The sequence below is a fragment of the Manis javanica genome, chromosome 16 (assembly GCF_040802235.1).
Source record: "Manis javanica isolate MJ-LG chromosome 16, MJ_LKY, whole genome shotgun sequence".
Taxonomy (NCBI): Eukaryota; Metazoa; Chordata; class Mammalia; order Pholidota; family Manidae; genus Manis; species Manis javanica.
Genome location: NC_133171.1, coordinates 69,555,346 through 69,699,524, shown reverse-complemented (window position 1 = coordinate 69,699,524; position 144,179 = coordinate 69,555,346). Strand labels below are relative to the sequence as shown.

Sequence of the window (144,179 nt, the reverse complement as noted above, 5' to 3'; positions counted from 1 at the left end):
AGTTCCTTTCAAGAAGTGAAATTTACTGTCTTGTCCCTTGATACTAACTTCAGACATGTGATCTTTGGCCAACAGGATGTTAGCAACTGTGACTGCAAGTGTAAGTTTGAGAGTGTACTCTGTACTAGTACAAGTGTAGTTTCACTCTTTTGTCTTGACCTTTATTATCAGGACATGTTAAGGCTACGCTGCCAGAGGCTGGAACACAGGGAGTCAGCTGACTCCACACACGTGAACAAAGCCAGGTAAGATCAGTAGAGCTGCCTACCTTACCTCCAGTGGACTCTATCAGCCTAACCAATTACCACGTGGCATTGTTCACCACTGAGGTTTTGCGGGTGCTTGTTTCCCAGCATTACTGCGGCAATAGGTGACTGATACAGAAAGCTTGTAATGTCATGCTTTCTTCTGCTGGCAAACTTGGTCAGAATACTTCTAACTATAAAAGTGGTCTATCATAATATCACTTACAAAATCACTCTAAAATACTTAACATTAGATATTGCTTTAAATTTTATAACAGATGAAGAGTTTTAAGAAATCTATATATTCTATTCTCACTAGTAATGAATATACGTGACTAGAACCCAAATCACTTGAACTCTACTAATAATTTCCACCATTTATTGAACTGCCATATTAAATTTACATGATCTTGTTTAATCTTCATAACAACCTTATAGGATATGCAACATTACACCCTGGTTACAAATGAAATAACTAAGGCTCATAGAGGTTAAATTGCAGAGCCAAGATATAAACCCACGTCTTTCTGACTCCAGGTCTATATATGCTACTAGTCCTGAAAACCTTTAAGAAAATTTAAATGCCTTGAGATTTTAAAAAGGACTTAACCATATGTTCTGTGACAGCTGAGAAACTCTGTAATGTATATGGTGTGTATTTGTGTGTGAATATATCAGCAATTTCAAACTCTATACACAGGTGCACAGTTAACTTTTGTTTTTAAACCCTTGGGACAGAAAAACACTAAAAAGTTCAACTCGCTATCTTTTCACTTTAGCAAGGAAGACATAATTTTCATAAGACATTAAAAATTCATATAGCTTAAAATTTTTTATTATGAGGAGTTAGAGAAGATGGGAAAAATAGGTTAAAAAATCAGGCACACTATGGAGGAAGTACGAGAAGTTAAGAGGCACCGAAACTTCACCCAGGCTCTGAGGAATAAGCTACTACCAACATCTCATTTATTTGGTTTATGATTGTTGAATATTATCTGTTATGACTACCTTTTGAAATGTTAACTTGACAAGTATCTTTTATGGTTTAGGAGATTACTTTCTTAAATATCAAAAAGAAAAGTTTATTTTTGAAATAAAGTGTTTAAACATGTCTAAACCAGCATGTATCTAACAATTGGCAGCCCTTTCCTTCTGCAGTGGCCTATCTTAAAACAATGAAGCATTGTACAGCAATGGCATTCCAGATTCTATGATCAATAAAATTGACTGGTATATTATTAGATATATTAGAGCATTTGAGATATTAACAGTATTGGTCAATTAACAAGCTAGTTTGTTTATATAGTTTGAAAGTCTTTTTTATATTCAAACTGTCAGATTCTTATCTATATTCTCTGAGAAGATACAGTGCTCCCATTTCACATTCAAAATCCACATTTATTTTATTGTTCTAGACCTTCTTTCAAATTAAGTCGTTTTACAAGCCTAGATGAGTCCAACTAGGATAATAAAATATGACAGAAACTTCTAGAATCTCCTCTGACAACACCCCAAAGTGTTAATGTAGAAGTCTTTCAGAATAAAAGGGGTGATAAGGTGACTCATTTCTACTTTCTTTCCTTCCCAAGAAAGAATATGCATATTATACCAAATATACTTGTAAATATTAAAAACATTTACTTACATTAACTATTTAATATTTATATACATGTTGAGAAAAAACATGTACATAGGTCAAAGGTAACAATTTACAAAATGCAATATAATACAAGGGAGAGCTATGTCATAGAATACAAACCAATCTGAAATCTAAAAGGGGAGAAAACACTGGGCAAAAGTTGAGTAATTACCTTGTATTTTGTTAAAATAAAATTTAGTTAGTTTTGCAAATATGAAGTTGCCATTTTGAATACTAAGTATGAATGGTACTTGTGATAGACATGCAAAACAGGAGTGAAAATCCCTTGCTTTGGTTATTAATTTCAAGCTTTCCTATTTATGTAAAAAATGCACACTTCCCACTATTATACATTCTTCAGAAAAGTCAGTGGTTTATTGACAATACTAATTTTAAAAATTCATCATGTATGTATATATCTTCATATATTAACATTTTTTAAACCTTCTCTAGTAACTATTTAGGAGAGATTAAAGTCTTAATAGTAACCCAGTGAAATAACACAAAAAGTACTAAATTAACATACTAAAGGAGAGAAAAACTTACAGGTCATTACGTTACAGGCCAGGCAGTTAACTTATATGCCACTGGTGGAAGTATGAATTGGAACAACCTCTTTGGAGACAATAATTGCCTGCTTTCTACCAAAATTGAAAATGTACATACCGGTGGAGTAGAGATTCTATCTCTAAAATTTTATACTGTGGATAGCCATACCTGTCAAAGCATGAAGGTATGCGTAATGTTTTTATTGCAGCATTGTTTGCGACAGCAAAGGTGAGGAAGCAGCTGAAACACTCACCAAAGGAGACTGAGTAAGGGAAGTGTGGTAGAGCCATACCTTGCCTCACCGACTATGCAGCCACTGGAAGTGTAAGGTTGATTTTTAAGTGCTGTATAGAAAGATGCTCAAGAAAAATTAAGTGGAAAAAAACAAAGCTGAATGGTATATACACCAGTAAGTTCATTTTAGAAATCAAAAAGAACATATACATATATGAACATCACATATGCATGTGTACATGTAACTATGTGTTTCAATGTGTGTCTGTGAGTGTATGTACACACTTCTGGATAGACTACCAAAAACCTGTTAATTATGATCCAACTTGTGAGTGTCTTTTATTTTAAAGTCAGTGAGAGTCAATGTCTTATTTTAAAGCATTATGCTCTATGAGCTTTTATCATGCATACTTGTTTTATAATGAAAACAACAGAGCTACAGAGAAGTCAGTATTATAATGGTGTATACAATAAATAGAAGTCAGTCAAGCTTTCCCTCCGGAAAAAAAAAACTATGAGAAGTAGTAAAATCCTGTAAGTCTTTTAAGTCAGTTTTTATTATTAAACCCTCATGGATATTATGTTTATGATACAAGCATGTACTGATATACATTTATATATATGCTTATGAATAAAAGACATGAACACATTGATATATATCGAGACAGCCTTAAGAGGCTTCACACTTGTAACTACTTAATTCAAACTTCATAGCAGAACTATTTTATTTTAGTCAGCATTCTGTGTGTGAGACATAGCATGGGAACTTCATGTTGATAATTCATGATAATTTTGAATCATGAACACATTTGAGGTTACGTTGAGCACGTTGTACTTGATAAATGATACTCTCTAGTGATCTTAAGATACTTTTTGATCTAAGTTTATTAGTTGGGCATTTTGAAAATAAATGTTATATGTCCAGGCTACAGAAGAATCCAAACTAAAACTTACCACTAATTGGAGTTCTCTGACTGAAAATTTACTCCACAGAGCCACATATTTTGGAGTTACTCCCTTGTACCACCACAAGGAATTGGGAGCTGTTCAAATGAGTTTCCAGCCTGAAAAGTTCATCACCTACCTTTGTAATTCTAAACACACAGGGTATGATGTGTTTACGAGTATGACTCTTGAAAGGTGCTTATTAAATCAAAGAACTCCAGTTATCAGTGGGACTCCTTATTTTCCCATTTTATTTGAACACAATTACCTACTTGTTAGAAACTGAGAGTAGTTATCAATCATTCCTATGTCAAATACATGTAGAAATAATCAACACATTTTAGTACAGTTCTTACAGTGACGGATGCATGTTCCCTACCTTGAGCTTGCAGTTGTCTTAGCAATTTGGCATCTGTGTTACCTACAGATTCAGCACCGCCCACATCAGGAGGCCGACCACTGCACTGGCTCACGCTGGTACCCTCTCCTGGTCGCTCAGGTATTTGGAAAGATCAGTTGAGTGATGACACCTCTGTGGATTGCTCTCAGGAGCATCAGGTCAACCAAAAATGAAGCTATCCAAATAACAAACAGAAGATTCTCTTTACAGAAAAAACACAGCTCATAAAATCAAGAAGGAAAGTAAGAGTCAGACTATTAGCATTTTGCAATATCTGATGAATTACTGGACCTAAGCATTACATTTGAATGGTTGCCAATCACCAAAAAAGGGAGACAACTGGACCGACAGCCTCTTGATGGAGGTTCACTTCATCACCTATAAACTAATCCTCCCCCTCCCAAAAAAAACAAACCTGGAAATGATTAAGCCTCTAGATTAAATCACTATAACTTAACAACGGGGAAAATTTATTTGCTGTGTATATTAAACTACACGGCAAAATCCAGTCTGAAGGAAATCCCACAAATTACCTAGTTTATTCAACAAATGAATTTCAAGAAGTGAAAACACTGTGGGAAGATTAAAGGGCCCTTAAGGGATGTATCAAACATGCCCAATGTTTGGATCTTACCTAGATTTTCATTCAAATAGACAAACTGTCCAGGAAATTCTGACAGTTAAGAATTTAAGCAATGAAAATTTTAACAATGTCTGATATTTGATGATATCAAGAAATTATCATTTTAAATTATGATAATGGTATTCTTGGTATTCTGATACTTTTGTAGAAAACAACAATTTTTATCTTTTAGATACACTTACAGATGAAGTACAACATCTAAGATTTGCTTCATCAAATTATGGAAGAGAAGGAGTAGATGGGAATATATGTAAAACAGTATTGTTCATATGATAATTTCTAAAGCTGATGATAGGTACATGATGTACATTATTTTGTCTACTTTTGTGATATTTCTGATTTCCCACTTTGTCTCCTCATGGAAACACATACACCAGCATAAGGCTAGTGTATTACAGGAATAAGCCTGCTTAGTGCATAGGTAATAATCAAGAGCTGGTTGTCCTCTGTAAGGCAATCAAATCAAATACACTGTTAGATGACCTTATTTAGAGTCCAAAGTAGTATATCCAGACATAGGAAGAGGATCCTTTCAAAATAACCTTTCCAAAACAATTTTACATTACCTTATACTTCTTTTTTGACAGATAATTCCTTTGCTGTGAAGATTTAAGAAAATTTTTTAAATGTTTCTTATTCCTTCAAAGAATATCAAAGCAGGATTCAACCTCAACCACTCTGGGCACTTCTGCAGCCAGAGCCAGCAGTCCTGACTGCCCTTTATGCTGTGGTGCCAGGCTCAGAATCATGGCCTATTATGACCTCACACAGTGGGTGCCATGGACACAAGCACTGCTCTTGCCCCCATCATGGATGACAGTTACACCCCACAGTCCAAGCACCGTGCTTTGTCAGAGGCATTTTGAATGCACTGCTTACTTTAATCTTCATAATCATTTTACCTAGGAAGGTGGGTTTTACTGTCCCTATATTACCATTGAGGGAATCACAGGCCCAGTGAGGTTAAATCATTTCCTGAGGTACACTGGCAATAAATAAGGACCAGAAATGTGTGATTTGAACCCAGGACTGTCTCTCTCTAAAACCTGGGGTCTTAGCCACTACATGTACTTCACTGCTATTACAAAGACATTTTTATACTTGACACTGATCACAATATTCAGGCATGAAAGCATAGTCAAGATGATGCTATGGCAGGGTTACCGAAACAACAAAAGCATATACTCGGTGTCTACATGTCAAAAAATTATCTATACTAAATCTTTTCAGTAATTCCCATTTTAAATATTAATTCTGAGGACAGAATTTTTGCTGAGATTTCAAATGAGGTCAGTAGGATCAGCAGTTGTACTAACTGCATTTTTACACCATAAAACTCTAAGAAGGAAGCCAGCAGAACAGCTTTATGTTCACCAGCATGGAGAGCTTTTGATTGAATTTCAAGGGTTCAATCAATTAATCTTTTTTTTTAAATCCAGTTACAGTATTTAATAGTTATATTTTACTCAGTTAGGAAAATATACCTGTGTCCAAAAAGGAACAGATTATGTTGATGCCCAAAATTCACATGACAAATGACATCATTTACATTTTGCTTTTGGCATCTATAAATAAAACTTTCTAAGAGCATTTCATGTATTGGGCCATCTTCTAACTCCAGGATTTCATAAAATGAGAACTAGATTGTTAAGAAAATCTCAAGCTTCTATTAAAAGTTTAATTCACTGAACACTCACAACAATTGTGGGTGACGAAAAAAAGTATTTTTCTCAGTAAACTTTTCCTTAGAAAAAGCAAATACAATTTATATCATTTGATTCCTATGCTTTTTCATCATTCAGAAATTATGCATGAAAAGGGGTTTATTCTTTTAATTTCTAAGACTAAGATAGTAAATGGTTCCTGAAAATAATCTTTCGTAAGATTTAAAAGAAACAGGATAAAGAGAAAAAAGATGACTAAGAAGATAGAGATGGGGACAAATCAAGCCTTTTATACCATTACAGTTCTTTCTACAGTTACTGATTTAAATCATTAGCAGTAACACATTCATTTCTATAAATACTATGGTGAGAGAGAAGAGAAAAAAAAAGGTTTATGTTTTTCAGACTGAATGAAATAATCATAGTAAATGAGTAAAATTCACTCTACACTGTAACACATACCAGTATACTATTAGGCTGTAATGCGTCGTCATAAAGACAGTTTCCGCTACTTAAGACACTTGAGGCACCTACTCTATACAGGCACATTCTCTACAGAGGTTAAGTTGGAGAGCGTCCTCTCCTCAAAGGACAAGCATCTCTAACTGGGACATCAGACTTGGGTCACTCTGACTCAGGCGATCCCAGAACCATATATGACAAACCCATGACCAACATCATACTTAACTGCGAGAAGCTGAAAGTCTTTCCTTTTAAGATCGGGAACAAGACAAAAATTCCCACTCTTCTCACTTTTATTCAACAGAGTTATGGAGGTCCTTGCCACAGCAATTAGACACAACAAAGAAATAAAGGGCATCCAGATTGGTAAGGGAGAAGTTGTTTGCAGATGACATGATATTGTACATAAAAAGCCCTAAATAATCCACTTCAAAACTGCTGGATCTAATATCTGCATTCAGCAAAGTTGCAGGATACAAAACTAATACACAGAAATCTCTTGCATTCCTATACACTAACTATAAATGAGCAGAAATAGAAATCAGGAAAACAATTCCTTTCACATTTACATCAAAAAGAAGAAAATACCTAGGAATAAACCTAACCAAGAAGTAAAAGAAATATATTCTGAAACTACAAGATACTCATGAGAGAAATTAAAGAAGATACCAACAAATGGAAGGAAACACATCCTGTGCTCATGGATACGAAGAACTAATACTGTCAAAACGGCCATCTTGCCTAACGCAATCTACAGATTCAATGCAATCCCTATCAAAATACCAACAGCAGTCTTCAAATAGTTCTACAATTTGTATGGAACCATAGGGAACCCAAATAGTCAAAGCAATCCTGAGAACGAAGAATAAAGTGGAGGGTTGGGGGGATCATGCTCCCCGACTTCAAGCTCTACTACAAGGCCACAGTAATTAAGACAATTTGGTACTGGCACAAGAACAGACCCATAGACCAATGGAACAGACTAGAGAACCCAGATATTAACCCAAGCATATATGGTCAATTAATATAAAATTAAGGAGCCATGGATACACAATGGGGAAATGACAACCTCTTCAACAACTGGTGTTGGCAAAACTGGACAGCTACATGCAAGAGAATGAACCTGGATTGTTGTCTAATCCCACACACAAAAGCAAACTCAAAATGGATCAAAGGCCTGAATGTAAGTCATGAAACCATAAAACTCTTAAGAAGATCACATAGGCAAAAATCTCTTGAATATAAACATGAGCAATTTTTTCCTGAACTCACGTCCTCAGGCAAGGGAAACAAAATAAAAAATGAACAAATGGGACTACATCATGTTAAAAAGCTTCTGTACAGCAAAGGATAGATACCATCAGCAGAACAAAAATGCACCCTACAGTATGGGAGAATATATTTGTAAATGACATATCCAACAAGGGGTGGAACATCCAAAATACATGACTCACACATCTCAACACCCAAAAAGCAAATAACCCTTTTAAAAAATAGGCGGAAGATATGAACAGACACTTCTCCAAAGAAGAAATTCAAATGGCAATCAGGCACGTGAAAAGATGCTCCACATTGCTAATTATCAGGGAAATACAAATTAAAACCACAGTAAGGTATTCACCATACCAGTTAGGGTGGCCAACATCAAAAGATTAGGAACAACAAATGCTGGCAAGGATGGCGAGAAAGAGGAACAGTCCTACACTGCTGGTGGGAATGTAAATTAGTTCAACCATTGTGGAAAGTAGTATTGGAGGTTCCTCAAAACACTCAAAATAGAGATACCATGTAACCTGGGAATTCCACTCCTAGGAATTTACACAAAGAAAACAAATTCTCACATTCAAAAAGACATATGCAACTCCTGCCCCCATGTTTATTGCAGCACTATTTACAATAGCCAAGAAAGGGAAGCAAACTAAGTGCCCATCAGTAGATGAATGGATAAAGAAGAGGTGGTACATATACACAATAGAATACTATTCAACCACAAGAAAGATGCAAATCCCACCATTTGCAACAACACGGATGGAGCTAGAGGGTATTATGCTCAATGACATAAGCCAGGTGGAGAAAGACAAGTACCAAATAATTTCACTCATCTGTGCAGTGTTAATAACCAAGCAAAAATTAAAGGAACATAACAGTAGCAGACTCACAGAACCCAAGACTGGACTAATAGTTACCAAAAGGAAAGGGACTGGTGAGAGCGGGTGGGAAGGTAGGGAGAAGGGGAATAATGGGCATTATGATTAGTACCCATAACATAGTTGGAGAAACGAGGAAGGCAGTATAGCACAGAGAAGAGAAGTAGTGACTCTACAGCATCTTAGTACGCTGATGGACAGTGACTGTAAGGTGGTATGTGGTGGGGATGTGATAATGGGGGGAATCTAGTAAGCACAATGTTGCTCATGTGATTGTATATTAATGATACCAAATTAAAATAAATATTTCATGAAAGAATAAATGAATGAAAAAAAAGACAGAGAACACTTCCTCTACAAGAGATTCCGGTAATTGGAGAGCTTCACTGGAGAATTCTACCTAACTCTTAACGAATTAATGTCAATCTTTCTCAAAATCTTCCAAAAAACAGAGTACTTCCAAGCTCATGCTATGAGGCCACCATTACCCTGGTATCAATCCAGATTAGGATGTCATGAAAAAACACAACTGCAGACCAATATTATTATTGAAAATAGATGCAAAATTCTTACTATGCTGATGCACAGTGCCTGTAATGGGGTTTGTGTTGTGGACTTGATAATAAGGGGGAATGTAGTAACCACACTGTTGCTAATGTGAAACATTCATAAGACTATATATCAATGATACCTTAATAAAAAATAATAATAAAAAAATAGATGAGCATTTTCTAAAAATATTAGGTAACCAAATTCAAGGTCACATTAAATGATTTCCCACATGACCAGCTGACACTTATCCCAAGAAGGCAAGGATGGTTCAATATGCAAATCATATGAGATTAGTAGAAGTAAATGAAAAAAATCACATCATCTCAGTAGAGTCAGAATAAGCATGCTACAAAATACAATATACTTTCACCACAAAAACCTGCAAGAAACAGCAGAGAAGGAACAACCTCAGCATGATAATGTCCATATACAACAAACCTACAGTAAACATTATACTCAGCAGTGAAACATTGAAAGCTTCCCCTCTAAGGCCAAGAAGACAAGGACTCTTGAGCCTACACATAATAATGTTGGAGAACTTTGGACTTTAACCCAACTGAGGTCATAAAAATGACAGAAAGTCTATGGACCAGAATGCAGACATATTTTTCTCATAGTTGATGCACTTCCTGATATTTAAAGCTGGTCTGCAGGTGAGAATTATCAACAATTTTAATTTCCTAATGTGGGTCATGTAGTATTTCTGTGGTAAATTGTACCTCTAATTGGAAAAATACAGTGGACAATTTTCTATGATGGTACAAATACAGTGGTGCAGTGACCACTGGAAAATCTGAATGAAGGAATATCAGGGATATTGCAGGTTTTCTGTAAGTCTGAAATTATCTGAAAACACTCTTCTAAATGACTGTGTTCATACTATGCCATTAAGTCGATCTGACTGCAAAATGTTACAGATGAAGAGCTTGATTTACCAGAGATGAACCAAGTTGTAAAGCTAAAGCTAATCAACCTTGCAAGAAACTGAACATTTAGAAGGCAGTACGTGAGTATTGTATTAATGTTACTGTACCTACAGTGTGACGGATAATTTGTGGAGCCTGGGGAAACACTGAGAACTTTAAGCCCCTTTTTCTATTATGATGCCTTTCCTTACCTGGCTACTATGAAAACTCTCTAACCCTTGCCACAGGGCACAGGACAGGGACAAGGGCATTCCCTCTTACCGCCACTCCTCCCATTAAGGCCATTGGCGCCCCTGAACTACTGCATCCAGTCCTCTCCACGAGGCTGACGGAGGGCGGAAGCTGGGGTCTCAGCTGTCATTTTGCTTCTTGCGTGGTACTGCTCTGAGTCTGTCCCTGCAGGTATGACCCAGCAACATGAAGAGAGGGGACTAGAGAGAGAGAATCACCACTCCGGCTCTGCTGGGGTGGGATTCTCTTAGGACAAATTACCGGGTAAGCGGCAGGAAGGAGCAACGTGACCTTGCGGGGAATTTATGGTGCAGAGGTATGTGGGCTATGTGATGAAGAGACCATCCCCTGTGCTGCCGTAGGGGACTACATGTTATTGGTGCACTGTGACACAGGTTAACATGACTCAAACATTAATATATGGAATATCAAAGGAGAATATACACTGTGCTGAATCCAAATCTTGATACAAAATATTATTAAATTGTATGAAAATTAGCACTGTGGAATTGAGAGAGTAGAAATAAATTTTAGGTGTCTCCTGACAATTTTAAGACTCTCCTGAAAACTGACAATTTAATCAATCAGCATGATTATTAGTTCACTCGTTTTTAAAAACACAATCAGAGGATATAAATTTGGAAGTATGTTGTATGAATGTAAAACTTTAATAAAGCACATGGATATACTTTATGAATTTGAAAATCAAAAACAGTAAATTGAAAATATTTCTGGCTTTAGTACAAATATGTGCACTTGAAATATTACATTGTGAGATATAATACATACACTCTTTAAATATTTAAGAGAATTTCAATTATTCCAATGTCATAGAAAATTAACCATTATGAGAATTAATAGAAGCATCGGTAAAAAGCGTCTGAATTCCATGGTCAGATACTGTCCACAATTCCAGCAGACAATCCCCTGAATGTACACCTACTTCCCCTGTGTGTGAATCTGTGTCAGGCTTCCTCCATGAAAACAATTCAGAAGAAGTAAAACCTACAGCATGCTATTTTACATGCCTTGTAAAATAAAGATTCTGTACAATAGTTATGAGAAACTAAAACAAAACCCATTAATAGTCCAGAAAATTTTAGATTCCTTAAGTAATTAAGAAAACTTCCTCAGGAGTTGTAACACATAAAATACATAGTGCTAAACTCAGAAGCACGCTGGCACAGATAGACTCTCAAATTTAATGCAATTGATCATGATGAGATGATCATATGAATCATAAGCAAATGGTTAAAAAACAGCTCTAGTGAAAAACCAGGACAATATGTAATTCCTCATGCTTATTAGAATGCCTGTCGTCTAGCTAACCAAGAAAGAACAGTAGGTAGAAAGTATATTAGAGGAATGTAAAGCTAAAGCAAGGTTTATGTAAATTTTTTTCTGAAGCTCAAAATAGACCAAAAAAGAACCTCAGTAAATTCAAAAAGATTGGAATCCTACCAAACAACTTCTCAGACCAGAAAGGTATAAAACTAGAAATAAATTATACCAAGAAAGCAAAAAGGCTCACAAACACATGGAGGCTTAATAACATGCTCCTAAATAATCAATGGATCAACGACCAAATTAAAATAGAAATCAAGCAATATATGGAAACAAATGACAACAACAACACAAAGCCCCAACTTGTGTGGGACGCACTGAAAGCAGTCTTAAGAAGAAAGTATATAGCAATCCAGGCATATTTAAAGAAGGAAGAACAATCCCAAATGAATAGTTTAAAGTCACAATTATCGAAATTGGGAAAAGAAGAACAAATGAGGCCTAAAGTCAACAGAAGGAGGGACATAATAAAGATCAGAGAAGAAATAATAAAATTGAGAAGAATAGAACAACAGAAAAAATCAATGAAACCAAGAGCTTTGAGAAAAGAAATAAAATAGATAAGCCTCTAGCCAGACTTGTTAAGGGAAAAAGAATCAACACACACCAACAGAGTCAGAAACGAGACATGAAAAATCATAACGGACCCCACAGACTTACAAAGAATTATTAGAGAATACTATTAAAACTTCTTTGTTAATAAGCTGGAAAACCTAGAAGAAATGGACAACTTCCTAGAAAAATACAACCTTCCAAGACTGACCAAGGAAGAAACAGAAAATCTAAACAGATAATTACTAGCAACGAAATTGAAGCGGTAGTCAAAAAACTACCCATGAGCAAAACCCCTGGGCCAGATGAATTTACCTCGGAATTTTATCAGACATACAGAGAAGACATAATACCCATTCTCCTTAAAGTTTTCCAAAAAATAGAAGAGGAGGAAATACTCCCAAACTCATTCTATGAAGCCAACATCACCCTAATACCAAAACCAGGCAAAGACCCCACCAAAAAAGAAAATTACAGACCAATATCCCTGACGAAAATAGATGCAGAAATACCGGACAAAATATTAGCAAACCGAATTCAACAATACATTAAGAGGATCATACACCATGATCAACTGGGATTCATCTCAGGGATGCAAGGATGGTACAACATTCGAAAATCCATCAACTTCATCCACCACATCAACAAAAAGAAGCACAAAAACCACATGATCTGAAACCATAGATGCTGAAAAAGCAATCGACAAAATTCAACATCCATTCATGATAAAAACTCTCAACAAAATGGGCATAGAGTGCAAGTACCTCAACATAATTAAAGCCATATATGATAAACCCACAGCTAACATCATACTGAACAGTGAGAAGCTGAAAGCTTTTCCTCTGAGATCGGAAACAAGACAGGGATGCCCACTCTCCCCACTGTTATTCAACATAGTACTGGAGGTCCTAGCTGCGGCAATTAGACAAAACAAAGAAATACAAGGAATCCAGATTGGTAAAGAAGAAGTCAAACTGTCACTATTTGCAGATGACATGATATTGTACAAAAAAAACCCTAAAGACTCCACTCCAAAACTACTGGAACTAATATCGGAATTCAGCTAAGTTGCAGGATACAAAATTAATACACAGAAATCTGTGGCTTTCCTATACACTAACAATGAACTAATAGAAAAAGAAATCAGGAAAACAATTCCATTCACAATTGCATCAAAAAGAATAAAATACCTAGGAATAAACCTAACCAAGGAAGTGAAAAACCTATACCCTGAAAACTACAAGACACTCTTAAGAGAAATTAAAGAGGTCACTAACAAATGGAAACTCATTCCATGCTCTTGGCTAGGAAGAATTAATATTGACAAAATGGCCATCCTGCCCAAAGCAATATACAGATTCAATTCAATCCCTATCAAATTACCAATGGCATTCTTCAATGAACTGGAACACATAGTTCAAAAATTCATATGGAACCACTAAAGACTCTGAATAGCCAAAGATATCTGAGAAGGAAGAATAAAGTGGGGGGATCTCGCTCCCCAACTTCAAGTTCTACTGCAAAGCCACAGTAAACAAGGCAATTTGGTACTGGCACAAGAACAGACCCACAGATGAGTGGAACAGAATAGAGACACCAGACATTAACCCAAACATATATGGTCAATTAATATACAATGAAGCAGTCATGGACATACAATGGGGAAATGACAGTCTCTTCAACAGTTGGTGCTGGCAAAACTGGACAGCTACATGTAAGAGAATGAAACTGGATTATTGTCTAACCTTGTACACAAAAGCAAATTTGAAATGGATCAAAGACCTGAATGTAAGTCATGAAACCATAAAACTCTTAGAAAAAAACATAGGCAAAAATCTCTTGGACATAAACATGAGCGACTTCTTCATGAACATATCTCCATGGGCAAGGGAAACAAAAGAAAAAATGAACAAGTGGGACTACATCAAGCCAAAAAGCTTCTGTACAGCAAAGGACACCATCAGTAGAACAAAAAGGCATCCTACAGTATGAGAGAATATATTCATAAATGACAGATCTGATAAAGGGTTGACATCCAAAATACATAAAAAGCTCACACACCTCAACAAACAAAAAGCAAATAATCCGATTAAAATATGGGCAGAGGAGCTCAACAGACACTTCTCCAAAGAAGAAATTCAGATGGCCAACAGACACATGAAAAGATGCTCCACATCGCTAGTCATCAGAGAAATGCAAATTAAAACCACAATGAGATATCACCTCACACCAGTAAGGATTGCCATTTCAAAAAGACAAACAACAAATGTTGGTGAGGTTGTGGAGAAAGGGGAACCCTCCTACACTGCTGGTGGGAATGTAAATTAGTTCAACCATTGTAGAAAGCACTATGGAAGTTTCTCAAAAAGCTCAAAATAGAAATACCATTTGACCCAGGAATTCCACTTCTAAGAATTTACCCTAAGAATACAGCAGTTCAGTTTGAAAAAGCCATATGCACCCCTGTGTTTATCGCAGCACTATTTACAATAGGCAAGAAATGGAAGCAACCTAAGTGTCCATCAGTAGATGAATAGATGAAGAAGATGTGGTACATATACAGAATGGAAAATTATTCAGCCATAAGAAGAAAACAAATCCTACCACTTGCAACAACATGGATGGAGCTAAAGGGTATTATGCTCAGTGAAATAAGCCAGGCAGAGAAAGACAAGTACCAAATGATTTCACTCATATGTGGAGTATAAGAACAAAGAAAAATCTAAAGGAACAAAACAGCAGCAGAATCACAGAACCCAAGAATGGACTAACAGTTACCAAAGGGAAAGGGACTGGGGAGAATGGGTGGAAAGGGAGGGTTAAGGAGGGGAAAAAAGAAAGGGGGCCTTATGATTATCATGTATAGTGTGGCAAGGGGCACAGGGCGGGCTGTGCAACACACAGAAGACAAGCAGTGATTCTATAGCATCTTATTGCGCTGATGGGCAGTGACTGAAATGGGGTTTGTGGGGGGGACTTGGTGAAGGGGGGAGCCTAGTAAACATAATGTTCCTCATGTAATTGTAGATTAATGACACCAAAATTAAAATTAAAATTAAAATTAACTTAAAAATCTTTTGAACATACCTATGAGCAACTTTTTCCTGGACACATCTCTTTGGGCAAGGAAAACAAACTTAAAAATGAACAAGTGGGACTACACCAAACTAAAAAACTTCTCTACAGCAAAGGACACCATCAGCAGGACAAAAAGGCAGCCTACAATATGGGTGAATATATTCATAAATGATTTATCCAATAAGGGATTAACATCCAAAATATATAAAGAACTCAATACCAAAAAAATTAACAACCCAATTTAAAAAATGGGTGGAGGAGCTGAGCAGACATTTTTCCAAAGAAGAAATACAGATGGCCAAAAGGCACATAAAAATCTGCTCCATGCTCCATGTCACTAATCATCAGGGAAATGCAAATCACAACCACAATGAGATATCACCTCACACCTGTCAGAATGGCCACTATCCAAAAGACAAAAAAATGATAAGTGTTGGTGAGGACGTTGAGAAAAGGGAACCGTCCTATCCTGTTGTGGGAATGTAATTGGTGCAGCTGCTGTAGAAAGCAGTACAGGGGTTCCTCAAAAAACTAAAAATGCAAATGCCATTCAACCCAGTAATTCCACTTCTAGGAATTTACCTGAAGAAAACAAAGTCCCTGATTCAAAAAGATATACTCACCCCTATGTTTATCGCTGCATTATTTACAATAGGCAAGATATGGAAGCAACCTAAGTGTCCATAAATAGATGAATGGATAAAAAAGATGTGGTAATTGTATATGTAATGGATTATTAATCCACATAAAAAGAAAAGAAATCTTCCCATTTGCAACAACATGGATGGATCTAGAGGGTATTATGCTCAGTGAAATAAACCAGGTGGAGAAAGACAAATACCATATGATTTCACTTATTTGTGGAATCTGAGTACAAAACAAAACAAAATGAACAATAGAGCAGTAGACTCATGGACACTAAGAAGTGACTGGTGGTTACTATGGGGGAGGGGTTGGGTGGGGTTGGGGTAAAGGGGATAAAGGGGCACAAAAATTCTTAGTCATCATATAAATTCATCACAGGGACAGTATTATAACATAGAGAATATAGCCAATGATTCTGTGACATCTTATGTTGACAGATAAGTCACCACACCTGAGGGTTTAATAATATGTGTAACCGTTGAATCACTATGTTGTAAATTTCAAGCCAATATAAGATGAGTATCAATGATATTTCAATAAAAAAATTTTTTTTAAACAGTGTGCTTGCTTTATGTGGACAAGGCACATGAGGACTGTCACTGTGACCACCTGGGGTTCGGTTCTGCACACAGAATTTAGGTTTGGGAGCACTCTATACATTGGTAACAGAAAAGACATTATTCAAATTTTCTTTGTTTTCTGACTCACCTACACTCTAAAACTGAAGTTTTCATCTTAGCTGAGATTCATTTCTAGTTCATAATTCATTTCCAGTTCCCTTGTCCCTTAAAAGGAAATTAAAATGTGGTTCTTGAGGTTGTTCTTTGTATTGCTAGTAAACTGGCAAAACTTGTACCTACATATCTTTAATTTCTACCACACTTGCAATTTAGGTTCAAAATCTTTCCATAGGAAAGAAAAAGGATTAGACATTATGCTTCTAATAAATGTCAGGATCACATAAATATAATGGAATTTACATTTGAAGTCATTAATTTAACAATGTAGACATACAAACAAAAAATAAAAAGAACACAAAAAGTCACTTTTTAAAAGGCTAGTATTAAATCTTTCCCTATGACCCCCCATTTTATTGAGAAATAATTGACATACAAAATGGCTGGTGTTAAATCTTCACTACAAGACACAAAGTTTAAAAATAATCTATTGTGACTACAGAAGGAATAATGTTGCTCCACCCAAATAAGTGGCTGGAGTTATCTGTGACTCTACCCACTAATAAAAATTCTCCACCCATACACTTAACAACATATAGAGGTCTACCTCACGAGTTTGCTAGCTGAGCTTTTTAAAAAGATCATATTTAGGTTTACAGAAAATACAGAGCATTACCATATATAGTAGTTCCCTCTTAGCCATCAAGGATACATTCCAAGATCACCAGATGCCTGAAACCACAGATATGAAACCCTACATAAGATACTGTTTTTTCCTATACATACAACCTTATGATAAAGTTTAATTTATTAATTAGGCATAGTAAGAGATTAACAATAACTAATGATAAAGTAGAACAATTATTAACAATGTACTGTAATAAACTAAGTGAATGTGCTCTGTCAAAATATCTTATTGTACTGCACGCATACTTCTTTTTTGATCATGAGATAATAAAATGTCTACAAGATGAGATGATGAGGTGAATGACATAGGCATTGCGATGTAGTGTTAGGCTACTGCAGACCGTCTGACAATATTCAGGAGGATCATCTGCTTAAGATGTGGTCGACTGTGGGTAACTGAAACCCCAGAAATTGAAACCACAGACAAGGGGGAACTACTCTATTCCCTCTATTCCCCAACCCTCAGTTCCTCCATGATTAACATTCTGTGTTGGTGTGGTACATTCATTACAACTGATGAACCAATATCAATATGTTATTATTAACTACTGTTCATCGTTTATATCAGGGTTCACTCTTGGTGGTGTATATCCTAAGGGTTTGGGATATATCCATCATTATACTGTCATACAGAGTAGTTTTTTTGCTGCCCTAAAAATCCTCTGTGCTCTGCCTACTCATCCATCCCTATCTCTGAACCCCTGGCAACCACTTATCTTTCTCCTGTCCATAGTTTGGCCTTTTCCAAGCTATGTCATTGAGTTGGAATCATGCATTATGTAGCCTTTCCACCTTTCTTTTACTTAATAATCTGTATTTAACATCCTTCCATATCTTTTCATGGTTTAATAGTTCATTTCAGTCACTGAATAGTATTCCATTGTATGGATATACCACCTTGTTTATCCATTCACCTATGGAAGAACATAGCATATACAGGTTTACTTCACAAATTGCTGTTTTCAACAGCAATTAAAAATAAATTATTTTGAATACAAAGTATTTTGACTTCTAGATAAATTACTCTTAACTGAAAAATCAACTTTCTCTAAACTTCAAAAAGCTTCTAAAGTCACTGAGAAATGACATACACAGCAAAACTCTGGTTTGACTCGTGATATAAAGACCTATAGTGAATATTAAAGACTCTAGAATATATCTGGTGGAGTACTTTGTTACAAAATGTAAAGTGGAAGGAGATTCTTAGAAGAAGAGTTACTGAGTCAAATGGCATTTTCATGTATAAGGATCTTTTCTTATATTATTATTTTTTGTTTTTGCATCATTAATATATAATCACATGAGCAACACTGTGGTTACTAGATTCCCCCCATTATTAAGTCCGCACCACATACCCCATTACAGTCACTGTCCATCAGCGTAGTAAGATGCTATAGAGTCACTGCTTGTCTTTGTGCTATTCTCCCTTCCTCGTGTGTCCCCCACATTACGTGTGCTAATTGTAATGCCCCTTATTCCCCTTATCCCTCACTTCCCTTCCACCATCCCTAGGTCCCTTCCCTTTATCAACTGCTAGTCCATTCTTGGGTTCTGTGAGTCTGCTGCTGTTTTGTTCCTTCAGTTTTTGCTATGTTCTTATACTTTACAGATGAGTGGCATCATTTGGTATTTGTCTTTCTCTTCCTGGCTTATTTCACTGAGCATAATACCCTCTAGCTCCATCCATATTGCTGCAAATGGTAGGATTTGTTTTCTTCTTACGGCTGAATAATATTCCACTTGTATATGTACCACATCTTCTTTATCCATCCATCTACTGATGGATACTTAGGTTGCTTCCATTTCTTGGCTATTGTAAATAGTGCTGCAATAAACATAGGGGTGCATATGTCTTTTTCAATCTGAGATCCTGCATTTCATAGGGTAAATCCCTAGGAGTGGAATTCCCAGGTAAAATAGTATTTCTACTTTTAGTTTTTTGAGGAACCTCCATACTGCTTTCCATAATGGTTGAACTAATTTACATGCCCACCAGCAGTGTAGGAGGGTTCCCCTTTCTCCACATCCTCGCCAGCATTTGTTGTTGTTTGTCTTTTGGATGGTGGCCATCCTAACTGGTGTGAGGTGGTATCTCATTGTGGTTTTAATTTGCATTTCTCTGATGATTAGCAATGTGGAGCATCTTTTTTTGTGCTTGTTGGCCATCTGAATTTCTTCTTTGGAGAAGTGTCTGTTCAGATCCTCTGCCCATTTTTTAATCGGATTATTTGCTATTTGTTTGTTGAGGCATGTGAGCTTTCTGTATATTTTGGATGTCAACCCCTTATCAGATGTCATTTATGAATAAATATATTCTCCCATACTGCAGGATGCCTTTTTGTTCTATTGTTGGTGTCCTTTGCTGTAGAGAAACTTGATTAAGTCTCAGTTGTACATTTTTGCTTTTGTTTCCCTTGCCTGGGGAGATATGCTCATGAAAAAGTTGCTTGTGTTTATATTCAAGAGAGTTTTGCCTATTTTTCTTCTAAGAATTTAATGGTTTCATGACTTACATTCAGATCTTTGATCCATTTCAAGTTTACTTTTGTATATGGGGTTAGACAATGATCCAGTTTCATTCTCTTGCATGTAGCTGTCCAGTTTTGCCAACACCAGCTGTTGAAGGGGCTATTTCCCCATTGTATATCCATGGCTTCTTTATCATATATTAATTGACCATATATGCTTGGGTTAATATCTGAACTCTCTATTCTGTTCCACTGGTCTATAGGTCTGTTCTTGTGCCAGTACCAAATTGTCTTGATTACTGTGGCTTTGTAGTAGAGCTTGAGGTTGGGAAGCATAATCCCCCCTGCTTTGTTTTTCCTTCTCAGGATTGCTTTGGCTATTTGGGGTCTTTTGGGTTCCATATAAATTTTAGAACTATTTGTTCCAGTTTGTTGAATAATACTGTCAGTATTTTGATGCGGATTGTGTAAGGATCTTGATACACAGTAGTAAATTCATTCCTACCAGCAGTGTATAAGCAAAACTGTTTCACTAAACTCTTGTCAGCACTGAGTACAGGAATTTATATATAAGTACCCAAAATCTGAGAAAGCAAAAATGTGTAGATATTTGATTTAAAAAGAGGTAGTTGTTTGATTTTTAAAGAAATACAGGTAAGAGGTAGAGGGTACAAAGAGGCCTTGGTAGTCACCTTGCTCTTCTCCTTCATGTTAGTCAAGGAAGCAGAGATTGAACAATTCACTCAAGGTCACATGCTATTACTTAGCTGCAAAACAGTTCCGTAAATTGTCTCCTAACTTTTTAGGTAGGTTTAAGACTTTTTCTCTAATGGTACATAGGTGATAATGCATATTGTCAGTCACCTTAAAATAAGCATGACCTTTAAAACCTTGCCTACACTCTTCTCTTCTTCGCGCCCTCTTTCTCAGAGCCTAAGTAAGCTCATTCAATCTCATGCTTAAAAGTGCCATGCACATACCATGTCTTCAACATTTGTATCTCCAGCACTATTCACATTCCTGAACTCCAGACCTGTCTATCCAACCACCTACTTGACGTCTCTCATTAGACATTTAACTGGCATGTAGCATAAGGAGTTCCATGAACCCACTGATTAGCAGAAATGGTTGGTAAAAAGCATTTAAAAAAATAATCATGTATAGTCTCCAGAAATTATCCCAAGGACATGCAGCAAATGATAAAACATTTATTTAGTGAAATCTACAGTTTGGCAAAATCAGTCTGCAGTATTATGAACAAAGACCTCCTCCCTTCTTCTGTCCTCCCTACTCAGAAAGACAGAAACTGTACCCCCATCTTGTACAGCCCCAGATACAGGGCTACCCCTCCTCAGAGCCCCCAGTCAGAGGCAATCTTCTGGAAAAGTCAGTACTTCTCATTCTGCCCCCAGTTTCCTGTTGCTTAGGCTAAGTTCCAGGAGAACACAGCAAACAAGTGGGGACCCTCTCCTGCTCAGTTCCCACTGTGGAATGAAGGCTTTACCTTGAGTGTGGCACCACTGAGAATATCAGGGCTCTTGTCATGGCTCCTAAGGCAAAGGTGCTGGGAGAAGCAAGCAGACAGGACCTGAGGCTACTGCTGTTCCCCTCAACTGAGCACTGAGCTCCTAAAGCAAGGTGTCACCCAGAGAGAATGCTATTATCCGCACTCTCAGCTCCAAAGCCATGGATCAGAGATTTTGCCAGGAGGGTGTAGTAGGCTGTAAAATCAATAGCTCCTAATCTCTTCCCAAAGAACGGACTTCATTTGTAACACTATTGGAAGTTCAAACATAAAGATACTCTCAAGAACAGTGGAGGATGTGGAGAAAGACAACTGGGAGGAGACTGGCAAAATAATTGAATTTATTGGCTAAACTGTAGGTCAGCTTGTTTCTTGGAGAGAACCAGGGAAAGAGACTGCTGATAGAAGCCCACCTGGGGGTCATACCAAATCTCAAACACTAACCTCAGGAACATTTATCATTTCAAATAAGCCTATATTTAATTGGTGTGGTCTCTGGAAGAATTTATGTACTAGAGTAATGCTAAACAGTGCAACAGTCAGCCAGCAATTAGGGGAGCTTAACATCTGACTAAGCCTGGGAAAAGAGGTTAAAAAATCCCTGCCAAAACCACTGTCATCCCAGAGTAACTGTAGGAAAACCCAAGGCTGCACCCTCTAAGGCGCAACATCAGAGGTATTACACTGCAGAGGGTGGAGGTGTGGCAGGGTGGGGGCATGAAGGGGTGAATAGACTCCACTAAAATAATGGAGTCACTAAAAAAAAGTAAATAACAATAACAAGATTGGGGTGGGGGGGTACCAGTACCCAGAGTTATTAAGACATCATCTAAAATGTCCAGCTTTCAACAAAAGATTATGAGACATGCAAAGAGATAGGAACGTATGACCCCATACAATGGGAAAAAAGCAGGCAATAGAAACGGCCTGTGAGAGTAACTAGATATTGGATTGAATAGAGAAAGCTTTTCAAAGTAGCCATTGTAAATATGTTTTAAAAACTTAAGGAAGTTCTTTAACATGGTTAAAAATGTAAAGGAAGGTGTGATGACAATGTCACATCAAATATTATCAGTAAAGAGACAATTATTTTTTCAAAACAAATGGAACTTCTGGAGTTGAAAAGTAAAATAATTAAAACAAAAATTTCATTAGAGGGGCTCAACCACTGGTTTGAATTGGCAGGAAAAAAATTTTTTAGCAAACTGTATGATAGCTCAGTAGAGGTTATATAATTAGAAGAACAGAGAGAAAAAACAATGAAGAAAAATGAACAGAGCTTCAAAGAATTGTGGGACACTACTAAGCACCCCAACACACATCAAATGACTACCAGGAGGGAGAAAAAAGGGACAGAAAATATTTGAAGAAATAATGCCTGAAATCTTCCCAAGCATATTGAAAAACCATAATCTACACATACAGACGGCTCAAAGAATCCCATGCAGAATAAATAAAAAATGATTCACATGTAAATACCTCATTATAAAACAATGAAAGCCAAAGACAAGGAGAAAATCTTGAAAGTAGCAAGGAAAAACAGTTCATTCCTAAGAGAATGCCAATAATATTAACAGACTTCTGAGAAGAAACAATGGAAGCAGAAGGCAATAGGATAACATATTTAAAGTGCTCAAACGAAAGCCTATCAACTGATAATAGTATATCCAGGAAAGCTATTTTTCAAAAATAAAGATGAGATACAAATATTTCCAGATATTTGCTGCTAGAAGACTGCCTTACAATAAATACCAAAGAAGTTCTTCAGCCTGAAAGTAACCCCAGACAGTAATCTAAATCCACACACAAAATAAACAGCACTGATAATTAGGCAATTACAAAAGATAGCATAAATGCATATTTTTCTCCTTTTTTAAGTGAGTTAAAAACAATTTATTTATTTATACATACAATGGAATATTGTTCAGCAATAAAAAGGAATGGAATACCAATGTGAATGAGCCTCAACAACATGTAACATGAAAAAAGCCAGATATAACCAGTTTCATACTATTCCATTTACATGAAATATCCAAAATAAGTGAATCCATAGAGATAAAGTACTAACTGGTAGGGGCCAGGGGGATGGGGGAATAAAGATAGTTTATTGGGTATAGGTTTTATTTTGGAGTAATAGACATGTTTGGGTTTAGATAGAGGGGGTAGTTGTATAAACATTATGAATATAGCAAAAATAAAATTCAGAAAGTATCATGATTGCCTAGAAAAGATAAATCTATACAGAAAGTGTATTAGTGGTTGCCTGGGGGTGGGTAAGAATGGAGAACAACTGTAAATGGGTATGAGGAAATCTTACTGGGGTGGTGAAAATGTTTTAAAACTGGATGATTTTATGATATGCATATTATACCTCAATAAAGTTTTTAAAAAATGTTCATGAGAAAAAAAGCATTTGTATAAAATATATATATATTGATGGGCCCATAATGTATAAAAATGTAACATATTTACTAGTATGAAGGACGTAGAAAAGAGTAAAGCTGTATTGAGCTAAGGAAATTCTCCAGGTAGCAGCATGAATCCACAAGAACATGAAATGAAGAGAACCAGAACTGGCAATTAAGAGAACAATACAATAAAGGCTATAAATGTGTAGTTGCTGTCCTATCTTCTTTCAGCTTCTTTATGATATAATCTCTATAACAATGTATTATTGGGTTCGTAACCTTCATAGATAAAATACGTACAACAATTTTACCATAGAAAGCAAAGAAATGTAATAAAACTACATGGGAGTAAGGTTTTTAATCTCATTGGAATTAAGCTAGTAAACCTGAAGCTACTCTAGTAAATTAAGATGGATATGGTGAGCCCTAGAACAAATACTAAGGAAATAACTTAAAAAAGTGAAAAAAAAAGCACTAAATAAATTAGACTGCTACATCAGAAAATTCTCTTTATCAAAAGAAAGCAGTAAAAGAGCAGTAAAGGGGAAAAAAACATGATACACAAACAACAAAAAAACTAAATGCAGACATAAACCCAACTGTATCAATAACACTGAATAACAATCAAAAGGCATAAATTTAGACTAAAAAAAAAAGAAAAAAGATCTAACTATAACTATATGTTGTCCATAGAAGACACACTGAGACTTAACAGTACACATGCAAGCAGCCGCCATGGTGAAATGATTTCACCTGATTTCCAGCTGGTGAAAGCTGGAATGGCTGAATGAGATTCAGACAAAAAAGACTTTTAAAAAATGATTTTTTTAAGTAACTAGAGAAAAAGAAGGACATTTTGTAAATGATAAAAGTGTCAAACCAAAAGGAAGATATAACATTTATAAACATGCATGCACCTAGTAACAGAGGACCAGAATACATGTAGCAAAAACCAATAGAATGAAGGGAGATATTGACAACCCACCAATAATTGAAGTCTTTAAGACCTCACTTTCAATTAGACATCTAACAGACTGAAATGTGATATGACTGCAGGAGAATTCCTCATTCCTTCCAACCCCCGACTTAAAATCTGTTCCCCTTTGTCTTTATCTCCCTAAGGAGCAATTGCATCCATCCAACTGCTTAAGCCAAAGTCCTTTAAGTAGCTCTCTCTCACACCTCACTTCCAATATATCAATGAATTTTATAGCTTGTCCTTTCAAAATATATCCGGAATCCATCTCTTTTTCCCTACTTCTACTTTGGTCTAAACCAGCACCATCATTCACCAGGATTACTGAATAACACTCATAACCAGATTCCACCCTTCCTCCCCTGGTCCCATGCTGTATGTCTCCTCACAGCAGTCAAATAAACCATGTAAAACAAATTAAATCATGTCATTACTCAGTCCTGAGCTTACTCTGTCCAATAATTTTTAAATGAAATCCAAATCCTATGCTTCCTTTCCAGCTTTATTTCCTACTCCTTTAAATCACTGCATTCTTATCACATTGCCCTCTTTGCTAGCCTCAGCAAGTTATTAAGTTGAATTTATAATGCCTAGTTTGAAAATATCACTATATGTATATATGTGTAAAAAAGTGAGAAAGGATAGACCCTATTATAAAATGTGAAAAATAATTACCTATAGGTAGGATGTTACACAATTTTCATTTTTTTCTTATTGCAAAAATGTATTTCTAATTAACATATTATTTGTTTTTATGTATTATGTAACAAAACATATGAAAAGCTTACACAAAATTTCCTACAACAGTGTGATGATAGTATTTAACTACATACAAAATAAAGAAATAAAGGATGTGTGTCACAAAAAAAAATCAGAACAAAAGAAACAAACTAAAAAACTAACAAAAACCCTACCTATAGAAACAGCTAATATTTACCAGTAATGCTCTGGGCACTTGCATTCATTATTTCATCTAATAACCCTATGTGACGAAAACTATTCTCACATTGTGTAAAATGAGGTTCAGAGAGGTTAAATAAGTTGTTTGAAGTTACAGGGCGAGTGGTGAAACCCAGGTCTATCTGACTTGAATAGTCACATTCTAAATAATATTCTAAATATTGCCCCATCATAGTCATATAATACTGCAAAACTGAAATGACCTAAACATCCAGTAACAGAAGAAAGGGACATCATGTAGTTATAAAAATATTTACTAAAAACTGGACGATTTTATGATATGCATTTTATACCTCAATAAAGTTTTTAAAAAATGTTCATGAGAAAAAAAGCATTTGTATAAAATATATATATTGATGGGCCCATAATGTATAAAAATGTAACATATTTACTAGTAACAGTATGAAGGACGTAGAAAAGAGTAATTGTTTGAAGTTACAGGGCGAGTGGTGAAACCCAGGTCTATCTGACTTGAATAGTCACATTCTAAATAATATTCTAAATATTGCCCCATCATAGTCATATAATTATGTAAAAATTGAGGGACATGTTACAGGAAAAAAGCAAACTGTAACATTCCTTACCTGAGTACAGGAAAATGTAATATTTCATATGGAAATAAGCCAAAATAAGCCAATCTGTTAATGTTGATTCAGTTTGGATAATGGAACTTCAGGAGGTTTTCCTTTCATTTTCTCTTCCTTTGTCCTATTTTCCAGATTTTCATTAAAGCATCAGAACTGCTTAGAACAAGAAAAAATTAATTTTCATAGAATAAAGGAAAAAGTTCTGTAATAAAGGAAAACTCAGACCAGTGTCTTCCCAAAGAGCTACAAACTCCAAGTCTAGAAATAAACTACATAAAACTTTATTACCTATCTAAAAGGTGCTCTACATTCTCACTGGACATCTGAGGACTCCATGGACCAGGAGTTTTCTTCAAAGGATTTTTATGATGCTCTTTTTTATTTATAGCCTACTTACAAAGAGCCTATTCAGAGCTTATTGGGATTGATGGATAGGGCAGCTCAGACGGTCCAAATTTAATAATCCCTGTCTTTCCACCAGAGGAATATAATTCAAAAGTATTTTCAAACTGTTGGGAAGGAAGAAATTTCATCCAGCTTCTTCTAGCTGGTCTAAGAATGAAACTGACATGAGAAAGAAGAAAAAAACCAAGTTTATTACATAGGCGGAGAGTTCCAAGACTGTCAGGGAGAATGAGGTATGTATGTGTGGGTAAAATTGTAACATTTCCAGAATATCTCGCCTGGCTTTAGTACATCTGCATATCAATAGGCGTTCAGAGGTGGAAAGAAGTGTGGCTTTAGTGTATTTGCATGATTCCTGAGGGGTGGAGTTCATCTCCGTATCAAAGGTAAACCCGGGCAAGGAGGGCTTATCTGCATGGGAGAGGTTAGGGTGAGGGCCGGTTTTGCTGCTGCTGGAGCAGGAAAGAGAGAAGGCCCTGGACTGCAGTTTGTAAGCAGTAAACAGGTTTTAAACTTTATTCCTCCCTTTGATTGATTTCGGTTTTGGGAGGTATTTTGCTCCGGGAATTCCTCTGCCCGGACATACAGTATGTCATCCTGAATCAAGGAGGTTGGGGGGGGGGGGGGGGGCGGTGATCTGAGACTTTAAAGGAAAAGGTAAGTAATCTACAGGAATTTGAAAAGAGTAAATGTTTGGTCAACAAAATATTTGATGGCCACACAAAAATGATGGAGTTCAGAGAAATTTTAACAGACATTGTCACATTCCTTCCTGTCAATCACCCCTAGATTACATTATAATACAGCAATCTACAATGATAGTTTTCTTTCTATAAATTCTTTTTATACATGGGGGGGGGGCCTTGAACTTTGTCAGGTGTTTTCTGAGTCTTTTGGGCTTGATGGTTTTCAACTCAAAATAATCTGCATGCAAAATGGCACGTCTTGGGGCAACTTAACCTTGTTGCCTCCAAAACCATTTCTGTAACGTGTACCTTGTATGAAAGTAATGGTACTTAAAAGGTAGCAAAGATGGTAACAAAATGTGTTCAAATATGCATACTTGTCCCCAAAACACTGCCTCTGGGATAATAAACTTTTGGTCTTGCTTGGTGGAGGGGACCGAGCGCTGTGGTTTTCACGGTCTCTCAGCAAAACAAAGCCAACTCCCGGGGTCAACAAACTGGGCCGCGTGCTTCCTGCCTGTGGCCGCGGCGCGGCTCTTGTACCTACTTGCCAGGCGATGGCGCAGCTGTCGGAAAAACCTCCATGACTGCAATGGCGGCCACAACAACACGACTGACGCGCTAACGAGGCCAAGGGAGAGAGCAGACGCCAGGGCTGCGCAGCAAGGCAGGGCACAGAGGTACCGCCCAGAGGCAAATAAACCAGCGGCCGCTGGGGGCCGGCTCCCAGGCAGCGCGGGCGGGGCCAGCCTGCGAGGCTCTCCTCAGGCCCGCCCACCCCTTTACCCGGGCGCACGCACGCACTGAGCGCGCACGCGCCTCCCTGTGCCGAGGGGGAGACTGATGCTGCGCCCAGCGCACTCCGGCGGGAAGCGCGCGCTCGCCAGAGGCCCGCCCCTCCAGGGGTTTCCGGCGCGCAGGTTCGGCCGCTACGCGGCCCCTCTGGCGTGGCTTTGACCAGAGGACGCCGGATCGGTAGGCTTTTCTTTGCTTGCATTCCGAGACTTCTTGAAACAAGTGTGAAACTTTGGGCCTAAAGATTGAAAGGGCTTAAGTCTGTCGCTTAATAAACGTTTGCCGAACGATTCAAGTAGTAAGTGGATGTTTGCTTTACCTTTAACTACGCTTTCAAAAACCACATTCTTGTAAAACTACAGTAAGGAAATCTAATTTCATTAATCCGATTAAGGAAAAAGAAAAACATTCACAAATAAAATAAAATTAAGGACCATATAAAGAAATGCTACAATGGGGGTGGAAATCTGGGGGGAGAGTATCCGCAAAAAATTAGTAACTACCCAAAGGTTAATCTATTGTTTAATATTAATAGAGTCCATGAGGGCAAAATGCTTAACATTTAAACACTTTTGGGATTAAATCAACCAGGGGACCTACTTTATGTAAGAATTTCTGCAACTCTCCCTCTGAAAATTAAGATATATATACAGAAGAAACACAGATATTCCACACTCAAATTTCTAGGACAAACCCAAACTCAATTGATTACAGGAATGAAAATGATCAATTGTCACCCTGATTTCATGTTCGCCAGTATGGATAAAAGAATTACATAGATATAAAACAAAATATACAAATAAATATATAAATATGTATGTTTTTGAGAATGTAAAAACCTAGATGGTTTGAATGCTCTCCAAGAGCAGGTAAATGTTTCCTCATACAATGCCATTTAGTATCATTAATTGTTGAATCCATCACTGTAGAAAAACAAAATCACATAATTTGCACCAAAATTGTTTAAAAATTCAATTTACATAACAAGCGAACCTAACAACTCCTGGACTTAGCAAAAGCTGAAACGAAGCTCAAAAGTTTCAATAACAGTTCCATTTTAAATGACATTTACGTTCTAGGTAGTCATCTTTCCAGTACTCTCAAAATGTCTTTCTGCAAACCTCCCCTTCATGCCACTTCAAACTGAGGTACCAGAAGTAAAAAGGCATTATTCGACTTCCAAAGGAACCCAGAAGCAAAATTAATCACCTTATTTGCCCCAGTTTGAGGATTTAATTTAACTTCGGATGATGTTGATGGATTTTCTAATATTGTACCATCATTGCATCCCTGGAGTAAATCCTACTGATGCTCTTTTTGTGGCCTAGTATATGATCTATTCTGGAAAATGTTCCATGTGCTCTTGAGAAGAGTGTGTATCCTGCTGCTTTTAGGTGTAGAGTTCTGTAGATGTCTGGTAGGTCCATCTGTTCTAATGTGTTGTTCGATGCCTCTGCCTCCTTACTTATTTTCTTGTCTGGTTGATCTGTCCTTTGGAGTGAGGTGTGTGTTGAAGTCTCCTATTTTCCTCTTTAATTGTTAATATTTGTTGCACATATTTGGGTGCTCCTATGTTGGATGCATAGGTATGTGTAATGGTCAATTCCTCTTGTTGGACTGACCCCTTTATCATTATATAATGTCCCTCTTTGTCCCTTGTTACTTTCTTTGTTTTGAATTTTATCTGATACAAGTATTGCAACTCCTGATTTTTCTATTGTTTGCATGAAGTATCTTTTTCCATCCCTTCACTTTTAGTCTGTGTATGTCTTTAGGTTTGGAGTGAGACTCTCTGGCAGCATATGGATTGATCTTGCTCTTTTATCCATTCTGTAACTATGTCTTTTGATTGGTGCATTCAGTCCATTTACTTTTAGGGTGATTATCGATAGATATGTACTTATTACCATTGCAGGCTTTAGATTCATGGTCACCAAAGGTTGAAGGGCAGCTTCTTTACTATCAAGTTGCTTATCATGCTATTATGAACAGAATCTGAAGATTCTTTTTTTTCTCCCTTCTTTTTCTTCCTCCTCTACTCTTTATATGTTAGGTGTCATATTCTGTCCTCTTTTTGTATCCCTTGACTAACTTTGTGGGAACCTGATTTAATTTTGCATTTGGTTTATAATTAATTGGTCTACTTCCTTTACTGCAGTTTTATTTTCTCTGGTGACAGCTATTTAGCCTTAGGAGCACTTCCATCTAGAGCAGTCCCTTTAAAATACACTGTAGAGATGGTCTGTGGAAGCTAAATTCCCTCAACTTTTGCCTATCTGGAAATTGTTTAATCCCTCCTTCAAATTTAAATGATAATCTTGCTGGATACAGTATTCTTGGTTCAAGGCCCTTCTGTTTCATTGCACTGAATATATATATATATATATACACATTCAGGCCTGTAAGGTTTCTGCTCAGAATTCTGATAGCCTGATGGGTTTTCCTTTATTTATCATCTTTCTTCTCTCTCAGGCTTCTTTTAATACTCTGTCCTTGTCCTTGATTATTGCCATTTTAATTATTATATTTCTTGGTGTTGTTTTCCTTAGGTCCCTTGTGTTGGAAGATCGGTGCACCTCTTTGGCCTGAGAGACTATTTCCTTCTCCATATTGGGGAAGTTTTCAGCAATTATTTCATTAAAGGCACTTTCTATCCCTTTTCTTCTTCTGGTACCCCTATAATGAGAATATTGTTCTGTTTGGATTGGTCACACAGTTCTCTCAATATTCTTTCATCCTACAGATCCTTTTATTCTCTATGCCTCAGCTTCTTTGTTTTCCTGTTCTCTTATATTTCATTTACTGTCTCCCCTACCTCGTCTAAATCCCTCCATTGTATGTTCAATTTCAGCTACTGTATTTTTCAACATGTCTATCTCTGTCTTTAACTTGTTCCTTAGATCTTATGTGGTTCCATTAGCATGCTAATGACTTTTATTTTGAATTCTTTTTCAGGAAGATTGGTGATTTCCATTTCACCAAGCCCTCTTTCTGTTGTTTTAGGGATTTTGGATTGAACAATATTCTTCTGACTTTTTATAATCCTGGGATGATGGCAGGGGTCACAGGAGATGGGTGCCAGTGCCTACCCTTAGGAGAGAGCTCTTTTCTGCTTCTGAGCTGCAGTGCCTGCTTCTGCTGTCAGGGCCAGTGAGCCATGTGCAGGGAGCAGCCTCTACATTAAGCCCCTAAGGTGCTGTAGGTGGGGCTGCCCTCTGAGGGGCCTGGAGCTGCAGGTGAGTGACACTGTGGCGGAGGTTGCAGGTGAGTGACACCTGTGACTGCCAGGAGGAGAGAGCTCTTTCTTGCTTCCCGGCTGCAGTGCCTGCCTCTGCTGTCAGAGCCAGTTAGCTGTGCACTCAAGAAGCAGCCTCTTCTTTAAGCCACTGTAGTTGCTGTAGGCAGGGCTTCCCTCCAGCTGGCCTGGAGCAATGGTGAGTGCAGCCAATTAGCGAAGGTGGCTACACTAAACAACAGATTTCAGTGTAGATGAAACAGTCTTCTGTTGGAAGAAGATGCCATCTGGGACTTTCATAGCTAGAGAGAAGTTGATGCCTGGCTTCAAATCTTCAAAGAACAGGCTGGCTCTCTTATTAGGGGTAACACAACTGGTGACATCAAGTTGAAGCCAGTGCTCATGTACCACTCTGAAAATCTTAAGGCCCTTAAGAATGACACTAAATATACTCTGTGTGTGCTTTCTAAATGGAACAACAAAGCCCAGATGACAGCACATCTATTTACAACATGGTTTACTGAATATTTTGAGCCCACTGTTGAGAGAAAAGTACTTCTTCCAAAATATTACTGCTCATTGACAATATACCTGGTCACCCATGAGTTCTGATGGATAGTGAGCTTAATGTTGTTTTCATGCCTGCCAACACCACATCCATTCTGCAGCCCAGTGGATCATGGAGTAATTTTGACTTTCAAATCTTGTTATTTAAGAAATATATTTCATAAGACTAGAGCTGCCAGAGGTAGTGATTCCTCTGATTGGGGTAAATTGAAAACCTTTTGGAAAGGGTTCGCCATTCTAGATGCCATTAAGAACATTCATGATTCATGGAAAGAGGTCAAAATATAATTAACAGGAATTTGGAAGTTGATTCCAGTCATCCTGGGGTTCAAGACTTCATTGGAAGAAGTAACCGCAGGTGTGGTGGAAGCAGCAGAACTAGACTTAGAGGTGGAGCCCGAGGATGTGACTGAGCTGTGCCGTCTTATCATCAACCAGAATGGATGAGGAGTACTTTCTGGTGGATAAGCAAAGAAAGTGCTTTCTTGAGATGGAATCTACTCCTGGTGAAGATGCTGTGAGGATTGTTGAAAGGACAATAAAGGATTGAGAATATTACATAAACTTAGTTGGTCAAGCAGCATCAGGTTTTAAGAGGACTGACTCTGATTCTGAAAGAAGTCTTACTGCGAGTAAAATACTATCAAACGCATTGCATGCTATAGAGAAACGTTCATGAAAGGAAGAGTCGATGTGGTAGACTTCACGGTTGTCTTATTTAAAGAAGTTGCCCCGGCCACCCCAGTCCTCAGCAGCCACCATCCTGATTAGTCAGCAGCCATTAACATCAAAGTAAGACCCTCTGCCAGCGAAAAGGTTACAATTCGTTGAAAGTTCAGATGATAGTTAGCTTTTTTAGCAATAAAGTATTTTTAATTAAGGTGTGTACTTGGTTTTTTAGATATAATGCTATCACACCCTTAATAGACTGCAGTATAGTGTAAACAACTTTTATATGCACTGGGAAACTAAAAAAATTCATTTGACTTGCTTCATTGTAATATTTGCTGTATCACAGCGATCTGGAACTGAACCTGCAATAACTTCAAGCTATGCCTGTAAATGATTCCATTTATAATAATTCTAAAATAGGCAAATCTATGATGATTAAAGTCAGAAAGCAATCGTCTCAGGGCAGGGTGGGGTTGGCCTGAATGGCAAGGAGGTTAGGGAAACTTTCTGGGGTGATGGAAAGGTTCTACATCTTGTTCTGTAGGTGATCACATGGATATTTACAAGTATCAAAAATCATTGAGCCAAGTGTTTTAAAACAAGTGATTTTATTGTATGTAAATTATACTTAAATTTTAAATAAAACCTCTTCAGTGGCTCTTAAAATAAAAGGCAAAAGTTTATGAACTCCAAAGCCCCACGTGGCCTATACTGCCTATCCTCATCCTACGCCAGCTTCTACCCACTGGCTCGTTCTGCTGTGGCACAGTGGCACTTCTTCATCCCATCATGTACCCCAGGCTTACTCCCTCCATAGAACCTTTGCACCTGCTGTCCCTTTGCATGAATATTCTTCCCACCCCTCTGTCTAGCTAGGGCTTTGCTTGCCCTGCAGATCTCAGTTCAGTTGTCCCTTCCTCAGGAAGGTACCTCTCTAAGCCTCCTGATTATAACAGATCCCATTACATATGCTCATCCTACCATCATGTGCCTCCCCTGTGTGTCAGTTGGCTTACCTACATGTATTTGTGTTTTTAAATCTGTGCAACTTACTCTCTAGTCTGTAAATTAGGACAAGAACCACAGCTGGCTCACCTAGTGTATTTCCAGTGTTTGGCATCCAACCTGGCACATAGTAGATACTCAGTAATTATAGCATGAATGAGTGGTGAATCTGCTGATTTTGCTTACAGGAAATGGTGATTATTACTGTAGTGGGAATGATCTGACTAACTTCATGGATGTCCCCCCCTGGTGGAGTAGAAGAGAAAGCCAAAAATGGTGCCACTCTGCTGAGGTAAGAGTGGCATTAGTCTGACCTCACAGGGCTCATCCTTATACATCAAAGTGGCATTTAGTTAAGCAGAGGTAAAATAAATACATCTTTGTGTCACTGTGATTGTGACTTTGAACAAGCATATTTCTCCAAGTTGCCTCTATCGATATGTGGGCATTCACTCTATGACTTTAAATTCTGTTACCTGTTCATCCTGCCGCTCTACGTGATTTGACTGGAAAGCATAACAGTAAAGTGTAGTTGTAAATAAAATTCTCATTCTAAGGCAGAACTTAGTAAATTCTCATCTGGCTAGAGAAATGCATAGCTCCCATGATTGTTGGTAATAGGATACTTGTAGTCTTGATACAGAGAATGTGAAGGCTTCTCTCTTCTTGTTGTCCTTGCTGAGTCTGATTCCCACTGAGCTGTAATGTTGCAGCACGTTCGCTCAGCCATTCTAATAAGTCTACAGCTGATTTACAGCTCCGACTGAGCTGCCCAGAATACAAGATTTGAGCTAAGGTCATTCTAAAGGACTCACTCTGTGAGCTTCCATCAAGTACCCTTCAGATGGGTGTCCAGGATGAATCTGGTATGGGATGCCAGGGAGGTGCCAAGACAAGGAGGCTCTTCTGGGTGATATGGAAACACCCAGCTGACTGAGTTTGTTATGTCAAAGACTCATACAGTCTTGCCTGTACATACTTCCGTAATGCTGCTTTAAAACATTTAAATATGTTTTCATATTTCCATTTCTGTAGGGAATTTGTAGGCTGTTTTATAGATTTCCCTAAGCCTCTGGTTGCATTGGTGAATGGTCCAGCTGTGGGAATCTCTGTCACCATACTTGGGCTCTTTGATGCTGTGTATGCATCTGACAGGGTAAGTTAACTCCCAGAACCTTATGAAGTCATGCAAGTAAAAATGAGAAGTGAATTCTCCTTTATTGTTGCTAGCAGTAAATGGATTACATATGGCTTATGATAGAATGGACTAAATTTAAGTTTCTCCCAAAGAATTAGTCTAACTAATTTGACTCATTTTATTTTTTCTTCCTTATTAACTTGAATTTTCCTAAGCACCAGTATTATTGTGAACATTGTCCCAACTCATCTGGTTCAATATTCTAATTAAATTGCAGTTATTCAATTTTCAATTTTTGTGTTACTCTAAAATAGTCAAGAGACCTTGAAAGCTTCTTATTGGGGATGAAAAATAGCATCTTTGCAGGTTATGCAAGTGCATTACTTGACGTTTTTTCCCCAAGTAAACAAATCCTGGAATTTAGATTTTTAGATAATAAACAATTTTCAGTATTATCAACTCCCCCTTCTTTGCAGATGAGGAAACTGAAGCTCAGAGAAGTTACTTGCTCAAAACACAATTCCGCCTTGTGTTCACCATTGAATTGCAGTTTGACCCTTGAACACAGTTTGAACTAGACAGGTTCCCTTACATGCAGATTTTTTTTTCATTAAGGTATCATTGATATACAGTCTTAAGCTCAGATTTCACATGAGTAACATTGTGGTTACTCCCTGTGCCCCCTCTATGCTATGTGTGCTAATCATAATACCCCTTAATAACATTATCCCTCCGTTATGACCCACCCTCCCCAAACCCTTTCCCTTTGGTAACCACTAGTCCATTCTTGGGTTCTGTGAGTCTGATGCTGTGTTTTTCCTTCAGTTTTTGCTTTCTTGTTACACAGATTTTTTTAAATTAATGTACTGGAAATTTTTTGGAGGTAACAAAATTGGAAAAAACATTCTTTCTTTAGCTTTATTGTAAGACTACATTATATGATACATATAACATAAAGTATGTGTTAATCAACTGTTTATGTTATTGATAAGGCTTCTGGTCAACAGTATAAGCTAATAAGAGTTAAGTTTTGGGGGAATCAAAAGTTACACATGGATTTTTGACTGCAGGGGTCAGCACCCCTATCCCCCACGTTTTATTTTTATTCTTACAACAGTAGTAATATATGTGATAGTGGAAAATAAAATTTTGAAAAATATGGAAAAATAGAAAGAAAAAATTTTGGTTAAAAATCATCTTTATCTTAACACTGAGATAACCAGTGCTAATGTTTGGGTTATTTAACTTATCTAATTTAACCAGTGCCTGACTCCAAGTCAGGCTATTTATACTTTTTGTCATTATAAACAAAGATGTGATAAGCATTTATCTTAGAACTTTTGCCGTACAACTAACAATCACCTCTAGGGTTATCAGATTCTTAAGAGTGATTTTTGCTTACATGGTGGTAAAATTTGCTGATCTACAACTTTGTGGAAACATTGGTCTCTACCACTGAAAAGACTCCTAGTTTTGTTTAGAAGTATTTTCCTCACTGGTCGATAGGACCATGTCAGGGTCCTTAACCCTTTGGTTATCTTTTACTGGATTCCACTTGCTCAAGTTGGGCATGTTGTCACACCTTAATCTTATTAATAATTCTCCCATAAAAACAGCAAATGAGGTTCTAGGTACTGGACTGCCTAACCTTTACAGGTGGAAATTTCTGCTCAAAGGCAGAAATCAATAGTCTTTGGTCACCTCCCCCATATTAGATGACCAGTTAATTGACCTCACCCGAACTTAAGGGTCTCTAATTCTTTGGTACCTAGAGGACAAATATATCATCTCATTTGAATCTTGTCCTGATTCTCCCACATAATTCAAAATAATTGTCATATACATCATAAAGATTTCTGGGAATTCGATCCTATAATTCAAATTGGAATTGAAAATTAAAATAAGAGTATGTGTGTATGTATGTTTGTGTGTATATATACATACATATACATGTATATATAATTTAAATCCTGAAGGATTTGGCCCAAAGTGAATTATTTGACAAATAGCAACCATGGCTAAGGGTTCACCCAACTGAATTAAACCAAAGTTCAACTTAAAATCAGATTTAAAAAAAACAGAAGAAAGAGACTCTGGAGACAGATTTATCATTACTGGCTTCTTGAATAAATACCATACGGAATGTGGGTTAATATTTAACTCATACAACCAAATTATCTTTATTATGGGCAATAGTTAACATTGCCTATTAGCTTCTCTGTCAGCAAATGGGCTAATAAGTTGGAGATTATAAAAATAATAAATATTTGAGTAAACTATATACTAGGCACTGTGTTGATCCACATTATATGTACTCACTTAATGTGCTCAACAGCCCTGTGCGATAGGTACCTTCATCCTCATTGTACAGATGAGGAAACTGGCACAGAGAGGTTAAGGAAGTCCTAGAGTCACTAAGCTATCTGATGCTGGAGCCCGAACCCTCCGCAAACCTACCTGCTCTATTCCTGAAAAAAGATGAATGCTTATTCATAATAACTCTTGTGCATAAGTTCAATGCTGCTTATTGTTGGCTACATATGTGTACCTGGTTTGTGTTTTTTCTCGGTTACCTGTTTAATTTCCTTAGGCTTTGACTTCTCAGTATATTTTCTTAAATAAGCTTTCTTTTAGGGGTAAAAAAAAAAAGGTATGTAACATTTATAACTATTTTATATTTTTATTATTTTTATTTCTGTGCTGCATACATTATATATTTACATCTTCTAGCAATGTTCAATAAAAAATAACACCATCTCTGATTATGGGAAATTAAGTCTAAATATTCTGTTTACAAATTGTCAATTATAAATTAATTCCCTTTCGTCAGGACTTTCATTCATCAAAAAACATATAAAATAGTAAATGTAGAAAAAAATACTACAAATTACTCTGTATTCTTGATAACCAATATTCGAGTGGATTCTAGTATTTGGGGCAAAATTAGATCGAGGAAACAGTTTTCAACTGACATAACAAAGACTAATCTCTCATGTTTTTTTTAAAACATGTCTCTAAAGTCATACATCATAAACTTAATATAAAAATGGGCAGTGAAGAGAAATCAATAGCCCACAGAGAAGAGGGGAAAATGGCTCTGAAAAATATATAAGAAAGACATTGGTAAGAAAATGACTTGGAACCAGAATATGAAAAGGACTTCAACTCATAATAAAAAGGCAACCGATCTAACTTAAAAATAGTGGGCAAAATTTTGTAAGTTATCTCACCAAAGAAGATATACAGATGTGTAATAAGTACATGACAAGATGGTCAACATCATTCATCATTAGGGAAATGTAAATTAAAACCACAACCAGACTCTAGTACACACCTACTAGAATGGTTAGAGTTAAAAAAGACTCGTGATAAGAAAGTTTAGTGAGAATGTGGAGCAACTGAGGCATGTACACTGCTGCAAGGAATTATAAATGGTATGCCACTTGGGGAGACAGGTTGGCAGCCTCTTAGAAAATAAAACCACACATTTACCACACAACCCAGCAATGTTACTTTTAGGTCCTCGAGGAGAATTGAAGGCATGTTCATGCAGAGACCTGTATACAAATTGCATATCAATCTTATTTATAACAGCTAAAATACTGGAACACCAATGGCTTCAACTGGTGAATGGATAGACAAATGATGACACATCCATACAACGGAATAATCAGAAAGAAGGAAAACGCTACTAATACATCAACAACATGCAATTCTCAAAAGCTTTACTCAAAGGACAAAAGAAAAAGGCAACAGAATGTATGATTCCATTTATATAACATTCTAGAACAGGCAAAACTATAGCGATAGAAAACATCAGTGGTTGCTTGGGGATGGGAGGAATAGATTGAGTCTGGAAGGGCAGGAAGGAATTTTTTGGGGTGTGGAAATATTCTGTATCTTGACTGGTGGTGGCTACATAATTATATACACTTACTAAGACTCATCAAGATACATACTTAGAGTGAATTTTGTGTGTATATACCATCCTAATCCTAATTTTTAAAAAAATATTCCTCAATTAAGTATTATGAGGATATGGACAAATTGTTTTTTTTTAATCATATACAAAAAAATAATTTCCTTTTTCTCCCTCCAAATAGGCAACATTTCATACACCTTTTAGTCGCCTAGGCCAGAGCCCAGAGGGATGCTCCTCTTAACACTTTCCCAAGGATAATGGGCCCAGCCAAGGTAACTTTTGGAAACATTACAAGTAAATTTTATTAAATGATCTCTATTCCAGAGACAATGCTATATCCTCCATTCTTTCCCTGGATAATATAAAAAAATGGAAGCAATTATTTGATGCCCAACTCTGAGACTTTTTAGAGGAACCGAGCTGTAGGAAATGTCTGGTATGAGGGAAGGTTAGAAACTCTCCCGGCAAGTCCTGTAGCAAGGATGCTGCTATTCCAGTGGGTTGCCCGGGCTGGCGGCATCGCAGGCAGTGCAAGGCCATCCCCCACAGCTGTGGGCATTGGTCAGCAGAAGGACCAGGACTGTGCCAGCTCAGGGCCCACTTATCTCTTTATGGATGAGCAGCATCTCCTGAAAGTGATGAAAGGATACCTTTGCTTCAGTCACGTGACATGCCAGCAGCTACGAGGCTTATGGGGTTTCCCACGCCCAAAGCTACCCGCAGGCACCGCACCCTTCCCATCAGCTGGCTCTACACCAATGCATTAAGGCTCTCAGAGTGGTCAAGTGGCTGCTCAGGTTGTCCCTGTGTTTATGGAAACCTAGTTGCCCCTGCTCTGTGCATGAGTCCAAAGTGATCATGACCAGACCAGGGAGCCGGGGGAAAGAAAAAGGCTTAGCAAACTTTCTTTGAGATCTGCAAGGGGGGGGGGGGGGGGGGTTGGAATTGAGCCTGTTTTCATTGGCTGTAGGTTTTTGCTATAAGTGTACTTTTTACAAAAATCTCACTATTTTGTCATATACGCTGAATCATTATACAGATTTTAACTTTGAAGGACCAACTCTAAGGCTTAGAGCATTTGGCTCTGAAATAGTCTTTACTTTTCTGGAAGAGAAATTGCAAACGTAGAGAAGGATATCCATTTAGTGACCACAATTTTGTTAGAAACTGAGTCTTTCATTTTCCTTCAGTTCAGCAGAACTAATCGAGTACCTGTGCAGGCAAGGAAAGCTGTCAGAGCTAGACCGCCAGGTAGAAGTTCCAGGAAGGGAATTCTAAAAGTCAGGCATTCCCTGTGACCATGAGTTTTATTTTTTTTATAATTGTTTATAGTGTATAAAAATTATAGCTGCCATGGATTATCAGATCAGCATCCGCTTTGAGTGATTTCCTCCCCAGCTCCCTGCTCTTGCCTCTCCAACCCAGACACACAGAGGCAGCAGCCCCGAGCAACCTCACAGGGCCAATGGGGCCTCAGCATGTAGTTTGCAAACCATTGCCTGTTGAGATCATTGGTTCTCCCTTAGTGAGAGATACTAGCAACCTCAAAAGACCACCAGTAAATGTCCCTATGTCTACTGAGAGCAGTTAATTCTGAAGTTAACTGAGCTTTATTTCATTAAGTTAATGTTTTACTCTTGCTTTTATTTCAGGCAATAGAGATGCTTATTTTTGGAAAGAAGTTAACAGCAAGGGAAGCATGTGCTCAAGGATTTGTTACTGAAGTCTTTCCTGATAGCACTTTGCAGAAAGAAGTTTGGACCAGGCTGAAAGCATATTCAGAGCTCCCCCCAAATGTTAGTATTCTTTTTGTTTTTTTCATTTGTAGGAATAGAAATATTTTATCTGCCTTAGGAAGAAAAACAATTTAAAAAACAACATATATCTTGGTTAGCTTGAAGCAATCTAAATTTGAGGGTAAAAATAACCATAATAATATTAGAAATACTGATTTTTACAAAACTTATCAAATAGGCATTCCATTTCTATGATATGAAGTCAGGAACAATTCTTTCTGAAGATAACTTTGAGGAGGATGACAGGCATTGTTTGCCAAACACTTTTTTTGTAGAATCCAGATGAGAAACCATATAGGTTGGTTTTCAGGAGATTCTCAACCGTGTAGCACATTTGTTTTTATATATGATAGCTAGCGACGGACTGTTCTTGTGTTCTTGCTGCTCAAAATGTGGTTCTGGAGCCAGAAGCTTTAGTATCTGGGGCTTTTTAAGAATGTGTCCTGACAGGCCCTGTCCCACATCTACTGGGATGATTTATATACACATTAAAATTTGAGAAGCACTGTCTTTATTATACATGTATCTCAAGGAGTAACGGAATTAAATGAACAGCAGGGAGACAAGAATCAGAATTACAGGACGACCGCACTCCTCTCAGAACACCTCTTAGCTTCAGTGTTGGTTTTGGTTTTGCAGGCGGTGAGAATTCCAAAACAGGTCATCAGAAATAAGGAGAAAGAAAAGCTACATGCTGTTAATGCTGAAGAAAGCAGTGTCCTCCAGGGAAGGTGGCTGTCAGCCGAATGCAGGAATGCAGTCGTGAGCTGTTTATCCAGAAGAGCAAAACTGTGATGACTATTACAGTGCAGCTCAGCACGTCAAAGGAAAGGATGTGCAGTTCTTTCTGATTTCTAGTGCTTGAACTAAATAAGCCTCACTGTGCCTTTCTTCCGTGCTAAAAGATCTCTTCTGATGATTATATTTCACTGGAGCACTAATGAAAACAAATTATATAAAAAGCTTTAAGAATTCATATGTGCCTGAGAGGTGAGGGGGAGGGCCGGTTTTGCTGCAGCTGGAGCGAGAGAGAGAGATGAGCCGCACTACAGTTTGTAAGTAAACCAGACTGCGGTTTTTAAACTTTATTTCTCCCTTTGACTGATTTCAGTTTTTAGAGGTATTTTGCCCCAGGATTTCCTCTCCCCGGACTTACAATGGCAATTCCTTTTTTTGTTCCAAAGGGGGCTGTTGTGTCTTCTGAACATCTGCCCCGTCCCCTCTGCCACAGGGGATGTGACAAGGTCAGCTGGCTTCCAGAAGGCAACATATTCAGTCATGTTCAAACAGAAAAGATCATCTCCAAGTTTCTTAAAGAGAGCGTTCTGAAGAGAGTGTTCCGTCCAAAGCAAATGAGGTGGGAGGGTCTTCACTGCACTCTCCATCTGGGGGCCACCTGGGGAGGAACAGAAACAAACAAAGGGCACCTTCTCCCTCCTGGAGCACCACTGCCCCCTCCCACTTGCTGCTCTTCTTTAACTGATCCTTCAGACTCCAGTGCTGAGCGTCTGGGATGCAGGCAGCCCCCTCTGGAGGCAGAGAGTTGGGTCTCCAAAGAAAGCCTGCAGGTTGATGAGCAAGGCTGGTTCCTCCTGCCCTGTAGGTGCCTGGAAGTCTGGGGAAAGGAAATCTTGGGGCAAAATACCTCTAAAAATTGAACTCAGCCAAAAGGGGAAATGAAGTTTAAAATCTGTTTATTGCTTACAAACTGCAGTCTGGGGCCTTCTCTCTTTCCTGCTCCAGCAGAAGCAAAACCGGCCCTCCCCCTCACCTCTCAGGTATAGATACGCCCTCCAGTTGCCCAGGTAATTATACATGGATATGAAGATGAACTTCTCTTCACCCCTGAGGAATGATGCAAATGCACTAAAGCCATACTTCTTTCCACCTCTGAATACCTATTGATATGCAGATATACTAAAGCCAGGTGAGATATTCTAGAAATATTACAATTTTACTCACAGTGCCCCAGTCCTGTGCCTGTGCATCTAGGAACGTAGAAGCAGAAGTGGGGGTAGGAAGGAGTTGGTAAGGCCTGAGGTGGGAGAGAAGGAACCAGAGCCCTAGGTTAATGGATTGACCCACATCATGTTTGCTTCATGCATGTTTCTAGAATCAGGAGGCTGAGATATACAGGATTGTAATTCTCCCTAAATCCAATTTCAGTGGTCCCAGTGACAACAGGTATATAGGGGTGGGGAGAAACAAGAAGGACTCAAGTCACCAGCATCCAGAAATAAGGCCAAGGCCCCTTGTTGGTGCCATGCAGCCTTGGGCTGGTACGTTCTGACCCTTGTAAGTGGATGCAGTTTTAGACATCCTCTCTCCAGCCCTCCAGCAAGGCCATTTGTCCATTCAGTGAAGCAAACCTTGTTACTTTCCAAGCACCTGCTTTTTAAAAATGGCTCCTTAAAAAAAACAGAAACATTACAAAGGTGTGATTGATACACAAAAAGCTGTACATATTTCATGTGTACAGCTTGATGAATTGTAAATCTACATCCATGACCATCACCACAGTCTATGCCATAATGTATCCATCACTCCAAGTTTCCTCTCCACTCTCCTTTTTATTACCACTGTGAGGAAATGTTACCTGATATTTAGCTGAATAATCAAAAACTGTCTAATGTAATGTTCACATCCAAATAAACTCTATGTCATTAAGTGGATTAAGAAAATTACAAGCATCAGATATCTTGAACTTACCCTTGAAAGTTAAAATGAGACTTGATGTCAATAGCAGGGGCCTCTGAGGAAGCTATTGCTTTTGAGATTGTTAAGTACTTAATAACCATTAGCCTTCACTTAAAAAGACAAGGTTTAGCAAACACGTACATATCCTGGTACTAAGTATTCTAAATTAATCTATACTTATTTTGTATGTTTTCATTTTTTAAAATGTGTTTATAAGTCTGTTTGGTTAGGACAAAAATTTCTAGGTAATATTGAAAGGTTTGGGTTTTCTTGTGTCCAACTCAAGACATGGATGTTTATCATAGGAAATGGTATTTGTTAGATTGCTGGTGGTAGAAAATTATGATGTTCGGGTCAAGCTGTAATCTGTTTGCCACAGAGGTTTGGTCTAATTCCCTAATCATGTAATGACTTGCCTGCTGATTATCACCTTGCTGATCTCTAATGTGTTAGCTTAAATACCAAAAGACTATATTGACCATTTGTAAGTCTGGGGAAAGGAAATCCTGGGACAAAATACCCCTAAAAACCAAAATCAGTTAAATGGAGAAATAAAGTTTAAAACCCATTTATTGCTCACAAACTGCAGTCCCAGGCCGTCTTTCTTCTCTGCTCAAGCAGCCATAACACCCCCCTTCCCTCTCACCTCTCAGGTACAGATAAGCCCTCTGTTGCCCAGGTAATCACCCACTGATACAGAGATGAACTTCTCCACCCCTGAGGAAAGATGCAAATGCACTAAAGCCATACTTCTTTCCACCTCTGAACGCCTATTGATATGCAGATATACTAAAGCCAGGTGAGATATTCTGGAAATGTTTCAATTTTACCCACAATCCACCCTTCCAGAAATCTCGCCTTACAATTGACTCGATCCCCCTCTTCCAACCAATCTAGTAACATGCAATAGCAATAAAATCTTGATAATCCTCAAAAGCCAGATTATTCAGCCTATGCAGATAAAGTAAATGTACTTTACAGCATAATCTCTAAGCACAAAATAAAATTCTACACTTGTTTACTCAATCTTAACAATCATGCTAGATTGCTCACAAAACTTTTACCAAACATTAGAACAGTCAAGCCTCTCTTTAAACATTATTTTCTTGACAATAGCAACACAATCATAATTCTCAAGCCAGAGGACTCAACTAGGTTCAAAGGTCACCCATTCCAGCCATCATGTGGCAGCTGCAGCCAGGGGGCACATCCAGGACACAAAGACCATAGAAGCAAATAACCGTGATTGTCAGGGGAATTTGCTGTTATTACAGGAATACACAGAAGTCCAGCTTCTAGGCCTTTACCCCAAGGTGCCATAAGAGCCAGCCATTGCTGATACATGTGTTGAAATGTCCAGGGCCACGTCCATTTCACTCTTAATTGCTATACCCATCCTTGCAACACATGTCCAATAAAGTGGGTACCTCAGTCACTCTCAGTAACTAGCTACCGACCATAGGCTGCAGAGAGATGCTCTAGGCCCCTCTTGGTGGTTTGCTTATCTGCACAACATGCAGGGCACTCCTTCCAGGCTCAGCTGACTTCTTCAAAGGTGAAAGGCAAGCCACACCAATAGGCCCACATTGTCTACTGAGGTGTCTGTGCCATACCACTTCATTGCCTTTGGGTCCAGTTTCACACCCACCCCACAGTGAGATAGGAGGTTATGACCTTGGTTGGAGCTCTGTCTGTAGCCAGCAAGGCATAGTACACAGCAGCCAGTTGCTTCAAGGTGACCCAGACCTCTGCTCCTTTCCATGGTTGTTCCGGCCGGCAGCAAGAGCAGCAGCAGTGGCAGAATCAGTAGCTTTCTTGTGCCCAAAGTCGCGAATACCAGAAGACCACCAAGGAGCCAACGCCGATGCAAAAGCAAAGAGCCTTTATTCGAGCTAGCTCGAGCTCAATCTCTCATCTACACCAACACAGTGGCAAGATGCCAGAGAAAGAGTGCGTTTCAATACCACAAAGGTTTTATGGGGTTCTAGGGCAGTTGGTGGGGTGATGGTCGTGGCTCTGGCTGATTGGCTGGATCTAGGGGTAGTTGGTGGGGTGATAGGTCGTGGCTCTGGTCAATTGGCAGGGTCTAAGGGTGGTGGGTGAGCTCTTTGCTGACTGGAGAGGAGAGAGACCAAGCTCCAATTGGGTGAAATAGGATCCAGGTCCCGATTGGCTGAGGTAGGATCCGGGTCCCAATTGGCTGAAATAGAATCTGGTAGCTTGCCCTTGCAGCTTTAGAGTTGGGCCATGGGCTGGGGTTGGCATGGCCAGAAGCGGTGGTGACGCCTCCACAACCACACGTGTAGACACATGTCCATTGGTACGAGTGCCGCTTCTCCCCATCATTTCTAGGGGCAGCCCTCCCAAAGGTCGCACCCATTATGACAGCTTTCGGGTTCAGAGGAACCCTGCCGACTACGCCAATTGTTAAGTCCAGGGAAAGGAAATCCTGGGCAAAATACCCCTAAAAACCAAAATCAGTCAAATGGAGAAATAAAGTTTAAAACCCGTTTATTGCTCACAAACTGCAATCCCAGGCTGTCTCTCTTCTCTACTCAAGCAGCCACAACATCCCCCTTCCCTCTCACCTCTCAGGTACAGATAAGCCCTTTGTTGCTCAGGTAATCACCCACTTATACTGAGATGAGTCCGCATATGACATGTATGACAAGTCATTGCAGTGACAAGGAGCTGCAGGCAACTTAAGTTTGCATTCCTAGAGAAACCTGGATGTTACATGTAATATATCACTGTGATGGAGTACCTTGCAGCATCAAAGTCATTAACTAGATTTATATATTTTATTCAACTTGAAACAAAAACAGAATGAGGTTTACAGTATAATGCAACTGATAAGTCTAAAAACATTGCATGTACATATATATTCTTTACACTATTTTTTTAAATTTTAAGGTTATTGATATACTTATAAAGGTTTCAAATGAAAACACAATGTGGTTACTACATTCATTCATATCAAGTCCCCACCCATACCCCAATGCAGTCACTGTCCATTAGGGTAGTAAGATGCCACAGATTCACTATATGCCTTCTGTGCTACACTATTTTCCCCGTGACCCCCCACACCATGTGTACTAAACATAATACCCCTCGATGCCCCTTCTCCCTCTCTTCCCACCACCCCTCTCCCACCCCTCCCCTCTCTGGTAACCACTAGCTCCTTCTTGGGAGTCTGGTGGTCTTTTGTTCCTTCAGTTTTGCTTCATTGTTATACTCCACAAATATGGGAAATCATTTGGCACTGAAACTACTTTTTTTTTTTTTTTGAGAGGGCATCTCTCATTTATTGATCAAATGGTTGTTAACAATAAAATTCTGAATAGGGGACTCAATGCACAATCATTAATCAACCCCAAGCCTAATTCTCAACAGTTTCCAATCTTCTGAAGCATAACGAACAAGTTCTTACATGGTGAACAGTGCAAGGGCAGTCATATCACAGAAACTTTCAGTTTTGATCACGCATCATGAACTATAAACAATGAAGTCAGATATGATTATTCGTTTGATTTTTATACTTGATTTATATGTGAATCCCACATTTCTCCATTCTTCTTTTTTTAATAAAATGCTGAAGTGGTAGGTAGATGCAAGATAAAGGTAGAAAACATAACAATGTTGTAAGAGGGCAAATGTAGATGATCAGGTCTGTGCCTATAGACTAAGTATTAATTCAAGCTAGGCAAGGGCAACAAAACATCCACGGATGCAGATTTCTCTCAAAATGGGGGGTGACGTTCTAAGCCTCACCTGTTGATCCCCAATTTCTCACCTGATGGCCCCCCTGCGACTGTGCCTGTCTTAGGTTGTTCCTCCCTTGAGGAATCTTACCCGTCTCTAGCTAACCAGTCATCTTTCGGGGCCATACAGGGAAATGTAAAGTTGGTAAGTGAGAGAGAAGCAATATTCTTTGAAAAGGTTAGCTTTGTACTTCTTTACAGATTTATGCCCTGTGGCTTCCATGCCCAGCATTTGACACTAACTATTTTTAAAGACACATGTTGCTAAATAAATATATAAAAGGTTGACTGGAAAGACATTAAAGCTATCTATATATGGGGGAAGGAAATTGAAGAGCTCAAGGAAATTAGAGGAATTACCTCAATTTTATGTAGTTGAGGTTTAAAAAAAAAAAGTCTTTTTTAAAGACAGATGCACCCCTATGCTTATTGCAGCACTATTTACAATATGCTTCCAAGTAATGGAAGCAACCTAAATGTCCATCAGTAGATGAAAGGATAAAGATGATGTGGTACATATACACAATGGAATATTATTCAGCCATAAGAAGAAAACAAATCCTACCATTTGCAACAACATGGATGGAGCTAGAGGGTATTATGCTCAGTGAAATGAGCCAGGCAGAGGGAGACAAGAACCAAATGATTTCACTCATATGTGGAGTATAAGAACAAAGAAAAACTGAAGGAACAAAACAGCAACAGAATCACAGAACCCACGAACAGACTAACAGTTACCAAAGGGAAAGGGACTGGGGAGGATGGGTGGGGAAACAGAAAGGGGGCCTTACAATTAGCATGTGTAGTGGGGGGTGCAAGGGGAGGGCTGTACAACAGAGAAGACAAGTAGTGATTTTACAGCATCTTACTACGCTGATGGACAGTGACTGTGAAGGGGTGTGGGGGGAGGACATCGTGAAGGGGGGAGCCTAGTGAACATAATGATCTTCATGTAACTGTAGATTAGTGATACCAAAAAAGTCCTTTTTTAAAGGCAGAGTTATAAAATGGCCCAAGCAAGCCTAAGAGATCTTAGTGAAATTCCTAGTAGATAAGGCTCTACTAGTTTCCCTGTGTTGTACGACGGTCATATTTCTCTGGAAATTTTGATTCTCTTAAAATACCTCCCTTAACTTCTAGTTGAAATTAAATTATTTTAACAACAGAAACTTCTTTCATTTCTTAAATGGAAATACTTAAGATATAAATAAAGTTGAAAGAAGCCCACAAATAAAACTTACAATAAGGAGTAAATGATTGACATCAGATTTCCTTGTTGAGGATGTATTTAATGAAAGGCTAAATGAATAGGATTTTAAATTTTTTGAAAAGGTATTGGGGGTGGAAGAAATGGAAAAAAGGAGCACAGAGGGGGTGCTTAAGGTACCAAAGGCAGATTAGATTCCCTCATTTTAAAATTAGTGCCTTTAACAAATTTCATTTTGAGGTTGAAACAAGGAAAAGAGATCATTGTGCATTTATGATAACTTAATTCTTCTGAGTTCAAGATATCCTCATACCCATAGATAAATTTCACTTGACTTTCACTATGGTTAACAACTAAATAAATATTACTTTTTTCTCTACATATTATTTCAAATTGATGATACCCTGGGTCTAACAGTAGAGCACTAACTGGTCATCATTCATTGATCACCACTTGAATGGCAATCGGAATATAAACTTGAGAGTAGGTCAGGGTTCTATAACTTACAGAGCAATCAGGGCTAAAATGATGATGGTTAAGGTTAAAGCCTCATTCATCTGAATGGAAGTATGTTGTGTATACTTGTAATTGTGCGGTAGCAGAGGCTTAGGAAAACTTTTGTTATTTGAGGAGAACTGTGATAGGGGTTTGAGGATATACTCAACCTAGGGCACCTTGAGTGCAAGTCAGTCACAGAACAAATGATACACACATGTACAGTGACAATTATTACTGGACCAACTGCCATTTTCATACCATGCCCACTACTTCCTACACAGCTGCTCCTGCTGAGTATGTACCACCAGTGATGAAAACACCAGCCCAAAGTAGCCAATATGCACACCAAGCTTTCCTTTTTTCAGGGATATTGTATTTGTTTAAAAGAAAATGATCATTCTTGAAAGACTGTTCTGTGTTGTGTGTTTAACCACTTTATTTCTTGTTGATGAGACCCCCAGATACCAGACATGTTATTATAAAGCTGCTTACACACTTTTAATAAAAACGTGTCTTCCATTCCTGAGGCGGAAACGCAGACGACTCCATGTGCTGCACTCCGGCAGTTCTACAAAAGGCTGTGCATCTTTATGACTGTCCATTTCAGTAAGAGTACTAGAGAAAGTAATGTTTGAAATCAATATCCATGCTTTGGTTATCTACCTTTAGTAAAAGTTTAGCTTTCATTCTCTTCCAAGTAAAGACAATGCAAATTAATTCATAAAAACACATGAAAGAATACATTAACTTAAAGTACAGAGTTGGCATTACATAGGAAAATTCCTATTTACACAAATGGTCATAAAGTCACTTTTAGTACGGTGGAAGGTTTCTAAACAAATACAATGGGATGTTAGGAATATATAGGACAGGGGAACAAAAATTATACCTGGAAAGAGTCAGGTCAGAGTGGTCTTGCTTCATTTTCTTTACAGAATTAAAGCTTTGCTGGTTTGGTAAGTTACTGAAGGTGTTTTCCTCTCTTTTTCTTTTTTTCATGTCTTTATTGAGACGAGTTTGCATTTTAGTAAGGCTTGTACTAGAGAAAATAATGTTTGAAATCAATATCCATGCTTTAGAGTTATCTACCTTTAGTAAAAGTTTGGCTTTCATTCTCTTTCAAGACAATGCAAATTAATTCATAAAAAAAGATGAAAGGATACGTTTACTTATGGTACAGAGTTTACATTACATAGGAAAGTTCCTATTTACACGATCAAAAAGTCACCTTTAATATGGTGGACGGTCTTTAAACAAATACAATGGGGTGTTATGAACATACAGGACAGGGGAACAGAATTAATACCTGCCAAGCATCAGGTCAGAGTTGTCCTGTTTCAGTTTCTTTCCACGAGAACAGCTTTCTTGTTTTACTCCAGTACCGCAGATGTTTTCCTCTATTTTCCTTTTTCTGTCTTTGCGGCCCCTTTTCAGTGAACTTGCCTTTAATTAAAAAAATAATATATGAGGTATAGGAAAATAACTGTCTATAGACATTCTATTATTTTAAATTATGAAACTCTGACAGAATAAACAAAAAGAATACTCTTTCTCACCCAAAAAGTTGATAGTTTTATTATTTTCAAGAGAGATCTGTGAATTTGATCTCCGATAATACTAGGCTAAAATCTAATGATGCATGAAAACTCTAAAGGATTCTTAAAACTTGAAGATGTTGATCTCATGGCACCATGTTTGGTGCTACAGAACTTAGCAGTTTTCCTTTAGACTTTGAACGAATCAAAGATACTATTCTTTTGAATGAACTGTATGTCACTAATTGAATGAATTTAAAGACTATCCTTTAGAGCACAGTATAATTAAGAACAAAGGTGAATATACATAGAAATATAGAGATTACTAGTAAGAAAGTTGAGGAGGTTATTAAAAAGGTAGCCAAAACATAAAAGAAGGCTCATGAAGTGTCAAATAGGAAAAAAAGTCTTTTATAAATGGTGAAATCTTCTGGGAACTGTTATTTTTCTCAAAAAAGCATTTGCTGTTAAGAAGAGAGTTCCAGAAACTTGTGGTTCCCAGGTGTGAACAAAGCAGTGTTATTAAAGATGAGGAGAAAAAAAAAAGATGTGTTTTTGGGGAAAACAATAAATAGCATAAAATAGATCATATCTGGAATTAAAGTGTATGAATGCCAGCTATGCTCTGTCAGTAATTAGCTATGGAACTTTGTAAAAAATATCTGTGAGGCTCTGTTTGCTTATCTGTAGAAGAAGATAAGTCACTCAGTTGGTAAGGTCATTCTAGCTCTGAAAGTATATGGAAAGAAACAAATGAACCCCAATGTGGCCCTGATGCAGTCTAACAATTTGTAGGCAGCACATCAATGTAACAATGACTACCCATCCTCCTCCCAACATCCCCCAATTTAGAAATTGGGAAATAAACATCTATTTTGAGAATTAAAGTTACAATGAATATAATAGATCAAAGAAGAGAAATATGCAAGGTCACTGGTAATATATGGTTTGTGTTTTGATTCTCTACAACAGCATTTATCCTCTTTTAGAAAATTATTTACTCCTTACTCAGACTGTTAAGAAATCTTCAAAAAAAAAATCTTAGAATGTGGAGTTAGATATTCAGTCTAGGCCTAATTAAATGTTGCCTATATTCTTGAACTGAACTTGTCGGAAAACATTTCTTTAGAGTATTTTGTATCAATTTGCTTGAGGATTTCATGATTCTTTTAGCAACATTTTTTAAAAACTGCTTTTAAGCAATTACAATTATTTGGTTCTCTACTGGGATGTTAAATGCATAATTAAGGAGTTATTTTAATGGATTAAAATATGGCAAACTATAAATCTAACACCCTTCCCATATCATATCAAAGAATCACTACCTCTTGTCACTGATTGAAATAATTAAAATGTTTTACTAAGTCTCTTCTCCATTTAGTTTATTTTTACTCAATAAAATCTGATTGAGTTTTCATAAATATACTGAGCTTTTAGAACTCCCAAATCATTAAAACAAAGAGAAAAGAGAATGCTGAATATATGAGGAAAAAGTCCATTTAATTAAGACTAAGTTAGACTGAATAGTTGTCTTACATAAAAAGAACATTTCATGAATAATGAGCTAAAGCTTCTAGTTCCTATTTGAACTAAGATGTTACTTGAGATCATTTTCTAACAATACTCACAGTAAGAAAACATGAAATTTAAACCACAGAATCCAAAGACTTTTGTTACAAAATGGTGGTAAAGTCTCTTTTTCTTTAATTATTGATGCTTGTCAGACTACTTCATTAGATTGTGCACATAGATACACTTTTAAAAACAAGCTTTTATTCAGTTACCTGATTACTTTATTAGACAGATATTTCCCTTGCACCCTTTCTAACTTGTTAGAAAGCACAGAGGACCTTCAGTATGTCTTAAGCAGGACCTATCAGATTGTACATACCATCGCATATTTGTTTTTGTACATTTATGTATCAGAAGTTGTAAAGCACTGGCTTACAGACCGTAAATAGCCCACAGCACGTGTTGTTACTGTGTTTGGCTCATAATGCTTGTAAAAATTCTAAATTTGTTGCCAACATTTAACATTTGCGAGGACATGCATAAAGATCCATAATCTTGAAATATTGGTAGATCCTAGAACACTGGACCTACATGTCTACATGACAACAATTGGCAGGAGTTGAGTGATGACTGACACTTAAATGGGGGCATAACTTCCCTGTTTGCCACAGTCTCAACTCTTCTGTGTTATTTGTGTGGCTTTCATAGGCATTGGACTTTGAAACTTCTTGTGTGTGTGTGTCTCTGTGAGTGTGTATAAATATGTATACATACACACAAGGCTTTTTGATTCTATGTATATATCTTGGCATAAATATGCACATACACACAGGATAAAAATACTTAATCACAATAATGTGTATAGAAATATACAGCATAAAAATTTGTAAATAACCATGAATTAACTAGGAAGATATTTCTAAAATTTAATGTTAAAAATCCTTATAAAGCAAAATAGAATGTTTATTTTTTATTGCTACAAGAAATATAACATCTAATTCACTACATTTAAAAAACTAAGAAGAAGAGAGAGGCTCAGAAAGCTGTATTTACATAGAAGGACTTGAATGAGGTTATAGATCTTTGTATCTTCTGGTCTATACCCTGAATGAGAGATAGCCACAATACTATTTAACCAAATTTATCGAAACAGAAATCTCCTATAGCCACCAGATGATACCCCAGGACTTAAAACCCTAATTGGTTAGTAATTCATAAAGTATTAGAGAAACTTTCTATAGCTTGACTATGACTAAAAGATAATTCATGTACAACCAATAAAGGTTATTATTTAAGTATAGTTGACTATATATGACAAAGATGATCAATTAATAAGAAGGCAACTTAGTAAATATGATGCCATGTGAGACCCTCTGCTATTTTGTAAAAGTCTAAAATACCATACACATTAATATAAACATGTCACGGAACTTTAAATTCATAAAAATATTTACACGTGTGACCTTATTTTATCTTTACAAATCCTCGCCAGGCAGATGCTATCCCACTTTACAGATGATAACCCTGAAGCTAAGAAAGCACTCCAATGCTTATGGATCAAGAAGGTAAGAAAACCAGCACAGGAAACTGAAAAGGAGCAAAGGCAGAAAGAAAACCAAGTATGGTACTAGAAGCCAAGTGAAAACAGGGTTTCAAGGAGGGTGTGCTCTGGAACTGATGGGTGGGTCAGGGGAGGCCTAAGCACTGATCCCCAGACTGACGAATGGCCACGATAGGAGCTCTTTCAGAGAAGCTGTGAAGGTGAGAATCTGACTAGAAAGAGTCCCAGAGTGACTTGGAGAAGAGAAATCAGAGAGAATCAGAACAAAGCTGTCCAGCAGGAGTTATTCTGTAAAGGAAAGGAGAGAAATGTGGGAAGTGGATACAGGAGAAGTGAAGCTGAGAAGAACCCAGGGGGAGGAGGAGATGCTGATGCAGGTGAAGAGAACAAGGGGGTGGGATCTGAGGCACAAGATGGGAACTGGCTTAGGGAGGGGCACTAGAGCATGGCACCGAGAGAGGGGTTTTTGTATGACTGCAGTCTGATAATCATATGCATTTTACGTCTCTTGCCAGTCACATTTAAATTAGAACTGTGAAAGCTCCTACCTATTGGTTAAAGCAATATGATAATATAGCAAAAAGTGAGTTGGCCGAATTATCAAGTAAAGAGTAAGAAGTGTAAGGGGCAGCGTGAACTGAGGGCCAGGCTCTTTACTAGATGTTCCCTCCTTCGGGCACTCTTCTCCCTGTTTACTCGCCTGACCTCATCACTACCAGCAACTACCTTTCCATAAACTCAGTCCCAAACATCCGCCTGCCCATTGCCTCTTTTCTTTCCAGACCATTCCCTTTAGCACTTGAAACTACTGTGCTAAGGGAAGGCAGATACAAAAGGCAAACTATTTTATGATTCAGTTTATATATAATGACCAGCAGAGGTAAATCCGTGGAGACAGAAGGCAGATTAGTGGTCGCCAAAGGCTGAGGGAGGAGGGGGAGGGTGACAACTAATGGGTACAAGGATACTTTTTTACGGTCATGAAAATGTTCTGGAGTTAAATAGTGGTGATCATTATATAACTGAATATATTAAAAACCACTGAATTGCACACCTAAACAGTGAATTTTATGTGAATTCTATCTCAAAAAAATCCTCACAAAACTCTGTAACTCTATTTTGATCTGGCCATTAAAAGGTTCAGTTTCCGATCCCTCTTACGTGTGACAAGGCCGTCATACGTACTGCCATAGACCTAAGGTTACAGCTGTATCACGTATGACGGCCCTTGTCACAGCCATCACAAAGGAGGAGCAGTTCTTCATTATCGCCCTTTTGACAGATCTGGCAGTACTATAATACATGAAATCATTTAAAATTAATACTATTATGAAGAACAGATATTGGAATATTAAACACACCGTAATTCCTAATTCATATTAGTAATGAACATTCTGCTTGCTAACAAATATACAGTAGCCATACACATCTATGTATCTGTAGTTACACAGATGGGGTGAGCAGTTCAGTTGGGGTAAATGCACATTTCAGGTACACTGCAAAGAACAAAGCTAGAGGTTGAATGCCTGTACACACTTTCGAAGCATGTACACATTAACATATGAAATAATTAACATGACATTAGAGCCCATAAAGCAATGAATGGCTTTAATATAGGGTGTGTAAATTTTTTAATACATTTCATTTTTTCCTTATCTTAGCATCCTCATGATCTCCTGAGAAAGAAATAAGAGTTAAGAGTAATTTTCAAGATCAAAATTAGGAAACTTGTATTAGTATCAGAACTATGTGTAATAAAAGGATATTCCTATATTTTGACTAAAATTGTCCACCCATTTGTGATTGATTAAAAAATCGAACATGTCCAACCCAGGAAATTTGGGGAAATCAAACCAAATCAAACAGATGACACAAATGCAGAAAATGGACCCTACAAAATGATTTCTAAGGGAAAAAAACTTACATAAACATTAAACCAAATAATTTAAGAAGCCATAGATTTTCTAACTAAAAATAAAATTTCTCTCTTGAGAAATTTCTAATACCATTAAGAACTTTTAAATCTGTAAAGACAATGCTTTTTCCCATGCATACAGACTCTGTATAACCAGTTTCACAAAGGGAAAGGAGGGAAGGTGGACAGTAAAAACTTTCAAGATGCCTTTAAAAAATGGTAAATAGTAACATCATATATTTTGACACTTCGTTTATACTCCCTGTCACAGTAGAGAATATCCTGCAACCAGTATTTTCAAATAATGAAAAGACTTAAACTATAAGTTATTTATACTAATTGAAAGTTATGTATTCATATATTCTTATAAGTAAAATAGCTTAACTATTCAAACTTAACTTCAATACAACACTAAGTCTTAATCCACGAAGTCTAAATAGTCTTATATAACAGTATGTACACTAATGATAGCTTAAGAATCTTATCAAAATGGCAAATACAAAACTATTCAATTTAGTAAATACCTATCAACTATAGGAGATACATATGTAATACTAAAATTGGCATGTGTACTAAGAGCAAAAGCTGCAGTTTAATGTTTCAACAGTTTTATTTTATGACCCTTCCTAATACCATACCACTAAATATGGTATTATTTCTCCAAAACTGAGTTACATCATTACACGTTCTATTGTAAAAATACTCACTGCAAAACATTTGGAAGGTTATACTTCAACCCCTCTAACAACAAATTTAATTCATGAATATTAAGTAAATTGTTTTCTAAATATACTGAAAATACCATGAAGTCTGTTTTACTTCGCACATTTTTCATTTAAAAATAAAATTATTTTCTGACACTTACTAGGAAAGGGTGACAGATATCAAGCTCATATCACTTTTGAAAATCACAGTAAATAGCTCACAATATGTTAGAGCAAATGTATTAATATTGGTTTTAACTCCTTTGCTGCTACAGTAAAAAAAAGTAGATGTTGCCTACTGTTTAATAGTAACAACAATATGAAGAACACCCTGGACAGAAAATTCTCTAGAGGCAAACTATGTCAGCTCCTTCTTTCCTGGTAAGGCTGGTGCCTGGCAAATGGGTACTTCTAAAGGTATTGAGAAACTTAAACATCATGCTAGGACTTACGAGGATTCTTATAGGCACTGTTACATCCAACTAAAGGTTACAATGTACTTATTCATCTTGAACATGAAACTCTGCCTTCTTTTTAAGGTAGTTTCACAGCAAATACTGTATTATTGAACATTAGAAAGAGAATTATGAGAGATGGTGTTAATGAGAAATGTGTATTAATAATCCGGAAATGGTTATGAATTTCCAAAAATAGAAAAAATTCTGTAAATTGTAGGAAGTAAGTATACTACAAATAAGCAGCTTTTGGTACCAGTTTTGTTTTTTTGTGTAAAAGTTGTAACAAAACTGACCACATTGTGATGATTCTCTTGGTGGATGAGAAAAATAACCATTCAAATTTACTTGTGTTGTAGGAATTCAATATTTTTTGATCATTATAGCCTAGACTCCACCAAACACATTTGTCTAACGTGACTTTAAAACTGATTTTAATAGTTTTTACAAGAAAATATTTTTACCTGGTAAAAAATGCTACCAGATGAACTGGACACTGTCTTAAAACTCATGGTAAATTCTAGTCTACATTGGGAAAGACCGAAATTTGAGGATATTGTGAAAACTGCAGATTCACTATTCTGTGGACATTTTAGGAAGAATTGAAAAAATACAGAAGAAACCGAATTTACTTCTATAGAATGAATAAGGCCTTCAGTAATATAAGCACAAAGATGAGAATGAAGGAAAGAATGCTAAATTATTTAAGGATCACTTCTTTTCTTTGGGGAATGACTATTGTTGAGTAATCTTACTTCTAGTCATTCATGCAGACAAATGTCAAATGTTTGAATGTTAAAGCTAATCTATAATTTAAAAGCAAATGGTGAAGCAATTCACAAGTCTATGTACAATAAATATTTCTCTATGTGATAAGAGACAAAAGGGACACAGACATGATTTAACACATAATATTTGTTGCCTGGTACAAAGCAGGCAGGGGTCACTACATGATAGTGACTAACTGGGCTCAAACACAGAAGATGAAAAAATTTTTTGATTAGAGAAAAGACTTAAAAAATCTACTTTTCATGTGAACTGCATCTCATGGCAAATACATGATATCATTGGATAAAGTAAGAGCTCTCTGCTTATTTTGTATTTATTATCTAAGAATTTCTTAGTATTAAAAAAATTAAAATTGATAAAAACATAAGGAACATTTTAGGGATGCAATGAATGTATACTACAGGTAATGTTAGCAACTGCCATGTTTACAAAAGCAAAAGAATATCGGGATTAACAACTTCAGAATATTTACATTAACAGCTATTATGATTAGATTAACAACATAATTAACTATCATGCTGACTGAACATAGAAGACAACTTCAGTCCATTATAAACAATATCTAAAGGAGGAAAAATCGAGATTAAAAGATAAACACATTTGATAGATTACTTCAAAAAGCTCACAACAAGGAGGAAAGTATCCAACCACACAGCATTTAAGAATTAAAACTCACGTACAGCATACATTATTCTGACAGTAAGAAATGTAGAATTAAGAAAAATCTGGAGGTTGGGAAAAAAACAGGACAGAGTAAATTAGTTATAGTATTTCTTAAGTAAAAACACAGCTTTCATAATTGATTTTTCCCATGCTATGGATTTCTGTAACTGCTGAATGCACAGAGCTACCTGTGCAGCACTGCGAGCTGCTGATAATGCCCGTCGCCATACCCTGAGACCGGGAGCAATATCCTCTTCAATTCTGCATTGAAATAATAGAAAAATTAAGTAGGTCATGTCCACACTTACGGTTACTGAAACTGAAACAATCATCACACTAAAAGCCAATGATGATGAAACATGTAACAGCCAGTAAGTATAAGGTTTAAGAAACTAAACCTTATGGTGGCTACGTGCCTCAATGCTTAGTCACAAAAGATCACTTCGCAGGATTATCAACACCCATAACAAAAGAAAAAACATTTTTTACAAAGCACCACGCAAATAGCATGATCCATGTGGATCACAGACATACAAGAAGATACATAGATAACAGGCAAGAGAAAATAGGCTCCGATTAGCAAAGAAGCACAATAGTTTTTCAAGTTAATTTCAATAACCTACCCGTCATCATCACCACTAGTGGATGGTGCAGGAGCAGGGCCAGTAACTGTGCCCACATTATCCAGTTTGATCTGAATGGTGGTACTTAAGGGGCTCTTCAGATACCTTCTTTCAATGTTTCGCTCCAACTCAGCCAGCCTGGTTACAGCTATATCTAGGGGGTTGTCACTCTTCCGCTCTAGGGCATGAGCACTGCTTTCTTCTTCGTCAGTAAATTCTCCATCGTGCTCCTTGCACAAGTTAGAAAATGACGTATGTTCAAAGTAGACCAAGTCCTCCCTCTCTGATGCCGGTTCTGGACACATCCAACCCTATATATCAAGAGAGTAATGTTATTATGGTTTCCTCTTAAAATGCCTGACGGGTGAGTTACCTTTACTTAAAATACAGCAGCCGACACCAACAGACCTCAAGGATCATTACATTACTGAAAGTTTTTACCTTGTTTCCTAATGCTAGGTAAAAATAAGAAAGAAAATTATTAGAAAGTTATAAGAGAAGTTTGAAGAAGAAAATTTAACAACTTTTGATATTATGAGAGGTAGAGTGGAGATCAGCAAAGTATTCTGAGGGACTCCACACTAACCGCTTATTCTTTCACGGGCCCCTTTAAATGGGAGTCTCTCGACAGCAGGGACTTTGTGCCTCCTGTTCATTCTCATTCCTTCAGCCAGTCCTCCTGAACAGGCCCTTGTACTGCCCATCCTGGCCTCAGGGGCTCTGCATAAGCTGCTGCATTTGCCTGCAGAGCTTTTCCCCTTTCCTCTGCACCTCGTTAGTGACTCCACTCATCCTGTGGCCCTCACGTGAGAATTTATTTCTTCAGGGAATCCTTCCCTGACCTCTTTTAGGAGGTAAGCCTCTCTCTTACAGACTCTCCTAGAACCATGTAATATCCCATACCTGTGGCAGTCACAGTTTGATACTGCTGTGATAATTTAATTAATATCTTTCTACTTCTAAATTCCCTGAGGGCAGGGACCATGTCTACTTTTACTCATTTCATCTCCAGCAATGGGAAGGCAAATATTAGACACTCAAAATATATGTTGATTGAATAAATGAATGGTCTTATCATTCAGCTTGCTTACAATGATCCTTTGGCTCAAAGCCCTTCAGAGTTCCTAATGCTTAGTAGAGTCCAGTTTTACCATGACATTCAAGTACCTCAATCTCCCTCTTTCGCTCATATTCCCATTCAGGCCTCCTACCCTGCGGTCAAACTCCGTGACTTGTCATACCACAAACATGTCATGAGCTTCCTGGCACTGGTGCTCCGCCCAGTTACTGACTCTTCCCAGCGGCACCCCTTGTTCTCTGTCACAGCCTCCCCGCCTTTGCCCGTTCCATCTGGACTTCTGCAGGCAATCTTCCCTGACCTTTCCCCTGGCCCCACCAGAACCGGGGTATTCCTGGCCTGAATTCATGAACAACTTTGTATGTCTTCACAATCCGTTACTAGATTCTGCAGGGCTGTATACACGTATTATTGCCCTATTATACGGAATGCTTTCTGAGGGCAGAAACCACATTTTATTCAATTTTGTGGTGTCCACTCTCATGTAGAATAGGTACTTTGTAAAAGCATATTAAGTAAAAAGTAGAATGAACATGATCCTTTCTATTAAATCTCTTTAGAGATAATTATTTTTCTTATATATCAGAATATTTCCTCTTACCTCAAGAGAATAGTCATATTTAGAAAGTATGGATGAATTTATAAAGGGTACATGCACATTACTGCATCATATATGTCATAACAAATGAACCTCAGTCCTGTATTTTGGAAGGGATCCAAAATTGCTAAATCAAGGGAATCCTATAAATGTAATACATCTTGATTTTTTCAAGGCAAAAGACAAGAAAATGAGGACTAGATTAGATTTTGAGAAGGTGGATGGTTGAAAATTGTCTGCAAAGCCCTGTGACAGACACAGCTTGCCACCTCAGAGAAGGTCCTCACTGCCACTGTCCAAGGGCTCTCTGTATTTGGCTTGTCATGTTAGTATACTTGTGAACAGCTCGGTTCAACTATTAAATATGCAGATGACTTAACTAGGAAGGAAGTTTAATATTCTGTATGACAGGACTGTGATAAAAATAGTTTCATATGCTGAAAAATATATCCAAATGAAATGAGTAAAAATAGAACAATGATAAATGTAAATTTCAGCTTTGAAATTTAAGCAGCCAATCAAAGAAATATTGGATGTGATATAACACACTTAAAAGCACAATGAAAGATGCAGAAGGATTTTTTTTCTAATAATGCATACTCAGTGAGGCAACGGTATGGTTCGGATGTTAAAAAGCTAGTACAAGTTGGCATGAGGAGAAGTATAGTGCCAGCTTAAGGGAAGTAAAGTCCCATGAACACATCAGGCATCTCTGTGTACAGTTAGGGGTACATTTTAAGAATACAGACACTGGTGTTTAATCAGAAGAGAATCGTGCACCTGGAAACCATTTCACGGGACCGATGGCTGAAGGAATTATTCTGCTTATAAAAGAGAAAACTGAAGGAGAGACACAGGAACTGTGTTTACAGGAGCTAGAAGGGTAATTAGACTTTCTACAGATCAGGACTAGATTGTTGCAGATTTTCCTAAAATATAAAACAGAATTTCCATATTATCAGCAATATTGAAAATAGAAATGAATGCACCTAAGTAGTACCAGGCCACCTGCTTAACATGTCTTCACAATGGCTTGTTCCCAGGGCTGACCACATAAATATTTTGTTTTTAGGATAAAAAATCATTAAATCTTTTATAGATGGTAATAAAATGTTTTGTGGTTATTTCCATCACTTGTTGTTTTAGATTCCTCAAGACTAATATAAGTACAATTCATTTCTTTAAAAAATCCATAATAATCCCATAATACTGTATTAATAGGATGCTAGAGCATCTCACTTAAAAAACCAACTTCATTTATCTTAGCTGGTGAGCACACGGGCAAGAACATCTAAGCAGTCGGTAATGTGATAAGGTCAATAGATCAAGATCTCAGTATGTCGCCAGGAAAACATTAGGCCCACGCCGACTTTACATACAATTTCAAAAAGCCCATGATCTGCTTTCCCAACCAACGGCCACCTAGAACCGGCAGATTAAACCCAGAGGGGGATGGTTATGGGAGGAAAGCAGGGACAGTAGAACCAACCAGATTCAAACCAGCAAGTAGTAACAACCAACCGTGAGAGATGATGAAGACAGACTATGGAAAGCAGATGTAGTAGTTTAAAAGGTAAAGCACACTAGGGCCTTTTAATTTACTGTAGGGGCAAAACCTCTTCACAGTCCCTGAGGGAATCATTACCCAGTAATTGGTCTTCATACTATTGATCCGGTGTCACCAAGAGAACTTAAATCAAACTCTCTATTCTCAATTTGAAAAGGCAGGGTAACAGTGACCTAAGCGATCCAACACACATGTTAAAAAATGATGGCACTAAATAGAATAATTTTTATTTCTCCAGAAAATTAACTTGTGTAGAAGAAAGAGTTCATTTGTTGAAGATGCCAGGTAAGTGAGGCATTTTTATATTGTATTATAGTACCAGGAGGAGGATACATATAGTTTGCTAGCACAATTTCAGTAAATGATAAATTTTTGTTTCCCTAAGTTGGTAACTATGTGGTAAAAAAAAGGTACATTTTGTTAGCTCTGGAAAAATGACATTTTTTGAGATGAGATCCTCCAAAGTTTCTGAATGCCAGTATTAAAGTAGTTAATGCAGCTAATTTGTAATCATTGGTAGGACAGTATCATGGCACAAGTCTCACATTCTGAGTGAAACATGAAATATTCAATCAAATTACACAGAAACATTTTCTAAGCCTTTTCAAGTGTCTGTCTCATGCTTATTCATCATCCATCCATTTATTCTCAGAGACATCACATTATCAATTGAGAAGAGACATTTATATTCTTTTTAAAACCAAAAATTTTTGCACAAAGTTGAAGCTTTTCTTTTGTTGTTCCTTTAGTTTCAATCATTGCTGTGACATGGTAATGCCCAGTCAATAAATAATTAAAACTTTACATATATACATAGGATGTGCGTATGTGTATCACAACATAACATATTTTAAAATTAGCAGTTTTAAATCATAGAGTGAAAGTTCAACATATAACATGGCTCTATAACATGGCTTGCATACAAGACAATTACCAGGCATACACGAAACATTGCAGAAGTAGTTTGCCATTACATTGATCATGGCTGAAACTATGAAATCCTGCTTGTGGTGAAGAACTGCAGACCAGAAATGATATTTTTAATGCTACTGAGGAGGTGGGCAAGATTTAGTAAGAAGAACTCGGGAGGACAGACCTGGTTTGATTCCACATTTAGCCACTTACTATATTATGACCACTGACAGGTTACTTACTCTGAGACTTGTTCCTTACCTGTAACATGGGGGAAATTAATCAAAGTGAGAACATTTAGCACAGTAACTGGCATATATCAGGCATACAATAAATATTAGTTACCTTCCATTATTCTAAAAACAGATTTTATTCCAAGTCAATTTTACCTTTACTTGCAAACTTGCTGATGTGACTCTCCTTTCCAGATCTTCTACCTGCTGAAGAATCCTCAAGTCCACTCCCATTGCTTGTTCTTCTACTGACCAGTGCTCCACAATATCTCGAGTTACCTGGTTTTCTTCATTTTCATTTAATTCAATAATGGTAACTATATTTGAAAGGAAATTTATTTAAAAATCCACTTTATCTCTCAATGATTTCTTCCAGAATGTGAATGTAATTCCAGGGGTAACACGTACACATGTACATTTAACACACACAAATTCACTTGTGAATAAGCAAGGTAGCTGACTCTTGCACAAGGAGGAATAAGTACTCTTCTTAAGAAACAGAACAGTATGTCTGTAGGTTGTAACAAACTATCAAAAGTAGTACCAATTTAAGAAAATGTAAATTTTTTTCGGGCAAAATAGGAAAAAAAAAGCCTATTAGTAATAAATTAAGATTAAGACATACTAAAATAGGCTTTAAGATAAAAGAATTACTTCGCATAACTAAGCAAGAGAGCAGAAATCTCTTTTAGGTGCCTACCATCCTTATTCTCGATGCAGGCTTGAGTGATGTAATCCAGGTGTTTCTGAATTTGTTTTTGTAATGCCTGTTCTCTTATTCCTCTGGGATGTAGCACTTCCAGCAAAGCTTTTAAATCCTCTGGGTCAGTAATTCTCCACCAGCCAAACTGCATTTCTAAGCCAAGATAAACATGTAGGGCATTAACAGATATTCAGAATATGAATTAATGGCATGATACAAATGAAAAATTTATAACTATATAAAAGCATACAAGATTCAGCTATAATATAGAGATCTGTAACAATACAATACAGTAAGTGGCTACAGCAAACCCTCTCAAGGTACCCACCTTCTGGAATAGGCTTTGAACGATGATAATCTACTGGTTTGGCTACTTCAAGAGCCGCAGGTTGAGTCGAAGAGACTTTTTCGTTCTCTCGTACTGGAGTCTCACTTTCGTTTGACACAACACTGGGAGTCAAGAATGTATCAGCGTTTCCTTCTGACGGTCCCAACCCTGATCCCACACTAGGGACAGGTGGTAGAAATGGAATATTGGAATTAAGCATGCCCGTGGGCCCCCCACAAAACTGGAGTCCCATCACAGGTACTCCACTTTTCATCTGGAAAAAGAAAATATTTTAAAAGTAGAACAACCTAAGAAGTCAGGAAAAATGTTTAGAATCTGAAATTTTTAAAATTCTGAAAAAATATTTTCATTTACCTCAATTGGAGGAAAACTAAATACAATAGCAACAACATTAAATTCCATCTTATTTGCTCCCCAAAGTAATTTCCCTTTTAGAAGTACTGTAACAGTAACAAGTTACAAAGTTATAAAGGAAGGCTTTGCCTTAGACTTAAACTCCTAGAACCCAGTAGTTCCAATGAAGCCTGGTGATAGACAATACTGACTCTCTTCAGTTCTCAAACTGTGGCAGAATATTGTAAATATTCGACTGATTCTCCTTTAGTGAAAATTTTCATGGACTCAGACAAATACAGCAACATAAAAATGAGTTACAATTAGTAGCACTAACCTGAAGAGCCGATAAAGCAAACGGGTTTAGGCCAACAGGATTTTGAGATGATTCAAGAAGAGGAGCTGGGCCAGGCGAAGGTGACTTAGAGGGCGGCTGGGCCTGAGGAGTTGGTGAAGCGGCAGCTGGCGCATCGGCATGGGTAAGGGAAGCGTCCTCCCAGGGTGTTCCTGGCAATAACAACTGGTCACTGGGGAGAGGACTGTAGACCTTGCCTGCACCACCTGAACCAGGACTGAACAGATTCAAGTGTGTCTTTTCCATTCTGTTCTGTGTCACCGTTGGCTGCATGCTGCCCAGTGAGTGTCTCCCACTGTTCTGGTGAGGCAGTGCGCACCCATCTGCACCGCTGTTTGGTTTGGGGGCCGTTACATCTGACTCAGGAGGCACCGTATCTACTTCTAAAAGCTTGCTTAATTTGGAAAAAGAGCCAGGTTTCTGAAGAATGAGATTTGTGTTATCTTGTTCGTTAGGATCTTCCTTTTGCTTACAATGATCTGGATTTGAACAATTTAAAGTCTCGTCAGAAGTATCAAATATTTCTTCGATCTGAATGCTTTCTGCTTTTCTTCGTTTTTTTCTTTCTTTTGCAATTTCTTCCGGCCCTACAAAATCCAAAAGCATTACAAAGATCAGTTCCTCTAGATCAAACCATACTCTATTTATTGCTATTTATCAAGTCATATGCATAAATACTTTAACAAATTTCTCTAGCTTACTTAATACTCTTCATTTTTTTCTTTTATAGACTAGCTTGTTACGCTCACTGGAAAAATTATGTAATTTTGTAATTAACCACAAAAAATTACAATAATAAAAAATATTAAAAGCCATAATATACAAATTACTACTAACATTTTTGTATTAATTTTTCCAGTTCTCTATGCACACATGAAATCCTACTTTACAGTTTTCCAAACTGTATGTTTTACTGAATAATACACTTTAAATATTCTGATGTGTCAATAAATATATACCTACACCATAAATTGTAATTACTATATTCAGTGGAATATATCATAAAAAATCAATCTTCCATTGATAGTTATTAATAGGGTCCAATTATTCATTATTATAAACAATGCTATAAATGATGAATGATCTTAGATCAGTGTCTTTGGATTTTTTATCTCCTGATTTTCTTCCTTAGCATATATTTCCAGAAAAAAACTGAGTCCTAAGATATTACTTTTCAGAGTTTTTGAAATATATTGTCAAATTGCCCTCCAGAAAGTCTTACACAAGAGCATCTGTTTGCCTACACCCTCAATGAAACTGAAGACTATCAGTAACTTTTGTCTTTCGCAATATCCGGGAGGTGAGAATCTAAACTATATTTTTTTCTGATCATTAATAAGACTGGATATTTTTCTGTAGGATAATAGGTATTTCTCCTTTGTGAACTTCTTGTCCATATTTTTGACCAGTGTTTTAAAAATAATTTATAAGAAGTGTTAGAAAAATATAAACCTACTTTATTTAATTTGAAAAACGATGTATGTTCACAGTAAAATATTCAGTAATGAGAGGATAAAGTAACCCTTTCCTGCCCTACTCCCTCCGTTCCTATTTCTAATCTTCAGATGTAACTATGGTTACTCAATCATGTCCATACATCCTTTGGGAAATCTTACATGCATGCACTATTAGTTTGTGCTGTTACATAAATGGGATGCTCCTGTTGTCGGCAACATTTTTATTTGGATAAAATCCAAATGCCTAAGGAAGGCCGCCAACACTGTATGATCTGGTTCCTGAAAACCACTCTTGTCCTTCCTAACCTTGCTCACCTTTCTCCCTTTTTTTAGCTTCTCAAACATGGTAAGTTATTTCCTTTCTTGGGGCCTTTGCACTGGGTGTTCCTCTGCCTGAAATCCTGTTTTGTTGACTGGCTCCTTACCCTTCATGTTTCAGATTAAGTATCACTTATTCACAAAGGTTTTCCCTGATTACTCTATTTCAAGTAGGGTCCCCATCTTATTATTCACCTTAGAATATCATCATCCTATATGTTTCTTTTGCAGAATTTACCATTATACACATTAACCTGCTAATTTTTAAATATTTCATTCCATACCCCACCCACACACTACAATTTAACTCCACAAACATTAAAGCAATGTTTATATTGCTTTTACAGGATCCCAGCTACCTAACATGGTGGCTGCTATGAAACTGGGGCTCAATAAATACTTTTTGGATGATGAAATAAAAGGATGGCTTTACTATTTTCACTATATACCTTAGACTGCTTTCCATGGTGAAACATAGAACTGTACCACATTTTCCTTCAATCAGCTGCATAATATTATTATATGGATATCATATTTATTCATATATCCAAAGCTTGAAAATTTCCTTCATTTTGTACAAGTTACTAGCTAGCAAGGAAGTACTAATATTTGTACTTGATTTATTCTGAGAACTAGTATCTCAAAAATCACTTTCATATATCCAAAAACAAACAGATCGACCAACCACACTAGGTCTGAGACTAGTAGGGGATTTCGGAGGTGATACATTTTAATAGCCTATTCATGGGGTCATTAACTTTAATATCCAAATTCTTACTTATAGACAGTTAAACCTCTCATGAAAATGTAAAATTATTTTTAAAAACTTCGAAGTTTGTAAGGATGTAAGTATACAGAGATTCTTTAGATAGTTTTTCTATCACCGATTTCACATAATTCCCCCCTTTCTTTCCAGCCCTTACTATGCTTCCAACAGACACTTAGGTTGGTCCCCTATCTTGGCTATTGCAAATAGCTGCAATGAACATGGGGATGCAGATATTGTTTGGAGTTTACATTTTCATTTGTTTGGATAAGTACCCACAAGTGAAAGTGCTGGGTCATATGCTAGTTCTAACTTTTCTGAGGAACCTCTATACTGTTTCCAATAGCGGCTGCAACAATTTACATTCCCACCAACAGTACCCAAGAGCTCCCTTCTCTCCGCATCCTCACCAACACTTACTTCTTGTCTTTTTGATAAGAACCACTCGACCAGGATGAGGCGGTATCTAATGTAGTTTGTATTTCCCTGACAATTAATGACGTTGAGCATCTTTTCAGATACTTGTGGCCATCTGTGTGTCTTCTTTGGGAAAATGTCTATTGAGATCTTCAGATTGTTTATTTTGCTATTGAGTCATATTTGCTATTGAGTTCTTTATATACTTTGGATATCAGGCCTTTATCAGATATATGATTTGCATATATTTTTTCCCATTTAGTAGATTGCCTTTTCATTCTGTTCATGTTTTCTTTTGCTATTCAGGGACTTATTAGTATGACAGTCCCACTTACTTACTGATTTATTAGTTACTTAGTTTATGTTTTCCGTGCTTTAAAATATTTTTATGTTTAAATATTTTAAGCAATCAGTTAAAAAAAGAACTCACTACACTATCCTGTTTAATGAACATTCTTACCCATCCATATCAATCTTTAAAAATAAACACAACTGAAGCCTCTAAGGGCCCTCCCTGATTCTATTTCTATCAGCAACGTGTACCCTGGGAAGGCAGACCATGACTTTAACGCATCACTCCAATACACGATTTTATACTCGTTCTTCATATACTTTGAATCCACAAGAAATAAATTACTGTGCAGAAGAGTAACACTGCTTGTTATATGCCAACAATATTTACATGCCAGCCACTATTCTAAACCATTTTCAATTATTATTAACTGTCCTTTGTGCCCCAAGGGTAGTTATATTGTTATATAGTACCTATTCTAGACACCTATGTGATGAATCAGTCCCTTCTTCACACTGGACTGTTAAACATCTACATGGATGGCATGGACTAATGTTTTGTTTATCTCCAGTGCCCAGAAATGCCTGGCACATACTGAGTATTCAAAAAAAAAAAGACGAGTTGAAATAAGTTTTTGCCTCCCTACACCACCCTGGGGCAATGGCTACATGTAAGCACTGACTTGGCACTGTGGCCCCATCAGAATCTAAGCATTTGAAAATGCCCAGACATAGTATTCTGAAACATTCAATTCAAGACAATTTACCGGGCCTATAAATGCACTGTGTACTGCGCTAGTTAATTTAACAGAAACGGAGCCAGAAAAGCAGAATCTAAAGGTAGAATATGAAGGATGTGTGATAATACTTAAGAAAGTAAGAAGTTTAATGGAGAAGAAGGTAATCACAAATTTCAAACACATACAAGACTTCAAGATAGAAACACATACAAGTCTTATGCTAAGGGTCTTAGATTTAAGCAGTTTACCTCCAGGGCTACCGTCAGGATGGATGGTTGCTGCAAAGGTTAAAGAGTAAAGCACATGTTGGAAAATTTGACAGTGGGAAGGAAGAGAAATGGAGCAGCAGCTACACAGTCCAATACAGGTAAAGATCTGTGTCCACAAAATGGGTGGATGTCAGAAAGTGCAGAAGAAAAATCATGGACTGGAAAGGAATATTTATCAGTGAAAGGGGCATTATGAGTTCAAAAGAAATGAAAAACAAGGTTTTACAATGTTTATCCACAATGCACATTTGATTCTGGAAGCACACAATATATCAAAGGAGTAACAGGGTTTAAAAACGTATGGTTTGTTATATTACTTTGTAACAGATTAATGGCTCCTACCTGCAGAGCTCTCCATGCCTTCTACAAAAATCCCCCCACACTGGGGAAAAATCCAGTACTGACGTCTGTAACGATCCTGGCCAAACATCATCGAACGTAAAGAGTGAGACGCATCAAAGAGCTCCCTTCTGTACTGACTCTGTTGCTGTTAAAAAATGATGCATACAATTATGCTATGGGTGTTAAGCGCTTTAAAAATTGGTATTTAAGTGACTTTATACTTATCATGGCTTTAGAGCAGCTAGATTTCACTATTGAAGAAAGGCAGCAAAAGAACTAATATCACACGTCTGACTTCAGTTCCAGTAACAGTTGTAAAGACAGAAATTACCTTGAGGGTAATTAGAATATTTTTGTTGCCAAGGATTAAAAATGTTTTGTTTTATTAGATATCTTATAGTAAAGCATGTCTTATATTTGGTAATAAACAATGTGATCACGTGTTTCACTGAGCCAAAGAAAACTGACTCAATTCTAATGATTACAGTGTGTAACAAATAATACTCACATATACCTGTATTTGCCTATTTTTATACTCATGCTCTAAACCTTAGGCAGCACATGACTAAATTTTGGAATAACTGTGTGATGAATCTAATGACATAAAATGCAGATATCTCATAATACTAATCCTGAAATACCTCACTAATGCTACTGAAATTCGGTTTTACATGAGAAGTACATACATATAGTTTATAGATCCAGTGCAAATAAAACCTACAAATACACTAATGTTAAATAAAACACAGGATGCTGAAACTATTATCATGAAATCTGAATTTTAAAAGTAATGAATTCCAAGAAATAAAACCATGCATTTATTGATATTTTGTATTTAAATAAAGAGCTAAAGAATATAGCTCTTGAGTAAGTTAGTACCATGTCTTAAGAGGGAGGCCTTTAACATTGGCAAGAAATTTTCATGGTTTAATTGTGAGAATGTTTCTGGAGCTCTCCATTTTAATTACTTACAAGAAGCTTGCTTTTATTTAGCAGTCAGAAAAAAGGAATCCCATACAAGGTGGATTTTTAAAACACTGCAAAAATGATGTAAGCTATAATCTGAAAAGTGCTTACCTCACTCAGTTTTTCAATCTGTTTTTCTAGCTCTTCAACACTTGCTGCTTGGTCACCTTCATCCTATACATGACAAAATACAGTATCATTTACCGGTTTTAAGATTTATTCAATCAATCAGTGGATATTTAATGAAGGCCTCCTATATGCAAAGCACTAGGATAGGCCCTGTGGACATGAGTCAGCCTCAGCTCTCGGTTCTTTGTAAACTCATAATCTGGTAGGGAGACACATGCACATCACACTATGAAAATAAAAACCACTACACAGAGGAAGCCATAGGGACCCCAAAAGAGGTAGAGATTTAAGAGTCATGGAGTTCAGGAGAGGGTGAGATTGCTTTTAGTGGGAACCTTTACCGAGAGAGGCTACATGGAAGAAGTTGTGTCCTCATTAGCTACCGAAGAATGGTTCAGATTCGATCAATCAGAGAAAGGGCAGGGCATTCCAGAAAGAGTCTGATGTATCTTGACATGAAAGGTACATGAAGAGGTAAGACAGGAGATGAGGCAAGGATGAGTTCAGGGTTAAACGATCTAGAGCTATAAATGCTTGACCATGGTCAATAACGTGATCCTTTGAGGGAGGTTAAACGTGAGAACTATGCTTACAAAGATAATACGGCAATAGTCCTAAAATGGCCTGAAGCAGGAAAAGGATTAACATTGTCAAATCTGGTTAGTATTCCACTGCAGTGATTCAAGAGGGAGGGAGAATGTGGGACTTACATAGCTAAAAGATACAGAAACGGAGAAAAGCACATGGATGTACGAGAGTATTACCTAATTAGAACTGTTAAGTCATGGTAACTCATGGGGATGAGGCAGAGAGGGGTGAGGGAGACAGAGGAAGGAGTAAATTATGGTAAGAGTTTAAATCTGGGAGACTTCAAAAATACTGGCACCATTCACCGAAGAAGTCATTTTTAGGGCAAAGAAGGTTAAGTTATATTTTGAACACATTGAGCTTATAGAAGAAAAATAATCCCTACAATATGTATTACTAATTTCATAAGTTGTACTTTACTGGTGATTACATGAAATGTTTCATTCTAGAAAATGAATATATAGGAAAACCACCACCAAATTATATGTTTTAGAGGGTAAGCATAAAGTAAAAGGTACATGTATTTTCTTTGTATCTTAGCCACGCTACTTCCTATGGGCAAACTACTTAACTCTTCTAAGACTATTTCCTTAACTGTAAATTGATAATAACATTCTCTGTAACATGGGGGTATCTGTGAGGGCTAAGAAAAACAGATCTGAAAGCAACCAGCAAACTTCCAGGCACACAGTGTGCAAACTGGTTACTTTCCCTCTTTCTGAAAATTGTATCTAGAAAATGCAGGTACTTCTTAGGTTTAAAAAAGTAAAATTTGTTTCCGGTGCTCATTTTCTAGAAGCATTTTTAAAAAGCCACACTGCCACCAACCACTCATGAGCAGGTATTTCTGGATGAGTAGTTATCTCCCCAACAAAAGGAAATGAAAAGAAGCTTTAGTATTAGCTATCATTTATCTACTTTTCATTCAGTTTAGGGGAGCAAGTTACAGAGGCATTTAGGCACACTATTTGTGCTCACAGTAACACAATTTCTACTTCAGGAAAGAAGCCTTAAAAGAGAACAAGCCCAATGACCCTCAAATAGATAATTACATAATTACATGTCTGTATGGTTCTAAAGTGATCTTTTGACTTGCAGGGCAAATGTTTGATAGGACGCTTACACAAAAATACAATTCAAGCAACAGTAATAAAAAATACTTGCAAAAGACATCAAAGTAACTATGGATCAGTCAAATAACCTTAGTGCTGTTTCTAAGACTCTCCCTAAGATGAAAAGAAAGTAAAGTGTCTACTAAGGTTTGTTTAAAGCAAAGGAGTTTTGACTAATAGTCCTTATAATTTTAAGAGATGTGTAGAACTTGAAAGGTCAGAGAGAAAGGCAAGGAGACTAGGCACAAAGAACTCGTCTCTGCCGTGGTTCTCCATGATTTCCCAACCAAAAGAGAGGCCATTGTATGTCCCTATGTGTCAAAGTTCAAACATCCACATAACCTGTTACCAGGCCAACTTGTGAAGTTAGAGCTCACGTAGGTTTCAACACAATTCGAAGGTTTAGGTATACAGACTCCATGTGCTGAAGGAATGAGGAGTGTGGAGAAGAGGGAATCATCTTTGAGACAAAGGGGGATGGACTTAGTCAAGGGCAGGACCTTCTAATTGAAAGCGATCACACGGGTCTCAACGGAAAGGCTCCCTGAAATTAATCTTCTAGGGAGTTTTAATTCCTGGCACTCTCACTAAACTTTAATCAAGAATCTAAACCTGTTTTGAGGAATAATGTAGCTATCTTATCATTGGGCTCATTAAATAGTTAAATTTTTTAAGGCAATTGATAAGTGGCTACCAGTTCTTCATCGTAACAGATAACTCTAAAATCACTTAAAAGAAATGTTATTTTGATTGTTAGGTCCTAAAATTATTATCTTAAAAAGTTTTTAAACTGTTTTCTCACATTAATAACATATACATTTGCCAGGATTTTGCTCAATGAAACCCTATAATCTAACTATAATTCAATTAAAGTCACTTTAAATGATACATGTGGTTTAAGAGACATTAATGATATTTAAATAATTAGTAACAAATTTTAGTAGTGTTTATCTACCTTGCCCCATGGATTATTTTCTTTATATCTTCAACCCCCTCTCTTTCTCACTCCCTTCAACCTGAAATCATATTTAGCCTTTCACATCTCAGTAATCCTTGGTTATCTGTCCCCTTTAGGAACCACCTTTTCCTCTGAGGCACAATGCTTACAGAAGTCATCCTCACCTCCTCACCTTCTATCGTTCTCGATCCGTCGCTGCCTGGCTTCTGCTCTGAGCTGTCTAACGACTGTGCTGCCACTGGTCCACAGGGACCTCTGCCTTGCCCGATCCCACAGACACTTTTGATCCTCATCACACTAGACTCCTGCTACATTAACATTGTTTATCACTCCCTCCTTTTTGAAATGTTCAGTTTTCTTGATTTTTGCTACTACCACATGTGTAGAAAAGAGTTGACATTGCAGGTCTGACTGCTCTCCTTTGAAAGGCCCGCGTACAAGGCTGGTCCCTGGCTGGTGTCTGGGAACTTGGATTTCAGAGGGTTTCCTCCCACGCTGATAGATTGGCTCACTGGAACCCAACTGTGCTAACAATGGGGTGTATACTGAACACGTTTTTCTCCTGGGAGTTTTATACTTCTCATAACTCATTCCTAGGAGACTTAAGCCCATCCTGTGTGACTCCACTGGGAAAAGACTCTTTAACAGTGTGGGTCTGGTTTCCTCTGGGCTGTGGCTCACATGCCTTTTCTCTCTGCTGATTCTGATGTGTGTGTGAGTCTTCCTAGTGAGTCACTGATTCTGGTGATGGCCTCAGAGATCCTTGATCCATTACAGACATCTCCTAACTCTACGATGGCTCCTTCTTCAACAAGAAGCCCTACAGGATATTCTGAAATACTGACATCCCCTGGGGTTCCAACTTCAGTCTACTACTCTGTTCCCTAAACCAATCCCCCTGTACAAAAATCACCTACGTCATGATTTTAAACTACTGTCTGTGTGAGTAACTTCCAGATCTATATGTTCATGACTGAACTCATCTTTAGGCCTTCAGATTCTTATATCCAACTTACTGCAGAACTGCTGCATAGGCACCTCAAACTTAAGATGTCCAAAATAAACCCACCATCATTTCTTGTCTTCCAGTATCTGTTCTGCACTCCCCTCCTCCTTTACCATCTATTCTGTTCCTCCTGATTTCTCTAACTCAGTTAATGGCAAGAATACCATGTAGCCTCCCAAACCAGATGGTTGGGAATCAATCCTACCCTTCCATCAACCTACCAGTTCAAATACTACTCATTCTTTTTCCTAAGTATTTACTGAAATCATTTCCTCCTTCTTCCCAACTACCATCAGGCTAGTTTGGGACCCTACAACTCATTAAACTCTTGCAACATCTCCTGACTGACCTTCCCACCTCTGATCTTGCCCTACCCCAAATCTATTTCTATTTTCCATGGGGCTGCCATAGTGAGCCACTAAAAAAAGCAAGTGTGACTCTGTCATTCTGTTACTTACAAAGAGGAAGCAATGGCCTCCTCCTACCAAAAAAGTGTAAATCCTAGTTCACAGTTGTTGCTAGGAGGCTCTCTAATAACAATGAAGCACTTGTCAGTCACTTAAAGTGCATCGTGGTTTCAGATTTCTACGTTCGTTTATGCTATTCTTTCTGCCTGAGCACTTCTCTATGGGTTCTTCCCCAGGTTAACATCCAGCCCACCTTTTAGCCTGAGCCAATGGGCCCAGAAAGCCTTTGTTGAGGACCTATTCCTCATAAAGGTTCAATGCCCTTCCTTTCCGCCTGCCTAGCACAGAGTAAATAAATACCACCAGCAAAGCAGTTAACATGTAGTACATTACATTTTCTTATGGCAAATCTTCCTCAGTGAGACTGCAAACTGAGAGAGGACTTTTGCTACCTTACTCATCTTTGATCAAAAGTGCCCACAACGAGGCACATAATAAACTGATGCTTGGGAAATACATCAGTTTCACTAAATGTGACAATAATTTCAAGGCATGAAGTATTGTACACATACAAGCTAGTATTTTACCAGAATGAAAGAGGATAACTGAAATTAAGCATCTACATGGTTCTTTGAAGAACTCTCAATATGTTCTTTAAAAAGAAAAACTTGACTTTGTTTATTCAGTGTAAGCCCATCCCATGTGTGGGCAATTATTAAACCATCACAAAAAACTTTACGAGGTGATTGTTATAAATATTCAGTTTTCAGATGAAGAAACTGAGGCAAGTAAGCGTCAAAATGGAATTCAAACCCAAATCCACCTGACCTCCAAATTCTGCTGTTTTCAGTATGTTATGTTAACTTTGTCAAGTAATAAAATCTACCTAAACTTGGTTACCTCATCTTCACAGACATCCGTTTTCTTTCCTTTTTTGTCTTCCTCCTCCTCCTCGTTGCCATCAGCGTCACTGTCCCCACCCTTCCTTCTTCGCTTGCGTCCTGCTGTGGGGGTGGCTGCCGCGTGCTGCTCTTCTCCAAGATCGATGCCACCTGAAGTGTCTCTCTTGCCTGCTTTCTTAGCATAAATGATTCGGAGCCTTTAAAATGTAACACAATTATGATGTACAAGAAAACCTTCTCTTCATACTTTTTTGAGAAAATAATGTGAGTTTTAAGCAAAAATGCCTTATGGTGAGTAATAAGTCAATGGCAATAAAATTAGAATTAAGGAAATTTAAGAAATGTTTCCAGAAATTACACAATATACTGACTTTTAAGAATTATTCTGGATCTCTTTGGAATTAGAATATATTTAAAAAATAAAACTTAACTGAAAAAATTAACTCTAGCAATAACCAACGATAATTCCTGATCCCATGCTATCAGACTGAATAAATTTCTGTTCAAATTATGCAAAGAAATATCCTTTTACATAGAAATTGAGTAATTTCAGCATTATATTTCCTGGCGGGAAACTAATTAAGCTTTAATTCTGAATACATTTGGATATTTTAGACTCTACAAAAGCAAACTTTAATTAGAAAGCAATTTTAAAAAGTGGCAGTTCTAAACAGATTCTACTTATGACAAAAGTAACTTGATAGCCAACAACAATCTTAGAAAACGTGATTGTTTCACTTCTTTGGGAGCAAAAATGTAAACTGACTTTTTTCTAAGTTTGAAGCGTAAGATATTCAATGACTCTAATTACAACTTCTGTCCATTGCAGACTCTCACCCTAGGTTTTATTAATTTCTTAATTCATCTTAATTAAGCTTTACCTTTTTTTACTTCTTAGACATAATAAACTTTAAATTCTGTGTTTGGCATTTATGTTTTACTGGGGAATTTGTACAATGGGCAACAGTATACTAACTTTAATAAAACAGCACTTACTTGTGGAGTTTACCTTCTACCATCCATTGATCTCTCCTCAAGTTTGACATATAATCAGCGTTCTTGTCAATTTCACTGTCAATGCAAAAATTTATTACAAGACAGAAATTAATCCATTATGCAATATGTTAACATGGTGAGTAAACTGTTGCCATTTCTTGCTAAGTAAAAGTGATGTCAATGAGTAGCGAAAACAAGTGAAAAATTATATCAATACAGTGTCACAGCTAAGAGATGTACAGAAGAAAGACTTAGTATGTCCACCAATGGTAGAAAAGCATGGCTCTCAAATATACAGATTGATCCTTTTCCTAGAAAGGAAAAGAACTAAAAGTAACAATAATTAAAATATGTAAAATAATGAATAGAAAGAACAAGATGAATATGGATTTGTTCACCAAAACTTGAAATACTAGAGTGCAAAATTTACTTTGACTCTTAAATGTAAGTTTTTAAAAAGTACAATACATCAATAAACTAATATTAAACTGTTATTAGCACATAATAAAATAAAAAGCTGGATAATTCTATTAATGGCTATGAAGGAAAATCACATAGTTATTTATCACTGAAAGATGTCAAAGAAAGAAAAAATGCAGGATTCTTGCAAAGGTGCTACCTTCTGGTGCCATAGTAAGAAAAAACTATTTTTGTTTCCTTATATGAATAATTAACAGAATTATTAAGTAAACAAAATGGTTGCAAAGAACATGCAGTAAGATCCAAATATTCTTTTCAACAGACTGCAATAAATACATTAAAATAGTAGTAGTAGTAGTAGCAGTCATCTCTGAATGGTGAGATTGTGTAATTTTTTTTTCTTTGTGCTACTCTGTAACTTTGGATTTTGCATGGGTAATTTGTGTTACTTTGTCATATAAATTATTTCAATTAGACAAATTGAGAACAGGAAGGAAGCACCAGAGAAGTCCAGGCCCAGGCTCACCTGGCCACCCCCCTGCTGCAGGCCAGCTCGCTGATCAGGAGGGCCAGTGCCGAGGCTTTCTGGGCCGGAGTGTGGGCCTGGAAGCCCTTGGTCCTCAGGCTTTCGGTGAGCTCAGTCTGTCCACAACGGGCCTCCAGAAAGATCTGCAAGATCTCAGAAACATTGTCTCGATTCACACCAACATTCAGTAAATGTTCTCCAAGAGCTGTTTCGGCCTATAAAAGTTCGGCATTTTTGTCAGTATTGATCCTAACCGTACAGAGCATAAAAACAATTAAGATTTTGAAATGTCTTTAATTATATTATCTGTATATTACTGAAAAGGGCTTTATTCATACTTTAAATGAAGTGAAGATAAAAATAGACAACAGATGATAGACAGGTATTTGAGTACTTGCATCTTTCTATTTCTTCTTTAGACCCTTGGTTAACAGGCAGGAAAGAGAGTATGAGAACTGATGAGTAGATACCATACCTTCTTTGACTATAGAAACTATCTCAAGCTTTCTAAGGCTTTATCTAGACGTTCTATCACTACGGGTTGCCGGAGGCCCAGGGGCACTACTGTTGCATTTTTCCAGCTCTAGAGTGTCATGGACTTTATTGTCTGGTATACTAAATAGGAAAATGGAAGAACAAGCAACTGATGCACCTGGAAACTTCTCTCTCCATCATATTATCTACAGCAAAGCTGACTGAAATGTGTATCTTAGCTGGAATTATGATCAATTTGAATTTCTTGAGTATCCACTGAGAGGTACAGAGTCTTAACATGCTGATCTTAGAGGTGCTGCCATTAGCCTCAATTGTTCACAGTGATTGAGAGCACACAGCATAATTTCAAAAGGCATACATAAATTTTAATTCTTTATGATTAATAAATTCTCTTGCTGAATATCACTTTCCTTAAGTCAGCTTGGTTTTGGCCAAAAGCTAGAGAAGAATAAGAGTAATCTGGGAATATCTACATTCCCTAGGCTTTATGAACCAGGTTTTCCTAGATGTGGACCATTTGCAACTGAAAGCAAATCTACACTTAACTTTGTGAGATGCAGAGAAAACTAGATCAGTGTATACACTCTTCTGCTAATATGCTAAAGCCAGTTATCAGTGCACTGAGGGTACAAATTAAAATAATTTTTTGTATTTTCTTTTTTTACCTTGTATCCTGTAATTAGACCTGGATCACACACAGCAGCTGACAGGAGCCTCACAAGCAAATCTTGTACTTTATGCATGCTGTCCCCTAGATTCAGCAATCCCTCCTGAAGAATACTGAGGTTTGGAATATCAGTACTCACATTAAAGCCTAAAGCTTTACTAAAGTCTCGTAAGAACTGCACCACCATGAGACAGTTGGAAAATGTACTTCCAGAGAGAACAAGTCCTGGAATACGAGGCAACGCTGGCAAAGGCTGAAAAATAAAATAAAAAACTAATTAACTGAAAAGGCTATGACTTCAGATCTTCTGAAATAGAACAAGTTGCTGTCTTTCTTTGCTCTTGAATTCTACCAGTGGTTTTCCGTCTAGACTGTGGATTCCCTGAGGGCATTTCTGCAACCCCATAGTACTAAGCACGGGATTTTGAAACCAAGCAACCATCAATAAATTTTAGTTGAACTCAATACAAACTCAGAATTCTGAAAAAAGAACACAAATTTTAATTAACATATTGATAGAACATGGGTTACATAACTGGAGCAACATAAGAAATAAGCATTTCAAAAGTACTTGGCCATGGACATACTAAGTAGGGCACGTGTACTAATTTCCTCTAATGATGGACACTGAATAATAATTCACGCTTTTTTGGTAGCTCAAAAACTACCGTGTATCTATGGGCCGATGAGAGAATGGTACCATCTTTGGCTAATTAATACAGATAAATTATTTGGTCCACATGACCAGAACCCATGATCCTATCAAGAACCCAGTTACACTGCAACTAATAGTCTCTAGGCTTGTAGCAAAACACTAATATTGATTTTCAACACTAAGATTAGAAAGCAGCCTCTTGCTACTTCTCAAATATGCTCACATATTAACATTTTAATGACAAAACTGTAGTACCAGTTGTCTATTTAAGAAGTAAATAAGGCAATAAGGTCCATGAATGAGAATTAATAATAGTATTTTAAATTTTGATTAGAAAAAAATTTTCTATTTCACTGGTCTTTGTTAAACAATATTCCTCCACCCTGCACTTACTGAAACAACTATCCAATGACCTTTTCTAGTAATACTGTGTGGAAACACAGAACTATGGATAATATCTGACAGCATACAAACCTTACATGTTCCATTTGAAAACCATCTAAGTCTGAATCTTTTTTCTTGAACCATATCAGACATACATACCATATGATTAAAAAAATTTATATAATAAAGCTAACAAAAGTAAGGCTTAAAATGGACTTCTATATTTGATTTATTGCATATGGATTTAAACGGAAGTAACAAATTCAAGAAAATAGAGGTCATTTAGGATTTTTAAAAAATTGCTCACTGTGAGCCTACTAAATGTGTCAACTAAACCTATGTACCCTCTCTGGACGTAGGAAAATTTAAACATCCAGTTTTACTAAAACTAGTATTTATACTTTTATTTGTAGTTAAAAGCATTTGTGCTAAGTAAAAAGATTATTATAACTAAATCCCCACTAGGATATTTTTGCTTTAAGTGCTTTAGAAAAAGCTGAGACAATCATTCTTTGTATTATCAGATGAACATGGCATATTATATAGATGCTATTGACTAATTATAGTATTATTGACAGTATTACAGAAATATGTATTATTGATGATTTTCTAGAAATACCATCTTAACTATAGCCAAACATAATTGATTTCTTCTAATAAGTATGCAAATTATGCCAGTTAACATGATTATCTCGCTCTTTCCAAATTTCTACTTTTACGTATTTTAGCAACATCACACGTCTGTGAAAACAACAGGAGAGAAAATACATGAGGTCCTCTGACTGGACACATTTCTTGGCTTTCAAGGTGATAAACAGTATGGACCCTGGAGTTTAACAAATTGGAGTTTGGGTCCAAGGTGCCACTTATTAGTTCTGTCATCTTGGGCAAGTTCCTTCACCTCTTTGTGTCAGTTTCTCACTTGTAAATGGGCATAAATAGCTCTTCTACAGGATTGTGGTGAGGATTAAATGGGAGAATTCATACATAAAAAACATTTAGCACAGTGCCTGGAAAGTAGTCGACATACTCAATGACAGTTAGCTAACAAGTCTAAAGCAGTGAATGAGGTTACAGATTATAAATCCTGATTTATTTAAATATCTAAGGGGGTTTGAGGAGAAGGTAGATCTTTCCGTATCTAAACATATAGGAAGGACCAAATGAAACAGAAATCTTATCTACGTTTATCATTCACCCTTGTAGATTTGTACAGTGTTTTTATTTCAACGAAAAAGATTGGCAGCACTCCACCACTTATTTAGAACTTCCATTCCCAGTGCAGGAGGTCAGTAGACTTACTGGCGGCCATCCAGGAGAAGCACAGTGACCTAGACACAAATCCGCTGCCCAGCTGGAAGGGAAAGCCTTCGTACTGGCAGCTCTGGCAGACGAACGAGGTGAGAACACAGGAAACATTAAATTTAGTAATGAAATGGTTTACATGATAAATTACCGTTTGGTCTGCTAAGCACATGTCTTCATTAGGCTTCTTTAGTTCTTTTGCAATTTCTAATTCTAATCTTCGTTGCTCTAGTTTAAGCTCTTTCTTTAATCTATTCTCATCACGTTTTTCTTGCTTCGACCGTTCTTTTTCCTTAAAAAGAAAACCATGCCCACATAGTCTCTTTAACCATTATTATGTTTGAAAAACCTTCAGTTAAAATTTAAAAAGTGATCTGTGTTATGTCCATGAACAGAACTGTCCAAGCAGGTTTAGCAACAGACTTAGGATTGCATAGAAGTAACTTATTTTGCTTTTCAGTATTGTCACTCTTTGAATTTCAAAATAATCTTATGACTGTATATATTTTTGTGCAGTTGATCCTTGAACAGCACAGGCCTGAACTACATGGGTCCGCTTATATGCAGGTTAAAAAAAATACACACACCGGTAACTTTTTGGAGATCTGCAATAATTTGAAAAAACATTTTCTTTTCTCTAGCTTTATTGTGAGAATACAGCAGATAATACATATAACATATAAAATATGGCTGATGATCTGCTCATGTTTTCAGTAAAGCTTCCCAGTCAATGGTAGGCTATTATGAGTAGGTAAGTTTCTGGGGAGTCACGTGTTATATGCAGAATTGTTTCCTTAATGTCACATTGTTCAAAGGCCAACTGTGTGTTCTGTGTGTGCATGCGTGTGTATTCTTGGGCATCATTTTTAACTAGTGATACGCAGTACTTTTTCCAATTAAAAAACCATAGCTATAATATGGAACAGAAGGTAAAAGTGTGGTCAATTTTTAGGATAAAAGGGAGATTTCCAAGAAATCTTTGAAAAATAGTAGGTTTTTAAAACTTGGCGACAGGCATCCATTTTTGTTTACTAATACAGATACTTCAAGGGAAACATGGTGTCTCTAAATTCAGTGAATTTAGTGAACTTATCCACTAATTTAATTTATTATTTAGTCAAATTACTCACTAATTTATTTAGTGAATTTTAATGAACTGTATAGGACTAATGCAAATCCTGTGGTTCTGGTGTAAGATGACTCAAGAAACCAGCTTCAAATGGCATGTATAGACGGTCACAACCCAGCCCCACCCAAGGTCAGCCTCCCGGCATTCGCCAGGCCCTAGTCACACTGACACAGCTGGGTGGAGAAAAGTCAGCCTGACAGTGTGAGGCACTGCTTGGATGATGATGTGATGATGCTGCTGAAGATGGAGGAGGAGGAGGAGAAAGAGGAGGAGCAGCAACAAAGCTAAGACAGGTGTTCATACAAGGTGAAAACTGACTCCCTCTGCCCCTTGTCTTCCCCACCCCAAGGGCCCTGACTCAGTCATCAGGCTGTACCTTTGTGTATGTCATCCCCGCCCTGCTTAGAATTCACAGCTCCTCCTTCTCAACACATGCCTTTTTTTTTTTTTCACTCTTCCCACAACTACTTCAGGCACTTTAATATTTCTTTCTTGGCTTCCACATAATATAGCATTTATTGAACTCTGGGACAATTATTTGTTTAATGTCTCTCATGTTACTGTGAACTTAGAGTGGACAGAAGAACTAATTTATTCACCCGTTTCTTTATGCACCTATTCAATTCTCAGCTGTACAATTTGCCAGGCACAGTTTTGAGTGATTTTTATCCTTTTCCCTGACTCTCAAGTCCATATCATTTCAACATTCCTCACCCACTGGTCTAAATATTGTTTTTATTTATGACTACAGTAATTATCTGACTCTAACAGACATATTTGGTGTGCTTTAGCATATAAAACTTATTTAAGCATGAATTAATGATTAATTCTACAAATGCCACATAAAGATATGTCAACATCTGTCCTAGTAGTCATTGAAAATATTAAATAGCCAGTCTTTTCTCTACTTTTTATATTTTATATCATGGACAAACATAATTGATGTTTTCAATTTTCATTTATACACAAACGTTGTATCCAAAAGCAGAGATAAACACATTTGTTAATAATACTCAAGTTGTATTTAGGAATTTTTAAGTATCTGAAGTCACAGAGTCATGAAACCAATTTTTAACCCCTCAAAAGACCCTCAAACAACATCCTGGTAATTAACAGTAACTATTTTTATTACTGGTAAATAACTGATAAAGTTAGGTTTTTGTTTCTATAGGCTTCACCTTTTAATATTGAAACAAAGAGAAAGTTATAATCTAAGGACATAATCAGATTTCAGATGCCATTTGAAACTTATAAACAACACAAAATAGCTTTAGGGAGACCATTCTGCTCGAGAAACACTACACAGTACAAAGCATTATCCAACACTTTGCATTTCTGAGTTGGGGGATCTGCTACTTAAAGAGCTAAAGACATCACAAAAAACCAATATATAAAGAAACAAATATACACATACAATAAAAGTACATGTTACATACATATATCTGTGCTAAACATTATTTCATATAGTCATTTTGAGTTTTTATTTTGAATATAATTGATACTGGTATAACATCGCAGCATTTATTTAAAAGAAAATAACATGCTGATTCAAAATGGATCAAAGACCTTAATGTAAGTCATAAAACCATAAAACTCGTGGATGAAATCATTGGGAAAACTCTTTTGGACATAAACATGAGCGACTTCCTAGTATCTCTCGGGGCAAGAGAAACAAAAGCAAAAATGAACAAGTGGGACTATATCAAGCTGAAAAGCATATGTACAGCAAAGGACACCTTCATTAGAAAAAAAGGAACCCTGCAGTATGAGAGAATATATGCATAAATGACAGATCTGATAAAGGGTTGACATCCATAATATATAAGAGTTCACACACCTTAACAAACAAAAAGCGAATAATCCAATTAAAAAATGAGCAGGAGCTGAACAGACAGTTCTCCAAAGAAGAAATTCAGATGGCCAACAGACACATGAAAAGATGCTCCACATCGCTTGTCATCAGAGAAATGCAAATTAAAACCAAAATCAGATATCACCTCACACCAGTAAGGATCCCCAACATCCAAAAGACAAACAACAACAAATGTTGGCGAGGTTGTGGAGAAAGGGGAACCCTCCTACACTGCTGGGGGGAATGTAAATTAGTTCAAACATTGTGGAAAGCAGTATGGAGATTCCTTAGAAAGCTCAAAATAGACATACCGTTTGACTCAGGAATTCCACTTCTGGGAATTTACCTTAAGAATGCAGCAGCCCAGTTTGAAAAAGACAGATGCACCCCTATGTTTATCGCAGCACTATTTTACAATAGCCAAGAAATGGAAGCAACCTAAGTGTCCATCAGTAGATGAATGGATAAAGAAGAGGTGGTACATATACACAGTGAAATATTATTCAGCCAAAAGAAGAAAACAAATCCTACCATTTGCAACAACATGGATAGAGCTAAAGTATATTATGCTCAGTGAAATAAGCCAGACGGAGAAAGACAAGTACCAAATGATTTCACTCACATGTGGAGTATAAGAACAAAGAAAAACCGAAAGAACAAAACAGCAGCACAATCACAGAACCCAAGAATGGACTCACAGCTACCAAAGGGAAAGGGACTGGGGAGGATGGGTGGGAAGGGAGGGATAACGGCAGGCAAACAGAAAGCCGGCCTTACATTTACCAGGCATAATGTGGGACGGGGGCATGCAGAGGGCTGTGCTACGCAGAGAAGACAAGTAGTGATTCTACAACATCTTACTACACTGATGGACACTGACTGTGATAGGGTTTGTGGGGGGGGGACTTGGTCAAGGGGGGAACCTAGTAAACATAATGTTCTTCATGACATTGTGGATTAAAGATAACAAAATAAATTCAAAAACTAAAAACTCTGACTGTCCTCTAAATTTACCTGTTTTCGTTTCTCAGACTCCAATAATTTGACATTTGCAGCTCTTTCCTTCTTTATCCTTTTAGCCTGTGCATATAAAATAGGTCTCAAAGTCATGCAACAGCACCACAACCTGAATATAACCTCAGACTTGAAAATGGAGCTTCAAGCCTCGCAAGGTACAAAACAGTATGTAACATGTATGCAGACAATTACAGATTTCCCCTCAGTTTGTTACATTTAACATACTAATTTCATTTCTAACGTATAGATTACAATTAAGATATACAAAAAAATTCTTAAATTCGTAAGAGTATGTCAGGTTTTTTTCCTTCAAACTCTGTTAAAAGTCTGAAATAATTCGAGTGTTATTTTACCTTAAAACTTAATCACAGAAAAAATGATGTTATGGCATTTTTTCTTTTTCTTATTTTTGAAATAAAACATGATCACTGTAGAAAGTTTAGAAAAATGGGATAGATTTTAACAATAAAGGTTAAAGGACAAATAAGTAGCATTTAAACATGCACGTTTCTACATTACTTGAACATTCTTTTGTAATACTTAAAATTTGAGATAGATCCTTTACTTAAATAACTTAAATGAAACATTAAACCCAGTTTAACCTACTGTGGTTAAATTGAAGGGTTTTTTTCCCTAATATTATGGAAATATAACCTTTAATGAAGCACACTCTGAATATCAAGCTCATGCTATCAAATTTGAGCTTTATAATCTTAGAGTCATTAACTAGTAGCTTCATAATTATCTAGTAGTAATTGCCAATGTACTTTACTTTAATATTTTCAATGTGGAGGGTTTTAAAATTAATTTGAAATGGGTAAGAGAATATGTATATATATTTTTAGAAGGAAAAAACCTGTAACTGTGAAAACCTCAGCTAACCGCATTCCTCAGGGAATTCAGGGAATAAGCCAATTTTTCTGGCAACAGTTTCCTGAACAGGTAAGGGTTTGGATTGTAATAATTTCCAACAATAAAAAGCTTATTTTGGACAAAAGTACTTTGGATAATTTTGAGACATATACATGTACAGCTTAGACACAGTACACTTAACATAATCTCACTTTTTCTTGAGGACTTGGGCAGTTATTCTTGACATCAGTTACTATACTAGAGTTTGGTAAAAGAAATGCCTTATGGCCATTAAGGTGTTGAAAATTGCTTCCTATTTAACTACAAGATTACAGATGTTGCTAGGCTTTGGAGTTTCTGTTTTTCCTATTTTCCCTTGCTGTCTTTTAGCAATTCCTTTTGCTGTTGCCAGTATGTTCTGAGCCCTATTCTGTCAGCCAAGTTCTGTCAGAACTCAGAAAACAGACCTGGCTAAACCGTTTCCACATTGAACATTTACTTCTACTTTTGGAATGTTTCATTTCTAAATGAAAAGCAGGTATCTGACTATAAGACTTAATGACGTTTTGAAAAGTAAAGAACTGAGTTTTAGCGTATGATCTTTATGGCTATATTGGCTATTGAGAGGTTTCCCTTTCTTTTTTTTTCTTTACTTATTTCCTGGATTTTTACTATTAGGATTAGATAAACCTGCGTAGTAAGGTTCAGAGAGGTTCTTTTTCTATGCATTATGTTTACAGATAATTTGTGATGGGCATGTTAATGTGTATGAGTGAGAGAACATACTGATAAAATTTTCATTGTGCAGACTTTAAAATACATGACTATATTACTTTAATCATATCAAATTTAAGAATTCTACCTCTAGAATTTGCTGGGCTCGACGTTCTTTTTCCATTCTGATTTGTTGTATTCTCCTAATTCTTTCCTGTAGGAAAAATTATGACAATTGAAGATAATAAACTAAATATCTAGGTGGAAGGTATTTAAGTGGAATCAAATAATTAAAAATATAAGTACAGATTTACCAAAGGGTGCCCATGCTGGATATAAATTTTAATTATTTACTTTAACATTATATATATGCCACCTGTCTTAAATTGGTATGACTTTATAAAAATGTCTCAAAACAATTTTAAAATACAAATGCTAAATAAGCATATACAAACAACATAAACCAAGCTGATTAAACTCAAGTCTTTATAAATATTTGCAAGTACAAGTAATACTCATTCGGAAATAAATATTCGACAGACAAGTAGGATAAAACAGTCTAAATCAGGACACCTAAGGCTAATACTGAATTACTGTCACTCATTGCATGAATATGAAAAAAAACAACTACTCTTGCATAAAACAGGTGAGGCACTTGCTCTTTTTCTCACTGTCACAATTAAACTAACAACGCTTAAAAAAGTGCACAGTACATCACGATTGTACGAAGTGTTAACAATTGCCGTAACATGATAAATGACATTACTTTCAATAACTACAGTAAGCCAAATACAGAAATAATTTCTAATAACTTATAAGTGGTGCTCACATTATCTAAATGTAATGTAGTAGTTGTTTGAATTCAGCAATCTAAATTTTGATAACGTTACATTTTCATTTTAAAAAATCATTGCATATGCTATAAGCACATCGTTAACAATTTTACATTCATAAATCCCTTTGAAAGTCCCAAATTGGCACTGATGAGGATAGTTTTAAAAAAACACACCTAAATTAGCCTACTTGTAAATTGCAGCTATCCAAGGATTTTCAGAGCCAACACATTTTATACTACTGTGTATTACTATACCCACCCCTATTTCCAGATGCTAGTTGTACCTTTTGAAGCTATACTTTAATACATTTTTATTTCTTTTTTTGCATTGATGTTATTGATCCCCTGTAGGGATTCACTGCAGGATAATGAGATTTCTGTAATTTCTGTTGTGATTTTAGAAGACTGATCACATTCTATGATTTTGCTGATTGTGATCCTGGGTTCTGATTATAGCTCACCAAAACTAAAAATACAAGGGTATTTTTTGTTTTATTTCCAAGTCTTAGAGTAGGCTGCACTTGATCCACATTTGAAATATTTATTTAGATTAGAACCTGAGACCAAAGTATACTCTGAATTTAATCTTTAATCAAGTCAACAAAAGTCATTCATTATTCTCTTAAGCACAGAAATAGGTATAGAACCTTGGACTTAACTCACCCAGTGTAGAGCTTTCTTTTCGTCTGAGTGATTTATATAGATGTACATTGGAAGTACTTTCATTAGGAATATCAGAAATAAACATTATTTATAAATTATTACGGTATGTGTTCACCTTATAATACTGAGTATCCATCCAATGAACTGGGCATTTTATATAAAGTAGCTAATTGATCATTTAAAAAAATAACAATACAGGAGTTGAAATTATCTTCTTTTCACCTAAGAGAAAATTGAAGCTCCTAGAAAATAAATATTTTGCCTATAGTCAAACAGTGAGTGCAGAGCCCTGGTCAGTTCCCACTGCCTCTGCTCCTGCTTCGTAATAATGCCTCTGGACACTTCCAGAAAACTGCCTGGAGGACTGTCGGGTGGTATTTTTGGTCTACTAGGTAGAAAAAATAATCTCGAGGATGAGAAACACATGCTATTATTTTAATTATTTTATTCTAGATCTACTTCAAACTTTAAAAGAGACTCTGCACGACTTTAATTTACTTTGCTGGCAATTAGGAGTAAGTCAGATGGTAATCTAAGACTAGTCTCAGACAAGCATCTTGATCAACGTCTAATATCACTTCATTTGTATTACTGCTCCTGGAACCTTGGAAAATCAATTTTTTTTTTGATGAGTACCACACTATGTAGGCTTAGGTCACACAAAGCCTAATTTGAAATGCTAATGGGATACAACTGGTCTCAAGCCATTTGGAAATAGGATAAACTATTAAAAACTGTAACAGAAATAACAGTATTTCAGCTTCAAATGAACTTATTTTCACATATACTGTAGTAGGCAGTAAACATTTACAGTATTTTAATAAATATATTCATCACACTATATATTTAAACGTCAACCTTACAGTGTCTTTAGCAGTTACAATTAACAAAGAATTCAAGTTTACATTAAATTACAGTAAGAGAGTATACCAAACGTTTTGATGTTTTATGTCTATCTTTTAGAAAGCAAGCATTGCTTTGTGCCAGTCACTGTGGTAGGCACTTTACATTCATTCAATGTTCACATAATACAATTGTTTTTCTTTTACAGTGGAGGAAATCAAGGCTGAAAGGTTAACTAATTCATCTAAGGTCATAAATTATTAAATAGGAAAGCCGATATTTAACTTTACAAATGACCTGCATGCGTGACTACAAATTCTAAATTCTCTCTCAATTCTACTTCAACTCTAATCATACTACTTTAGTCAATACTGAAAGTATTTAAATAAATGTATTCATTACATTATTAGAGATAACCACATCACAAACAAACCAAGCCATTATTTAGCAGCTTGTCTATATAACAACTGACTCAGAAATAACTACTTGCAGTTTAAAATTTTTAAAAGAATAGTACTCCCCCCCATTTCCTTTTTGCTTTAATAGATGAGTATGTGGAGATAGGAGAGTAGTTTACACATTCTCATCTTAGAGGAAGTTGAGTATATTCCCATGTAGGCTTTATCTGTAAGAATTAAAAAATTATTTCATCTATCTATATTTAATTTTAAAAACTACACAGAGGAGAGCACTGGATAAAACACTGGATATGCGAAAATAATGCTTTCTCATTTTCGGGGGATAATTTTTAATCATTCAGAAGCAATGGGACCAAATCTTCAAAGTTCTTCAAGATGTTAATTTATATTCAGTCTATCAGGATACTAAAAGTACTTACATAATTGTATTGTTTGGTATCATTTCTTTAGAGACTTGGTTTAAAATAGAGGTGAATTTTAAATAAAGGTAGATGACAACTCTCTAAATAAGATATATAACAAGTATGAAAGTTATTTCATAAATCAAATAAAAATAATGTACATATACACATAAGTAAATCGACTCCCAAAGTACCACCTGTTATAAAACCAGTTCAGTGCATGAACATACCTGTTGTTTCATAATCTTTATCTGCTCTTTTTGCTGTCGCTTCTCCTCAGCAGCCATTATTGCTATGATGAAAAGCCAAAACACAGGTATCGTCAGAAAAGGAACAAAGAAGAGAAGCCTCCTGTGAACTCCCCAGTACTCACTCTTCAAGTTTATGTTTTCGTTTAACTCACTCACCTTGTTGTTTTTTAGCTTCTTTGGCAATGCGAGCCTGTTTCTGATTTTGGAGTTTTCTCAAAAGCTTTGTTTGTGCAGCTTGTCGGGCTTTTTCTGAAAAACACAAAATTTGAAGGAATACTTTTAACAACTTTACCTGTTAACCTAAAAACAATTAAAATGTGAATGGCATCATGATAAAGGATGCCATTTAAGAAAATTTAAGAAACATTTAAGAAAATTGTTTAAAGTTAGATACCAGGTAGAAAAATGGTGTGGCAGAAAGTGCCATGCTTACTTCCTTTAGAAATTGCCCAACTTTTTCATCACATACAGCCCCATACACAGAAGCACACAAAAAGGATGCTTCTCTTAATCCTCATCACAGAAGCTAATTTGAGTACACTTTTTTTCACATTTCACATAATCCCTGTTTAGGAGGAAAGTAGCTGCCAATATGTAAAAAGAATGATTTAGCTTCAGTCTTAAAAATAACAATAAAGCAAAACAACTCAAAATAGAATACAAAGCCCCCCCCCAAACATAGTATTTCACTCAGCTATAAAAATGGTAAAGTTTCTGAATCCAGTGATAATTTCATTTATGAAACAGACTAAATCTACATAAAAATAATACAGGATAGCAACAAGGTTTAAGGACGATCTAGTTCTCATTATTTTTAAGGACAAATGTATCAAACTGGGAGAGATCTACATAATTAGTGGCCCCAATTCTTCATTCCTCCCCCCTTTATCCATGTTACTTGCAAATGTGACTTTGCACTTCCTTTCATCAAGAAGTGAAATTTACTGTCTTGTCCCTTGATACTAACTTCAGACATGTGATCTTTGGCCAACAGTATGTTAGCAGTTGTGATTGCAAGTGTAAGTTTGAGAGTGTACTCAGTCTTTCTGACTCGAGGTCTATATATGCTACTAGTCCTAAAAATCTTTAAGAAAATTTAAATGCCTTGAGATTTTACAACGGACGTAACCATATGTTCTGTGACAGCTGAGAAACTCTGTAATGTATATGGTGTGTATTTGTGTGTGAATATTATCAGCAATTTCAAACTCTACACAGGTGCACAGTTAACTTTTATTTTTAAACCCTTGGGACAGAAAAACACTAAGAAGTTCAACTCGCTATCTTTTCACTTTAGCAAGGAAGACATAATTTTCGTAAGTAATTAAAAATTCATATAGCTTAAAATTTTTTATTATGAGCAGTTAGAGAAGATGGGAAAAATAGGTTAAAAAATCAACCACACTATGGAGGAAGTATGAGAATTTAAGAGGCACAGAAACTTCACCCAGGATCTGAGGAATAAGTTACTACCAACATCTCATTTATTTGGTTTATGATTGTTGAATATTATCTGTTATGACTAACTTTTGAAATGTTAACTTGACAAGTAACTTTTATGGTTTAGGAGATTACTTTCTTAAATATCAAAAAGAAAAGTTTATTTTTGAAATAAAGTGTTTAAATATGTCTAAACCAGCATGTATCTAACAATTGGCAGCCCTTTCCTTCTGCAGTGGCCTATCTTAAAACAATGAAGCATTGTACAGCAATGGCATTTCAGATTCTATGATCAATAAAATTGACTGGTATATTATTAGATATATTAGAGCATTTGAGATATTAACAGTATTGGTCAATTAACAAGCTAGTTTGTTTATACAGTTTGAAAGTCTTTTTTTATATTCAAACTGTCAGATTCTTATCTATATTCTCTGAGAAGATACAGAGCTCTCATTTCACATTCAAAATCCACATTTATTTTATTGTTCTAGACCTTCCTTCAAATTAAGTCGTTTTACAAGCCTAGATGAGTCCAACTAGGATAATAAAATATGACAGAAACTTCTAGAATCTCCACTGACAACACCCAAAATGTTAATGTAGAAGTCTTTTAGAATAAAAGGGGTGATAAGGTGACTCATTTCTACTTTCTTTCCTTCCCAAGAAACATGCATATTATACCAAACACACTTGTAAATATTAATAACATTTACTTACATTAACTATTTAATATTTATATACATGTTGAGAAAAAACATGTACATAGGTCAAAGGTAACAATTTACAAAATGCAATATAATACAAGGGAGAGCTACGTCATAGAATACAAACCAATTTGAAATCTAAAAGGGGAGAAAACACTGGGCAAAAGTTGAGTAATTACCTTCTATTTTGTTAAAATAAAATTTAGTTAATTTTGCAAATATGAAGTTGCCATTTTGGATACTAAGTATGAATGGTACTTGTGATAGAAATGCAAAACAGGCGTGAAAATCCCTTGCTTTGCTTATCAGTTAATTTCAAGCTTTTCTATTTTATGTAAAAAATGCACACTTCCCACTATTATACATTCTTCAGAAAAGTCAGTGGTTTATTGACAATACTAATTTTAAAAATTCATCATGTATGTATATATCTTCATATATTAACATTTTTTAAACCTTCTCTAGTAACTATTTAGGAGAGATTAAAGTCTTAATAGTAACCCAATGAAATAACACAAAAAGTACTAAATTAACATACTAAAGGAGAGAAAAACTTACAGGACATTAAGTTACAGGCCAGGCAGTTAACTTATATGCCACTGGTGGAAGTATGAATTGAACAACCTCTTCGGAGACAACATTTGCCTGCTTTCTACCAAAATTGAAAATGCACATACCCTTGGAGTAGAGATTCTATCTCTAAAATTTTATACTGTGGATAGCCATACCTGTCAAAGCATGAAGATATGCGTAATGTTTTTATTGCAGCATTGTTTGCGACAGCAAAGGTGAGGAAGCAGCTGAAACACTCACCAAAGGAGACTGAGTAAGGGAAGTGTGGTAGAGCCATACCTTGCCTCACCGACTATGCAGCCACTGGAAGTGTAAGGTTGATTTTTAAGTGCTGTATAGAAAGATGCTCAAGAAAAATTAAGTGGAAAAAAACAAAGCTGAATGGTATATACACCAGTCAGTTCATTTATTTTAGAAATCAAAAAGAACATATACATATATGAACATCACATATGCATGTGTACACATAAGTATGTGTTTGAATGTGTATCTGTGACTGTACACACTTCTGGATAGACTACCAAAAACCTGTTAATTATGATCCACCTTGTGAGTGTCCTTTATTTTCAAGTCAGTAAGAGTCAATGTCTTATTTTAAAGCATTATATTCTATGAGCTTTTATCATGCATACTTGTTTTATAATGAAAACAGAGCTACAGAGAAGTCAGTATTATAATGGTGTATACAATAAATAGAAGTCAGTCAAGCTTTCCCTCCCGAAAATAAAACTATGAGAAGAAGTAAAATCCTGTCAGTCTTTTAAGTCAGTTTTTATTAGTAAACCTTTATTGATATTGTTTATGATACAAGCATTTATTGATATACATTTATATATATATGCTTATGAATATGAGACATGAACACATTGATATATATATATATAGAGAGAGAGACAGCCTTAAGAGGCTTCATACTTGTAACTACTTAATTCAAACTTTAGTCAGCATTCTCTGTGTAAGACATAGCATGGGAACTTCATGTTGATAATTCATGATAATTTTGAATCATGAACACATTTGAGGTTACTTTGAGCACGTTGTACTTGATAAATGACACTCTCTAGTGATCTTAAGATACTTTTTGATCTAAGTTTATTAGTTGGGCATTTTGAAAATAAATGTTATATGTCCAGGCTACAGAAGAACCCAAACTAAAACTTACCACTAATTGGAGTTCTCTGACTGAAAATTTACTCCACAGATCCACATATTTTGGAGTTACTCCCTTGTACCACCGCAAGGAATTGGGAGCTGTTCAAATGAGTTTCCAGCCTGAAAAGTTCATCACCTACCTTTGTAATTCTAAACACACAGGGTATGATGTGTTTACGAGTATGACTCTTGAAAGGCGCTTATTAAATCAAAGAACTCCAGTTATCAGTGGGACTCCTTATTTTCTCATTTTATTTGAACACAATTACCTACCTGTTAGAAACTGAGAGTAGTTATCAATCATTCCTATGTCAAATACATGTAGAAATAATCAACACATTTTAGTACAGTTCTTACAGTGATGGATGCATGTTCCCTACCTTGAGCTTGCAGTTGTCTTAGCAATTTGGCATCTGTGTTACCTACAGATTCAGCACCGCCCACATCAGGAGGCCGACCGCTGCGCTGGCTCACGCTGGTACCCTCTCCTGGTCGCTCTCCCTCTGGATCCGGTGGTCTTCCTCCATGAGCGTCCATTGCCCTCACACGGGGAATGGCACCCTCTTCTTTCAAAGGACACCACTGCATACCCTTTTAATGAACATTTTATAGAAATAAAATATTATGAACAAAATAAACACAAGTGATCAATATGTCAGAAAATTCTAGGTAAACTTGCACATATTAATTTTTATAAAGCTGTTGTAACCTTTAGAAATTTTAGTTTCTAATTCAAGTTACATTTATAATTGTTCATGGCTTTTGGTATATATTTGGTATTCTTACTTTAATGATTTCAACTTTAAATACACTGACAGATATATACCTGTACCTATAAACATATAAAGACATGTATCTTAATCACCATTTCTGAACCATAATGACTGTCAAGTTGGCAGGTATTTGGAAAGATCAGTTGAGTGATGACACCTCTGTGGATTGCTCTCAGGAGCATCAGGTCAACCAAACATGAAGCTATCCAAATAACAAACAAAAGATTCTCTTTACAGAAAAAACACACCTAATAAAATCAAGAAGGAAAGTAAGAGTCAGACTATTAGCATTTTGCAATATCTGATGAATTAATGGACCAAAGCATTACATTTGAATGGTTGCCAATCACCAAAAAAGGGAGACAACTGGACCGACAGCCTCTCGATGGAGGTTCACTTCATCACCTATAAACTAATCCTCCCCCTCCCAAAAAAACCAAACATGGAAATGATTAAGCCTCTAGATTAAATCACTATAACTTAACAACGGGGAAAATTCATTGGCTGTGTATATTAAACTACACGGCAAAATCCACTCTGAAGGAAATCCCACAAATTACCTAGTTTATTCAACAAATGAATTTCAAGAAGTGAAAACACTGTGGGAAGATTAAAGGGCCCTTAAGGGATGTATCAAACATGCCCAATGTTTGGATCTTACCTAGATTTTCATTCAAATAGACAAACTGTCCAGGAAATTCTGACAGTTAAGAATTTAAACAATGAAAATTTTAACAATGTCTGATATTTGATGATATCAAGAAATTATCATTTTAAATTATGATAATGGTATTCTTGGTATTCTGATACTTTTATAGAAAACAACAATTCTTATCTTTTAGATACACTTACAGATGAAGTATGTCGTCTAAGATTTGCTTCATCAAATTATGGAAGAGAAGGAGTAGATGGGAATATATGTAAAACAATATTGTTCATATGATAACTTCTAAAGCTGATGATAGGTACATGATGTACATTATTTTGTCTACTTTTGTGATATTTCAGATTTCCCACTTTAAGTCTCCTCATGGAAACACATATACCAGCATAAGGCTAGTGTATTACAGGAATAAGCCTGCTTAGTGCATAGGTAATGATCAAGAGCTGGTTGTCCTACATAAGGCAATCATATCAAATACACTGTTACATCACCTTATTTAGAGTCCAAAGTAGTATGTCCAGACATAGGAAAAGCATCCTTTCAAAATAACCTTTCTAAAACAATTTTAGATTACCTTATACTTCTTTTTTGACAGAGAATTCCTTTGCTGTGAAGGTTAAGAAAAATTTTTTAATGTTTCTTATTCCTTCAAAGAATATCAAAGCAGGATTCAACCTCAACCACTCTGGGCACTTCTGCAGCCAGAGCCAGCAGTCCTGACTGCCCTTTATGCTGTGGTGCCAGGCTCAGAATCATGGCCTATTATGACCTCACACGGTGGGTGCCATGGACACAAGCACTGCTCTTGCCCCCATCATGGATGACAGTTACACCCCACAGTCCAAGCACCGTGCTTTGTCAGAGGCATTTTGAATGCACTGCTTACTCTAATCTTCATAATCATTTTACCTAGGAAGGTGGGTTTTACTGTCCCTATATTACCATTGAGGGAATCACAGGCCCAGTGAGGTTAAATCATTTCCTGAGGTACACTGGCAACAAATAAGGAAAAGAAATGTGTGATTTGAACCCAGGACTGTCTCTCTCTAAAACCTGGGGTCTTAGCCACTACATGTACTTCACTGCTATTACAAAGACATTTTCATACTTGATACTGATCACAATATTCAGGCATGAAAGCACAGTCAAGATGACGCTATGGCAGGGTTACGGAAACAACCAAAGCATATACTCCGTGTCTACATGTCAAAAAATTATCTATACTAAATCTTTTCAGTAATTCCCATTTTAAATATTAATTCTGAGGACAGAATTTTTGCTGAGATTTCAAATGAAGTCAGTAGGATCAGCAGTTGTACTAACTGCATTTTTACACCATAAAACTCTAAGAAGGAAGCCAGAAGAACAGCTTTATGTTCACCAGCATGGAGAGCTTTTGATTGAATTTCAAGGGTTCAATCAATTAATCTTTTTTTAAAATCCAGTTATAGTATTTAATAGTTATATTTTACTCAGTTAGGAAAATATACCTGTGTCCAAAAAGGAACAGGTTATGTTGATGTCCAAAATTCACCTGACAAATGACATCATTTACATTTTGCTTTTGGCATCTATAAATAAAACTTTCTAAGGGCGTTTCATGTATTGGGCCATCTTCCAACTCCAGGATTTCATAAAATGAGAACTGATTAAGAAAATCTCAAGCTTGTATTAAAAGTTTAATTTACTGAACACTCAAAACAATTGTGGGTGACGAAAAAAAGAAGTATTTTTCTCAGTAAACTTTTCCTTAGAAAAAGCAAATATAATTTATATCATTTGATTCCTATGCTTTTTCATCATTCAGAAATCATGCATAAAAAGGAGTTTATTCTTTTTTTAATTTCTAAGACTAAGATAGTAAATGGTTCCTGAAAATAATCTTTAAGATTTAAAAGAAACAGGATAAAGGGAAAAAGATGGCTAAGAAGATAGAGATGGTGACAGAGCAAGCCTTTTATACCATTGTGGGGGCCCGGCCTATGGCCGAGGCTGAGCCCCACTCTAGCTGGATAACGCCCTAAAGATGGCGCCTCCTTCCTGCTCACCACCCTTTCCCCTCTTCCCTGTTGGGGATTGGCCCAGCAGACTTCCGTACCCGTGCACAGCTCGTGCTGCCCGCTTAGAGTGGCACGTGACACCTATCCGCTTAAAGGTCATGCATGATACTGTCCCGGATTGGTTGGGTGACTGAATATAAGGGAGCCCGCCGGGAGGGAGAAAAGCTTCCCGACAACTGCTGTAACCGCCGCGAGAGATTAGACAATAAAGCCTAGAGAAGAATCAAGACCTTGGGCGTGTTGCTTCGGTCCCTGAAGGGTCGCGACAAGTGGTGCCGAAACCCGGGAATCGCTAAACCTCGTTGCGACCTGATCCGCTGACCCTGGCGCCTGCCGATGAAGTAGAGCTTGTAACTCTTCAGGAACGTCACTGGACGCCGTTCGGTCGGCTGGCCCGACCGGGAGAGGGAACTGAGGAGGGTGAGTGGATCGGCGAGTAAAGTGAAAGTATACGTGGCAGGGCAGACAGCAGGCAGTTGCGGTGGGTGTTTATGTGTAGTGTGTGTGTCCTGTTAGTGTTTGTGATATTATGTGTAGTGTGTGTGTCCTGTTAGTGTTTGTGACATTGTTTATTATAATATATGGAATGAGGAGGCGCCAGTGAAGGTTCGCAGAGCAGCGACGAAACCAAAAGGTTCGCAGAGTGGTGATGAAATCAAAAGGTTCGCGGAATTAGGGACGTAGTCCATCTAAATCATAACTAGGATACTTGCCCCTTTAGAGAGAGGATGGGGACGGAGGACCAGAATTGGGTTTTTCTTCGGGGCCACTGAGGGAAAACAGCCTAAAAAGGCCCGTGTGGGTACCTCAGTGGCCCCTCACCAAAGAAAAGAAGGAAGCAGCCCACACTTTAGTACAAGAACAGATAGCAGCTGGTCACCTCCAGCCCTCTACCTCGCCATGGAACACACCTATTTTTGTAATTAGGAAAAAGTCTGGCAAGTGGAGATTATCAAAGACTGTTTCTTCTCCATCCCGCTTCACCCCAGAGACTGTCAAAGGTTTATTGCCACAGGGCATGGCTAATAGGCCCACCATGTGTATGTAAAGAAGGCCTTACAAACTGTCAGGAAACAGTTTCCCCTGATAATCATCTATCATTATATGGATGACATCCTTTTGTGTCATGAGAGCAGCAGGGAGCTAGAGACAACCCTCAGGGTCAGGGTATGGTGGAACGCATCCACCTCACCCTCAAGAATGCCTTATATAAACAAAAAGGGGGAATAGGAGAAGATTTTAGAACACAGGACAAAAATGGCCGCAGTGCAGCAGAGTGGCACGGCCAACAATCCAATCCAAAACACATGCCTAAAGTTTTGTGGAAGGATGTGTTGGAAGGAACATGGAAAGGCCCGGACCCAGTGATAATCTGGACCCGAGGCTCGGTTTGTGTTTTTCCACAGGACCAGCAGAACCCCGTTGGGTGCCTGAACATCTGATACGCAGAGTGGAAAACCCCGGAGCGGAGGTACAAGATGATCGCACTGCTTCTGCTCCTGCCATGGATCCTACAGCAGGCAACAGTGGAGCCGAGCTGCAGCTGCAGCCACCGCCACGCTGACTATCACCATTCCTACGGCAGAGACGCTGAATGGTCTAACCCAGGCCACTGAACCTTCTTCAAGAACAATTGGACCTCTTGGGGGAGGTTTTGTCTGTGGGCTGTGTATATGAGGGTGTATTACTGGTATTCTTTTTCATAATTATTCTAAAGCTGCCAACTTGTCCAGACAGTTAGGCAAGATGTTAACCACAAATGGGTCCAGTGAGCTTGACGAGCTCACCACTCAGCTATGGTTAGAAATTTTGCCTCATAGCTCAAATAGCTGAAGCTGTGTTAAACACCACAAAAGCCTGGTCAGGTCTAGGTGTCATAGGAATATTGCTAACTGTGGGCCTCCTCCTGGTTGGGAGGAAAGTCTGTTCCATACAAAAACAGCAACGGGGAGAATGGAAGGTCCTGTTGCAGGCCATGGCAGCGCTAGAGGAAGGCATCTCCCCTAGAGTATGGCTTATGCTGGATCAGTAGTCAAGGACGGGTAAGATCGGGAGCTGCGCATATCAACCTAAGACAGGGCGCAGACCTAAGCTGTCTGTTGCCTGAGGACGGGTAAGAATGCTGCAGACTCCGGACAACCTAAGACAGGCATGATCCCGACAGACCTTTGGTTATAAAACAATAAAGGGGGAGATGTGGGGGCCCAGCCTATGGCCGAGGCTGAACCCCACTCTACCTGGACAATGCCCTAAAGATGGCGCCTGCTTCCTGCTCACCCTTTCCCCTCTTCCCTGTTGGGGATTGGCCCAGCAGACTTCCGTACCCGTGCACAGCTCGTGCTGCCCGCTTAGAGTGGCGCGTGACACCTATCCGCTTAAAGGTCACGCATGATACTGTCCCAGATTGGTTGGGTGACTGAATATAAGGGAGCCCTCCGGGAGGGAGAAAAGCTTCCCGACAACTGCTGTAACCGCCGCGAGAGATTAAACAATAAAGCCTAGAGAAGAATCAAGACCTTGGGCGTGTTGCTTCGGTCCCTGAAGGGTCGCGACAACCATTATAATTCTCTTTTCTACAGTTACTAATTTAAATCTTTCAGTAACACATTCATTTCTATAAATACTATGGTGAGAGAAAAGAAAAAAAAAGGTTTATGGAAACAGCCACCAGCATAAGGCTAGTGTATTACAGGAATAAGTCTGCTTAGTGCATAGGTAATAATCAAGAGCTGGTTGTCCTCTGTAAGGCAATCAAATTAAATACACTGTTAGATGACCTTATTTAGAATCCAAAGTAGTATATCCAGACATAGGAAGAGGATCCTTTCAAAATAACCTTTCCAAAACAATTTTACATTACCTTATACTTCTTTTTTGACAGATAATTCCTTTGCTGTGAAGATTTAAGAAAATTTTTTAAATGTTTCTTATTCCTTCAAAGAATATCAAAGCAGGATTCAACCTCAACCACTCTGGGCACTTCTGCAGCCAGAGCCAGCAGTCCTGACTGCCCTTTATGCTGTGGTGCCAGGCTCAGAATCATGGCCTATTATGACCTCACACAGTGGGTGCCATGGACACAAGCACTGCTCTTGCCCCCATCATGGATGACAGTTACACCCCACAGTTCAAGCACCGTGCTTTGTCAGAGGCATTTTGAATGCACTGTTTACTTTAATCTTCATAATCATTTTACCTAGGAAGGTGGGTTTTACTGTCCCTATATTACCATTGAGGGAATCACAGGCCCAGTGAGGTTAAATCATTTCCTGAGGTACACTGGCAACAAATAAGGAAAAGAAATGTGTGATTTGAACCCAGGACTGTCTCTCTCTAAAACCTGGGGTCTTATCCACTACAAGTACTTCACTGCTATTACAAAGACATTTTTATACTTGACACTGATCACAATATTCAGGCATGAAAGCACAGTCAAGATGACGCTATGGCAGGGTTACGGAAACAACCAATGCATATACTCTGTGTCTACATGTCAAAAAATTATCTATACTAAATCTTTTCAGTAATTCCCATTTTAAATATTAATTCTGAGGACAGAATTTTTGCTGAGATTTCAAATGAAGTCAGTAGGATCAGCAGTTGTACTAACTGCATTTTTACACCATAAAACTCTAAGAAGGAAGCCAGCAGAACAGCTTTATATTCACCAGCATGGGGAGCTTTTGATTGAATTTCAAGGGTTCAATCAATCTTTTTTTTAAATCCAGTTATAATATTTAATAGTTATATTTTACTCAGTTAGGAAAATATACCTGTGTCCAAAAAGGAACAGATTATGTTGATGCCCAAAATTCACCTGACAAATGACATCATTTACATTTTGCTTTTGGCATTTATAAATAAAACTTTCTAAGGGTGTTTCATGTAACCAGCTATCCTCTGACTCCAGGATTTCATAAATTGAGAACTGGATTGTTAGGAAAATCTTAAGTTTGTATTAAAAGTTTAATTCACTGAACACTCAAAACAATTGTGGGTGACGAAAAAAAGAAGTATTTTTCTCAGTAAACTTTTCCTTAGAAAAAGCAAATACAATTTATATCATTTGATTCCTATGCTTTTTCATCATTCAGAAATTATGCATGAAAAGGAATTTATTCTTTTTTTAATTTCTAAGACTAAGATAGTAAATGGTTCCTGAAAATAATCTTTCTTAAGATTTAAAAGAAACAGGATAAAGAGAAAAAAGATGACTATGAAGATAGAGATGGGGACAGATCAAGCCTTTTATACCATTATAGTTCTTCTACAGTTACTAATTTAAATCATTAGCAGTAACACATTCATTTCTATAAATACTATGGTGAGAGAGAAGAAAAAAAAAAGGTTTATGTTTTTCAGACTGAATGAAATAATCATAGTAAATGAGTAAAATTCACTCTACACTGTAACACATACCAGTATACTATTAGGCTGTAGTGCGTCGTCATAAAGACAGTTTCCACTACTTAAGACACTTGAGGCACCTACTCTATACAGGCACATTCTCTACAGTGTTTAAGTTGGAGAGCGTCCTCTCCTCAAAGGACAAGCATCTCTAACTGGGACCTCAGACTCCGGTCACTCTGACTCAGGCGATCCCAGAACCTCACCTTGAGTATGTGATGAGTCTGAAAAAGGATGCAGAGGTCGGGACAGAAAGTTGTCTCAAATGTCCACTTAACAAAATAAAGATGGTCTGAGTTAGGGCCTGAGAATTAGAGCTAGAAAAGCAGGTAAATAATGAGGCTCTTTTCTTGGAGAGGACTGCGTGCATGTGAGGGAGAGAAGCCCGACTGGAGACCAGGTAGGTCTGAAGTGGCCTCTAATTAACATGGAAAAGGGAAAGAGTAGTAAAGTTTTCTTCCTGAACGAAGTTAAGATAGAAGATGGAGAAATACTTGAGGAAAATGGCAAATAAATTTATTGCTTTCAAGAATTTCAAGATTAAAAAAATTACCTCAAATGAATTGATTTTAGAATGTTTCCATTATTCAGAATTTTTTTAAGATTATGAAATTTTATTTAAATATGAGTTTCTATTTCAACACTCCTGTTACTCTTCATAAATGATACTCCAAAGTATAGCTGAACGTCTACGTCTCATGAGCACCTGGTCTGTGTTCACTGTGCCTTCTGGACACTGAGCTGTCTAAGTAACTGGACTTCCTGTCTCACTGACAGCCAGAGCCCCCTGTCCACCGGCCCGTGTTCAGGTCTTAATAGGACGTGTGCTCAAGTCTCACTTGTGCTTTTATATCATCGCTGTCTTTATATTCCTTTTGTTGCTCCCATTTTTGTTTGAGTTTATATACTTCAGGATGGTTTAATGGGGGGGAAAGCAGTAAATAAGTAAATGAGGAAACCCAATCCACCAAAAGTCAGCTTTCACTGAATGATTTGCCAACTTATAGAGATTTTTTTTTGCTGTTGTTTTGTTCTTTAACTTTTAGTATCACCAAACCTTTGCTTCAAGTATTTCCTCACAGATCTGTAGGCAACTGTCAATTTCTCACATTAATATTTGGGATGCCTAGTACTTCCTGACTGATCAATGTTATATAAATGAATGAATGAACTTACATTTTTCAGAACTGGGAACTGTACCTATTCTAGGCCTTGCCTGAAATACCTGTGGTGAATGTTTTAAACCTGGATTAAGGTATCTGGTCTGACGGTTTTAGGTCTGTTAGTCATTCAGTGAATTAATCATTTACCAAATTATTTCTGGCTACACAATTTTCAGTAAATTTAACTATAGCTCAAATAAAACAAAGTTACCTTCATTTTTTTAAAAAACCACCTTTCTATTTGTAAGTGTACTTTCAGAATCCTTTATTTCCTGGTAATTAGTTTATAAAAAGACTTGGAATCATACCTAAAAGAGAATTGATCTTAAAGGCCTGCTAATAAATCTCTATATATTCTTCACATTGCAGATGAGGGAATTAAGGCCTAGAAAAGTAGGCTTCAGAGGGGATTCTGAGAAGACGGTGGAACAGAAAATCCCTGGGATCACCTCTTCTTATGTACACACCTAGGAAACTACATGCAATATGACCCACTCTGGAAATAACCTAAAGACAAAACAGAACTTCCATAGCTAATGACGAGAAGAGGCCACACTGAGAAGGGTAAAAGGGCAGAGCTGTGGTCAGCCCCATCTCCTGTCCTGTCCCGTCCCCCATGAATGAGAGGGAGCAGGCATGGGGAGGTGAGGGGATGAAGCCTACACTAGGCCCGCACCAGGAAGATTAGCCATCTGGCTTTGAGGATCAGTGTGCTTAACTCTGGGACAGCCAGAGGACTCGCGGAGGCCTGGCCTCTGTTCCTGGAGGGTGGGAGTGCTGATGACCCATCTGAGACCCAGCAGTTTGCAAAGCACCTAAATTACATGTGATTTATAAATTAACACTGGGATGTGTGTCAGAGGGATGGGATATCCTGGAGATGTATCCAGGGGAAGAGGGGCTGCGGGGGGCCATTTTTCTTGCCATCCCTCAGCCTAGCTGGCCAGACACTTACAGGAGTCTGTTCTGACACTCTCTGTGGGACTCAGCAAAGGCCGTCCTAAGAGGGAAGTATACTGCAACACAGGCCTACCTCAGAAAAGAGGGACAATCCCATATAAACAGTCTAACCTCAAAGTGAAACTAGAAAAAGAACGAATGAGGGCCAAAGTCAGCAGGAGGGGGGACATAAAATTAGAGCACAAATACATAAACTCAAGAAGGATAAAACAATAGAAAGAATCAATGGAAGTGGGAGCTGTTTCTTAGAGAAAATAAACAAAATAGATAAGTCCCTAGCCAGACTTAACAAGAAAAAAAGGAGTCTACACAAGTAAGCAGAATCAGAAATGATAAAGGAAGAATCACTATGGGCACCACAGAAATACAAAGAATGATGATAGAATACTATGAAAAAATATATGCTAACAAATTGGATAACCTAGAAGAAACAGACAACTTTCTAGAAAAATACAACCTTCCACGACTGACTCAAGAAAAACAGAAAATCTGAACAGACCAATTACCAGCAACGAAACTAAACTGGTAATAAAAAAACTACCTAAAGAACAAAACCCCTGGATCAGATGCCTAAACTGCTGAATTTAATGAAACATTTAAAGAAGACCTAACACCCATCCTCCTTAGTTTTCCAAAAAGTAGAAGAGGAGGGAACACTTCCAAACTCATTCTATGACACCAGCATCACTCTAATACCAAAACCAGGCAAAGACACCACAAAAAAAATTACACACCAATATCCCTGATGAACATAGATGCAAAAATACTCAACAAAATATTAGCAAACCGAATTCAAAACTATTTTCAAAAAGATCATCCACCATGATCAAGTAGCATTTATTCCAGGGATTCAAGGATGGTACAATATTAGAAAATCCAGCAACAAAAAGGACAAAAACCACATGAGCATCTCCATGGACATTGAAAAAGCATTCGACAAAATTCAACATCCATTCATGATACAAACTCTCAACAAAAAGGGTATAGCGGGCAAGTACCTCAACATAATAAAGGCCATATATGACAAACCCACGGCCAACATCATACTTAACTGCGAGAAGCTGAAAGTCTTTCCTTTTAAGATCGGGAACAAGACAAGAATTCCCACTCTTCTCACTTTTATTCAACAGAGTTATGGAGGTCCTTGCCACAGCAATTAGACACCACAAAGAAATAAAGGGCATCCAGATTGGTAAGGGAGAAGTTGTTTGCAGATGACATGATATTGTACATAAAAAGCCCTAAATAATCCACTTCAAAACTGCTGGATCTAATATCTGCATTCAGCAAAGTTGCAGGATACAAAACTAATACACAGATATCTCTTGCATTCCTATACACTAACTATAAATGAGCAGAAATAGAAATCAGGAAAACAATTCCTTTCACATTTACATCAAAAAGAAGAAAATACCTAGGAATAAACCTAACCAAGAAGTAAAAGACATATATTCTGAAACTACAAGATACTCATGAGAGAAATTAAAGAAGATACCAACAAATGGAAGGAAACACATCCTGTGCTCATGGATATGAAGAACTAATACTGTCAAAATGGCCATCTTGCCTAACGCAATCTACAGATTCAATGCAATCCCTATCAAAATACCAACAGCATTCTTCAAATAGTTCTACAATTTGTATGGAACCATAGGGAACCCAAATAGTCAAAGCAATCCTGAGAACGAAGAATAAAGTGGAGGGTTGGGGGGATCATGCTCCCTGACGTCAAACGCTACTACAAGGCCACAGTAATTAAGACAATTTGGTACTGGCACAAGAACAGACCCATAGACCAGTGGAAGAGACTAGAGAACCCAGATTTTAACCCAAGCATATATGGTCAATTAATATAAAATTAAGGAGCCATGGATACACAATGGGGAAATGACAACCTCTTCAACAACTGGTGTTGGCAAAACTGGACAGCTACATGCAAGAGAATGAACCTGGATTGTTGTCTAATCCCATACACAAAAGCAAACTCAAAATGGATCAAAGGCCTGAATGTAAGTCATGAAACCATAAAACTCTTAAGAAGATCACATAGGCGAAAATCTCTTGAATATAAACATGAGCAATTTTTTCCTGAACTCACCTCCTCAGGCAAGGGAAACAAAATAAAAAATGAACAAATGGGACTACATCATGTTAAAAAGCTTCTGTACAGCAAAGGATAGATACCATCAGCAGAACAAAAATGCATCCTACAGTATGGGAGAATATATTTATAAATGACATATCCGACAAGGGGTTAACATCCAAAATACATGACTCACACACCTCAACACCCAAAAAGCAAGTAACCCTTTTAAAAAATAGGCGGAAGATATGAACAGACACTTCTCAAAGAAGAAATTCAAATGGCAATCAGGCACATGAAAAGATGCTCCACATTGCTAATTATCAGGGAAATACAAATTAAAACCACAGTAACGTATTCACCATACCAGTTAGGGTGGCCAACATCAAAAGATTAGGAACAACAAATGCTGGCGAGGATGGCGAGAAAGAGGAACAGTCCTACACTGCTGGTGGGAATGTAAATTAGTTCAACCATTGTGGAAAGTAGTATTGGAGGTTCCTCAAAACACTCAAAATAGAGATACCATGTAACCTGGGAATTCCACTCCTAGGAATTTACACAAAGAAAACAAATTCTCACATTCAAAAAGACATATGCAACTCCTGCCCCCATGTTTATTGCAGCACTATTTACAATAGCCAAGAAATGGAAGCAAACTAAGTGCCCATCAGTAGATGAATGGATAAAGAAGAGGTGGTACATATACACAATAGAATACTATTCAACCACAAGAAAGAAGCAAATCCCACCATTTGCAACAACACGGATGGAGCTAGAGGGTATTATGCTCAGTGACATAAACCAGGTGGAGAAAGACAAGTACCAAATAATTTCACCCATCTGTGCAGTGTTAATAACCAAGCAAAAATTAAAGGAACATAACAGCAGCAGACTCACAGAACCCAAGACTGGACTAACAGTTACCAAAAGGAAAGGGACTGGTGAGAGTGGGTGGGAAGGTAGGGAGAAGGGGAATAATGGGCATTACGATTAGTACCCATAACATAGTTGGAGAAACGAGGAAGGCAGTATAGCACAGAGAAGAGAAGTAGTGACTCTACAGCATCTTAGTACGCTGATGGACAGTGACTGTAAGGTGGTATGTGGTGGGGATGTGATAAAGGGGGGAATCTAGTAAGCACAATGTTGCTCATGTGATTGTATATTAATGATACCAAAATAAAATAAATAAATATTTCATGAAAGAATAAATGAATGAAAAAAAAGACAGAGAACACTTCCTCTACAAGAGATTCCGGTAATTGGAGAGCTTCACTGGAGAATTCTACCTAACTCTAAACGAATTAATGTCTATCTTTCTCAAAATCTTCCAAAAAACAGAGTACTTCCAAGCTCATGCTATGAGGCCACCATTACCCTGGTATCAATCCAGATTAGGATGTCATGAAAAAACACAACTGCAGACCAATATTCTTATTGAAAATAGATGCAAAATTCTTACTATGCTGATGCACAGCGCCTGTAATGGGGTTTGTGTTGTGGACTTGATAATAAGGGGGAATGTAGTAACCACACTGTTGCTCATGTGAAACATTCATAAGACTATATATCAATGATACCTTAATAAAAAATAATGATAAAAAAATAGATGAGCATTTTCTAAAAATATTAGGTAACCAAATTCAAGGTCACATTAAATGATTTCCCACATGACCAGCTGACACTTATCCCAAGAAGGCAAGGATGGTTCAATATGCAAATCATATGAGATTAGTAGAAGTAAATGAAAAAAATCATATCATCTCAGTAGAGTCAGAATAAGCATGCTACAAAATACAATATACTTTCACCACAAAAACCTGCAAGAAACAGCAGAGAAGGAACAACCTCAGCATGATAATGTCCATATACAACAAACCTACAGTAAACATTATACTCAGCAGTGAAACATTGAAAGCTTCCCCTCTAAGGCCAAGAAGACAAGGACTCTTGAGCCTACACATAATGATGTTGGAGAACTTTGGACTTTAACCCAACTGAGGTCATAAAAATGACAGAAAGCCTATGGACCAGAATGCAGACATATTTTTCTCATAGTTGATGCACTTGCTGATATTTAAAGCTGGTCTGCAGGTGAGAATTATCAACAATTTTAATTTCCTAATGTGGGTCATGTAGTATTTCTGTGGTAAATTGTACCTCTAATTGGAAAAATACAGTGGACAATTTTCTATGATGGTACAAATACAGTGGTGCAGTGACCACTGGAAAATCTGAATGAAGGAATATCAGGGATATTGCAGGTTTTCTGTAAGTCTGAAATTATCTGAAAACACTCTTCTAAATGACTGTGTTCATACTATGCCATTAAGTCGATCTGACTGCAAAATGTTACAGATGAAGAGCTTGATTTACCAGAGATGAACCAAGTTGTAAAGCTAAAGCTAATCAACCTTGTAAGAAACTGAACATTTAGAAGGCAGTACATGAGTATTGTATTAATGTTACTGTACCTACAGTGTGACGGATAATTTGTGGAGCCTGGGGAAACACTGAGAACTTTAAGCCCCTTTTTCTATCATGATGCCTTTCCTTACCTGGCTACTATGAAAACTCTCTAACCCTTGCCACAGGGCACAGGACAGGGACAAGGGCATTCCCTCTTACCGCCACTCCTCCCATTAAGGCCCATGGCGCCCCTGAACTACTGCATCCAGTCCTCTCCACGAGGCTGACGGAGGGCGGAAGCTGGGGTCTCAGCTGTCATTTTGCTTCTTGTGTGGTACTGCTCTGAGTCTGTCCCTGCAGGTATGACCCAGCAACATGAAGAGAGGGGACTAGAGAGAGAGAATCACCACTCCGGCTCTGCTGGGGTGGGATTCTCTTAGGACAAATTACCGGGTAAGCGGCAGGAAGGAGCAACGTGACCTTGTGGGGAATTTATGGTGCAGAGGTATGTGGGCTATGTGATGAAGAGACTAGCCCCTGTGCTGCCATAGGGGACTACATGTTATTGGTGCACTTTGACACAGGTTAACATGACTCAAACGTTAATATATGGAATATCAAAGGAGAATATACACTGTGCTGAATCCAAATCTTGATACAAAATATTATTAAATTGTATGAAAATTAGCACTGTGGAACTGAGAGACTAGAAATAAATTTTAGGTGTCTCCTGACAATTTTAAGACTCTCCTGAAAACTGACAATTCAATCAATCAGCATGATTATTAGTTCACTCATTTTTAAAAACACAATCAGAGGATATAAATTTGGAAGTACGTTGTATGAATGTAAAACTTTAATAAAGCACATGGATATACTTTATGAATTTGAAAATCAAAAACAGTAAATTGAAAATATTTCTGGCTTTAGTACAAATATGTGCACTTGAAATATTACATTGTGAGATATAATACATATACTCTTTAAATATTTAAGAGAATTTCAATTATTCCAATGTCATAGAAAATTAACCATTATGAGAATTAATAGAAGCACTGGTAAAAAGCATCTGAATTCCATGGTCAGATACTGTCCACAATTCCAGCAGACAATCCCCTGAATGTACACCTACTTCCCCTGTGTGTGAATCTGTGTCAGGCTTCCTCCATGAAAACAATTCAGAAGAAGTAAAACCTACAGCATGCTATTTTACATGCCTTGTAAAATAAAGATTCTGTACAATAGTTATGAGAAACTAAAACAAAACCCATTAATAGTCCAGAAAATTTCAGATTCCTTAAGTAATTAAGAAAACTTCCTCAGGAGTTGTAACACATAAAATACATAGTGCTAAACTCAGAAGCACGCTGGCACAGATAGACTCTCAAATTTAATGCAATTGATCATGATGAGATGATCATATGAATCATAAGCAAATGGTTAAAAAACAGCTCTAGTGAAAAACCAGGACAATATGTAATTCCTCATGCTTATTAGAATGCCTGTCGTCTAGCTAACCAAGAAAGAACATTAGGTAGAAAGTATATTAGAGGAATGTAAAGCTAAAGCAAGGTTTATGTACATTTTTTTCTGAAGCTCAAAGTAGACCAAAAAAGTAAAGGAATGAGCATGCTAAAAAGAAACTTGAATTTTCCATTATTACAAGAAGGAAGCACATAAAAAAAGGAAGGAGATTAGAAACATCTCACTGTTATCTCAGAAACCAAGATACACAAAAGTGAAGTACCTTCAGATTTTCTACTTGGAACCTGAGAAAATCTGTTTTCCATAAATGCATCTCATTTGGAAAAAGCAGCCAATGTTTTGGCTCTTAAGCGATACAGTGATTTCAGTCCTAATGATGTTTTGTAGCTGTGCAGGCATTCCCTGTCTAATAAAGGCCCTCAGACATCTCATTGATACAGAAGACTGGGTCCATCAATTATGACCCACAGTATGGGAATCAGAACGGGAGTTTGCAAACCAAGATAAAGCAAACTAAAATGGCCCAGGACTCTGATTTCCCCCTCAAGGCCACAGACAGACTCTTGACTCATGTATCCTTGACTTGTTTTACAGGAATTTAGGCTCCACCAGATGAGCCACCTCCTGACAATGAGGAGCACGTGGACTCTAGCCTCAGTGAAGCCAGAAGGCTGACAGCTAACACTCCTCAAACAGTCCCCTGTCACCTCATCACGGACCCGTCAGAACAATGCCACAAGCTCATCACACATCCTGCAACCCTTTCCCATAACCTTTATAAGCCCTTGTTTAGAAGCCAATAGTGAGTGCAGAGCTTTAAGCTTTAGCTATCCATTCTCCTTGCTTGGGGAACGCCCACCTTCTTACCCAATGTCAAAAAAAACCACATCTCAAAGTCAGAGATTGGTTTCACTGCTCAGGTCAGTGTTTGGCTTTGCTGTATGTTGGCTGAGTGGAAACAGGTTTGTTTCATTTGGTAACAACTTCACCTTAGATGGTTTTAAGCAGCATGCAGTAAGTGGCATGAAGAGAAAAGACATCATATTTTGATCTTCCAAACCTGATTCATGAAATCTGCTCACTCTAATCATGTATCAAAATAGATAGATGTTCCTTGGTTAATTTATGCATGTTTTAACAAATACATTCACACAGAGGTCTGGCAAAGAACATATTAGTAGATGAAGATAATTTTTTAAAATTATGTTCAACACTAATTCAGGAGAAATCATCAAGCACAATGATAATCCAGTTTGAAAATGACAAGCTACAAGGGATATTAACATACTGATAAGTTAGCTTTTTGAAAGCTAGGGACATTAAAGCATACTAAATTCTGGTTTGACATCAATAAAGTAGTAGAACTCAAAATAATGTTCTGAATTTTAATGTACTTAAACTTCCACTTTTCCGTGGATCTCAATCACTTTAATGTTGGAAAAGTAACAATACAGGTGAGTGAAGGGACTTGCTAGGATGTGACTTTTTTCTCTTTGCCTCAGGTTGCAGGGAAGACAGGCTGGTCCCATTTCTTGATATGAATTTTATGACTGTGTATATGATGCTGAAGTGGGATTTCTCTACAGAAACAATCCTGAATCAAAATGATACAGAACAATATAAAGTTAATCCTTAGAAACCCTCAGTGAATGAGGAACATTGCACATTAATTATTGCAGGGTCCGATCTTTAAAGATGATTCACAGAAGGGCACAAAGATCTAAGAGCTGGCTCATTCCTCACTTGATCTGCTTCCATAAAGCATTTTAAATTCACAAAATATTCTTCTTTCTGGGCACACACTATGCCCCAGACCATGGAGGTATTATATAATCTAATTCTGGTCTTTCGTAACAGTTTTTTTGTATAGATAATATCAGCCCTATTTACCTTTCTAAGAAATTTTATGCAACACACGTAAAAAAAATGTTACAATACTATGTGAGAATTTAATAAAGAAAAGCATTTAGGTATATGATAGAAAATGGCAGGTTCTGTACTCACTCCTTACAGAAACATCCAGAAGAAATCATGGCAAAGCCCCATCTGCAGGTGTCAGGACCCCACGCAGGACGCATTTTCCTCCTGGTGGACTGCGCTCCAAGTCATCCCAAAGTTGCAGCCCAGCCTCCTGGGTCCTGCAGATACAAAAGCTCAAGTCTTCACTCTAGCAAACGTACCAGAGTGCACAGGAGGAGCACACGTGCTCAGTGTGTGCCAGAAAAGGCAGGTTCAGCATCCCATAGCTCAAACATAGCCCCTACTGATGGTTGGGCCCCTTCTTAGAAGTCCTGGTAAAGGGCTCAAATCCAATACATGATTATTCAGTGAAAATACATGGTTAAGTTCAAACAGAAATGGAGCCTGATGTTCTGTGCCCAGATGGGATTTTACACATATACCATAAACTTAAGATCAAAGTGAACATAAAACTTTCTGATTTTCAGTCAACCATTAACATGATTGAAATATGTAAGAAACAGTATCATTTATATACACCAAAACTAAAAAATGCAAAAATACAAATGCTCAAATATAAATGCAACAAAATACTTGTAGATCTCTGGGGAAAAACATGTGAAACATTTTTGACAGCAATGAAAGAAAAAAACAAAACAACTGAGATATACTGTCCATGATCAAAATTCCATTACTAAGATGTCCATTTTCCTCAAATGGACTTAGAGACCCCAAGTAATCCCAACAATAACCTTACCACACTATATTGCAGGAATTGACAACTCATTTGAATACCTGTTCATCTATATAATGATAAAGAAAAAGGTGAACTCGAATGTTAAAATTTCAAGCTACAATAATCAAAGGAACATATTTAAAATGAATACACACAGGGACTCTCTTGTCCCCTCCTGGTGTGAGCCAGGAGCTCTGTCCTTTTACTTTATCTCTAAATAAAAGCCTGTACCTTGCTCTCCTACCTTGAGTGTTTATGAAGCTCATTCTTCGGCTTTGTGAACAGAACCCCGGCATCAGAATGACCCAAAACAAGTCTCCTAACCACAAAAGCACTGACACCACCTTCTCTGCCCTGATAGAAACCACTGAAGAAACAGAACTTGACAGCCCTTGACTGAGACTACATGGTAACTGTCCAAAGCAGCAGTTTCATCCTAATGGATCCAGAAGATGACTGAGAAATTAGATTTTGCCTTGCTATTAAAAAATCATCAAACTAACTACCAAACTTCTAGAAAAAAAATAACAGAACACGTCTTTTTAGTTGCCCTGTTTGTTATCGGTGCTCCAACAAGGATCCTCCTGGCTACAAGTGGATAACAGACTTGCCAAGCATGTAACTCCAATTTCAGGAGGCAAGCAACTTACATATTAGATAGTTATAAAACTGCACTAGATTAAGTGGACAAATTGCATTTCCATTCTACAGTATTACCTGATCTGTAAACCTGTCCTCATTAGCCTGAATATTTTCAAACACCTAAAACTCAACTAGTTCGAATCATCTGCTTTACCAGTCAAAACCAAATGTGTGCTTGACCCCTCCATTTAAAAAACCCAGCTGTCTTGATGTTGATGTCTAGAACAAACACCTACCAGAGGTTTCCACAGGTCATTCACCCTTCTACTGGGCAAGTGTGTTTAGATGAAACCTTCTGATTTAAATGTCAAGCCACACTATCAATTGCACTTCTTTTCTCCTGATGAATAAAATAAAAATAAATACATAAATACATACAGATAAATGAAATAGAACAGAGTTCACAAATGGACCCAACAAAATTACAGAAACTTGAACCTCGCCAAAGAAATGAAAGCACTTCCACACAGAAAACAGGGCCTTTAGAGTTTATTCTTCCATTTTCTTATTTAGAGTTCACCACCATCAACAAATGGAGACGAGGCAAAAGGACGGCCATGTGTAAATGAACACAGACAACTCAAGTCAGAAATGGAAGTGACAACTGACACAACAGAAACACAAAGGACTGCAAGAAGCTGTTATAAAAAGCTCCTGGAAATGCACAATATTCCAAAACTGAACCAGACAGAAGAAATAGAAAATCTCTGCTGACAGATTGACAGTAATGAACAGCACTGATAATCAAAACAAAAAAAACAAAAAAAAAAAAAACAATCCTTACAAAGTCAAGGACCAGATGGTTTTCAAAATTACTTCCACCAAAGATTTAAAGTACAGTTAATATTTACCTTTCTCAAATCACTTCTAAACCTTGAAAAGGAAGGAAAACTTCACGCCTTTTTATTAGATCAGCATCACCCCAATACCAAATCCAACAAAAACAGTACAAAAAAGGAACACTAAGACACCACCATCCTTGGTGAACACATTTGTGAAAATCCTCAAAAAAATTACCAGCAAACTGAATTAAAAAATACATTACCAAATTCATTAACCAAGAAAAAGTAGATTTATTCCAGGGATGCAAAGAGGGTGAAATATCTGCAAATCAATGTGACACATCCCATTAACAAGAGGAAGGATAAAAACTATCGTCATCACAATAGGTCCTAAAAAGGATCACAAAACCCAACATGCTTTTATGCTAAAAACTCAACAAAGTGTGCATAGAGGGAACATACATCAACATAACAGAGGCCATATATGACAAACACACAGCTGCCATCACACTGAATTGCAAAAAGCTGAAAGCTTTTCCTCTAAGGTCAGAAACAAGACAAGAACGCCCACTGTCACCACTTTTATTAAACATAGTCCTGAAAGTCCCAGCCACGGCAACCAGACAAGTAAAAGGCATCCAAGTTGGTAAGGAAGAAGTCAAATTTCCCCTAGTTACAGGTACATGACACTGTATAGAGAAAACCCTAAAAACTGCATCAAAAAACTACTAGAATTAATAAATGAACTCAGTAAAAGTCACAGCAAACAAAACCAATGTGCAAAAATCTGCCACATTTACACAGACAAATGAACTACCAGGAAGAGATTTAAGAAAGAATCCCATTTATGATTGCGTCAAAAAGGATAAAATCACTGGGAATAAAATTCAACCAAGGCAGATAAAGTCCTGTACTCTCAAAACTAAGACACTGATGAAAGAAATTGAGGAAGACACAAATAAATGCAAGGCTATCCCACGCTCCTGGATAGGATGAATGAATATTGTTAAAATGGCCATATCATCCAAAGCAACTTATAGATTCAATGCAATTCCTATCAAAAAACCAATGGCATTTTTCACTCAACTAGAGGAAAAGATCCTAAAATTTATATGCAACCTCAAAAGACCCTGAAGAGTCAAAGAAATCTTGACAATGAAGAACAATGCTGGGGGTAAAGAGCTATACTACAAAGCTGCAGTGAATTAAACAGTTTGGTACTGACACAAGAATATATGAATCAGTGGAACTGAACAGATAACTAAGAAATAAACCCACACGTATATGGTCAGTTAAAATATGACAAAAGAGGCAAGAATATACAATGGGGAAAAGACAGTCTCTTCAATAAATGGTGCTGGGAAAACCAGACACCTACATGCAGGAGAATGGTATTGCGTCACTCTAACATCATGCACAAACCTTAATTCAAAATGGATTACATACCTAAAGGCATGAAAGCACAAAGCTTTTTAAAGAAAAGATGGGCATGAATCTCTTGAAAATCAGCAAGAGTAAATTTTTTCTCAACACACCTCCCCAGGCAAAGGAAACAAAAGAAAGAATAAACAAGAGGAGGCTCATCGATCTAACACGTTTCTGTATAGGAAAGGACAACATCAACAAAATGAAAAGGCAACGTACTGTAAGGAAAAACATATCTGAAAGTGATATATCTGATAAGGGGCGGATATCCAATATATATTGGATAAATATACCACAAAACAAAGAACCCATTAAAATATGGGCAGAGAACCTGAACAGACATTTTTCCAAAGAGGGCATACAGATGGTTTACAGTCACATGAAAAGATGCTCCACATCACTTCACTAATCATCAGGCAAATGCAAATTAAAACCACGAGGGGACTCACTCAAGATGGAGACGTGAGTAGGGCAGCAGAAGTATCCTCCCAAAACCATAAAGATTTTGAAAATACACCAAATGCAACTACTCCTAAAAGAGAGACCAGAAGATACAGTACAACAGCCAGGCTACATCTACATGTGCGGCACCGTAGCGCCTCACGAAGGGGGTAAGATACAAACCAGGGCCCGGTGGGACCCGAGTGCGCCCCTCACCCCAGCTCCTTGGCGGGAGGAGAGGAGGCGGAGCGGGGAGGGAGAGGGAGCCCAGGACTGCTAAATACCCAGGCCCAGACATCCACACTGGGAGCGGAGACACACAGTGCGTGGTGTGCTGGACACTAGGGAAACAGAACAGTAAAACCTGCGAGTGGGTGAGTGCAGCTGGCGCCCCTGGGACAAAAGAAAAGCAAGTGCTTTTTGAAAGTCTGTAAGGGACAGGGGCCTCACAGCTGGACAGAAGCATCCCGGCACACTCAACACAGCAGCTGGGAATCACGGGGAACTCTGGGTGCCCTAATCCCCTGGGTGGCAGCAGGACTTAAGAGTCCCCTCACGGCAATGAACACCCTCCGGCCCGTTCCCTCTCCGACAAAGCTCTGCCATAGTGGAGCAGCAACCTGAGGCCGGCTACACCGAGAGCAGCCGCTCAGGCCAGACTTAGAGGCCACATCTGCGTGCAGCTGCCCGGCACAAGCCACTAGGGGTCGCTGTTCTCACAGGACAGGAAGGCCACAAACTAGCAAGACGGGATGTTCTCCCAGCTGATACACACACCAACTCCCCAAAACTACCTCTATGGCAATGAAGTCAGAAGAATTTGATCCAGACCAGACTAGCAGAGACAAAACCTGAGAAGGCGCTTGGGGAGATAGACCTAACCAATCTTCCTGAAAAAGAATTCAAAATAAAGGTCATAACCATGCTGATGGAGCTACAGAGAAAAATGCAAGAGCTAACAGACAAAGTAGGGAGGGAGACTACAAAAATGAAACAATCTCTGGAAAGATGTGAAAACAGAATGGATGAGATGCAAAAGGCCATTGATGAAATAGAAACCACAGAACAAGAATGCATAGAAGCTGGCACAGAGAGAGATAAAAGGATCTCCAGGAATGAAACAATATTAAGAGAAGTATGTTACCAATCCAAAAGGAACAATATCCACATTATAGGGGTACCAGAAGAAGAGAGAGAAAAAGGGATAGAAAGTGTATTGGAAGAAGTAATTGCTGAAAAATAGAAAGTGTATTTGAAGAAGTAATTGCTGAAAACTTCCCTCAACTGGGGGGGGGGAGAATGACTGATCAGACCACGGAAGTACACAGTCCTCCCAAAAGAGGGGACCCAAGGACAACAACACCAAGACACATAATAAATAAAACTGTAAAGATCAAGGACAAGGAGAGAGTTTCAAAGGCAGCTAGACAAGGATAAAGGGCACCTACAAAGGAAATCCCAACAGGCTATCCTCAGACTTTTCAACAGAAACCTTACAGGCGAGAAGAGAATGGCATAACATATTTAATACAATGAAACAGAAGGGCCTTGAACCAAGATTACTGTATTCAGCACGATTATCATTTAAATATGAAGGAGGGAGTAAACAATTCCCAGACAAGTAGAAGTTGAGGGAATTTGCCTCCCACAAACCACCTCTATAGGGTATTTTAGAGGGACTGCTCAAGATGGCAGCACTCCTAAAGCTAAACAGATATCACCAGAGAAAATAGAATCACAGCAAAGAAAGCAGACCAACCAAATACAAACTAAGTGAAAAAATAAAATCAACTACCCACAAAAGCAGTCAAAGGAAACACAAAGGGGCACAGAATAAAAAACGCAATATATAAAGAATGGAGGGGGAGGAATAACAAGGGAGAGAAATAAAGAATCACCAGAGAGTGTTCATAACATCTCAATAAGCGAGTTAAGATAGACAGTAAGATACTAAAGAACCTAACCTTGAACCTTTGGTAACCATGAATCTAAAGCCTGCAATGGCAGTAAGTACATATCTTAAAACAATCACCCTAAATGTAAATGGACCGAATGCACCAATCAAAAGACAGAGTAATAACAATGGATAAAAAAAAAAGCAAGACTCATCTATATGCTACTTACAAGAGACATACATCAAACCCATAGACATGCAGACTAAAAGTCAAGGGATGGAAAAACATATTCTATCCAAACAGGGAGAAAAAAGCAGGTGTTGCAGTACTAGTATCAGACAAAATAGACATCAAACAAAGAAACAAGAGATAAAGAAGGGCATTACATAATGATAAAGGGGTCAGTCCAACAAGAGGATATAACCATTATAAATATACATGCACCCAATACAAGAGCACCAGCATATGTGAAACAAATAGTAACAGAACTAAAGGAGGAAATGGAACGCAATGCATTCATTTTAGGAGACTTCAACACACCACTCACTCCAAAGAATAGATACACCGGACAGAAAATGAGTAAGGACACGGAGGCACTAAACAACACACTAGAACAGATGGACCTAATAGACATCTACAGAACTCTACATCCAAAAGCAACAGGATACAAATTCTTCTCAAGGGCACATGGAACATTCTCCAGAATAGACCACATACTAGGCCACAAAAAGAGCCTCAGTAAATTCCAAAAGATTGAAATCCTACCAACCAACTTTTCAGACTACAAAGGCATAAAACTAGAAATAAACTGTACAAAGAAAGCAAAAAGGCTCACAAACACATGGAGGCTTAACAACACGCTCTTAAATAATCAATGGATCAATGACCAAATCAAAATGGAGATCCAGAAATTTATGGAAACAAATGACAACAACAACACAAAGCCCCAACTACTGTGGGATACAGCAAAAGCAGTCTTAAGAGAAAAGTATATAGCAATCCAGGCATATTTAAAGAAGGAACAACAATCCCAAATGAATGGTCTAATGTCACAATTATTGAAATTTGAAAAAGAAGAACAAATGAGGCCTAAGGTCAGCAGAAGGAGGGACATAATAAAGATCAGAGAATAAATAAAATTGAGAGGAATAAAACAATAGCAAAAATCAATGAAACCAAGAGCTGGTTCTTTGAGAAAATAAACAAAATAGATAAGCCTCTAGAGCCAGACTTATTAAGAGGAAAAGAGAGTCAACACAAATCAACAGAATCAGAAACGAGAAAGGAGAAATCACGACGGACCCCACAGAAATAACAAAGAATTATTAGAGAGTACTATGAAAACCTATATGCTAACAAGCTGGGAAACCTAGGAGAAATGGACAACTTCCTAGAAAAATACAACCTTCTAAGACTGACCCAAAAACAGAAAATCTAAACAAACCAATTACCAGCAATGAAATTGAAGTGGTAATCAAAACACTACCAAAGAACAAAACCCCCGGGCCAGATGAATTTACCTCGGAATATTGTCAGACACACAGGGAAGACATAATACCCGTTCTCCTTAAAGTTTTCCAAAAAATAGAAGAGGAGGGAATACTCCCAAACTCATTCTATGAAGCCAACATCACCCTAATCCCAAAACCAGGCAAAGACCCCACCAAAAAAGAAAACTACAGACCAATATCCCTGATGAATGTAGATGCAAAAACACTCAACAAAATATTAGCAAACTGAATTCAAAAATACATCAAGAGGATCATACACCATGACCAAGTGGGCTTCATCCCAGGGATGCAAGGGTGGTACAACATTCAAAAATCCATCATCATCCACCACATCAACAAAAAAGAAGGACAAAAAGCACAATATCATCTCCATACATACTGAAAAAGCATTCGACAGACGTCAACATCCATTCATGATAAAAACTCTCAACAAAATGGGAATAGACTGCAAGTACCTCAACATAATAAAGGCCATATATGACAAACCCACAGCTAACATCATACTGAACAGCGAGAAGCTGAAAGCTTTTCCTCTGAGATCGGGAACAAGACAGGGATGCTCACTCTTTCCACTGTTATTCAACATAGTACTGGAGGTCCTACCCACAGCAATTAGACAAAACAAAGAAATACAAGGAATCCAGATTGTTAAATAAGAAGTCAATCCGTAATTATTTGCAGATGACATGATATTGTACATAAAAAACCCTAAAGACTCCACTCCAAAACTACTAGAACTAATATTGGAATTCAGCAAACTTGCAGGATACAAAATTAACACACAGAAATCTGTGGCTTTCCTATACAACAACAATGAACTAACAGAAAGAGAAATCAGGAGAACAATTCCATTCACAATTGCATCAAAAAGAACAAAATACCTAGGAATAAACCTAACCAAGGAAATGAAAGACCTATACCCTGAAAACTATAAGACGCTCTTAAGAGAAATTAAAGAGGACACTAGCAAATGGAAACTCATCCCATGCTCTTGGCTAGGAGAAATTAATATCGTCAAAATGGCTGTCCTGCCTAAAGCAATATACAGATTTGATGCTATCCGTATCAAATTACCAACAACATTCTTCAATGAACTGAAACAAATAGTTCAAAAATTCATATGGAAACACCAAAGACCCCTAATAGCCAAAGCAATCCTGAGAAGGAAGAATAAAGTAGGGGTGATCTTGCTCCCCAACTGCAAACTCTACTATACAAAGCCACAGTAATCAAGACAATTTGGTACTGGCACAAGAACAGAGCCACAGACCAGTGGAACAGAATACAGACTCCAGACATTAACCCAAACATACATGATCAATTAATATAGGATGAAGGAGCCATGGACATAACAATGGGGAAATGACAGTCACTTCAACAGATGGTGCTGGCAAAACTGGACAGCTACATGTAAGAGAATGAAACTGGATCACTGTTTAATCCCATACACAAAAGTAAATTTGAAATGGATCAAAGACCTGAATGTAAGTCATGAAACCATAAAACTCCTAGAAAAAAACACAGGCAAAAATCTCTTGGACATAGACATGAGCGACTTCTTCATGAACATATCTCCCCGGGTAAGGGAAACAAAAGCAAAGATGAACAAGTGGGACTATATCAACTGAAAAGCTTCTGTACAGCAAAGGACACCATCAATAGAACAAAAAGGCACCCTACAATATGGGAGAATATATTCATAATAACATGTTCTGTAAAGGGTTGACATCCAAAATACATAAAGATCTCATGCACCTCAACAAACAAAAAGCAAATAATCCAATTAAAAAATGGGCAGAGGAGCTGAATAGACAGTTCTCTGAAGAAGAAATCCAGATGGCTAACAGGCACATGAAAAGATATTCCACATCGCTAATGATCAGAGAAAGGCAAAATAAAACCACAAGGAGACATCACCTCACACCAGTAAGGATCGCCATCATTGAAAAGACAAACAACAACAAACGTTGGCAAGGTTGTGGAGAATGTAAGAGGATCATACACCATGACCAAGTGGGGTTCATCCCAGGGATTCAAGGGTGGTACAACATTCAAAAATCCATCAACATCATCCACCACATCAACAAGAAGAATGCAAGGCTGGTGGGAATGTAAATTAGTTCAACCATTGTGGAAAGCAGTAGGGAGGTTGCTCAGAATTCTCAAAATAGAAATACCATTTGACCCAGAATTCCACTCTAGGAATTTACCCTAAGAATGCAGCACTCCAGTTTGAAAAAGACAGATGCACCCCTATGTTTATCGCTGCACTATTTACAATAGCCAAGATATGAAAGCAACCTAAATGTCCATCAGTAGATGAATGGATAAAGAAGATGTGGCACATATACACAATGGAATATTACTCAGCCATTAAGAAAAAAACAGATCCTACCATTTGCAACAACATGGATGGAGCTAGAGGGTATTATGCTCAGCGAAATAAGCCAGGCGGAGAAAGACAAGTCCCAAATGATTTCACTCATATGTGGAGTATAAGAACAAAGGAAAACTGAAGGAACAAAACAGCAGCAGAATCACAGAACCCAAGAATGGACTAACAGTTACCAAAGGGAAAGGGACTGGGGCGGATGGGTGGGAAGGGTGGGATAAGGGCGGATAAAAAGAGGACGTACTACGATTAACATGTATAATGTGTGGGGGGGGGCATGGGGAAGGCTGTACAACACAGAGAAGACAAGCAGTGATTCTACAGCACCTTACGACGCTGATGGACAGTGACTGTAATGGGGTTTGTGAGGAGGACTTGAAGGGGGGAGCCTAGTAAACATAATTTTCTTCATCTAATTGTATATTAATGATAACAAAATAAAAAATAAATAAAAAATTAAAAATGTGCAATAAGGACACAGCTATCAATTATCAGAATGAAAGGACAGACTTTCAATGCTCCAATCAAAAGACACAGGGTTAAAAGAAGGGATGAAACTCAGGACCACCTACATGCTCCCTTAAGGAGATTCACTTGAGATCCAAGGACACAGACAAACTACAAGTCAAAGGGGTGGGGAAAGGTACCCTACACAAGGGAAATTGAAAAAAAAAAAAGATGGATTGATGAGATTAAAGATGGTGGCATGAGAGGGGAGGCAGAAAGCTCCTCCCAGAACCACATACATACGTACAATACGGAAACAGAACAACTACACCAAATCCTGGAAGAGCAGCAGGGAAGAAGGATGCTGCGGCAGGCTGTCACCTCAAAGAGAAGGGTGATGTACAAAGCCAGGATCCAGAGGGACCCCAAAGCCCTTCCCACACCCGAGCTCACAGGAGGTAGGAAGAGAAACAGAACCGGGCAGGGGAGTGGAGGCCTAGGACTGCTGAACACCCAGCCCTGGAGATGTGCTCTGGGAGCACAAACCTACCACACGTGGTGCGCTCTGGAGGATCGGTGGGGTTGGAAAGCCAAGACAGGCAGAATACTTCGAGAAACTTGAGATTCCAGCCACTTGTGAGACAACACAGGGATTCACATCCGGCCACTGTGGGACAAAAGAAAAGCAGGCAGTCTGAGAGACTTGCCAACAGCGAGACAGCTGCTAAAGGGACAAGGCTTCCAGAGCTTGCCACTAAGGAGAAAGGACAGGTGTGCCAAACTGCCCGGGTGCCCTCTGCCCAGCAGGCGGGAGAACTTTTCGGAGCGCCAGTCACTCCATCCCTCTGGCTGGCCTCGCAGCTCCGAGGCCCCCTACCCTGCTGTGACTCATACATGGCCTGCCTCCCCGCCGGCACTGGATTGCTAACTGGCGGCCCCCACCATCGCACCAGGCCAGCGAGAGGACGGCCCCACATACGGCAGCTTCTCCCTGCGTGCTCCACAAACTGGCCCTGGCAGTGGAGACGGGCACTGTGGCCGGGAAGCAGGAGGGACCTCTTTCCTCGCGGCAGGGGAGGGCACCACCACCGCTCCCCTGTGACCCCTGCCATCCCCCCAAAGGCCTGAGCAGCTCCAGAGAGTAAATCTTCTGGGAGCTAGAGGGCACCAGGGCACCACCTACAAATACGAACCGTCAAAGGAACCTGGTAACAGGACTCAAATCAATCTTACTGAAACAGATCTCAAAATAAACATCAGGAACATGCTCATGGAGCTACAGAAAAAAAGTGCCCATCTCTTGAGCACAATTCTCTCTCTCTCTCTACCAGGAGCACTGCTGAGGCCTTGTTCTGAGACGGATGCTGGAACAGCCCAGCAGGAAAGGTGGAGCTCTCAGGTCCACCCCTGTTGGTGCCAGGACAGCCCCACACAGGGTCTGACAGAACTGCAAACGGGGGATGCCGCATATCTGACTCCACAGGAAAGATAAAACAGTGCCGCATGCTAGCCTTCCCATTAATGGCTAGTGGCTAGGTCGCTTCACCGATACCAGGTGATGTCAACACCCTGGGCTTTATCTCCTTAGCAACCTTTTTTCACTATGACCCTTGAAAGCAGCACATGGAAAGATACTACCTACCAGTCTCCACACCATCTCACTTCTCATCTTAGGCTCGATGTTCCTGTATCACATCTTCTCCTCTTTGTAACAGTTTTCTCAGTCCAGTTGGTGTTCTGGAAAAAAAAAAATTAGAATTGGAATGAAATGGCAGAGGGCATAAGATTCTGTTTGAACACCATCAGCAGAACAAAAAGACATCCTACAGTATGGGAGAATATATTCATAGATAACATATCCGATAAGGGGTTGCCATCCAAAATATGCATTAAGAGCTCACACACCTCAACACACAAAAAGCAAATAGTCCAATTACAAAATGGGCAGAGGATCTGAACAGACACTTCTCCCAAGAAGCAATTTCAGGTGTCAGACAGGCACATGAAAAGATGCTCCACATCGCTGATCATCAGAGAACTGACTGCACATTAAAACCACACTGGGGTATCACCTCACACCAGTTAGGATGGCCGCCATCCAGAAGACAGACAACAACAGATGTTGGCAAAGATGTGGAGAAAAGGGAACCCTCCTATACTGCTGGTGGGAATGTCAGTCAGTTCAACCATTGTGGAAGCAGTATGGAGGTTCCCAAAAAAACAGAAATACCATTTGACCCAGGAATACCTCACCTCTCCTAGGAACTTACCCTAAGAATGCAGGAGCCCAGTTTGAAAGAGACATATACACCCCTATGTTGATCGCAGCACTATTTACAATAGCCAAGAAATGGAAGCAACCTCAGTGTCCATCAGGAGATGAATGGATAAAGAAGAGGTGGTACATAGACACTATGGAATATCATTCAGCCATAAGAAGAAAACAAATCCTACCACCATTCGCAACAACATGGATGGAGCTACAGGGTGATAAGCTCACTAAAACAAGCCAGGTGGAGAAAGACAAGTAGCGAATGATTTCACTCCTGTGGAGTATAAGAACAAAGCAAAAACGGAAGGAACAAAACAGCAGCAGAATCACAGAACCCAAGAATGGACTAACAGTTACCAAAGGGAAAGGGACTGGGGAGAATGGGAGGGAAGGGAGGGATAAGTGTGGGGGAAGAAAGGGGGTTTTACGAGTAGCATGTATAATATGAGGGGGGCATGGGGAGGGCTGTGCAACAGAGAAGACAAGTAGTGATTCTACAACATCTTACTACGCTTATAGACAGTGACTATAATGGGGTTCATGGGGGGCACTTGGTGAAGGGGGGACCCTAGTAAACAGAATGTAATTCATGTAATTGTAGATTAATGATAACAAAATAAAAATTAAAAAATTAATTAATTACTTCTGGCAAGTAAATTGTAAAGACAAAGCAAGGTTAAAAAATAAACAACGAAGAACAACTGTTCAAAACCTCCTAAATATAAAAAAAGTCTCTGAATTTCAACTGCTTGATGAAAGTAGAAGTTTCTAAGTTGTAATCAGAGACCAAAAATCAAAGCATAAGAAGCCTATTTTTTTATTAAGATAAGCTCCAGAAAAATGAGATACTTTGATTTTATGTGGCAACCTTTAAGAAAAAAATCTCAATTACATGAATCAAAAAGTCACACAACTAGAAGCTATTCCTGGCATCATTTTAAATTCATACTTCAGAAAAACAAAACTTAAAATATTTACCTGTGAGCATTAATAAATCAAATACTTAGGTTTATATTTAGTGTTTGCAAAATAAAATTCTAATGTACTGATACAGAAAACAAAATGACAATAAAATCTGTAACAACAAAAATAACACCCAAGTAGATATGACTGTAGCAGGAGTACAGAATCTCAGAGCAGGTTTCATTACAAACACTTAACTGTGTGTCATTTGAAAAGAGTATTTATTCAGTCTTGAATAACCTTGATGCAAGTTGCTGATCACCACCTTTACTACGATACATTAATAACAAAATTTTCAGAAAACTATGACTAAGTAGTTAACAGTTCCAGCTGAACAAATCAAATACTTCAAACATCCTATTGTTACCTGGAATGCAAACACAACCCTTATTTCCTTTATAGAAAGTTCGATATAATTCTTACTAAATAGGTAGCTTTGATTATGTAATGCATGTAACAAAACAGAATTGTAAATTAGAAAATTATTATTTCTACTATTTCAAAGATCATAACTATCTTAGTTCAACACAATGAGTCAAATTTAGAGGGTAATGGAATAGAAATATATGGGTGAAGACAATAAATTTGAACTTTTGCTTCATTCAAGGTAACTCATCATTAGTCATCAAATTTTAGTATTAGTTTATGACTCAATCAAAAGGGCAGGGACAAAAACCAAATAATATCACCCTGTGAGTTAGAAAAAGACCCTTTCTGAGCCAACAAATGAGAATAAGTCACCTTTTCCTTCTCTAGGATGTATTTTAGCCCTACTTGTTCTCTCAGTCAGGCACTTTCGTGTAGGGCACACTTAGCCTAACGAACTATACCTGGTAACTCTGTACAAGCAAAAAGCTTCAGAAAGGATTTCCCTGCCTCCTTGCAAGTCTGAGAAAGTACAGAAGAGTTCAGTCCTCCATGACTTAAGAAATTTGTGCAAGATAAAGGAGGGAGGATGCCGGGAAGGGTACACAAGAAAGAAGAAAGGCTCCTCCTCTTATTTGCTCGCCTTCTCCTTGCAATAAATAAGCTTCACATAGTTATTAATATCCTATCTTACTCCAAAATTATTTAATATAACTTACAGAAATATTAGTAGTAGAATAGAATGCTTTCAAAATACAAATTAGTATGAATAAAGGGAAAATAAGAGGATGCAAGAAAGATGAAACACAAGGTAAAGTTGGACCACAGAAACACCTAAGGCCTTGCACAACTCTAAAATGTGGGTGGTTCAGCTCTTAGCTTCTCAGCAACCCATCAAGTGGGAAACAAGATCTAATTACAAAATTTTCATTCCATATACAAAGTAATTTACAAACAAGCACCAAAGCTTTTCCTAGTGCTCAGAGGTAAGAGAAATTTCTTCTATACTTCTCAATAACAGGACACTGGACAGTACTGTAATTTTCTAAACAGCATCTTTATATAAATTAAGTAATAGATTTCCTATGAAAGTTTCTTTTAACATTTCCTCAACACAGCTATGGTCATAACATAAGGACAGTTATCCAGAAAATGAACCATCTTGCTGGTAAACCTTTTACAATTTAATCTGGGGTTATATGTATTCATTTATCAGCTTTGAAACATTTTTTATAGTATGTTGATTTTAGTAAATAGTTACACCAGAAGGTATTCATCTGGGACTTTAAACAAATACTAACAATCCTCAGGATATTTGTTACATAGTCCATTTTCATATTCCAAAGTCCTATTTCATTTTCTAAATTCAGGTTCCTCAGATGGATAAGTAAGTAAAATGGTCATGCAGGTAACAACTGTGGCTCCAGGTCAGATGAAGATGACACTAATACATAGGTCCAAACACTTCAAGGAGACCTTTTTTTTTTTTGAGAGGGTATCTCTCATATTTATTGATCAAATGGTTGCTAACAACAATAAAAATCTGTATAGGGGAGTCAATGCTCAATGCACAATCATTAATCCACCCCATGCCTAATTTTCGTCAGTCTCCAATCTTCTGAAGCATAACGAACAAGTTCTTACATGGTGAACAGTACAAGGGCAGTCATCACAGAAACTTTCGGTTTTGATCACGCATTATGAACTATAAACAATCAGGTCAAAAATGAATATTCATTTGATTCTTATACTTGATTTATATGTGGATCCCACATTTCTCCCTTTATTATTATTATTTTTAATAAAATGCTGAGGTGGTAGGTAGATGCAAGATAAAGGTAGAAAACATAGTTTAGTGTTGTAAGAGAGCAAATGTAGATGATCAGGTGTGTGCCTGTAGACTATGGTTTAATCCAAGCTAGACAAGGGCAATAAAACATCCACAGATGCAGAAGACTTCTCTCAAAACGGGGGATGAGGTTCTAAGCCTCACCTCTGTTGATCCCCAATTTCTCACCTGATGGCCCCCCTGCGACTGTGCCTGTCTTAGGTTGTTCCTCCCTTGAGGAATCTTACCCGAAGATTTAAAACTTAAAACAGTCCCTGTCTTACTTTTCCAGGGGGCCTTCTATTATCCTGCTTAATTCAGCAAGTGGGAGCCCAATCTGTGATGATTTTTATTCCTCAATTTGGTATTTCTAACCAAGAAATGGTAAAGAAATCTTACTGAAGAGTTTCTAGACTGATATCTTCCCATTCAGTCTACACCAATTTAGATTCCTTTTAGAGTATGAATCTTTTACACACTTTATGGCAGGTTTTATTTTTACGTTACTGGTGGGGGAGAAAAGGCAGTAAAATTCAAAAGAATTTCCTATCTCCCATTTTGTCATACAAGAAAAAATAAGGTCCACAATGGCAGCATCTCAATACACCATATATATGGACTTAATACTACTAAAATTTAGCAATGCTACAATCTGATATTTAATAAATAGGCAATAGCAACTTGTATCTTCCATTACAGTTGGTTTCCTCTTCTCTATCTCCCAAAGATGCCAAATTTAAATTCTCCTACTGCCCACTTTATGGTCATGTTGTACACCTGTTGCTTTCCTACCTCATTAGCAGTTTGAATCTCATCACTTTCAGGATGCTCCTCTCTCAAAAGCCTGGCTATTTGGGCCCATATAACCTTCTCATCCTACTTGACTCAGCTCTATATTACTCTCTAATTATTTTAGTATTTCCCTTAGTAGTTACTGGGATTTCTAGTTTTTACGTTACCCACTATGAATAATGAAATGCAAATGCTCTAAGTACAAATTAACTTAGTATGATATGTTAATCAACTACATACTTATAACAGTTTATGCTTATTCAACATAAGTAAGATATTAGGATTTCATCAAGTAAGCCAGAGGCCAATTTTTTACCACAAAGGTAATTTCCAAATGGCATACAATCAATCCATATTACATCAAACCTTAGGCTTTTCTACTTTCAAGATTGTCAGAAGAATTTTAGTTGTGAGGACAACTTTTGAGAACACTACCAAAAACCAAATAGATTTTTTGAATTATTGTCAGACCTCAAAATGTCTAGATTAAATGACAATGGTATCCAATACAGTTTGATCCATATTTGAACTCATATACATAACCCAGAGCCAGGCAACCTCTTCTACTATTAAATGAACTCTTCCAGTGTGTAGCCACTGAAATTTGTTATTTCTGAATTTCCTATTTTATGAAAAGTCAAACCTTGGTGATCTCAACATACAATCTTTAGTACTGCAAAAGGTAGCGGCATTTACATTTGGCATAATACGTACACTTGTTTAACATTTTTCTTGCAATTAAAAGAACACTCCTTTTAAAAATATATTGAAAGCATAGGCTTAAGAAGCTCATTATTAATTATAAGCTTAAATCAATCAGTATTATATTCGATTAATTTAGAAAGTTATAGGATAATTAGAATGATTTTATATTAACCACTTAAAATTGTTTACTTCAGAGAACGGAGGAAACATCTATAATATTAATTGAAAAGCTTTTACCAATTTAACAAAAGAACGTAGTTCAATTTTTTTTTCTTAAAAGACAAACTGTAAAGAATAAACCAATGAAAGCTACAAATATGTATGTATTCATTTAATGCAACATTAAATAGATACACAGAGCCTGTGAAAATACAGTATTCATTTTACTGCAGAAGGACAGACATTGCACAACAATGAGATTTGCTAATGAAATTAACCATCAACCTGGATGGAATACATATGTATTAAACCAAGACCTCAATGTCATTTTCTTTTTCTTTCTTTCATTTTTTTCTTGACCTTGTCAGTATTTTTGTCCTTTAGATTTTGGAACTTTGGTAAAGAAAAATCAAGGCTATAATGTAGTGTAGTGGTTTTTATTCATCACATTTATTTTTAATGTAAATTCTAACTGTTCTGCTTCTATCAGCACTATTAAAGTATCTTTGAGAAAAAAAAAATCAATGGATGCTACCAGAACAAACAAAGGAAGTTTATTCCTATTCAGAATTGCAACATCTGACATAAATTCCACATGAAAACTTTCATAGCAATGTTAGTACCTACTTGGATACTACTGATATATGCAATAATGTAATAATGCAATTCCTCCAGCAATTTCTACTACTGACAATTATTAAGTGAAATACTGTAGGGCTAACATAATAACTATCAGTATGAAAATTATTCTAATGTGTTTAGATAAAAATTGTAATTTTTCCCCCAAAACTGCTCTGCTATCCTGTTCTACAAAGTTAATTACTAATTTTCATTTATCAAAACTAAGTAATTCTGAGTTTTCTTAAAAAACTATTATTTAAATCAATGATTTAGTTATCATAATTTTCTATAAAAGCCCAAGACTATGAAAATGGTTGATATTATATATTTTAAATAAAATAATTAATGACCCTCAAAACTGACTTACTTCTTTTTGAGTATAAGCTATTTAGCTAAATAACTGTCTCATTGGTTGGTTACACAAATTAGGTTTTCAATTCACATGTGCTACAGATAAAATTAACAGCTTAACCTGCTGTGGCACATAATTGCTGTTAATTCATGATAATAACAATTGCTTTAAAAAAAAAGCAGTACTTATACCAATACCAACTAAAACAGCCTCAGCCAAACAAAATAAAGCACATGTGTACAGTGGCCGAGAGGACACCTGGAGCTGTGAGCAATAACAATGATTTCTCCCAACCTGCCCTTTCCCTTGACTTACTTTGGTTTCACTGGACTTAGTTTCTGGAGGGGAGCCCCCCACCCCTTACTCCTGGAGCTACAGCCAAAATTTTCTATTAAAATGACAAAATATAAATCAGACTGTAGAGAAACAGGCAGTTGAAGGAAATGTCTACTGTAATAATGAAAGCCTGCTATCTAGGGCCAAGACTGCAATCCTAAAATGTAGTGATAGGCTTTAAAGTCAGCTAGCTCCTTGCTACTCAAAATGTGGCCCACAGTCCAGCAATGCTGAAACTGCTTTTTTTTTTTTTAAAGAAAATCAGAACTTCAAGCACCAGCCTACATGTACTGAATCAGAATCTTACACATATTAAAATTTACAAGCCATGATACAGAAAATTCTTCAGCCTAGCTAACAATTTGTATACCAATTCCAGTAATTTCTGATATTCTAACAACTCAAAAATTCAAATTCAGATACAGAATATTCAGAGAACAGACAGCTTACTTGCTATACCCAAAGCCCACTACATATTATTTGCTTAACTTTTTCAAGTCCCATATTCATTATAAACTACTGATCTGCAGTTTGTGGTAATAAAGGAGTAAGAGAGAATATCTTTTTGTAAGATCTTGGAAAACCTTAAATATATGGATAAAGTTGAAGTATTTACACTCAGCGATTATTTTAAACAATTTCATCAGAAGAGTCTTTCCTAAATAAAATCTCGTTTAGGAAGGAGCCCAGTATAGTAAAATATAAATAAAGGGCTGTACTTTGGGGCAAGGAAGGCATCCAGCAGTAGCCAAAGCATCTCAACAGAACCAACTGATTGGATTCCTCAGAGTGCACTTTGGAAAACTCGGCCTTAAAGGAACTACTTAAAAGTCTGAAAAACAAACTGAATAACTGTTAACTAATCACAAGTAAAGTTCATTGATCAAAGTGAGCCCTAAAGATCTCTTTATAGAAACCTACTATTCTATTTAGTTTAATTTATTCTATGGTGTTTTAAAGACCACTACATATAATTATATAATTATATAATTAAGCATCTTCTCTAATTTAAATTGATCTCTTCCCCAAATACTCCAATTGCTGAGGTTGGTTTTAATCAGTATATTATTTTCAATTAAATTATTTTAGTTAATAGTATGCCTACCATATTTAAGACATTATGTTAAGTTTTACAAAGGCAATATAAATGGACAAAGTAGTTACTTAACACTTTGGGAAGATAATACATTGAACATAGTAAGTGCCAAAAAATCTATATAAATATAGTACTATGGGAGCAAAATTAACTGCAGGTGTTAGAGCAATTTAATTACTTCTGGGATCTTACTATGCTGATGGGACAGTGACTGCAGTGGGGTATGATGGGGGGACTAGATAGTATGTGTGAATGTAGTAACCACACTTTTTTTATGTGAAACCTTCACAGGAGTGTACATCAATAACACCTTAAAAAAAAAAAGAATCTTACCAGTTTAACTTCCTGGGTGTTAAATGAAATCTTATCTTTTAGATGAGATGCTTCCTGCCTTTTACTACATTGTCTGTGGCTGGGCTTACCTGCCGTATTAATTGCCCAGGTTATCTATCACTTGATCAAGGGCTGGAGGAGGAAAAGCAACATCTGGGCAAAGTTAAAGATAAACTGGGCCTTTTAGCTGGCTTAAGTAAATTTTACAACGGCCTCATTTAATTGACACAATGAAGTCACAGGGCACTTAACTTCCTGGATGTTAAAATGCAATCTTGGAGGCGGAGCCAGGATGGCGGGGTGAGTAGAGCAGTGGAAATCTCCTCCCAAAAACACATAGAGCTATGAAAATATAACTAAGAAAAATCTTCCTAAAATAGAGACCAGAGGACACAGGACAACATCCAGACCACATCCACACCTGCAAGAACCCAGCGCCTTGCGATGGGGGTAAGATACAAGCCCCCGCCCCACGGGACCCAAGTGCCCCTCCCCCCGGCTCCCGGCGGATGTAAAGAAACTGGAGCGGTTTTTTTTTTTTTTTTGGCTAGTGCTTTTCGGAAGCCTTAAAGGGACAGGGACCCCGTTGCTAGGGAGGCAGGGTGGCAGGACCGGTGAGTGGGTGCCTGGGACCAGCACCTGAGGACAAAGAATATCCCGCATTTTTCCCTGCGGGAACGGTGGGCGGGTGCCTGAGACCGGCACCTGACGACGGAGGAAATCGCACGTTTCCCCCCCCCTTTTTTTTTTCTCTTTTTGGCGAGTGCTTTTTGGAAGCCTTAAAGGGACAGGGATCCTGGTGCTAGGGAGGCAGGGCGGCAGGACTGGTGAGCGGGTGACTGGGACTGGCGCCTGAGGACAAAGAATATCCCGTGTTTTTCCCTGCAGGACCGGTGGGCGGGTGCCTGAGACCGGCACTTGAGGACGGAGGAAATTGCGTGTTTTTCCCCTTTTTTTTTCTCTTTTTGGCGAGTGCTTTTTGGAAGCCTTAAAGGGACAGGGACCCCGGTGCTAGGGAGGCAGGGCGGCGGGACTGGGGAGCGGGTGCCTGGGACCGGAGCCTGAGGACAAAGAATATCCTGCGTTTTTCCCTGCGGGACCGGTGGGCAGGTGCCTGAGACCGGCACTTGAGGACAGAGGAAATTGCGCGTTTTTCCCTTTTTTTTTCTCTTTTTTGCGAGTGCTTTTTGGAGGCGTTAAAGGGACAGGGACCCCAGTGCTAGGGAGGCAGGGCAGCGGGACTGGGGAGCGGGTGCCTGGGACCGGCACCTGAGGACAAAGAATATCCTGCATTTTTCCCTGCGGGACCAGTGGGCGAGTGCCTAAGACCGGCACCTAAGGACAGAGGAAATTGCGCGTTTCCCCCCCCCCCTTTTTTTTCTTTCTGTTTTTGGCGAGTGCTTTTTGGAAGCCTTAAAGGGACAGGGACCCTGGTGCTAGGGAGGCAGAGCAGCAGGAACGGTGAGCGGGTGCCTGGGACCGGCGCCTGAGGACAAAGAATATCGCACGTTTTTCCCTATGGAACCGGTGGGCGGATGCCTGAGACCGGCACCTGAGGACGGAGGAAATCGCGCATTTTTCCGCTTTTTTTTCTCTCTTTTGGGCGAGTGCTTTTTGGAAGCCTTAAAGGGACAGGGACCCTGGTGCTAGGGAGGCAGGGCGGCGGGACTGGTGAGCGGGTGCCTGGGACCGGCGCCTGAGGACAAAGAATATCGCGTGTTTTTCCCTGCAGGATCGGTGGGCGGGTGCTTTTTGGAAGCCTTGAAGGGACAGGGACCCTGGTGCTACGGAGACAGGGCAGCAGGACCAGTGAGCGTGTGCCTGGGACCGGTGCCTGAGGACAAAAAAAAATCGCGTGTTTTTTCCTTTTTTTTTTTCTGTTCCCTCTCTCATTATTGCTGTTGTTGTTGTTGTTTGGTTTGGAGAGTGCTTTTTGGAAGTCTTAAAGGTGCAGGACAGGTCACTTAGACCAGAGGCAGGGAATCTGGGGATCTCTGGGCACTCTAACCCCCTGGGCAGCAGGGAGCACAGAGGCCCCTTACGGAGATAAACAGCCTCCCGGACGCACCCCCTCCAACATGACTCCACCATTTTGGAGGAGCAGCCCCAGCCAGGCCACGCCCACAGCAACAGCGGAGATAAACCCCATAGCAACCGGGCAGGAAGCAGAAGCCCTGTCTGCACACAGCTGCCCAGCACAAGCCACTAGAGGTCGCTATTCTCCCAGGAGAGGAAGGCCACAAACCAACAAGAAGGGAAGCTCTTCCAGCGGTCACTTGTACCAGCTCTGCAAACTATCTCTATCACCATGAAAAGACAAAACTACAGGCAGACAAAGATCACAGAGACAACACCTGAGAAGGAGACAGACCTAACCAGTCCTCCTGAAAAAGAATTCAAAATAAAAATCATGAACATGCTGACAGAGATGCAGAGAAAAATGCAAGAGCAATGGGATGAGATGCAGAGAAAAATGCAAGAGCAGTGGGATGAAGTCCAGAGGGAGATCACAGATGTCAGGAAGGAGATCACAGAGGTGAAACAATCCCTGGAAGGATTTATAAGCAGAATGGATAAGATGCAAGAGGCCACTGAAGGAATAGAAGCCAGAGAACAGGAACGTGTAGAAGCTGACATAGAGAGAGATAAAAGGATCTCCAGGAATGAAACAACACTAAGAGAACTATGTGACCAAGTCAAAAGGAATAATATTCGTATTATAGGGATACCAGAAGAAGAAGAAAGAGGAAAAGGGATAGAAAGTCTCTTTGAAGAAATAATTGCTGAAAACTTCCCCAAACTGGGGGAGGAAATAATCAAACAGACCATGGAATTACACAGAACCCCCAACAGAAAGGATCCAAGGAGAACAACACCGACACATAGTAATTAAAATGGCAAGGATCAAGGACAAGGAAAGAGTTTTAAAGGCAGCTAGAGAGAAAAAGGTCACCTATAAAGGAAAACCCATCAGGCTAACATCAGACTTCACGACAGAAACACTACAGGCCAGAAGAGAATGGCATGATATACTTAATGCAATGAAACAGAAGGGCCTTGAACCAAGGATACTGTATCCAGCACGAATATCATTTAAATATGATGGCGGGATTAAACAATTCCCAGACAAGCAAAAGCTGAGGGAATTTGCTTCCCACAAACAACCTCTACAGGGCATCCTATAGTGACTGCTCTAGACGGGAGCACCCCTAAAAAGAGCACAGAACAAAACACACAACATATGAAGAATGGAGGAGGAGGAATAAGAAGGGAGAGAAGAAAAGAATCTCCAGACAGTGTATATAACAGCACAATAAGTGAGCTAAGTTAGGCAGTAAGATACTAACCGAGAATCTAAAGCCTGCAATGGCAATAAGTACATATCTCTCAATAGTCACCCTAAATGTAAATGGACTTAATGCACCAATCAAAAGACACATAGTAATAGAATGGATAAAAAAGCAAGACCCACCTATATGCTGCTTACAAGAAACTCACCTCAAGCCCAAAGACAGGCACAGACTAAATGTCAAGGGATGGAAAAACATATTTCAGGCAAACAACAGTGAGAAGAAAGCAGGGGTTGCAGTACTAATATCAGACAAAATAGACTTCAAAACAAAGAAAGTAACAAGAGAAAAAGAAGGATACTACATAATGATAAAGGGCTCAGTCCAACAAGAGGATATAACCATTCTAAATATATATGCACCCAATACAGGAGCACCAGCATATGTGAAGCAAATACTAACAGAACTAAAGAGGGAAATAGACTGCAATGCATTTATTTTAGGAGACTTCAACACACCACTCACCCCAAAGGATAGATCCACCGGGCAGAAAATAAGTAAGGACACACAGGCACTGAACAAAACACTAGAACAGATGGACCTAATAGACATCTATAGAACTCTACATCCAAAAGCAACAGGATATACATTCTTCTCAAGTGCACATGGAACATTCTCCAGAATAGACCACATACCAGCTAACAAAGAGCCTCAGTAAATTCCAAAATATTGAAATTCTACCAACCAATTTTTCAGACCACAAAGGTATAAAAGTAGAAATAAATTCTACAAAGAAAGCAAAAAGGCTCACAAACACATGGAGGCTTAACAACATGCTACTAAATAATCAATGGATCAATGAACAAATCAAAATAGAGATCAAGGAATATATAGAAACAAATGACAACAACAACACAAAGCCCCAACTTCTGTGGGACGCAGCGAAAGCAGTCTTAAGAGGAAAGTATATAGTAATCCAGGCACACTTGAAGAAGGAAGAACAATCCCAAATGAATAGTCTAACATCAGAATTATCAAAACTGGAAAAAGAAGAACAAATGAGGCCTAAAGTCAGCAGAAGGAGGGACATAATAAAGATCAGAGAAGAAATAAACAAAATTGAGAAGAATCAAACAATAGCAAAAATCAACGAAACCAAGAGCTGGTTCTTCGAGAAAATAAACAAAATAGATAAGCCTCTAGCCCAACTTATTAAGAGAAAAAGAGAATCAACACAAATCAACATAATCAGAAATGAGAATGGAAAAATCACGACAGACTCCACAGAAATACAAAGAATTATTAAAGACTACTATGAAAACCTATATGCCAACAAGCTGGAAAACCTAGAAGAAATGGACAACTTCCTAGAAAAATACAACCTCCCAAGACTGACCAAGGAAGAAACACAAAAGTTAAACAAACCAATTACGGGCAAAGAAATTGAAACGGTAATCAAAAAACTACCCAAGAACAAAACACCGGGGCCGGATGGATTTACCTCGGAATTTTATCAGACACACAGAGAAGACATAATACCCATTCTCCTTAAAGTGTTCCACAAAATAGAACAAGAAGGAATACTCCCAAACTCATTCTATGAAGCCAACATCACCCTAATACCAAAACCAGGCAAAGACCGCACCAAAAAAGAAAATTACAGACCAATATCCATGATGAATGTAGATGCAAAAATACTCAATAAAATATTAGCAAACAGAATTCAACAGTATATCAAAAGGATCATACACCATGACCAAGTAGGGTTCATCCCAGGGATGCAAGGATGGTACAACATTCGAAAATCCATCAAAATCATCCACCACACCAATAAAAAGAAAGACAAAGACCACATGATCATCTCCATAAATGCTGAAAAAGCATTTGACAAAATTCAACATCCATTCATGATAAAAACTCTCAGCAAAATAGGAATAGAGGGCAAGTACCTCAACATAATAAAGACCATATATGATAAACCCACAGCCAGCATTATACTGAACAGTGAGAAGCTGAAAGCATTTCCTCTGAGATCGGGAACCAGACAGGGATGCCCATTCTCCCCACTGTTATTTAACATAGTACTGGAGGTCCTAGCCACAGCAATCAGACAAAACAAAGAAATACAAAGAATCCAGATTGGTAAAGAAGAAGTTAAACTCTCACTATTTGCAGATGATATGATACTGTACATAAAAAACCCTAAAGACTCCACTCCAAAACTACTAGAACTGATATCGGAATACAGCAAAGTTGCAGGATACAAAATTAACACACAGAAATCTGTAGCTTTCCTATACACTAACAATGAACCAATAGAAAGAGAAATCAGGAAAACAATTCCATTCACCATTGCATCAAAAAGAATAAAATACCTAGGAATAAACCTAACCAAAGAAGTGAAAGACTTATACTCTGAAAACTACAAGTCACTCTTAAGAGAAATTAAAGTGGACACTAATAAATGGATACTCATCCCATGCTCATGGCTAGGAAGAATTAATATCGTCAAAATGGCCATCCTGCCCAAAGCAATATACAGATTTGATGCAATCCCTCTCAAATTACTAGCAACATTCTTCAATGAATTGGAACAAATAATTCAAAAATTCATATGGAAACACCAAAGACCCCGAATACCCAAAGCAATCCTGAAAAAGAAGAATAAAGTAGGGGGGGATCTCACTCCCCAACTTCAAGCTCTACTACAAAGCCATAGTAATCAAAACAATTTGGTACTGCATAAGAACAGAGCCACAGACCAGTGGAACAGATTAGAGACTCCAGAAATTAACCCAAACATATATGGTCAATTAATATTTGATAAAGGAGCCATGGACATACAATGGCAAAATGACAGTCTCTTCAACAGATGGTGCTGGCAAAACTGGACAGCTACATGTAGGAGAATGAAACTGGACCATTGTCTAACCCCATATACAAAGGTAAACTCAAAATGGATCAAAGAACTGAATGTAAGTCATGAAACCATTAAACTCTTGGAAAAAAACATAGGCAAAAACCTCTTAGACATAAACATGAGTGACCTCTTCTTGAACATATCTCCCCGGGCAAGGAAAACAACAGCAAAAATGAGCAAGTGGGACTACATTAAGATGAAAAGCTTCTGTACAGCGAAAGACACCATCAATAGAACAAAAAGGAACCCTACAGTATGGGAGAATATATTTGAAAATGACAGATCCGATAAAGGCTTGACGTCCAGAATATATAAAGAGCTCACATGCTTCAACAAACAAAAAACAAATAACCCAATTAAAAAATGGGCAGAGGAACTGAACAGACAGTTCTCTAAAAAAGAGATGGCCAACAGACACATGAAAAGATGCTCCACATCGCTAATTATCAGAGAAATGCAAATTAAAACTACAATGAGGTATCACCTCACACCAGTAAGGATAGCTGCCATCCAAAAGACAAACAACAACAAATGTTGGTGAGGCTGTGGAGAAAGGTGAACCCTCCTACACTGCTGGTGGGAATGTAAATTAGTTCAACCATTGTGGAAAGCAGTACGGAGGTTCATCAAAATGCTCAAAACAGACCTACCATTTGACCCAGGAATTCCACTCCTAGGAATTTACCCTAAGAACGCAGCAATCAAGTTTGAGAAAGACAGATGCACCCCTATGTTTATCGCAGCACTATTTACAATAGCCAAGAATTGGAAGCAACCTAAATGTCCATCGGTAGATGAATGAATAAAGAAGATGTGGTATATATACACAATGGAATACTACTCAGCCATAAGAAGTGGAAAAATCCAACCATTTGCAGCAACATGGATGGAGCTGGAGAGTATTATGCTCAGTGAAATAAGCCAAGCGGAGAAAGAGAAATACCAAATGATTTCACTCATCTGAGGAGTATAGGAACAAAGGAAAAACTGAAGGAACAAAACAGCAGCGGAATTACAGAACCCAAAAATGGACTAACAGGTACGAAAGGGAAAGGAACTGGGGAGGATGGGTGGGCAGGGAGGGATAAGGGGTGGGGGGAAGAAGAATGGGGTATTAAGATTAGCATGCATGGGGGGAAGGGAGAAAGGGGAGGGTGGGCTGCACAACACAGAGAGGACAAGTAGTGACTCTACAACATTTTGCTAAGCTGATGGACAGTAACCGTAATGTGCTTGTTAGGGGGGACCTGATATAGGGGAGAGCATAGTAAACATAGTATTCTTCATGTAAGTGTAGATTAAAAATTAAAAAAAAAAAAAAAGAAAGAAAGAAAAGGGGGATTACTCCTTGATAGGATAAAACTATTGGTAAATCAAAGATCAACGCATGCTTTAAATATCCTTAATGTTGATCACTTAAAGGGTGTCAGATGATCAGCTATGGAGGTATTCTTTTCTGATAATATTCCTTTCTCTTAATAAAAAAAAAAAAAAAGCAGTTACTGTGTGCTGACCTCCCATGAGTTCTGCACGGTGTTATAGAGGGCATGTCAAAGTGTGGGCAAAGGGTCTGTTTGTTTCTATGCAGAAGATCAAGGCCTAGCTTGGATACCCAGAAAATGAACTAAGATATGATACGAGGAGGAGCTTCCGGCATCAGCAGTCTCTGGAGGACTCGTGCCGGGGGATGATCATCAAAAAGCCTCCACAGGGATCCGGACGATGCTGCAGTTGTGGCTGCATCCAGCCCACCGTCTCCTGGAGTTGCCATAGGAATGAGGAGGGAGATGTCTAGGCTGGCATTTGCATACAGTGAGACAACGAATTCGACCGGATCTGTACTGTTGGAACTCAACCAGGAGTTGGAAGGGGTGCAAGTTGTAGCACTCCAAATTCTCATGACTATAGACTATCTACGGTTAAAAGAACATATGGGATGTGAACAGATCCCAGAAATGGGCTGCTTTAATTTGTCTGATTTTTCTCAGACTGTTCAAGTACAGTTGGACAATATCCATCATATCATAGATAAAATTTCACAAATGCCTAGGGTGCCTAAATGGTTTTCTTGGCTTCACTGGAGATGGATGGTAATTTTAGATTTGCTTTGTTTATGTCACTGTATTCCTATTATGTTAATATGTGTATGCAAATTAGTAGTTTAAAACCTATACATACTTAAGGTACTCTACAAGAAGATATGTCAAAGAAATAATCAATCCTCCCATGTTTCCTTCCATATGCTACATCTATAGCTTTTCTTCTTCCTTCCTAATGACAACCCTTAAATAGAATTCGTGCCTCATATCGAATTTACCGAGTATCATAATTCCTCCAGGTGGTAAAGATACCTCGAGACAAGTGCTGGGCATAGAAGCCACAGGGCATAAATCTGCAAAGAAGGAAGTAAAAAGCTAACCTTTTCAAACAATATGGCTTCTCTCTCACTTACCAACTTTACATTTCCCTGTATGGCCCCGGAAGATGACTGGTTAGCCAGAGACGGGTAAGATTCCTCAAGGGAGGAACAACCTAAGACAGGCACAGTCGCAGGGGGGCCATCAGGTGAGAATTTGGGGATCAACAGAGGTGAGGCTCAGAACCTCACCCCCCCTGCTTTGAGAGAAATCTTCTGCATCCGTGGATGTCTTGCTGCCCTTGTCTAGCCTGGATTAATACTTAGTCCATAGGCACACACCTGATCATCTGATCATCTACATTTGCCCTCTTACAGCACTAAACTATGTTTTCTACCTTTATCTTGCATCTACCTACCACTTCAGCATTTTATTAAAAATAAAAATAATAATAATAATAAAGGGAGAAATGTGGATCAACATATAAATCAAGTACAAAAATCAAACGAATATTCATATTTGACCTGATTGTTTATAGGTCATAATGCGTGATCAAAACCGAAAGTTTCTGTGATGAATGCCCTTGTACTGTTCACCATGAAAGAATTTATTCACTATGTAAGATTTCATTCACCATGTCAGAACTTGTTCGTTATGCTTCAGAAGATTGGAGACTGACGAGAATTAGGCTTGAGATGGATTAATGATTGTACATTGAGCATTGACCCCCCCATACTGAATTTTATTGCTGTTAACAACCATTTGATCAATAAATATGAGAGATGCCCTCTCAAAAAAAAAAATGCAATCTTATCTTTAAGACAGGTTGCTTCCTGCCTTTTACTACGTTCTCTGTGGATGGGGTAATATACATTGCTTGATTAGGGGCTGTGGGAGGAAAAGCAGCATCTGGGCAAAGTGAAAGATAAACTGGGCCTTTTAGCAGTCTGAAGTAAATTTTACAATAGCCTTATTTAATTGACACAATGAAGACGTGGGCTATGTGGCGGTATTTTCTTATCTGGGGAATGTTTAAACATACATTTCAGTCCCCGTTAGTCCTGGCTTTTTAGTTTTAACTAATCTTCACTGAGGAATGCTTATACTCCTAATTTGGTATTTTACGTTAGAGAATTCATGTGAATCGGACTTTGCTGAATTGTTGAATATTTCCCAGTTTTGGTAGGGGTCTTTTTCCAGAGGCCCTCACGCTACTGACTACACCTACGGTCCCTGTCTCAGAATCTCTGTGGCTGGTTATAAACTACTCAGCTGCAGATTACAAACCGAAAACACAGAGAAATACGAATTTCTAAATACAAGAAAATGCCCTGACAGTTCCAAAGTAAAGAAACTTCATTCAAAGAAAACACACGGAGGTGCCTCGTGAAAAATTTTAATTCTAACGGCGCTGCGTATGGGCGGCCTCTGACCCGCCGAGGGTCACACTTGAACCTCAGCCCGTCCGGCCCGCGCCGTCGAGGACCCCGCCGAGAAAATCCACACAGGGCAAAACGCTTACCGGCCTCACGTCTGCGCGGCGCGGCCCGTCCCCTCCGCCTGCGGCCCCGTCCCGGGCGGACGCGTGTCGCTGGGTGGAGAGCAGCCACCCTCACCACCGGGGCCCGGAAGGAGGAGCAGCGGCTCCGGCGGGGGCCCCCTCTCCCCCCTCCCCGGAGCCTCCGCCGCTCGGACGTCTGCACCGAGCGCACCTGCTCCGCTCCCTCCCTTCCTAGGCGGCCCCTCCGGCGGAGCGCGCGAACTCCAGGCCCCCGGCCCCGGGAACCCACCACCCGCTTTGGCCGCTTCCCAGCCCCGCGGGCCACGAGCTGCCCGCCGAGCAACGTGCACGGTCGCCCCCACGTCCGGCTCCCCGACACCTTCACACGGAGGCAGTGGTCCCTGCGCCCCGTCGGGTTCCCGCTGTGCCCCGCGGCCACATACCTTCCAACCCGCACAGCTGTCGCTGTCGCCTTCACCCCTTAGTAGGGCACGATCTGGACCCTCCAACGAAGATGCGCGGCAGTGGGAGCCGCGTCTCCGCCGAGCTCTCTTAAGTCCGGCCAGGGCAGCGGCTCCAAGTCCGGGCTGATGATCACCACGCGCGGCGCTGCGGTCATGCTGACAGCCGCCCTCCGCCCGCTGCGGGAGAGCCAAGAGGCGAGTGCAGGCAGCGCCGAGATCCCAGCGGGCGCGAGGCGGAGATACGACGCTTGCAGCGAGGTCGCTGCCGCCCCCGAATGCGCGCCGAGAGGATGGAGCCGCCGAGTACGCTTAACATCTGGTCTCCGCGGACCCACTGCGCGGAAGGGATGGCGCGGGCCGCTCCTGCCCGGGCCGGCGAAACGAAACACGGAGGAGCTGGCAGGAACTGCTTCTCTCAGCGGCGCTCGGGACACTACTGTTGAATAAGCGGCGGCAGCGCCTGCAGCTACTGCGCAGCCGCCGGACTTAACGCTTTCTGCGCCCAATGGCTGCCCGTCCCCGACAGACGGCCCTCACAGCCAATGAGCGCGAGGCGCCACGGCGCAGGCCCGCCCCCGACCAATGGCAAAAGTTAGAAGATACAAAGTAGAAGGAAAAAAATTAAATCACAGGGCAAGTAAATGAAACAAACACTTTAAAAAAATGTAAAAGAACAATGAAACGAACAACTGATTCTTTGAAGACAAACAAAATGGGTAAACACTTACCTAGACTTATCAAGAAATAAAAAGGACAGGACTCAAAATCAGAAATAGAAATTTAAAGAGAAGTTACAAGTGACACCACTGAAATACAAAGGATTGAAGAGATAAGTATGTAAAATTATATGGCAATATATTTGACACGCTAGAAAAAAAGGTTAAGTTCCTAGACTCATGCAATGTTAAAACTTGTTCTGGAGAAAATAGAAATCTGAACAGACTAACAACTAGTAACCAAAACTCCACACAATCAAAAGTCCAAGATGTTTTCACAGGAGAATTTCACTCAAACATTGAAGTAAGAGTTAATACCTATCCTTCTCAAACTATTCCCAAAAATTGAAGAGGAAGGAAAGCCTACAAATTCATTTCTATGAGGCCAAAATCACAGTTACCAAAACAAGATTAGAACACTACCAAAAAAAAAAAAAAAAAAAAAAAAAAAAAGACAACAGAGGAGCTGAAGAGACAGTTCTCCAAAGAAGAAATTCAGATGGCCAACAGACACATGGAAAGATGCTCCACATCGCTTGCCATCAGAGAAATGCAAATTAAAACCACAATGAGATATCACCTCACACCAGTAAGGATCACTACCATCCAAAAGACAAACAACGAGAAATGTTGGCCAGGTTGTGGAGAAAGGGGAACCCTCCTACACTACTGGGGGTAATGTAAATTAGTTCAACCATTGTGGAAAGCAGTATGGGGGTTCCTCAAAAAGCACAAAATAGAAATAGCATTTGACCCAGGAATCCCACTTCTTGGAATTTACCCTAAGAATGCAGCAGCCCTGTTTGAAAAAGACAGATGCACCCCCTATGTTTATTGCTGCACTATTTACAATAGCCAAGAAGGAAGCAACCTAAGTGTCCATCAGTAGATGAATGGATAAAGAAGAGGTGGTACATATACACAATGTAATATTATTCAGTCATGAATGAAAACAAATCCTACCATTTGCAACAACATGGATGGAGCTAGAGGGTTTTATGCTCAGTGAAATAAGCCAGGCGGAGAAAGACAACTACCAAATGATTTCACTCCTATGTGGAATATAAGAACAAAGGAAAAACTGAAGGACAAAA

At 37.9% G+C, this 144,179-nt stretch overlaps 1 protein-coding gene, 1 long non-coding RNA gene and 1 pseudogene across 2 annotated transcripts in view; 1 reads left to right on the top strand and 2 right to left on the bottom strand.

Annotated features, from left to right (window-relative positions):
• Positions 1-6,887, bottom strand: part of LOC140846775 (uncharacterized) — an 11,018-nt gene extending 4,131 nt beyond the window's left edge. Inside the window, exons 1-2 of the long non-coding RNA XR_012126180.1 lie at positions 5,222-6,887; positions 3,992-4,187 (exon numbers count right to left, since the gene is read on the bottom strand). This is a non-coding gene — a long non-coding RNA (uncharacterized lncRNA). The remainder of the gene's footprint in view (positions 1-3,991; positions 4,188-5,221) is intronic.
• Positions 6,888-32,671: 25,784 nt separating this feature from the next.
• Positions 32,672-44,650, top strand: LOC140846733 (enoyl-CoA delta isomerase 2-like; annotated as a pseudogene).
• A 1,306-nt stretch (positions 44,651-45,956) lies between these two features.
• Positions 45,957-95,803, bottom strand: LOC140846910 (bromodomain adjacent to zinc finger domain protein 2B-like). Its single transcript, XM_073225169.1, has 22 exons — positions 95,789-95,803; positions 94,158-94,368; positions 90,062-90,154; positions 89,885-89,946; positions 86,642-86,707; positions 84,925-84,990; positions 81,081-81,221; positions 78,584-78,838; positions 77,424-77,638; positions 76,478-76,552; positions 75,480-75,678; positions 70,491-70,553; positions 69,414-69,558; positions 64,796-65,400; positions 64,105-64,378; positions 63,774-63,929; positions 63,230-63,390; positions 58,686-58,996; positions 58,188-58,323; positions 50,235-50,371; positions 49,818-49,967; positions 45,957-49,543 (listed from the first exon to the last, which is right to left on the bottom strand). The coding sequence occupies exons 2-22, from the start codon at positions 94,363-94,365 to the stop codon at positions 49,417-49,419; spliced, it is 3,645 nt and encodes a 1,214-aa protein (XP_073081270.1). The 5' UTR covers positions 94,366-94,368; positions 95,789-95,803; the 3' UTR covers positions 45,957-49,416.
• Positions 95,804-144,179: the final 48,376 nt, after the last annotated feature.

Bases quoted from the DNA above. Each gene is read 5' to 3' on its own strand.
- LOC140846910 (XM_073225169.1), bottom strand. From the start codon at position 94,365: ATGCAGTGGTGTCCTTTGAAAGAAGAGGGTGCCATTCCCCGTGTGAGG. The intron at 89,947-90,061 runs GTGAGTGAGTTA...TTTTCATCATAG, and splicing joins AGAAGCTAAAAAACAACAAG to CAATAATGGCTGCTGAGGAG. The intron at 50,372-58,187 runs GTGTTTTTACTT...TTTTAATTAAAG, and splicing joins AAAAATCAATTATGAAAGCT to GCAAGTTCACTGAAAAGGGG.